The sequence below is a fragment of the Microcaecilia unicolor genome, unplaced genomic scaffold (genome assembly GCF_901765095.1).
Source record: "Microcaecilia unicolor unplaced genomic scaffold, aMicUni1.1, whole genome shotgun sequence".
Classification (NCBI taxonomy): Eukaryota; Metazoa; Chordata; class Amphibia; order Gymnophiona; family Siphonopidae; genus Microcaecilia; species Microcaecilia unicolor.
The window spans coordinates 72,023-216,201 of record NW_021963064.1 but is presented as its reverse complement, the minus strand read 5'-3'; the positions used below and the strand labels follow the sequence as shown (position 1 = coordinate 216,201).

Here is a 144,179-nt window from a genome sequence, read left to right as displayed (position 1 = left end):
CTGAATATTACTGTTAACCGGTTAAGTGATGGCTGTGCCTAGGCTCACCCCTGGACTGCCCTGGTACTAATTCAGTGGCACTACTCCCTGAAGTGCTGTTGAATATTGCCAGGTGGCCAGATGAGCAGGGTTTAACCAGACAGGAGCCTCTCCTGCACGGTTAAGTCCTTTTGAATATTGGCCCCTAACTGTTTCTGTCTGCTTCCAGTTCACTCCATGTTCAGTGTTCTCCAGAATCTGGTTTGCCCTTCAGTCACTATAGCAGCTGCCTCCCTTGTCCAAGGCATGTGGGTGGTCCTACGGAGATTTGTAACAGAGCCTGAGATTATGAAGAGCATCAGTCATTTTGTCTAAAACTTTGATTAATGACCATCGCCTGAGTCACAGACATGCTTACTCTGCAATATAGCTTATGCGTGCTGAGTCCTTAGTCATGGGAGACCTTGACTTTTGCCTTTCTGCTTTCATAGATGCCAACTTGCAGGTCAGTCAACTGCAGAAGAACGTCACCATCTCAGAGAGCAAGTGGGTCGCAATAGACTGCAGCATCACTAATTGGACCAGCACCAACTCCCAGATCTCAGTGGAGTGGTATGTGTGGAAATTGGGTCACCCAGAGAAACAGCGCATCCTGCATCTCACGCGGGATGGTGTCCTGCAGTACGGCGACGAAGAGGAGGGGAATACGGGAGAGCGAAAGCTCCCCCGCCACCTGCAGCTGGAGATCCCATCCCGCGGGCTGTACAGGCTTCTCATCCAGAGCGCAGAGGTGCAAGACAGTGGAGCCTATGACTGCAGAGTGCAGGAATGGCTGCTGAACTCCCAAGACAAGTGGTATAAACATGCTGAGGATGTGTCTGGACTGACCAGGGTCACAGTCCTGCAACCAGGTAAATGGAGAGGGTGGTCTGTGGTGCTGTTATGTATTTACCAAATCCAAATCTACTGTATATTTGTACATGAGAGCACCATGCACGGACTGTATAATAAAAAAAATAGGACACATTGTGGGAACTGTAGGGCAGGAATGAGGTGCATTGGTAGAGCTGTGTGTGTGGGGATTAGCAGAGCTCTCGGTATTGGAATAACAGGGGGCACCACAGGCCAGGATTGAGGGGCATTGGAAGAATTGAGCATAAGGATCTCAGTAGTGGAATGGAAGGGGGTGTTGCTCAAAAGGATTGAGGTGCACTGGCAGAGTACAGCATGTTCGTCTTAATGCTGGAATTGCAGGACGAACTTCAAGGAAGGATTGAAGTGAATTGGTATAGTTGTGGAGAGTAGGGATTCTGAGTATTGGATTAGCAAGGCAGGATTGAAGTGCTCTAGCAAAGTTTTGTTAGATCGGGCTGGAATGTGAGTGTGATGTCTATAATAAATGTGTATTTCATTAAATTTTTACTCTCTGAAATGATTTACAGAAGCAGCCTTGCGGCTTGACCTTACAGTCCTGAATGTCACGGTTCCAGAGAAAGGTCACTTCCAGCTGGATTGCAGCTTGCTCTCACGCTCCAGCCCCGTGTCACGGTTGTCCCTCACCTGGTTCATGTTAAGGACTAAAAGTGGTGTGGCTGGAGATGGCAGCAGCGAGGTGGAGAAGGAGCCTGTGTTTAGCATTGGCCATGATTCTGTATTTGAGCCAGAGCCGGTGAGGTGGGATGGCAGACTGCGCTTCAAGAGGGTGTCCACTGTGCTTTTCAGGCTGAGCGTACAAGAAGCCAGTGCAGCTGATGCCGGGAACTACTCCTGCCGTGTGGAGGAGTGGCTGCCAAACCCCAGGGGCCTTTGGTACAAATTGACGGAGGAAGAGTCGGGGTTGACTGTAGTCAACGTGCAACACACAGGTGAGGACCAGTATGTGCCCAAACATGACACAGATGGCTATTTCCCTAATGTCATAGCAATTATCCCTTTAAAGCAGGATTATTTGTAGAATAATTTTGCTCTTGTAAGAACTTCTTTACATATCACAGAGTTAACTCAGGGACTGCGCTGACCCAGGATGACATGGAGGCAGGTCATACAAGTAGGAGCAAAGCGAAGATGCATACCTATAGCAGGTATTCTCTGAGGACAGCAGGCTGATTGTTCTCACGACTGGGTCAGCGTACACGGCGGCCCAGGACCGCCGTGGACGCCGACCCAGTCATGAGAACAAGCAGCCTGCTTGTCCTCGGAGAAAGCGAAGATACATACCTGTAGCAGGTATTCTCCAAGGACAGCAGGCTGATTGTTCTCACAACTAGGTCGGTGTCCACGGTGGTCCTGGGCCGCTGTGGATGCCGACCCAGTCATGAGAACAAGCAGCCTGTTTGTCCTTGGAGAAAAAGAGATTAGAAGATGTGCAGGGGGAATTTGTTCCAGGTCATTAAACATGGCAATCCAGGCCATCAGACTGGTTTCAGTGTTTCCCTATACCAGGGCCGTTAGGAATTGGGAAGATAGATGAGATTGACAACTCTACATAGGTCCTGCTTCTGAGATGTTTCCCTGGAATGGCTGCTGTTTGCCAGTGATGGAGATGGGATGATGGAACAGAGAGAACCTACAGCTGAATGTAGAACTGCCAGAATAGAGAGGGAGAGCAGTGAGATTGAGATGTGGAGGGAGATAATCGAACATGGACGACCATCTCTAAGGGCGCCCATCTCTGAGGATGTCCCAGCGAAGGGACGGGGCATCCCGTATTATTGAAACAAGATGGGCGTCCATCTTTCATTTTGATAATACGGTCAGGGACGCCCAAATCTCAACAATTAGGTCGACCTTAGAGATGGGCGACCTCGGTTTTCGCCGATAATGGAAACCAAGGACGCCCATCTCAAAAACGACCAAATCCAAGGCATTTGGTCGTGGGAGGAGCCAGCCTTCGTAGTGCACTGGTGCCCCTGACATGCCAGGACACCAACCGAGCACCCTAGGGGGCATTGCAGTGGACTTCACAAATTGCTCCCAGGTGCATAGCTCCCTTACCTTGGGTGCTGAGCCCCCCCAACACCCCCCCCAAAACCCACTCCCCACAACTGTACAACACTACCATAGCCCTTATGGGTGAAGGGGGGCTGGAAAAAAATGTTTTTTAATTTTTTTTTTTGGGTGGGAGGGGGTTGGTGACCACTGAGTGAGTAAGGGGAGGTCATCCCCAATTCCCTTCGGTGGTCATCTGGTCAGTTCGGGCACCTTTTCGAGGCTTGGTCGTGAAAGAAAGGGACCAAGTAAAGTCGGCCAAATGCTCTTCAGGGACGCCCTTCTTTTTTCCATTATCGGCCGAGGACGCCCATCTCTTAAGCACACCCCAGTCCCGCCTTCGCTACGCCTGCGACACGCCCCCGTGAACTTTGGTCGTCCCCGCGACAGACTGCAGTTGAGGGCGCCCAAAATCGGCTTTCGATTATGCTGATTTGGGCGACCCTGAGAGAAGGACGCCCATCTCCCGATTTGTGTCGAAAGATGGGCGCCCTTCTCTTTCGAAAATGCCCCTGAATGAGCCCAATATTCAAAGCCATTTAAATGGCCAGGAGAATGGCTTGTCTGGGGCTATACAGGGACATTTAGTGGCACATAACTGGATAATGCTGCTGAAGATCCCTGCTAAACGGCCATCCCCTAACCAGCTAGGTTAAAGGCAGGGGCGGGACGTGGATGGAGCATGAACTTAGCTGGTTGGCGGTCATTTTCAGTCTGATAACCAGTTAAGTAACCACGTAAAGTTAGGACAGCAGAAAGGCTGCTCTAACTTATGCAGTGAAGTTAACTGGGTGCCAGTCTGCATGTTGGCTAACTTCAGGTGACCACTGAGACCCAGATATTCAATGCTGGGAGTCACACATGTCCCGGCATTGAATATTTGAGATCACTTCAGCCCACAAGTGTGAGCATCTCAGACGCTGCTTACCGCTGTGGGCTGAATATCAGGCGGCAAGTACTTACGATCCCAATTTTGTTACCGTCCTTTTACCACTCATCTATGTTTAAATCATTTTTATTAAAGCATAAAGATTCCATGAGGAGAGACAGTCAATAATAACAATCTAGACAATTAGCTAGTCGATGGTATCTGTACAGGACATATTTTATCCCACATATGAGATATCTTCATTCCCCCCCCCCCCCCCCCCCCCCCCCCCCCCCAAATGAACCAATGAAATTAAAAGTTTAAAAAAAAAAAAATGCCTATCAAACATCATGTAACCTAACTAGAAACCAAAATTTGGACAAAACAATCCCGTTCCAACCTTTAATGGTGCCAGCACACAGATTCACATCTTTCACGTCCATAGTACTATGCACCATACATAACAAAGGTTCCAAGGAAAGCTTGAAAAGAAGGGGGGAAGGGGAAAGGGGACAGGGACACCCTTGACACATACTACAATAGATTGAAAAGGGTTGCATGCGAACACCATTGACAAAAGGGCTGCCTGTGGAGCAGAGTAAAGGGGGGGACCACCTTGCTAAACCACCCTTGAATCCCCACATGATGTAAAGTCCTAAACAAAAAGGGTCCATGTAACTGGTCAAAAGCATGACCCGCATCCAAGCTGGTAATAACAACGGAGTTTCCATCCTTTGGCCATACAACATTGCTAATAAGAGCTTCCGCACATTAGCTACTGGCTGGCGACCACAAACAAACCCTACTCGATCAGACGAGATCAAGGTCGGCTAATCTATCTGCCAACACATGAATAGCACCATGTATTTCTTTAGCAGTTAATGGACAATTTAAAGTATCTACCAATTCAGGCGTAAGAGAAAGCATGTTAGAACGGGCCAGGTAATCATCAATGAGGAACGTCTCATCTCTACTACCATCTCCAGAAGCGTACAGGGTCTGAAAGTGTTGTTGAAAGATCTAGGCTATTTCCTCCATTTTTTATGTAAGTTCCCCGCTGCGGGTCTGGATAACTGGGACAAAATGCGGGTGCCCATGAGATTTAATAACATGCGCTAGGAGTCGTCCAGATTTATTTTCCATATTTGAAAAAATTAAATTTACGATGTAAAAGCGTTCTAGATACCTGTTCCTGTAATAAACTATTAAGCGCCACTTTAGTAACTGTGAGGGGTTTCAAACGAGGGGTGAGCCACATATTGCCGTTTAAGAGCCCTCAGCTGACATTCCAGTACAATAACATTTTGTGACAGACACGTATTCCTAACACTTACATAGGCGATTATGTCCCTGCATAGGACCGCTTTAGCGATAGGTCAAAAAATTGAGGGAGTATCCATGTGTTGCTGATTACGAGACAATAATTCCTACCAATGTTCTGTCAAGTATTTAGAAAAATCTGTAGAGCAGAATAAGTAGGAGGAAAACCTCCATCCTCTTTGACTGTGGAAGTAAGGATCAGTATCTAAATCTAGCCAAATGAGGGCATGATCCGAAACTTCCTCCAGTCCTATAGTGGCCACAAGGACATGTGAGAAAAAAGATTGTTCCACAAAAATGTAGTCCAGCTTCGAATGAGTATGATGAGCTCAGGAAGTGTGGGTGTACTCAACGCTTGTCTGGATGAAGCGGTCTCCTTGAATCAACCAAATTGCTCTAATCGACTGTCATGAGTGGCTGAATGCCCTGACAAAGAAGCAGAATGATCAAGGCCCATATCAAAGACTAAGTTCATATCACTAGCTACAACCAAAGGGGTAGATCTGTACGGCAGGCAGGCAGGCTGCTAACAACTTAGAGAAAAACATCGAAGTAAGTGGTGCAGGGCCATACGCTGATATTGAAATAAAATCTTTACCCTGCAGGTTGAGCGAAACCCCAACAAACCTACCCTCATCCTTGTGACTCTCGGCAAGTCACTTAACCCTCCATTGCCCCAGGTACAAATAAGTACCTGTATATAATATGTAAGCCGCATTGAACCTGCTATGAGTGGGAAAGCGCGGGGTACAAATGTAAGAAAAATAAAAAAAATCATCTTTAAATAAGTTTTGATTGACAAGCCAATGACTTGTGCGCAAGATTTGCTACACTGCCTCTCCGACCTGTAGCAGAAGAACAAAAAACCTCCCCCACCCACCGATTATGTAATTTAAGGTGTTCATCTGCAGACAATCTAGTCTCCTGAAGGCAAATTACATCGGCCTTGTGACGTTGGAGGGCTTGCAATATTTTAGCACATTTTATACAGTAGGTGAGGTTATGCCTCCTACATTCCAGGAACAAAGGCGCACAGATGATCCTTTAGAGATGTTCAGAGGCTAGACAGAAAAGGTTATGAGACAGATGGACAAGACCACTAGTTACCCCAGGGTGCCCAGCCTCACCCCAGGGCACACCTATGCATAACAATGAAACCCTATCATGCAGCCCCAACCACAACCAGCAACACGCACACCAGATAGACAACCACATGATCCATACTTCCCCCAAAGTACAAATCTCCCATCTGCAGAGAAATCCCACTCTACCTATGCTCAAACCCTGACCCCCCCCCCTTCCACCACTACAACCTCCAATTTAGCAGACCCCCTGCCTCCCATCCCATCCCCAGTACAACCCAATCTAATCCCGCTGTACAAGCAGTGAACATGAAGGGATGATCACACCTGAATGCGAGGGCTCCTGACCCCCAGCCCAAAATGGAACCTGAGGAAGCCCCAGTACACAGAAAACCCAATGGAAAAAGGCAATCAGCAAACATCTTAACCATTAAACTAATAAAGGCACCTTATAGAGGCCTTACTTATTATGGTTAAATTGTAAAAAGCACAACACGCTGAGAAATTTAAACCTGAGATTCAAGTGCCAGCTGTGATGTTTTTAGACAACTGAGTCAGACATTCCTACACTGCTTCTGGCGTATTATATGCACCCTTTTATCTATTGCAGAAAACTTTAAGCAGGCCAGGATATACTAACATGAAGCGCTAGTGCTTCTCAGCCAAAGCTGCACAAATAGGGTTGAACCGCCGCTTCTGTTCCTGTAGAGAGGCAGAGTAATCTTGAAAAATTTGTATTCATTCCCCCTCATAAAGCAGCCTATTACACTCTGACAGTATCCCCAGAGGATCTCCATTTTGTGTAGATAATTATGGGCTTTTACCAGCACAACACGGGGCCTCCAGTGGACGACCCACGCAATGAGCGCGTTCCAGACAAAAGGGCTCCGCTCTGTCAGACAGTGCAAATTCCTTGCTCAGCTAACCTTTTACAGCACTGAAGAAAGGGTCCTGTTAGTGACATTCTCCGGAAAGCCTGCTGTTCAAAGGTTCCCCCTTTGTGGTCGATTCTCAAGGTCATCAGTCAGTACTTGCTGCTGTAAGGTCTCTAAAGTGTCGGCCACATAGATATCCGCATCTTCAGTGGATGACACGCAGTGGTCCAGCTCGCTCGTCCACCGGTTCGTGTCAGCAAGGAGAGATTGTAAATTTGTTAGCTGTCCAGATAGCTGACCCAACCGTGGTTCCAGGGCACACATGACTGCCGCTGTAAGTTGTCCAAACTGCTTTTCAGAGAACACGGGAGGGGATAGCGAAGAACTTTCTGCCATCTTTTCTTCAGCACATCATGTCTTAGCAGAGTCTTTTTTGAAGCCCTTTTCCTGCCATAGCGCCTCCCAATTTTTGCAGGAAATCTGTCCATAAAAGATTTAGAAATGATTCACCACAGGGTTCACAGTCGTTGACAATCAAAATTAGGGCAAAGGGGGCGTAGGAGCCCCAGAGAGGTCCTAGAGATGTCTTAATCCCTGAGTCCATCACATGATCCTCTGCCTACCACTCGTCTATAAAATTCTTTATTTTGAAAACATTTCTCCAAACTCCACCCACCCAGGCGGAGGGCTCTAACATGGCCACACTCTAAACAAGAATCACATCACAAAATGGAATCTATTCAGGACTGTACTTCTTGCCCTGGGGGAAACAGTCAGGAGATACCCAGTCATGTTCAGCATTTAAAAAAAATCATTGAGTGCCATGGGCTAAATATTGCTCTGTGCTCACTATCATCAGGAGACTAAGCTCACCTCTACACTCAGGTTTTAGCACATCTTTTAGTGATTTAAACTTTGCTATTTCGTAAGGATTTTAACTCACAGGACAAATATGTTAAAACATGAGTATAAAGATGAACTAAAACCAGCATGCCTCTATATAAATCGCATCCAAAAGGAGGAATTAGCTCTTACTCTCCCCAAAGCAGGGAGCAGAAAACTGAATTCATTTTTTAAAGCTGGAAATGTAACTCCTGAGTCAGAGGTGAAGTTAGTTCCTGGATGCAGGGGTTTCTCTGGACTTGGGTCACTCTCCACCCACCTGTCTACTTACCAGTGACCCAGCTGGATCTTTGCTATTTTAAAACAAGAGGAGCCAGAAAAGACAAGTGGAGGGGCATTGTAGGATAGCAGGTGGAGTGATGAATGGTTGGCAATAGGGAATGAATTAGTGAATGAGGAAGAGGATGGGAGATTGGGGGAAGGGATCCCAGGGCAGATTCCCTCCTGGCTGCACCAGGGAGCCTCAGGTTTAATTCAGTGGTTAGAGGTATGAGTTAGCCCTAACTGTCACCTATTACCATCAGAGAATCCACAAACGTGGAGAACTCAACCTATTACCATCAACATTAAAAACCACTACTAAAGTTAGCGCTGTTTTCTGATGTGAAAAGATACATTAAGCTCAGTGCACCTTTTTACTCAGGTTTTTGCACCCATTTTTTAAATTAATGGTCTTTTTTTTTTAAACACACAATGCGTTTGCATACTATTTGCTTACTGCATCAGGCGTTAATGTTTTTTAATATATGAGATCAAAAATAATATGTTAAATTTTAGTGTACATTTTTACTTGGGTTTTATTATCTCAGCCTCAGGAATACCAGTAACATGATAAAACTAAGGGGCCCTTTTATTAAAGCTTAACGTGTGCTAACGGACATTAGCACACGCTAAATGCTGCTCATCCTATTTTATTCCTATGGGTCTTGTGGCACTAAGTGCATGCTAATGTCCGTTGTTGCATGCTGAACTTTAGTAACGTGCTTTGATTTGTTTAAAAGTAATTATTTGCAAAGAACCTTCAGCATACAAGGCAGGGCAGTAGGGAGGTAGCACTCATCTTTGAGAGTTTACAGGGAATGGCTCTACTGCTGTTTAGTGTACCCACCCTTCTTAATGTATGTGGTTATGGCTTATGTAGCTTTTACTCTAGGGAAGCAGCAACCACATTAGTGGTGGGGGGTTGCATTGTTCTGTGTGGGTGATTTTGCCTGCATTGTCCATAAGTGTTGAGAGTGAGCCATGCAACAACGCATAATCAAGCCTGTGCATCTTGCTTCCAATTGCATATCTCAGTGGGTTATTTTACCGGGAGGGGGTAGTCATCAAAGCAAGCTTTGCTTTGCTAAATGGTGCCAGTCCTGCCAGTAGAAAAATTGTATTGTATGGGTTGACACCAGCATAGACAGTTTGATCACTGCTCCTTTAATGAATAGCTCATCATGTGAGACCCCTAAGGTCTTGGTTTCACTGCCACTTTCTTTTTCCTCAGGTTCCACCTTGCAGTCTGTCATCTGCTCCAACGATGCCCTTTTCTACTTTGTCTTCTTCTACCCTTTCCCCATCTTTGGCATCCTCATCATCTGCATCCTGCTGGTGCGCTTCAAGACCCGCCAGTCCAACAAGAACTCGGAGGGGAAGAACGGAGTCCCCTTACTCTGGATTAAAGAACCTCACCTCAACTACTCGCCCACCTGTCTAGAGCCCCCTGTCCTCAGTATCCACCCTGCGACTATAGACTAAACTAGACAGCGTTCTGCCCCTCCCCCCATGACAGAAGAAGTTGTTTTCTTTAAGTTTATTTTATTGCACTTCTGGTGTTGGTGCTGTGCCTGGCAGACACCAGGAACATCAGCAGGGAGCGAAATTGACTCTTCCTTTGGTTTTCAGTGGAACAAAATACCAGACATTGTTTTCCTAGAGGAGGAGGAAATAGGAGATGTATATAGCCACCTTGCCAGCAGTTTATTTTCTGATCAATAGTTTCTTGATTTTGTTAACGACTCTGGACTGAGTTTTTTCTGCCCTTATCCCCCATTCTTGATTTTACCGTTTCATTAAAGAATAGACAGAGCGGGAGAATTGTGGGATCCATTATGTAACTTTCTGTTGTTTTATTGGGGCAATGGTTTTTACTTTTATTTTTATTTTTTCCCAGTTGTATACCGTTAACTGTTCACTGTCCAACCATAAATTTCTGTGAGAACCTCTAACTATGACCATGGATGGTTGGGTGGAAATGTGGAAGGATAGCAAAGACTAAGAAACAAACTCTGAGGCCTTGACAGATGATGGGTCCTCGGTTCTGCATTGAATGAGCTAAAAAAACATCCACATAATACCCATATTTGCTTTTTATATGCTCCCAGTTATTAAGCTTTCTTGTAAACGGACTTTAAGAAAGTTGCTTATTTTTCCATTGTTCTGGTTTTGTTCTGCAACTTGTGGGACTTCTCAGGAGCCCTTTGGCCACCACTTCAGTTCTCGTTCCTGTCCACGTCACGTCTCTGGTCTAGTTGATTGACAATGAATGGATAATTCATTCTTCACAGGTTTGTTTTTTAAATCATGTTTGAATTTTTCTTTTGAAAACAACAGCAACCCCAGTTTGCCAAAAGAAACCTGCATGCACCTTGAGAGCTGACACGGGGTATTCTGTTGCATTTCTCAGACAGAAGTCTTTTCAAGGGCTGTGTTGAGAAGCTAGGGACATCTCACATGACCAAGGCAACAACTAGCATGAGAGCAGTGACATTCTGTAGGAACACCGGATTGTGATGGGAGGAACTGGGCAGAATCCTTCCTCTGGGACACTAGAAGGCCATTGGCTATACACTAGCTCTCTGTTCTCTGTTGGTCCAGACATCATAATAGTCATGTCCTTGTGCCATTATCACACACCTGCTTCCTACTGTGCTGTGTTAAGGCAGTGTACCAGGGCACTTGTACCAGAGCACTGGTATATGATTTCCTGATGCATATGCTGGTGGTTACGCTGGTACCACTGTCTCTTGAAAATCAGGGGTTTGTCATTTTTTTGTACAAAGCCACAGCTGGTTAAGTCTTGAGTGTGGGATCTTTCCTGCCTTATTTAAGCTTCTCCCCTTAACCCCCAGCTTCACTACCACCGAAGGAATGGCATTCCTCCTGAGTTCGAGATAACCTTTCCTGGGAGAGGGAGGGTGAGCTGGAATAAGATTTCATGTCTTCCTTAATGTCTTCCTTTCAGAACAAGCCCTATGCTAGGGTGGGCAAGTCTGAGGAGTGAGGTTGATTATCCTCCCTCCCCTCATCTTCTTTTTAGTTCCCTAGCCCTACTGTTTAATGTCTAAAGAGGACCAATATTATTGAGGCCAAAATAGTTAAAAGTTGTCATGTTGACGCAATCCATGAGTTTTGAACATTTTCAGATTATCAGCAGTGTTAAACCAGCATAGCCCATATATGCCGATTTCAGTGTTGCCAAGTGAGGCCTATTGCATGAAAAATATAAAAAATTAATAAAAATTAAAACAAAAAAACCCTTCTATTCCTGGATGTGATATGGTAAGATGTTAAACCATACCATGAACAGGGGGTGAAGTGCACAAAATCTATACCCAAGTGGATGGCTCTGAATAGCAAAACTGTATAAATTTCTCTGCTTCAAAAAGGTGACAACCCCATATGGCATTGGTCACCTTGGTCTTCTGTGACTTGTTTAGTACGATGTGTTGAGCCACAGGGTGTACTCATCTGTAAACCCAGCTTTAGAATCAGTAATGCTGCCACTGACAGGATTTAAATTAAACCTCATTTTTGGAGTTTTTTGTTTGTTTGTTACATTCGAAACGTGTATAAAAATATTAAAGAGAAGGAAATATTTGGTTTGTAAAAACGGTTTGGTTTTCTTTTACATGTGGGACTTTGTTCAATATTTTTATTAAAAATAATGTGAACATTTCAATTGATGTCAAATGCAATATTTTTAATCACACATTCTCAAGGCAACTGTGATCAAGGAAATCAAAAGTTGGTCAAAGATTGCCACCTCCTGGTTGGAAGGCTTCATCACACCTGGCTTTTCCATTGGTAATAATTTGAATATGCATTCTGTTTTTTTTATGCTTTCCAATGTATGGAAAGTTGGGTAGAATTATGTAAAAGGGATTGACATTCATTTGCCAGTCTATCCATTGGTCTGTCCATAGCTAAAATAACACTCCAAAGAAAGGATGGACATTCTTTGGCATCCAGGAAAACAAAATAAATATCTCAGACAAGTTTGGAAAACCAGAAATATTGGGTCAGTGTTTTCAGAGAACAAGGCCTCCAAAAACCCTGTGGCCTTCTATAGGAAACTGTTAGAGCTATAGAATGTGTCCCAATATTCTGTTCTAAAAAAAAAATCCCCCACCCCTACTTATCCAGCACTTCTGCCCAGAGCAACACAGAGACAGCCAAAAAAAATAAAGCATCTAGCAAAGGATGACATTCCTGGCCATCTCCCACACACATCTAAATAGACACACCTTCCATCCACCACCCAGACACAGCCTCATCTAACCCACGCACCCGCGCTTACCAAGCTGTCTTAAACACATCCATCCTACAGAATTCTACACACCTACACCACACTAAACACAATCCTCCACACACACACCTTCCCTTTATACAAATTTACACATTCTCACCAAACATATCAGCCCTGCAAACACACCCACGTCACACATACTCCCTTTCTATAAATCTATGGTAGAAAGCATTTATGAAGCTACACCACCTCCTGCTTTCCCTACTAGATATCCAGGCAGGATGTTAGCACACTTTATGATTTAATTCTTTTAGAAATCTGCACACAGCCACCTCAGGATTGATAGATTGGCAGCAAGTTTCTGACAAAAGAGTGTAAGAAGGAAGAGGGGAAAATGAACAGTGTTACAGTACAATTAGATAAACTTCAGCCTACAGAGGACATGACATGCAGCGGAGTTGCACAGTGGCGAGTCTGAATTTCTCCCATTTCCAGTTTAGTGCCCTGGGCATTACACAGCTCCATGGAGCCCTCCGACCCAGCCCCATCATTATTTTGTAATGGCTGACCAGTCCTTCAAGTGGTGGATCCTACCACTTGTTTGGGGAGTTGAGGACAGCTGGTTGTCCCTAATGCCTAGGGCTAGGGAGTGTGAAATCCCACACTGCCATGACCTGGTTTAGACCAGCCCTGAGCACTAAGGAAGCTTTTGTCATTTATTCCCTAATTTCTTTGTGATTTGTTAAACACTGCCTGTGAATACCTAAAGTATGTGAAGGGTCTGTGAGCCAATAAGCCCCACCAAGAATTATATGCCCACTACACCAATAAGCCAATAAACCCACCTAGGGGGCAGTATCTTGATTTGGAGTATGGCCAAGGCCTGTGATAGTGATGCAGCAAACTCCACCCACGGCTGGATTAGAGGCAGAGCCTACAACTGTGATTCCTTTTTTTTTGGGGGGGGGGGGGTGTCTAGTCCTGAAGAAGAGCAAAACAGCAGTAGCTCTGCTTATTCAGATTGTGAAAAAGAGCAGGTTACTGAGAAAGGGAAGCTTTTAAAATTGTAATATCTCCCCAGAAACAAAAAAAAAAAAATTCAGATAACAGGGATTTTAATGACTGTTTTGTTCTTGATCTGCTGAGAAATTCCAGCCTGCATGTATATGTTTTCTTAAATTCCTCCCCCCCTGTCAGCCTCCCTGTGATATGTCTGATCTTTCCAGTCTGAGGATTCTCCATTGTGGAGGATTATCTGGAGCTTTCTTAGGAGAGAAAAAGTTTGAGAGAAAATAGTGATGCCAGTAAGCACTTTAGAATAAATAGCATGAGGAGGCAAACAGCATTTGCACTGTGGCAAAGAGGGCAAGATGACATTTAGAAGAAAAGCCAGGGTTCAACTCCTACTGATGCTCCTTGTGACTGTGGGCAAGTCACTTCACCTTTACAGTCTAGTTGTACACAGCTCCCTCTGTAAACAAACATAATAAAGGATGGCAAATAAAGACCTATACAGTCCATCTGGTCTGCCCAACAAGGCAGCCAGTATTGTATCTATCACTCTGTGTGGGCTACATTCTTCTATGCCCTGTTAAGTGTGAAGGTCATTTTTTTGCTTTGATTCCATCCTCCTCCGATATAGGGATCCTTTATGTTTATCTCACGTTTATCAATTCCGTCACTATTTTTGTCCCCACCACTTCTACCAGAAGAGTATTCCAGGCATTCACCACCCTCTCTGTGAAAAAGTGTTTCCTGATGTTGTTCCAAAGTCGACAACCCTGCAACCTCAATTCATATCCTCTAGTTCTACCGCTTCTCTGTTTCTGAAAAAGATTTGTTTGTTTATTAATACCTTTCAAGTATTTAAACATGTGTATCATATCTCTATGTATGGTATATAGGAAATGGTTATTCATGCCTACAAACTATACCAGAACCAGGGGACACTCAACAAAACGAACAGGTAGAACATGTAAAACAACTTGGAAGACAAGCTGTGGAATTTGTTGCCAGAGGATGTGGTCAAGGCATCTAACATAAATATGGGTTCAAAACTGGTTTGGACAAATTCCTAGAGGGAGAAGTCCATAAGCATGGTAGCAAGTAGGTCTTAGAATGCTTCTACTCATCCCTGGGAGGGAACTGCAAGAAATATCTTATCTTTGAGATCTATAGGATACTTCCCAATGAGCAGGACTGGGTGCTGTCAGACAGGAGGCTGGGCTTTCTGGACTTTGGTCTGGCTCATCATGACATTTTCTATATTCTTAGTGTTTCTAGTGGGTTTGCTGAAGGATCTGTTGCATAGATCTTCAAAACTAGACGTGAAGAAGGGCACATGAGAACATAAGATGTGCCACATGGGTCACAAGGAGGTACCCAGAATCCAGGACACAAGAAGGTACCTGGATCAAGTCTAAACATCAATGTAGAGAAGAAGAAAAAAAAAAACAGTTTATGCCCCTCATATACTTTTCAGTCCAGTTTAAGAGGTTCAAAAAAACCCCTGAAAGGTAAAAAAAAAAAAACCAAAGCTACTTTATACACCATAAGATGGAAATGTGATGTTAAATTATGACCTATCTCAAAAAAGTGCATCTTTTTATTAACACTTTTCAGAGGCAAATGCCAACAAAGGCCCCTGTTTCGTCACTTCAGGCTGCAGCCAGGTGTGTATTATTTATTTGCTGTTATGCAGGGAATCTTGAGTCCAATACTGAACAGACTTCTATGATCTCTGTCCTACAAACTGAAAAAGACTGAAAGAAGATTCGGCAACTCCAGAATTGGGGGAATCAAGGCTAATGCCAGACAAACTTCTACGGTCTGTGTCCTGCAAATGGCAAAAGACTGAAAGAAGATTTGGCAACTCCAGCACTGGGGAAAATTGAGGTCAATGCCAGACAAATTTCTACAGTCTGTGTCCTGGAAATGGCAAAAGACTGAAAAGATTCGGCAAGTCCAGCATTGAGGGAATCGAGGCCAGTGCCAGACAAACTTCTACTGTCTGTGTCTTGCAAATGGCAAAAGACTGAAAGAAGATTTGGTAACTCCAGCATAGGGGGAATCGAGGTCAATGCCAGACAAACTTCTACAGTTTGTGTCCTGCAAAAGACTGAAAGAAGATTCGGCAACTCCAGCATTGGAGGAAATGTAGGCCAATGCCAGGCAAACTTCTACAGTCTGTGTCCTGAATATGGCAAAAGACTGAAAGAAGATTCGGTAACTCCAGCATTGGGGGAACCTTGACCAATGCCGGACAGACTTCTGTGGCCTGTGTTCCACAAATAGCAAAAGGCGGTGAAACTTTGGCAACTCCAGTGTTGTAGATCACTTTGAGGGGCATAATCGAACGAAAACGTCTATCTCCATGGGCGTTTATCTCCGAGAACGGGTCCGTGAAGGGGCGGACCGAACCGTATTTTGGGAAAAAATAGACGTCCATGTTTTATTCGACAATTTGTGAGCTGGGCGTTTTTGTTTTTCAGCGATAATGGTAAATGAAAGCGCCCAGCTCAAAAACGAATAAATCCAAGGCATTTGTTCGTGGGAGGGGCCAGGAGTCGTAGCGCACTGGTCCCCCTCACATGCCAGGACACCAACCGGGCACCCTAGGGGGCACTTTTACAAAAACAAAAAAAAAGGTAAAAGAGCTCCCAGGTGCATAGCACCCTTCCCTTGGGTGTTGAGCCCCCCAAATCCCCCTCAAAACCCACCACCCACAAGTCTACACCATTACTATAGCCCTAAGGGGTGAAGGGGGCACCTACATGTGGGTACAGTGGGTTTGGGGGGGCGGTGTGGAGGGCTCCCATTTACCAGCACAAGTGTAACAGGTGGGGGGGGGATGGGCCTGGGTCTACCTGCCTGACGTCCACTGCACCCCCTAATAACTGCTCCAGTGACCTGCATACTGCTGCCAGGGAGGTGGGTATGACATTTGAGGGTGAACATAAAAAGTTGTGAAACGGCATATTTTTGTGGTGGGAGGGGGTTAGTGACCACTGGGGGAGTCAGGGGAGGTCATCCCCGACTCCCTCCAGTGGTCATCTGGTCATTTAGGGCACTTTTTGGGGCCCTATTCGTGGAAAAACAGGGTCCAGGAAAAGTGCCCTAAATTCTCGCTAAAAACGCATATTTTTTTTCCATTATCGGCGAAAGGCGCCTATCTCTGATCGGCCGATAACCACGCCCCAGTTCCGCCTTCACCACGCCTTTGACACGCCCCCATCACCTTTGTCCGCGTCCGCGACGGAGTGCAGTTGCAAACGTCCAAATTCGGCTTTCGATTATACCGCTTTATTTGTTTTTGTGAGATAAACGTCTATCTCCCGATTTGGGTCGCAATATAGGCGTTTTTCTTTTTCAATTATAAGCTGGTTTGTCACATGCTTGAGGACGCTGTGCTGCTCATGGGGGGAGATGAAGACATCTTGACTAGTAAGTTGAATACTATCAGCAATACTTGGGGATGATATGTGGTTATAAGCAAGACACCGATATGACTGCCTATATGGTTGGCATGGTGGAGACGTGACAACCAGCGTTTAAGCATGGGTGACTGGGGCCTGCACAGAGTGGTGGGCATGGCTCTGGCCACCTTGTTGGGCAGACTGGATGGACAGTGCAGGTCTTTATTTGCCATCATTTACTGTGTTTGCCTTGTGTAGGTGTACATTGCAAAGTACGCTGGTTACTGTTTTTTTATTTACCCCTCTCTAGACCCCCGCAGGACCCTTCCCCACGGAGGTGTACAGAGGGTTTGTTCTTCTAAGATCTTGTTAATCACCCCCTCCCTGAATTCCAGTGACACCCCATTCCATGGTGTTATGTCACGGGGTTCTAAGGAGCGCCTCCGGTCATGGAGGCGCAGGGGGGGTGACAGAAGGCGCAGTTCAAATCTAATTCCCATGACCACGGCTTTCTGTCTATCTGGATCTAAGTGAATCTTTGGCCATTTATGTTCCCACATGAAATCTATGTGAGTGAGAAAGAAAGAATCTTACTTGTGTGTGTGTAGTATTCTGTGAAACAGGTGGAGGAGAGAGAATAGATTGAAACAAAGACTGAAACAGTTTAGTGAAAGAAATAGTCTTTTATTCTCACCCAAATCAGGACTTCAATTTGGTACATTCATCAGACAGATTCTAGGTTCAACCGGCCAGAGCTTCGCCTTTCGGAGATTCGTTGGGGAAAATGTTCCAACGATAGCTCTGGTGCCCACTTCTTATATAGCATTTTCAGTACATACAAGTCAATTGGAGAGGGACTTTTTTCTCTAATCTTGCTTCATCTCTGAATCACACTTAACCGCAGATCAGGTGCCCACCTGCCCCTCCTCTCAAAGATGTCTTCATAGTGCCAATTTCAACACTTTTAAAACCTCTTTCCTAATACTGAGAAAGATCTGTGTCTTTATATCTTGTGATACTGGAAGCCATGTTGTAAAGACAGACACCATTTTATGAACCAAGCTTTTTACCATTTTTGTCATTATTTTCTATATCTTAAGTGTTACACTCAATTTGAAAGTTGTACCAGGTTTCAATAAGACTCACCAAGCAGTCCTGCTCTTGCAGGCTCTCTGCTATAAGGCCATCAGCTGATTATCAGGCCTAGTCAGTGCTTTTCAGCTGGTTTAAGCTGTGTAGCTTGGCCCACCACCATTCCAGTGGATAGGTCTCAAGCTAGCACACATATTAACATTACCAACATGAGTAACCCAGTCTAGTTCTGTGCATAAAGTACCACCACAAGCACATGGGTTAGTTTTGTGCATACCATGCCAGTAATGAACTTCACCCCTAAGCCAAGGTAAGTTGTGGCTGTGTGCTGTCTCAAACAATGCCACATCTAGAGCGCTTCTTCCTCTTTATACACTTTTCCTCCCTCCCTTAGCTCTGACCCTAGCAGCTTTTGCTTCCCTCAGTTTTGCAGGCTCTTTATTCTTGTGCAATAGCAAATTCATAATTCTTACGTACACTGCGATTCCCTTGACTGTTTTAAGTATAGTTACTGCAGCAGCCACAGTACAAGCCAATGCAGCCAGAGACCAAGAAAATGTCGTAGAAATATTTTCCATCGTATTGGGTAACATGGACTTGATTAAAAGCTATTTTCAAATACACCTTGCTAAGTTACTTATACTTGTTACATCTTATGAATTCCAGAAGAAAGCTCTCTTTGGCACCAAGCAAGTACTACGGCCAGCATTAGCAGTAACTTTAAAAGATATATATTCCACACACCCTGGCTTAGGAGTGAGGATCATTACTCTCATGGTATGTGCAAAATGAACCCATATGGAGATATCGCCCTCAAAATTTCCTTCCTGTCACCTTTACTTGGAGTCCTTTATCCACTACCCTTAGGCTGAAGTCATTTTTCCTTAGATTATTTCTACTGTAAGTATCTACAGGCTCCTCATGCCTTTTCCTCTGAAAATCTAACGAGGTCTTGCTTTTACCACACCTCATGCATAAAAATGTAAATGGAATAATGTTAGAAACTTATAATGCTCCTGACTGTATAACTACTACTACTACTACTTAACATTTCTAGAGCGCTACTAGGGTTACGCAGCGCTATACAAATTAACAATTAAGGACGGTCCCTGCTCGGAAGAGCTTACAATCTAAAGGACGAAATGTCAAGTTGGGGTAGATAAGTTTTCCTTAGAAGAGGTGTAGTGGTTAGGTGCCGAAGGCGACATTGAAGAGGTGGGCTTTGAGCATTGATTTGATTTAACACCCCAGTGAAGTAGGGGCAGACTTATAAAGCACTGCAGATGCCACTGTGGAGCTGGTTAAGGAGAATTGTATCTCCCACTGCATAAAAGTACATTTTAGGAGGCACTGGCAGACAGTGAACTCAATACAGAGAGGACATTTTCCAGCTTATAATCGAACGAGAAAAACACCCAAGTTCCGACCTAAATCGGGAGATGGACGTTTATCTCACAAAACCGAATAAAGCGGTATAATCGAAAGCCGATTTTTGGGCGTTTTCAACTGCACTCCGTCGCGGATGCGGACAAAGTTTATGGGGGCGTGTCAGAGGTGTGGCGAAGGCGGAACTGGGGCGTGGTTATCTGCCGAACAGAGATGGGCGCATTTCACAGATAATGGGACAAAAGTATGCGTTTTTAGCTAGAATTTAGGGCACTTTTCCTGGACCCTGTTTTTTTCACGAATAAGGCCCCAAAAAGTGCCCTAAATGACCAGATAACCACTGGAGGGAATCGGGGATGACCTCCCCTGACTCCCCCAGTGGTCATAAACCCCCTCCCACCTCAAAAAATGATGTTTCACAACTTTTTATTTTGACCCTCAAATGTCATACCCACCTCCCTGGCAGCAGTATGCAGGTCCCTGGAGCAGTTGTTAGGGGGTGCAGTGGACTTCAGGCAGGTGGACCCAGGCCCATCCCCCCCCTACCTGTTACAATTGTGCTGCTTAATGCTTAGTCGTCCAACCCCCCCCCCGAACCCACTGTACCCACATGTAGGTGCCCCCCTTCACTCCTTAGGGCTATAGTAATGGTGTAGACTTGTGGGCAGTGGGTTTTGAGGGGGATTTGGGGGGCTCTACACACAAGGGAAGGGTGCTATGCACCTGGGAGCTCTTTTACCTTTTGTTCTGTTTTTGTAAAAGTGCCCCCTAGGGTGCCCGGTTGGTGTCCTGGCATGTTAGGGGGATCAGTGCACTACGACTCCTGGCCCCTCCCACGAACAAATGCCTTGGATTTATTCGTTTTTGAGCTGGGCGATTTCATTGTCCATTATCGCTGAAAAGCAAAAACGCCCAGCTCATAACTTGGCGAATAAAACATGGACGTCTAATTTTTTCGAAAATACGTTTGGGTCCGCCCCTTCACGGACCCGTTCTCGGAGATAAACGCCCATGGAGATAGGCGTTTCTGTTCGATTATGCCCCTCTTTATCACCTAGAGCAGGTCAGCTGGTTGCCTAAGATGTCACATGAAAACCTCTTGATAGGATTTGTCAGTCTTAGGCTAATACCTCTTTACACTCTGACACTAATGCAGGCTGCCCTTAGCCCTTGAATGTCTTGCAAAACCATCTGGAAACATCCAGAAGTCATGTAAAAAAAATATTTAAAAAAAAAACCGAGAAATGTATCAAAATCAGAACTCTGTAACGAGTCCCCTGCTGACTGCAATGAGCATTACTACAAGGGGATTAATCTCTCTCCTTAATGCAAGACGACTGGAAGCCGGCAGCAAATGATAGCGGGCACACATTCCAATTACAAGAGCCCATTACGACGGGCTGTGGTACCGAGAGAAGGATCTTACCGGCTCCCCATCATGCAGCTTTGAAAGATAAATGCACAGCTGTCAATTGCTGAAAAATTAAATAAATTTCCCAGTTCGATGATAATATCCCAGAGTGAATACTGCATAGTGTTCTTATAATGTAATAGGAGCCTGCATTCAGGAGTGGCAAAACTACAAGTTATTACAGTATCCCAGTGCTCATCATAAGACTCCTTTGCCTTTGAAAGAATAGAGAGAGAAAACCCCAGGGAGCATGAAATCAGCTTTTCTATTTCTTTCAAAGCATTTTTAGGCACATTCTGCTAAATGGAAATAGTTGTTTTCAGCAATGTGTCCATTTTCTCTCTGTCCGTCCATCCATATGCATTAGTGCGTGTGTGAATTTGTGTGCCACTGAGGGTCACTGTAGGAGTTGATTTTATAAAAGGCTTGTAGGTATCTATTGCACCCATAAAATATTGCCCTGTTAGAAAGGGCTTGTGAAACAGTCAGTCAACACACTCAGTCACTAGCCCTGTACCATACAGATAGTAAACAAATAAATAAGATTATCAGAAAAACTAAGGGTTCCTTTTACTAAGCTGTGGTAAAAGAAAATGGCCTGCGGTAGTGTTGGCACATGTCTTGGGCGTACTGGGCCATTTTTTACTGCGGCTAAGAAAAAGGGCTTTTGTAATGGGCCGTGAAATGGGCATGCGCTGAAATTAAAACTAGCGTGTGCCTATTTGTGGCCTAAGCCCTTACTGCCACCCATCGACTTAGCGGTAAGGGATCACGCGCTACATGCACGGTAACCATCCAGTGTGCACCAACTGCTGATTACCGCCGGGAGTTTCCCTACGATAGAAAATAGAAAATGATTTTCTGCTGCAGGATTTGTCGTGCACCAAATTCAGAATTATCACCGGGATAGCACGTGCTACCCACGTGTTAGCCCTCCCACGCCTTAGTAAAAGGGCTCCCAAGAGCCTTAAATACAGCACCTGTGTTACTGTATCTAAATAGCTCTGTCCTTTCATTCATCTTGCCCAAGTAGGGCAGACTTATCCATTAAGCACAATAGCACAGTGCACAGGGCTTATGAAAATGTTTAACTTTTTTTTTTTACGTAAAAAGAATAAAAATGAAATAGAAGTTATTTATTTTCAAGCCTTGCCTTTCAGCCTGAAAACATACATAATAAATAGAATACAAATCCATAACATACAAATCAAATGCAAATAAAATATATATACAATTCAAATTAAAAGCTCAGTCATATATTAAATGCCAGTGAGGGAGGGGCCTACGAAGGCAAAAGTAATGAGTCCATACAAAGAGACTAAATATTGAGTGACGAGAGTGAAAAGTTATTTCATTCTGGATCTACTGAAAACAACTGCACTTAAAAGAAAAACATTCCTGAATATGAGACTAGATCTTAAAGAGCTAGGATTTAAATTTGGCCGCCAGTATCCCACATGGATGATTGTGACATATGCTAATAAAACAACTACCTATATTGATCCTGCTCTTCTACAAGATTTTATTGATAGACATAAAATGCAGTGAATATAATGTTATATTTTTAAACTGAATTAATCTTTCTTGGAATATTGGTCATGAACCTTTGATTTGCAGTATTAATAGTAACAGTATTTGCAGTAACAAATTTCAGGCAGATAAAGGTGAATTGCAGTTCACCTTTATCTGCCTGAAATATATATAAGAATATTCCTTGTCAAGATGACATAAAGGCATATTTTCAAAGCACTTAGCCTTCCAAAGTTCCATAGAAACCTATGGAACTTTGGGAGGCTAAGTGCTTTGAAAATGAGCCCGATATTGTTTTATACTTGATTAATTCTGTACCAGAAATGCTGACGTATTTTTCGTGAAGACATCAGGAAATACTATCTCAGGCTTGATCCTCTGATCCATGAGCTACCTCATATTTGTCCTGTTCTCATTGAACTAATACATACTGTATAGATTAGAAATGTTATGGGGGTGAATATTCTACATATGGCGCTGAAATAAAATCCATGCCAAAAAAAGTGCTATGGTATAAGCCACACAAAATCTAATGAAACACCATCAAATCTGTGCTACGCAACACTGTTGTGTGCCTTTACATACTATATAGTGGCCTATGATTTACGCTGGGGCGATGGTGATGAAGATTCATAATGGACCAGTTTGATGGAAAATTTAATGGAATGCTTGAGAGAGGGGGAGGATGGGAAGTGTGTATATGATGAGTTTGTGGAAGGGGGTAAAAAGGGGAAAATAGAGGCGGTGGAGGCAGGCTGGCAGGTTCGTTCTTGGAAAAGACACAACTAAAGAAGGGGTATAGATTGTTGTATTTTGAGCTCTGACTATGTATTATGTTATTGGAGCAGATTATAATATGGGGAAATTATTATTATTTTGCTATTTTCTGTCTTGTCATAAATAAAAATTATTCAGTCGTTAAAATCACATGTGGACTATGAGAAATTGCAGGAGAGCCTTACATGAGCGAAAGACTGGTATCCGGACAACAGATGAAATTTGATGTGAACAAGCGCAAACTGATGTACATAGGGAAGAATAATCCTAATTATAACTACTTGATATTAGGTTCCACATTCGAAGTCACCATCCAAGAAAATGATTTAGGGGTCAGTGTAGACGTGTACAAGTCTGCTGCCTAGTGGGCAGCACTGGCGCAAAACATAAACAGAATATTAGGAATTATGAGAAAAGGAACAGAGAATAAAACCAAGAATATCATAGTGCTTCTCTGTCTCCATGGTGCAACCGTGCCTGGACTACTGTGTGCAATTCTGGTTGCTGCAGGGCAAAAAAGATATACTGGAATGAGAAAAAGGTATGGAGGAAGGTGCAGGTGCCCAAAATAATTAAGGGCATGAACTCCTCATATGAGGAAAGGCTAAAGAGGATAGGGCTGTTCAGCTTGGAGGACAGCGGAGAGAAGATAGAAGTGCTGCCCACTCACATAACCCCTCTCTTCAAGGCACTTAAGTGGTTCCCTATCTGTTTCTGTATACAGTTCAAACTCTTCTTACTGACTTAAAATGCATTCATTCTACAGCTCCTCAGTATTTCTCCTCTCTAATCTCTTCCTACACCCCTCCCTGAGAACTCTGTTCATCTAGTAAGTACTACTACTACTACTATTTAGCATTTCTATAGCGCTACAATGCGTACGCAGCGCTGCACAAACATAGAAGAAAGACAGTCCCTGCTCAAAGAGCTTACAATCTAATAGACAAGCAAGACATAGGGGCTCAGGAAGTTTATTCCAGGCGTAGGGTGCAGCGAGACAGAAGGCGCGAAGTCTGGAGTTGGCAGTAGTGGAGAAGGGAACAGATAAGAAGGATTTATCCATGGAGCGGAATGCACGGGAAGGGGCGTAGGGAAGAACGAGTGTGGAGAGATACTGGGGAGCAGCAGAGTGAGTACATTTATAGGTTAGTAGAAGAAGTTTGAACAGGATGCCAACTCCAAACTTCTGGAATAGATTTCCTGAATCTGTAGGTCATGCATCCTGTTCAAGTCTAGGCTAAAAGCCCACATTTTGGATGCTGCTTTTTATCTCTTAACCCTGTATTCACTTGCTCAGTTTCCATATTTGTTTTAATCATTCCCATAGTAAAAAAGAAAACTCCCTAATCCTTTACTTGTCCTGTTTGTCTGTCTTGAATAAATTGTAAGCTCTATGAGCAGGGACTGTCTTATGTGTTTTGTGTACAGCGCTGCATACATCTAGTAGTGCTATGGAAATGATAAAGTAGCAGTAGTAGTAAACACAAATCCACTGTTTAACAGTTCAGATACTAGGGCAGTGTTTCCCAAGTGCGATCCTGGAGTAAACCCTTGCCAGTCAGGTTTTCAGGATACCCACAATGAATATGCATGAAAGAGATTTGCATATAATGGAGGCAGCATATGCAAATCAAGTTCATGCATATTCAATGTGGATATCCTGAAAACCTGACTGGCAAGGGGTACTCCAGGACTGGACTTAGGGAAACACTGGTCTAGGGCACACCATGAAGTTACAGAGTAATAGGGTGAAATTTAGTCCTACCTGTTAATTTCAGTTCCTTGAGTTGCGTTAAACCAGTCCAAACTTGAGGTGTACTTGGGAATGGGAACAGGAAGCCATGGGAATCCATGGTGTTAGTGTCAAAATAGTAATACTGCAGGGATGAGGGGGTGGATCAGAAGTGAATGGGAACAGGAGGGGATGGGGACCAGATTTTGTCCCCATGTGCACCTCAACTTGAAACTCCTGCCACCAGCACTGCACTCCATGTTAATAAGAATGTTCTTCTTGCATATTTAACAAAGTAATGCCTATTGTTTTGTCTTGAGTTTTAACAAGTTATAGGACTCATTTTATGTTTTGTTTGAATATACAAGATCTTTTAAATGTGAGTTGGGTTTGGCGATGGGAAAGAAAACTATGGGGATGGTGAGAGGACGAAAAAGAATTGACTAGGGACAGGTGGGGATAGAGACCAAATTATGTCCGCGTGCACCCCTCTAGTCCAAACCCCCATGTTATGTCCCCTGACCAGTAGATGGAGGTAGAAAAACAATTATATCACTGGTATAAGAAAGAGGTGCACCCTGGAGCTAATCAGTATTTCTCTACCTCCAGCCAGTGCAGGTTGGACTGCTGCAGCTGTTTCTGGTGTAGCCTGACTCCCTCAGCCACAGGTCAGGATCTCTGTTCTGTTAATTGAGGTCACAGGCTCAAACTTCTTTCCATTGCAACTTAAGGTCAATTACATTCAGGTACAATAGGTATTTTATAGTCTCTGGAGGGCTCACAATCTAGGGGCCCTGTTTACTAAAAAGGGCAAACTTTTTAGCACGCACTAAAAATTAGTGTGCACTAACGCTAGAGACACCCATAGGAATATATGGTTGTCTCTAGCATTAGCGCGCGCTAAAAAGTTAGAGTGCCTACAGCGTGGCTTAGTAAACAGAGCCCTAAGTTTGTACCTGAGGCAATGGGAGGGTTAAGAGACTTGTCCAAGATCAAAAGGGACTGCAGTGGGATTTGATCCCTGGCTTCCCTGCTACTTAGCCTGGGTTTTTTTTTTGTCTTTTTTTGCAATATTAATTTTTATTTGTGAACAATGAAATACATAGCATTAACAGATACATGGGGGAAAAAAAAGCTCTTGGTAATGAGCCAGTACCACCAAAGCAGAAAAGTGGTACACACAGAACATGTGAATTTCGCTGCGTAACAAGTAACCGAGGTCAAGCAGAGAAAACTAAACATCAAGCTCACTGTGTATACATCCTTGTCACATTTTCATTAGAATGCCCCCACTCAATCATCTCTTCCCACTCACACCTGACATCCACATGACCCACATATCCCCTCAACAAGCATCCCTCCCATAAACTCTCTAGACATATACCCTATGCAAACACTGGTTAGGTGCCAAGTTTTCATCTATATTTCTGCTATCCAGACTAGAGATTTGCACGGGAACGCAGTTCGTGGGAATCCAGCGGAATCCGTGGGGATGGAAGCAACTCCTGTGGGGATCCCATGGGGATGGACACAGCTTCTGCGGGGTTTCCCATGGGAATGGAAGCAGTTCCTGCGGGGTTCCCGTGGAAGTGTACGCTGCACTTCTGCCAGACTCTCACCTACCGAGTACCAAGTTCTTTGAGTGCTGTCTCCTCCTCCTTTCTTTAACAGCAGTTGTGGAAAGTCTGCATTAAAGAGATGGTAGAGACACAAATGGTGACAGAATTCAAAAAGGCATGGGAAGAATACAGAGGATCCCTAATTAGAAATGGAAGTTATTAAAAACCTAAACTTAAACGGCTGCATGTGTGTGGATGTGTCGAGTGATGCTTAGATGGTGACTCCGGCTGTGATGAACTAGGGCTGAGACCGAGCAGACTTGTAATGTCTGTGTCTCATGTACGGCAATCTGGTTTAGGATGGGCTGGAAAGGGCTTAGACAGCAACTTTAGTGGCTGCAACATAAGGACAGTGCTGGATAGACGTTTACGGTCTGTGTCCCGCAAATGAGAAGATGAATAGGCTGGCGTGGGCTTCGACGGCTACTCCAGCAGTTGGAAAAATGACAGGGCCGGGTGGACTTCTAAGGTCTATGTCCCAGAAACGCCAAAGAAAGACCATAATCAAGTATATATTTTTTATTTATTTTTCTTACATTTGTACCCCGCACTTCCCCACTCATAGCAGGTTCAATGCGGCTTACATATTATATACAGGTACTTATTTGTACCTGGGGCAATGGAGGGTTAAGTGACTTGCCCATTCCTTGTTGATTTAATCATGAATCGATAATGAGTGTGACTATTGGGCAGACTGGATGAACTGTTCAGGTTTTTATCTGCTGTCACTTACTATGTTACTATTAATTCTCTCTGCTCCCAGGCTGATGCACAGACCTCAGCTCTGACACAGGCATGAGCATCAGCTGTCACCTGATCTACTTTCGCGTGCATGTGGCGACCTCTTAGCACACAGTGCCAGTGAATCAGAGACAAGCCTTACATGTGCACACCAGAGTGTTCCAAGTTCCAACTTCTGTTCCTTCTTTGCCTGCAGTGCTGCAGTTCAAACCCAGAGAGAGACAGAGAACTGACCAGAAGGTTTTTTTTATGCACCATTAAATTCTTGTGGGACTGAGTGGGGGCAGGTTAAAGTCTTGTGGGGATGGGTTAAATTCTTGCGGGGACAGGTAGGGATGGGTAAGATTCCAGTGGGGACGGGTAACAGTTCTGTCCCCTTGCAACTAATCCAGACAAGGCTTAGGAGAACTCACACTATGCCGAGGACCCCTCCAGATAATGCTCCCATAGACTAATGCTATCTAAGGCGATCTGGAGTATTCCGTTTCCTTTTCCCTCTCCGAACTTCATGAGCTGCAACATCCCACATGATTCCAAAGATCTACTGGAGGGCTGTCTTCCGAGTCTAATGCTCTAACCATCACTCATTGCATCATTAAGCTCCAGAACTCATTGACAGAAGATGTGGTAAAAAAAACCGTTAGTGTAGCTGTGTTTTTAAAAGAGGGTTGAACTTAAATTTAAAAATTAATGAAAAAAAATATAACAATTCTCCTTACAAACGTATCACAAAATAATAGATAATTTAATATCTACTAAATCAAATTTTATTGTACCAAAATCACAATATCACACATAAACAATCTTAATAAAATACACCTTCCCCTTCTCCCCTAAGCATAAAATTTTTGTTCCTTGGACTCAGAAAACATCTAAATAAAGATTAGAGAGCTCATACTCGAACTCAATCTAAGAATGAAAGATTGTCATGAAATGTATACACTGATCTTGTTGCTGCAGCACAACTTGTAGATGTCATTCCAATATTGACAAATGAATCCAACATTTTTTTTATCCCAAACTCAGTCACTTTATCCAAAGACACTCTGTTGTCCTAGGAAACTATTGTAATGTTCCACCTTATGCTATCATGAAATAAAACTGAATATCAGTAAAACAGCTTAAAAAATTATTGTAGCTGATAGAAACAGCAATAATAAACTCTGTATGTTGTGCTAATGTTTCTACATTGTGCTACAGAAGACAGTAATACATTGCCAAATCTCAGTGAAGATATCCTGTTTCCTGATGGGTTCATGTTAACTGTTGTTGTAACCTACCTTGGGAAGACTGGTGTTATAAAGATGGAATATATTGAAATTAAATGGAAGTAAAATTAAACTCTCCTTTCATTGGGGCACATGGAATCACATCTTCACTTCATCTGTTTTGCAGAAGTTTTCATGTTAGATATACAAATGGATTATTGTGTTTTGAGCATGTTTCAGGGACAAGTGGTTTTATAAATCAAAATAATAAAAATAAATAAATATTTGGTTTCATGCAGATCTCTCATTTGTTGAAATATAATTAAGAGCCCCTTTTACAAAGGCACACCAAAAAGTGGCCTGCGGTAGTGTGGATGTGTGTATTGGATGCTCGCTAGACCATTTCTCCACCGTATCTGGAAAAAATGGGGGGGGGGGGTTGGAGGAGGGGGCCTGGAAATGGACATATGACAAAATGAAAACCAGCACACGTCTATTTACAGCCTGAGACCTTAACTCTAACCAATGACTTAGAGGTAAGGGCTCATGCGTTACCCGTGTGATAACCGACCAGCGCACGCCAACTGCCAGGAATGCCCCCACAGTAGATAATAGAAAATTATTTTCTACTGCGGGTTTTCAGCACATGCCAAACTTGGAATTATCACCAAGTGCACGTGCTAGCCGGGCAGTAATGCTGATTTGACATATGCTGCATGCATGCAGGCCCTTATGTGCCTTCGACAAAGGGCCCCTAAATTGGCTTATATTTTGTTCTTGTGATGACTTATTCTGTGCCAAAACTGAAAACTCTTCCCTCTTCTATCTGGTCGATAATAAAAGGAGCTCACATCATAAACACTATCTACCCTAAAAGGTTGTTTTGTGGCTGTACATGAGGAATTGTGATATCATATTTGTGTGTGTTGTGTGTTTTTATTCCTAGTCATGCATCCAAAAGTTATATAATCCTTTCAAGAAAGTCAATTAATCGTTTAACTTATTAGTAGAACATAACCACAAAGGCATGATATAGTTGTATTTTCAATATAATAATACTAGAGCCCAGCTAAGGAACAGGTTACTTTGAGTTAGTCTTCACTGAACCAAACTTGCTTTTCTTGTGCCATCACCATCCAATTAGATAGGCAGTGCCTTAAAAGGTGGAGGATAAATGATTTTTTCAAACTGACATTTATATCCCACATTATCCCAAGCAACTTCGAGCTCAATGTAGCTTACATTTGAAAATACAGTGAGACAGAATAATAGAATTCCGTAACATTATGGGAGTAAGTCGATGGATATGTCTGAAACAGTTAACAAAGATGAGATTACCATATATACTCAACTGGGCATCTTAAAAGTCTGTCCTTTAATGATGCCGCATGTTCAGAAATCATAGCCATAAGTATGAACAGTTATTCAAACATTATCACATGCACACATCAGAACAAGCATCCATACACACAATGCAAAAGTAAACAACACAGTTTATTCCACATTGTTTCACAACCCTTACGTTGCGCCTTGCTTTGGTTTTAACAAGCGATACCATACCCAGTCTAAACTGAATTGCAATGATTTTGCTGCATACTTTGCCAATAAAATTAAAAGTCTCCGCCAGGATTCACTGGCAATCTCACCCAGTCTCCAACCACTCAACCAGGGGTGCACAAACTCGCCCCCTCCTGACAGAGACGGATGGGACACTTTTAACCCAATGACAGAGGAGAGCCTTGACAAATTCTTAAGAGACCTTCGACAAACTATCTGCTCCCTCGATCCCTGCCCATCAAAAATAATGCAGCAGGCAAGTATGGGCCTCTTAGAGGGCACCACAAAAATTGTGAACACCTCTCTAACGGGCAGCTACCAACAGCATTAAAAAGGGCAATGGTCCACCCTCTGCTGAAGAAAAACAACCTTGATCAGGACAAACTTGAAAATTACAGGCCAGTATCCAACATCCCGTTTCTTGGGAAACTCATAGAACAAACAGTCTGTGTTCAACTTAATGACTGGTTAGAAAAGAGAAACTGGCTAGATCCATGTCAATCTGGATTCAGACCTGGTTATGGTACAGAAACGGTCCTTGTATCCCTACTAGATGATCTTCACAGAAACCAAGACAAGGGATTCACCTTGATGTTAGTATTGCTTGATTTTTCTGCAGCTTTTGACACCATGGATCATGATATCATGCTTGCACGACTGACAGAACCAGGTATCAATGGAACAGTACTTACTTGGATTCAGATCCTACCTATCAGACAGGCAACAATCCATAATATTTAGCAGCAACTCATCACCACCATGGACACTGACCTGCGGGGTACCACATGGATCGATACTGTCACCTATTCTGTTCAACATCTACCTCAAACCACTAGCTGAGCTGATTCGGTCAATGGACACTCAGTTCTACATCTATGAAGATGATGTGCAGCTACTCATACCAATTGAACCTGACTTACCTACAGCCTTGAATAAACTGATCACTTGTCTAACATCAATTCAAGAATGGGCTAAACACAACAAACTTTGCCTGAACCCAAATAAAAACGAGCTTCCTGGGTCCCTATCACAAGTGGATTCATAGCAGACATCAAAATCCCTTTTGGGAAGTATGAACTACCCCTCAAATCACAAGTCAGAAACCTTGGAATACAGTTAGATTCAACACTTACTCTGATTCCCCAAATCCAAGCAACCTTCAAGAGCTGCTTCTACTATTTGCGACAGTTACGCTACCTCTCTCCTTACATCCAGAAGGTAAATCTTATCCCAATTGTACATGCCATGATAACTTCACTGGATTACTGTAATGCACTATACAATGGTCTGACTACAAAGGGCCTGAACCAGCTCCAGTTGATTCAGAATGCAGCAGCAAGACTCATAGAAGGTTGCAAGCGACGTGACGATATCACACCATGGCTACCAGTACAATACAGGGCTAAATTTAAAACTCTATGTCTGATCTTCAAGGCCCTGAAAAATAGGATGATCCTCCACATACCGCCAAGGACACTAAGGTCCTCCCAAGGACTTTCACAAACCACACCCTCTCCAAAAGACATTACACGATGTGATACCCGCAAGTGAGCCTTCTCTGGAGTAGCCTCCACACTCTGAAATGCACTGCCTGAAAGGCTCTGCTTAACACAAGACTAACTCTACTTCAGGAAGCATGTGAAAGCTTGGCTCTTCAACCAGGCCTTTACTGGAAGAAGTAACTAACTCACTAGTCTCACTCACACACACAAGGAGTACTCAGGCTGCATATACTGCAGCAGGACATGTTTATCTACTCCTACTCTAGCTGAGATAACATTTAACCATTTCTCTGACCTCATGTGCAACTTTCTTTAAATCAATCACCTTACTTTCTAACTCTTCCTACTTTCTTACCCTTCTATATGTTACATCTTTGCTTTACCCTTCGCTGTCACGTATAATGTTCTATTACGTATTGTGTTAACATTGTAAATAGTATACCATTTTGTTTTTGAATATTTTTACTGCTGTGTCTATTGCTCATGCTTGATCTATTCTTACTGTACATGGCCTCGAGTGAATTCCTTCAAAAACTTGGTAAATAAATCCTAATAAATAAATAAATAATGCACACGTAAGGTCTGGATAAATGAATTAAAACAAAGTTTAAAGCAAATGCCTGTTATATGTAATTCTTGGTAGCAATAATGAAACAGTGATGGAATATTTACATAGCAGGAAGCCAACAGATTTATTTTCCACTGAACATAATTAATTTTGTATGAACTTGGCAGTTTATAGTGTGCTGCTGGCTACTGTATTTTTGGGGTGCATTGTTTGCCTTCAAAATAAAATCACACTCATCTATATACAAACACATAGCCAGGCGACAACCTTTTACAACCACACAGACTTGAAGAAGAAATAAATATATACAACAGAACTGGGCAATGCTGGCAGATTTAGACTGACTCTGGACAGAACTGCATGAAGGAAGCCCTTCCCTCATTATTCATATATTTATAATATACCACTGCATTCTACAAAACAAGAATGAACGAGTTCCCACATACCATCTTTTTCTTTTGATGTACATGCAGGAAAAAAACCAGATGTTAAATGCTACAATTAAGGTTTAAAACAACCCATGTACTTATAACTAGAAAATCTGAATGATGAGCACCATGATGTTTTGGTGGCCCTTTACTAGGTGAAAACATATATGAACGAATACAACACCTGCAAGGGTGCTAGGGCGTCCCTATAACCAGCCCCTCCAAATGACACACTGTCCAAATCCGTATGGTTGCACATGCTGGCATGTTTGAAAATAAAGAACAACATGGATGCAGCAGCGGATAGGTTTGCTTGCTTTGATTTGGGTGTATGGGGATGACGGCTACGCCAGTTCAACTTTTTGACGTTATGCCATCTCCCGTTCTCAATCTAACCTCTTTCATCAACGCACTACTGTAGCCACGCCCCTACTCCTTCCCTCGCTTCCTACCCACAGCAAAAAATAGTTACCTGTAACGGTGGTTCTCTATGGACAGTAGATCATCTAGCCACACAGTTGAAGCGTCGCCCCAGTGACGTCACCGACCCGGTCCTTCTCAAAGCACAGAAAACTCAAACGGAGTTCTCTACGCAGGTCCCTGCCTTCCCACCACTAATAGCCACTATATATATTGAATGCTCAATCATCCCGCCTTAGTTCATGAAAAAGCTGGTGGCAACTCTGGATGGGAGGGTGGGTCTGTGTGGCTAGATGATCTACTGTCCACGGAGAACCACCGTTACAGGTAACTATCTTTTCTCCATGGACATCGATCATCTTGCCACACAGTTGAAGACTCCCAAGCTATAAAAGGGAACAGTCCAAACAAGAGTACCAAACATGTTTCCTTGAAGTGGAGGAGGTGGTGAGTTGACGCCTCCAATTAATGATGTTGCAGTCTACTGAATAGGAATCCAGAATATAATAGTGTTTTGTAAAAAAAAAAACCCCAAAACTAGATCTATTTTCTTTTAGTATTATCTAGTAAAAATGTGTCGAAAGAACTCCTGATCGCCATATAGTTCTTCTTCTATGTGCTGAGATAAGGAATGTTTGAACAGAATGGTAACGATCAGTACAGCCCTAGTAGGAAAATGGTAGACTTAGTCCACTGAGAAAAAAGATGTCCTATGAGACAGGAGGTCAAAGGATGTAGTGCAAAGCAAAATATAGATAACTAGTAAAAAAAGGCCCATTTCTGAAACGAATGAAACGGGCGCTAGCAAGGTTTTCCTGGGAGTGTGTATGTTTGAGAGAGAGAGCCAGAATCAATGTGCGGGTGTGTGACAGAGTGAGACTGTCTGTGTGGCAGTGTGTGTGAGAGAATGAGAGTATGTGACAGGGCCCCCTCCCCTGTTCCTAATGCCCCTCACCCTGTTCCCTCCCCTCCTTTTCCTCCTCCTTCCCACACTTTGGGTTCCTTAAGGCTTTCAAAAGTCTATGTACCCCCGTGGCCCTAACGCCCAGTATCCGGATACCCCACCGCTTTCCTCCTCACCCCTCCCCCAAGATGTATTACTTTCACGTCCTTCATTTTTTTTTTTTTAAGTGTCCTATTTACCCTGTGTACAAATGCCTGGCATTCAGATTGTGTTCCTCTCGTAAATTTTCATTTCTTTCATTCATTCAGAACTTGCCCCCCTCCATGAACACTTTTGGTTCCTTCAGTCTTTTAAAACTCTCCTGTGTGCTAATGGCCAGCATTGAGATTGTTTTCCTGTCCCAAATTTGCATGTCTTTCAGTCATTCACAACTCCCCCCACCCCTTCTCCAGTTTAACACTTTCATTTCCTTCAGTCTTTTAAAACTCTCCTATCTACCCTGTGTCCTAATGGCCAGCATTCAGATTGTTTTCCTTTCCCAAATGTTCATGTCTTTCAGTCGTTCAGAACTCCCCCCTCCCCCCATTTAACACTTTCGGTTCCTTCAGTCTTTTAAAACTCTCCTGTGTCCTAATGGCCAGCACTCAGATTGTTTTGCTTTGCCAAATTGTCACTGATGTCACTGAGGTCAGTGCGTGCCTGCCTAGCAGACCACTTCCAGCAGGCATGGGCCCAGGCACATCCTGTTGGAGGTGAGAATTATTATATAGGAAAAGGATAAATATATAGAGAGATATGAGTTCCTGTGCTAACCAACCCAACATTAGGGAAATGGGCAGCATATTGGTAACAGACAATGCTGGAGTAAGAAGGAATGTAGCAACAGCTGGAGTTAAGAAAACCATAGGTGAGTGCAAAGAAGCATCATGATGCCGAAGTTGTATTTATTTATTTATTTGTTACATTTGTATCCCACATTTTCCCACCAACTTGTAGACTCAATGTGGTTTACATAGTACCGGAGAGGCGTTTGCTGACACCGGTGTGAACAAATACAAAGTGATGTTGTGGTAGGTAAAGTTTGTGTGGCACAGCCACATTAGGGAATCGTACAGCGGGAGAGTTGTGTTATGTCCATTACGTACTTTAGTTTTGTTGTGTTGCAGAGATCAGGCATTTAAGTTGGATCGTTAGGGTATGCCTTTTTAAACAGGTTAGTTTTTAGTTAGATGGTTGTAAGTAGTTTTCAAGGCTCTCGGTAATGCGTTCCACAGTTGTGTGCTTATGTAGGAAAAACTGGATGTGCAAGTTGATTTGTATTTTAGTCCTCTGCAGCTTGGGTAGTGCAGATTTAGATATGTTCGTGTTGATTCAGATGTGTTTCTAGCTGGTAAGTCGATCAAGTCTGTCATGTATCCTGGGGCTTCACCGTAGATAATTTTGTGAACCAGGGTACAGATTTTGAAAGCAATGCGTTCTTTGACTGGGAGCCAGTATAGTTTTTCACGGAGGGGTTTTGCGCTTTCGAATCATGTCTTTCCAAATATAAGTCTGGCTGCCATGTTTTGAGCGGTCTCAAGTTTCTTTAAGGTTTGTTTTTTTCATCCTGCATAAATGCCATTGCAGTAGTCGACAGTAGTCGACGTGGCTTAGTACCATTGACTGTATCAGGTTGCGAAATGTATCCCTCAGGAAGAATTGTTTCACGCGTTTCAGTTTCCACATTGAGTGGAACATTTTCTTTGTTGTGGATTTCACTTGGCTCTCTAGTGTTAAGTTGCGGTCCATTGTAACGCCAAGGATTTTCAGGCTTTCTGAGATAGGGAGGGTGTTGATACTTGTGGGGTTGTCTGTGCTGTGTTGGGATGTGAGGATGAGGCAATGTGCTTTTTCTTGAGTTTCAGTTGAAATGCATTTGCCCATGAGTCCATGATGTTATATACTGTATATATAAGTACATAAGTAATGCCATACTGGGAAAAGACCAAGGGTCCATCGAGCCCAGCATCCCATCCACGACAGCGACCAATCCAGGCCAAGGGCACCTGGCAAGCTTCCCAAACGTACAAACATTCTATACATGTTATTCCTGAAATTTTGGATTTTTCCAAGTCCGTTTAGTAGCGGTTTATGGACTTGTCCTTTAGGAATCCGTCCAACCCCTTTTTAAACTCTGCTAAGCTAACCGCCTTCACCACTTTCTCCGGCAACGAATTCCAGAGTTTAATTACACGTTGGGTGAAGAAAAATTTTCTCCGATTTGTTTTAAATTTACTATACTGTAGTTTCATCGCATGCCCCCTAGTCCTAGTATTTTTGGAAAGCGTGAACAGACGCTTCACATCCACCTGTTCCACTCCACTCATTATTTTATATACCTCTATCATGTCTCCCCTCAGCCGTCTCTTCTCCAAGCTATATAGCCCTAGCCTCCTTAGTCTTTCTTCATAGGGAAGTCGTCCCATCCCCGCTATCATTTTAGTCGCCCTTCGCTGCACCTTTTCCAATTCTACTATATCTTTCTTGAGATGCGGCGACCAGAATTGAACACAATACTCAAGGTGCGGTCGCACCATGGAGCGATACAATGGCATTATAACATCCTCACACCTGTTTTCCATACCTTTCCTAATAATACCCAACATTCTATTCGCTTTCTTAGCCGCAGCAGCACACTGAGCAGAAGGTTTCAGTGTGTTATCGACGACGACACCCAGATCCCTTTCTTGGTCCGTAACTCCTAACGTGGAACCTTGCATGACGTAGCTATAATTCGGGTTCTTTTTTCCCACATGCATCACCTTGCACTTGCTCACATTAAACATCATCTGCCATTTAGCCGCCCAGTCTCCCAGTCTCGTAAGGTCCTCTTGTAATTTTTCACAATCCTGTCGCGATTTAACGACTTTGAATAACTTTGTGTCATCAGCAAATTTAATTACCTCGCTAGTTACTCCCATCTCTAAATCATTTATAAATATATTAAAAAGCAGCGGTCCTAGCACGGACCCCTGAGGAACCCCACTAACTACCCTTCTCCATTGTGAATACTGCCCATTTAACCCCACTCTCTGTTTCCTATCCTTCAACCAGTTTTTAATCCACAATAGGACATTTCCTCCTATCCCATGACCCTCCAATTTCCTCTGTAGCCTTTCATGAGGTACCTTGTCAAACGCCTTTTGAAAATCCAGATACACAATATCAACCGACTCCCCTTTGTCCACATGTTTGTTCACTCCTTCAAAGAATTGAAGTAAATTGGTCAGGCAAGATTTCCCCACACAAAAGCCATGCTGACTCGGTCTCAGTAATCCATGTCCTCGGATGTGCTCTGTAATTTTGTTTTTAATAATAGCCTCTATCATTTTCCCCAGCACCGACGTCAGACTCACCGGTCTATAATTTCCCGGATCTCCCCTGGAGCCTTTTTTAAAAATGGGCGTTACATTGGCCACCTTCCAATCTTCCGGTACCACGCTCGATTTTAAGGATAAGTTGCATATCACTAGCAGTAGCTCCACTAGCTCGTTTTTCAGTTCTATCAGTACTCTAGGATGAATACCATCCGGTCCAGGAGATTTGCTACTCTTCAGTTTGCTGAACTGCCCCATTACGTCCTCCAGGTTTACCGTGAAGTCAGTAAGTTTCTCCGACTCGTCCGCTTGAAATACCATTTCCGACACCGGTATCCCACCCAAATCTTCCTCGGTGAAGACCGAAGCAAAGAATTCATTCAGTCTCTCCCCTACGTCTTTGTCTTCCTTGATCGCCCCTTTTACCCCTCGGTCATCCAGCGGCCCAACCGATTCTTTTGCCGGCTTCCTGCTTTTAATATACCGAAAAAAATTTTTACTATGTTTTTTTGCCTCTAATGCTATCTTTTTTTCATACTCCCTCTTGGCCTTCTTAATCTGCGCCTTGCATTTGCTTTGACACTCCTTATGCTGTTTCTTGTTATTTTCAGACGGTTCCTTCTTCCATTTTCTGAAGGCGTTTCTTTTAGCCCTAATAGCTTCCTTCACCTCACTTTTCAACCAGGCCGGGTGTCTTTTGGACTTCCGTCTTTCTTTTCTAATTCGCGGAATATGTATGGCCTGGGCCTCCAGCATGGTATTTTTGAACAGCGTCCACGCCTGTTGTACAGTTTTTACTCTCTCAGTTGCCCCCCTAAGTTTTTTTTTTACCGTTCTTCTCATTTTATCATAGTCTCCTTTTTTAAAGTTAAACGCTAACGTATTTGACTTTCTGTGTACAGTTACTTCAAGGTCGATGTCAAAACTGATCATATTATGGTCACTGTTATCAAGCGGCCCCAGTACCATAACGTCCCTCACCAGATCATGCGCTCCACTAAGGACCAAGTCTAGAATTTTTCCTTCTCTCGTCGGCTCCTGCACCAGTTGCTCCATAAAGCTGTCCTTGATTTCATCAAGGAATTGTATCTCTGTAGCGTGTCCCGATGTTACATTTACCCAGTCTATATTTGGATAATTGAAGTCACCCATTATTATCACATTGCCCATTTTGTTCACGTCTCTGATTTCTTTTATCATTTCTGTGTCTACCTGCTCATCCTGGCGAGGCGGACGGTAGTACACTCCTATCACCATTTTTTTCCCTTTTATACATGGAATTTCAACCCACAGTGATTCAAAGGTGTGATTTGTGTCCTGCTGAATTTGTAATCTATCTGAGTCAAGGCTCTCGTTAATATACAATGCTACCCCTCCACCAGTCCGGTCAACCCTATCATTACGATATACTTTGTACCCCGGTATGACAGTGTCCCACTGGTTATCCTCCTTCCATCAGGTCTCAGTAATGCCTATTATATCCAATTTTTCATTTAGTGCAATATATTCCAACTCTCCCATCTTATTTCTTAGACTCCTAGCATTTGCATATAGACATTTCAGAGTATGTTTGTTGTTATCTGCATGATGCTTAGTACCTGACACTATTGATTTGACATCTTTTGTCTGATCTTTAGTTGGATTTAAGGGCACCTGGCCTACCACGGTCTGTTGTGCAACCTCACTATCCAGAAACCCTATCTTCCCTGTTTGTGAGGTATCTTTGCAAGATACCTTTTCCCGAACCATGCGCTTTTGAGCGACTGTCGGCCTTCCCCCCATTTCTAGTTTAAAAGCTGCTCTATCTCTTTTTTAAATGCCAACGCCAGCAGCCTGGTCCCACCCTGGTTAAGGTGGAGCCCATCCTTTCGGAATAGGCTCCCCCTTCCCCAGAATGTTGCCCAGTTCCTAACAAATCTAAAACCCTCCTCCCTGCACCATCGTCTCATCCACGCATTGAGACTCTGGAGCTCTGTCTGTCTCTTGGGCCCTGCACGTGGAACAGGTAGCATTTCAGAAAATGCTACCCTAGAGGATCTGGATTTGAGCTTTCTACCTAGGAGTCTAAATTTGGCTTCCAGAACCTCTCTCCCACATTTTCCTATGTCATTGGTACCCACATGTACCAAGACAGCGGACTCCTCCCCAGCACTATCTAAAATCCTATCTAGGTGACGCGTGAGGTCCGCCACCTTCGCACCAGGCAGGCAAGTCACCAGGCGATCCTCACGTCCACCAGCCACCCAGCTATCTATATGCCTAATGATAGAATCACCAACTACAACAGCTGTCCTAACCTTTCCCTCCCGGGCAGCACTTGGAGACATATCCTCAGTGCGAGAGGATAGTACATCCCCTGGTGGGCAGGTCCTGGCTACAGGAGTACTTCCTACTTCACCAGGGTGATGCTCTCCTTCTAGGAGACCTCCCTCCTCCAAGGTAGCACAAGGGCTACTAGACTGGAGGTGGGACCTCTCTACAACATCCCTGTAGGTCTCCTCTATGTACCTCTCTGTCTCCCTCAGCTCCACCAAGTCTGCTACTCTAGCCTCAAGAGAACAGACACGTTCTCTAAGAGCTAGGAGCTCTTTGCATCGGGCGCAAACATATGACATCTCACCAACTGGGAGATAATCATACATGTGACACTCAATGCAAAAGACTCAATGCAAGCTGAACTTGATTTCGTTGGTGATTTCTGTCAATTTAGTATTGTAAGGAATGTATATTGTGACATCGTCTGCATAGATGAAAGGGTTGAGGCCTTGGTTGGATAATGACTTGGCTAATGGGGTCATCATTAGGTTGAATAGGATCGGAGATAGCGGTGATCCTTGTGGTACTCCACAGTCTGCTTTCCACGGTGATGATATGTTTGAGTTTGATTTTACTTGATATGCTCTTGTGGTTAGGAAATCCTTGATCCAACTAAGTATATTTCCACGAATCCCGAAGTTATCTAGTAATCTTATTAATGTATTATGGTTTACCAAGTCAAATGCACTGGACATGTCAAATTGGAGGAGAAGGATGTTTTTGGCCTATTGCTATTTCCTGCTTGAATTTGGCAAGGAGAGTGAGTAGTACTGTTTCAGTGCTGTGGAGGGGGCGAAATCCTGACTGTGATTCGTGTAGTATTGAGAATTTGTTTATATAATCTGCAAGTTGTTTGGTTACCATGCTTTCCATCAATTTGACTACTAACGGGATAGATGCTACTGGTTGGTAGTGATTTCGTTTGTATTTTTCTTGGTATCGGGGTGAGTAGGATATTGCCATTTTCCTTGTGGAAGAGACCTTGCTGAAGCATGTCATTTAGGTGAGATGTGAGGTCTGCTATGAAGCGGTCAGGGGCAGATTTCATTAGGTAGCTGGGACAGGTATCAAGTTTGCAGTGAGTGTTGGAGAACCTGCTAAGCGCTTGGGTAACTGTTTCGACGGTGAGGAGGGCAAAGTTTGACCAGGTACGATCAGATGGGTATTCTCCAATGGTTGGGTCCAGCTCATTAAGGAAGTTTTCGATGTCAGTGTTGTCCTGAGGTAGCGTGTTGCATAGGTTTACAATTTTTTCATTGAAATACTTAGCAAGTTTATCTGCAGATGGGACGTCTGAATTCGTTGTAGTGACCAAGTTGGTGTCTAGAAGTCTGTTCACGAGTTGGTATAATTTCTTCATGTCTTTGTAATCTGTCCCTATTTTAGCTTTATAGTATGATCTTTTGGTCTGTCTTAGTGTGTATTTGTATTTTCTTTGTATTTGTTTCCATGCGTTGAGTGTATGTTCATCTTTTGTTTTTTTTCCATACTTGTTCTAGTTTTCTGGATTGAGGTTTTAGCTTTTTCAGTTCGTCGTTGAACCATGGTATCGAGTTGTGCTTACGTGAGGTTCTTGTTCGTAAGGGTGCTATTTCATCTAGTATGCTTTTGCATCTTTTATCCCATTCTAAGAGGTAGTATGCGGAGTCTGTTTGTGCTGTCCATTCGTTGCTGTATATCAGTTGCCAGAATGTTTTTGTGTCTACTTGACCTCTTGTGTTGTAGGATGTGTGTTCTTGTATTCGGTGTAAGCCTTTCTTCCACCAGTGTAGGGATAAGTTTAGTTTGTAGTGATCGGTCCAGGGTATTTCTGTCCGTTTAATATCTGTTATTATTAAGTTTTGGTCTGTTGAAAGTTTGTGTGAGATGAGATCGAGTGTGTGCCCTTTGACATTGGTTGCTTGCATTTGTGGCCATTTGAGATCCCATAGATGGAGGAATTCCTTACAATCTCGTGCGTTGATGGAGTTTGAGTCTTCTAAGTGAAGGTTGATGTCTCCTAGTACTAGTATATTGGAGTTGGTTACACATGTGTTGAGAAATGAAGTCCATGAAGTTGGTCTGGCCTTCGTTCCAATTGCCTGGAGGTCTATAAAACAAGACACAATTCAGATGATTGCTTAGGGTTTTGTTGTGCATTTTGATTGAGGCAATTTCAAATTGAGGCGTTATGGACTCGGCGGTGGTACAGTGGGATTGATAGATTAGTGCTATGCCTCCGCTTCTCTTTTCCTTTCTGGTCCAGTATATGATTTTGTATCCTGGAGGGCACAGGTCTAGGATTATAGGGTCCTTTTGGTCATGGATCCAGGTTTCATTGATGAAAAGTAGATCAAGGTTTTCCGACATAATCCAGTCTGTTAGTATTGCTGTTTTGTTTGCAGCGGATCTGGCGTTGATGTAGCCCACTTGGATTGTTTGGTATGGTCTTCTGTGTTTTGTGTGGACTTTTATTAGTTGTCGTTCCTTTGTTAAGATGAGTTTGTTAGGACCCTACTTTCCCTTCTGTTGTGGTTGTCCGATGTTGGTGTTCTTCCTTTGTTTAAGATGTCAGTTTGATGAGGTGTGGTGTATCTGATCAGTCTGTGATGATTGTGTAGTTTGGGTATAATGTTACTTTCTGTAAGTGGGGTGGTTAGTGTTAGGTGGATCAGTGTTAACGAGTAGATTATTAGGAGTAGTTTGAAGGTATTCATTTTGGTTTTGGTTCACTGTGGGCTACTAATGAGAATGTGTTCTGATGATTGGGTGCATGATAGGACTTTGTTCTTTGGTAAGGAGTCTGCTGTTTTGGTCTTGTGTGAATTTCAGCTTGCCTTTCAGTTGTGAGGTCAGTATTGGATCCGGTTTCAATGATACACAACTCTGAGAGCCCTGTCAGTGTAATTATGTACTTATCTTTAGTAAACAGGCTTCTAGGTGTACACTAACTATCCTGTGGCATTCTGAATTAGCTAATATTTTCTTCTGAAAAGGTTAAAGTGCACTGGCACTGCTCTTCAAAAGCTTAAGGAAAGACAGGGTGGCTTCTTCCACATAGAGGCGCAGAGGCCGGCAGAAGGTGCGCAGGTCCAGCAGCGGGTAGCAGATGAGTTGGCCAGGCCCGTGGAAGGTGACCAGCTCGCTGCGGTGGAAGTCGGCGCCCAGCCACCACAGCCGGGCCTCCTCGATCTGCAGGTAGGGCCCGCGCCACAGCCCCACCGTTATTTAATTTGAATAGCATTTATATGTATAATCTCACAATTGTCAATATAAATTTTGCTATTCTGACTAGAATGTAGAACTTGGTGTATATATGAAAATGGTGCTAAGTAAGGATTGGACACTAGCCAATGTGTGATTTTTCACAGATGTAATTGTTATGTATCTGTTTTATAGGTGATCACAAGAACATGTGATACCATCTTGTTAGATATTATAAGAAAGTTGATGCACGGTTCCTGATGAAGCATGTAAAGTGAAACGGGTTTGGCCACCATCGAGCCATAGCTAAGTGCTCAACAATTGTTTGTTACATAAAAAGAAGATGTTGATTATCTGATTAAGTATCTTCTGAATGGAGACATGCATTTTTAGATTGAGTACTTCGGTACAGACATGAATTAAAAGGTGCTCGGCATCGAGGAGGAATCCTAAAATTATAATAGCAGATAGACGTCATAGCATATCCTGAATGGAGTCATGCTATTTGATATGGAGAACTTCGTTGCCGACAGATGAGTCATATTATTTGACAAAGAGAACTTCAGTGCCGACAGATTTTAAGAGGTGCACGGTATCGAGGAGCAATCCTGAAGTTATAAAGGTATGCACACATCCTTAATGGAGCCGTGCTACTCGACATCAAGACCTTGAGTTGAGAGTATGGTTACGGTGGGAATCGAGCCCACACCCCCAGGATCAAGGTCTACCGCACCAACCAGCAGGCTACTCCCCCACTCCACGCGACATAAAGGATAAACTTTGAAATTCTTCATGGTGAAGAAAAAGATGTAATATGGTGGATAGGAACGCTGACTGTTGAGTTGAAGTGAATGGCTCCATCTCCAGTAAAGTCTGTGCTGCTTCAAAAACAGACACCTGGTCCCCGGGCACTGAGGCAAAAGGGAGAGCAGGTACTGCAGAAACCTAATCCCCGGGCACTGAGGCAAGGGAGAGAGCAGGTACTGAAGAAACCTGATCCCCGAGCACTGAGGCAAGGGGGAGAGCAGGCAGTGGTGTGCTGGAGCCAGCTCGCACCGGCTCGCAAGAGCCGGTTGTTAACTTTTCTTCCGACTTGCGAGCCGGTTGTTAAAACGCGCGAGCCGGCTCTCCTCTCTCCCTCCGGATCCGGTCCCTCACGTCACCGACCTGACTCTTCGAATTCTTCGGGGCAGGCAATCTTGCCTGCCTGCTGCCAACACTGACTCTCCCCCGCTGGCACTGCCGGTTCGCGCTTTAAAAATGGCCGCCAAGACTTCCAGAGGCGGCCTCGCGAGACTTCTGCTGAAGTCTTGGAGGCCGCCCTTGTAAGTCTCGGCGGCCATTTTGAAGCGTGAACTGGCAGCACCAGCGGGGGAGAGTCAGCGCTGGCAGCGGGCAGACAAGACTGCCTGCCCCGAAGAATTCAAAGAGTCAGGTCGGTGACGTGAGGGACCGGATCTGGAGGGAGGGAGGTGAATTCGCCGAACAACTCGGGAGGGGGTGGCAGGGGAGAGAAGGAAGTCGCTGGGCATTTGTGGATGGAGGGGAGAAAAGGGTCGCTGGGTATGGGTGCATGCAGGGCAGGGGAGAGGAGGGTCACTGCTGGACATGGGTGGATGGAGGGCAGAGGAAAGGAGGGTCACTGGGTATGGGTGCATGCAGGGCAGGGGAGAGAAGGGTCGCTGGATATGGGTGCATGCAGGGCAGGGGAGAGGAGGGTCACTGCTGGACATGGGTGGATGGAGGGTTGCTGGGTATGGGTGCATGCAGGGCAGGGGAGAGGAGGGTCACTGCTGGACATGGGTAGATGGAGGGCAGGGGAGGGGAGAGAGAAGATATGCTGGACATGGATGGAGGGGAGGGAAGAGTGAGGAAGGAGATGAGATGAGGGAAAAGGAAGAGAGGAGAAAAACTGCACATGGATGAAGAAAATAGGCAGAAGCTGAGGACCAGAAATGAAGAAGAAAGGAGGAAAGGAAAGAAATAAATGGAAAGGAAGCCCTGGAAACGGAGTTAAGAGGACAGATAGCAGCAGAATCGGATACTGGGCCAGCATGATCAGAAAAACAGTCACCAGACAACAAAGGTAGAAAAAAATCATTTTATTTTCATTACAGTGTTTGGAATATGTTCACTTTGAGAATCAGGTGCTCAACATTAAAAGTTTATATTTATTATTTATGGCATTTTATCGCACATTAAACATGAATTAGATTGGAACCTAACATTGCTTTTGACTCATAACCAGTTGTAATCTCCTCTCCTCCTTCCTGTACACATTAATTGATTTGATTACTTTATTTTTGTCTATTAGTTTGTAAGCTCTTTGAGCAGGGACTGTCTTCCCTGCTCAAATTTTGTGCAGCGCTGCCTGCGCCTTGTAGCGCTATAGAAATGCTAAATAGTAGTAATTACATTTTTTTTTCTGGAGTAATGCATTACCCTCCCCCCCCCCCCCCCAGGCTCTCCCCAGCTATATAATTTGGGGAGGGGGTGCAGAGGGGGATCAGGGAGAGAGCCTGTTGTTAAACATTTACCAGCACACCACTGAGAGCAGGTATCGTTTGGTCCCTCCTAGAATATAAAGTTGATGCTGTAATAGAACATTTTTAAGTATCCGAACAGAAAATCTCTTTTGAGACTAAAAACAACTAAAATAGATATAGAAAAATAATTTGAAATAAAATTCGTCAGAATAGTAAATAAAAATCGATAAAATAATTATGTAAAAATAAGTGAAAAACAAAAACAGCTCAGCTCGATCCGCATTCCGCACTGCGGAAAAAAACAAACTAAGGCGGGATGATTGAGCATTCAATATATATAGTGGCTATTAGTGGCGAGAAGGCAGGGGACCTGCGCAGAGAACTCCGTTTGAGTTTTCTGTGCTTTGAGAAGAAGGACCGGGTCGATGATCGATATTATCCATGGAGAACTTGCAATTTTTAAAGAACGCGGTTGCTTAAAAGCGGCAAGTCAGCTGACCCATCCCCCGTCTCCCGCTGCGTCACATTCGGCATCCAATGCCAATTGGTCACCATCGGTAACCAATCAATTGTGATAAACCCGCTACATCCTATCCAATACTAGACCCACCCTCAGGCGCGCGTTCTCCTCTTTTCTTCTGATTGGCTGTTGTAGGTGTTCGAAGTACCGGTGCTTCTTTGAAGCTTTGGACGGGAGTGGAGTTACGCATCGAGCGCCTGATTGGCTGGCTGCCACTCAACTCACTGATGAAGGTGGATAGGTTACATCTTGTCTTGTAATTTTGTGCTGCAGAAGTTGCGGAAGTTCGGGTCTGTGGCTATGCAGCTAGTTTTCTGCCAGGGACACGGTGAGTGATGTTCCTTGGTTCTGAGCTGACGTTGCTTCTGCCTCTTAGACCGGAATTGGAGCGGTATACATGATCAGAGTAAATGAAAGGCCAGATGTTGTAGCTGTAGGTGGGAGGGTGTAGATGGGACGGTGTAAAAGCCAGATCTGCGGGATTCCCGAGATCTTCCGGATCTGTGAAGTACTACCTTCAGACTGGAACAGTTCTTTGTTTTGACGGCCGCCGCTGCTGGAATAGTTCTTTGTTTTGACTGCCGCCACTGCTTTATGCAGCGATCAGTAGTCATAACCAGCACTTTGGTTCTCTAGTCCTCTATTTCCAGGTTCTCCTGGGCCCTTTGTCATGCGCTGTCAAGGAGGTTTAATAGACTGGAGTGGAAGTGAGCCTATCTAGTCCACTGTAAGCCTTTTGGTTAATCGCCGTTTCCACTCCTCCGCGCAGCCGTCATTGCCCTACAATCAAAATAAATCAAAGCAAGCAAACCTATGAGTTGTTTGATCCACGTTGTCGTTCTTTATTGTTGGTCCATTTGTAAAAAGTCTAAAGCTGTTTTAGTTGGATAGGCATGCCTTACAAGGTGGCATGGCAACCTTCGAAAGCTAATCAAGAAATGTATTAAGTTATGTCCAATAAAAAAGGTATCATCTTATTTTCTTTTCCATGTTTTATTTGTTTGATTTCTATTGATAACCTTAAGAGAGGACTAACACGGCTACCACACCTCTTTACTTAAGGTGGAAGATAAAAGACATAACTGAATATCATTTAAAAAAGCTTCAAAACGTATTGTTCAAAATGTATTGCAACTGGTAGAAACAGCAATTATAAACTCTGTAGTTTGTAGTCATTTTTCTTCACTGTTATTCTGTGCAATATAGATGGACAAATTTCAGTGAGGATATCTTGTTTCCTAATGGGTTCATCTTAACTGTTGTTGCAATCTGTCTTGGGAAGTCTGGTGTTATAAAGATGATGGAATATATTGAAATTAAATGGAAGTAGAATTAAAGTCTCCTTTCATTGGGGCACATGGAATCACATGTTCATCTGTTTTGTAGAAGATTACCTTTTAGATACACAAATGGATTGTTTTGAACATGTGTCAGGGGCAAGTGGTTTTATAAGTTCAAATAAAAATAAGTATTTTCTTTCATGCAGATCTTTTGTTTAAACATACCTACATGGGCTATAAGCCCCTAATACAGTCCAGTGGTTTTCTTATATTTTGTTCTTGTGATGTCTTATACTGTGCCAAAACTGAAAACTCTTATCTTCTTGAGGATAAATGAGGGGACATGGGATGAGCTTATCTGGTCCACAGGAGATAGTATGACTATAAAGTTGAAGCCGGTCCCCCTACAGCAGCCATCTCTGTTTGTCAAAAACAATAGCAAAGTAGATTTGCATTCTCTCTTGAAAAGTGATGGTGGGGGGAGGAGGGGGGAAGAAGCTCTAAGAGGAGTTTTAGGGGGCTGGTGGAATTTTCAAGGGTCTGTGAAGGGGGGGGGGGGAGGGTTATTTTCAAAGTATATTTGTCCGTACTGCAGAAGCTGCTTCGTTATTTCCAGTGCTGCATTGTGGTTTTCATTGAGCGCTAGATGCCTGCTTTTTTTCTTCATGATTACAATAGTTGCAAAAGTTTTAATGCCTATGCGTGTCATTTTTTAAAATTTGACAAAAATGTCATTTATTTTAAAGCTTCCCCTGTGAACATATAACATAAAATTTTAAATCAGCAAAACAGCATTAAAAATTATTGTACCTGCTAGACACAGCAGAAACTCTCTTTGCATATGTCCAAAACTTTCTGGAAGGGCTGCTCACACCTAAATCCATCTGTATTCATTGTCTGAGGGGCAGCAAACACCTAGATTTAGCTCTGTTTCTCATCAGAAGTGCCACATACACCAGGATCCTGATGTATTTGGGATCAGAAGAGCCGCATACACCAGGATCCTGGTCTATTTTCAATCAGAAGGAAAGAATACACCAGGATCCTGGTGTAGTTTCGATCAGAAGGGCCAAATATATACACCAGGATCCTGGTGTATTCTTCCCTTCTGATTGAAACTACACCTGGATCCTGGTGTTTTTGGCCCTTCTGATGGAAACTACACCTGGATCCTGGTGTTTTTGGCCCTTCTGATGGAAACTACACCTGGATCCTGGTGTTTTTGGCCCTTCTGATGGAAACTACACCTGGATCCTGGTGTTTTTGGCCCTTCTGATGGAAACTACACCAGGATCCTGGTGTGTTGGGCCCTTCTGATTGACACCAGGATCCCGGATCCAGAAGTTCCAAATACACCAGGATCCTGGTGTATTTTCGATCAGAAGGGATGATTGCAGCCCTTCTGATCCCAGTTGCACCAGAATCCTGGTGTATGCAGCCCTTCTGAACCCAAATACACCAGCATCCTGGTGTATGCGGCCCTTCTGATGAGAAACAGAGCTGAATCTAGTGAAAATTCCACCAGCCCAGCCCCCTACAACTCCTCTTAGATCTTCTCCCTCCCCCCATCCCCTAACAAGAGAGAATGCAAATCTACTTTGCTATTGTTTTTGACAAACGGAGATGGCTGCTGTAGGGGGATCGGCTTCAACTTTATAGTCATACTGTCTCCTGTGAACCAGATAAGCTCATCTCCTTGAGGTTAAATGAGGGGACATGGGATAAGTTTTCAGTTTTGGCATAGTATAAGACATCACAAGAACAAAATATAAGAAAACCACTGGACTGCATTAGGGGCTATTAGCCCATTTAGTTATGTTTAAACAAAAGAAATCTGCATAAAACAAAATATTTATTTTTATTTGGAATTATAAAACCACTTGCCCCTGAAACATGTTCCAAAACAGAATAATCCATTTGTGTATCTAAAAGTCAGACTTCTACAAAACAGATGAAAATGTGATTCCATGTGCCCCAATGAATGGAGACTTTAATTATACTTCCATTTAATTTCAATATATCCCATCATCTTTAGAAACACCAGGCTTCCTAGGCAGATTACAACTGTTAAGATGAACCCATTAGAAAACAAGATATCCTCACTGAAATCTGGTCATCTATATTGCACAGAACAGTGAAGAAAAATGACTACAAACTACTATTTACAATAAATTTTGAAGCTTTTTAAAAATGATATTGATAATAACATATAGTAAATGACGGCAGATAAAGACCTGAACGGTCCATCCAGTCTGCCCAACAAGATAACTCATTTTACATGATATCTAATATTTTATATGTATATCCGAGTTTGATTTGTCCCTGCCTTTCTCAGGGCACAGACCATAGAAGTCCGCCCTGCACTGGTTTTATTCTCCAAATGCCGGTGTTGCCACCCATGTTCGCTAAGATTCCGTAGATCCATTCCTTCTAAACAGGATTCCTTTCTGTTTATCCCACATTATGTTTGAATTCCATTACCGTTTTCATCTCCACCTTCTCCCGCGGAAGGGCATTCCACGTATCCACCACCCTCTCTGTGAAAAAATACTTCCTGACATTACTCCTGAGTCTGCCCCCCTGCAACCTCAATTCATGTCCTCTAGTTCTACCACCTTCCCATCTCAGGAAAAGGTTCGAATGCAGATTAATACCTTTCAAATATTTGAACGTCTGTATCATGTCATCCCAGTTATATCTTTTATCCTCCACCTTGTAAGACCTGCTAATCCAACTGAAACAGCTTTAGGCTTGTTACAGATGGATCAACAATAAAGAACTACAACGCAGATGCAGCAGTTAATAGGTTTGCTTGCTTTGTTTTGAGTGAATGGCAATGACGACTGCGCGGGGGGCAAGGAGTAGAAATAGAGATTAACCAAATTGGCTTCCTTGCTTACAGTGGACTAGATAGGCTCACATCCACTCCAGTCTATTGCACCTCTTTGTTTAACTTTCTAAAAGATTTGTGCAGCGCTGGGTTATGGCTGGTGATCACTGCATACTGTAAGCAGTAGCGGCCGTTAAAACAAAGAAGCGCTCCTTCTGTCATTAAACTTTATTTTAAGCTTGAGAACGCCCGATCCGCTAAGCTATGCCCCCTGTGACGTAATGTTACCGTCGCATGGAGGATCGCAACTTTTAAGGAGGACAAGATTGGTAAGGAAATAGGAGGATCCTGGGAGAATAATCCTCTGCGTTAAATGCATCAGCTGTCTTCGTCTAAAAACATTTATTTTGGAGGATATATGTAAAATGTCCATATGTAAATGTCTGTGCAAAATATTGCACTTAAACACTCCCCCTCCCCAAATTCAAGCTATTTAACCGACCAGAAACAGCCGCTAACCAGTTAAATAGTGTTTTGGTGCCTAACCGCGAATATTCAGTGCAAGGTAACCAGTTATCTCCGCTGAATATTCATGGTCAGTGTTGAAAAGTTAACTGGCTATATCATGTGTTAACTGGTAATATTGCTGACTGGCTAAGTTTAGTGGGCAAATCAGACTTCATAAGTAGCAGCCCTAGCTTTGCCTGCTATTAACTGGCCAGTGCTGAATATTCGCTTAGCTGGTTAAGTTAGCGCCAGCCAAAAAATCCACAAATATTCAGTGGCAGTCACAGGAAACGGCCTGGTATTAAATATCTGGGTCATTGCCTACTGCAGCAGTTATGCAGGCTATGTCCCACCGTTTGAATATCGGCCTCATAAGATGTAGCCGACTGTATAAACCTAAATATTCGGTGCCTGTGCCAGACATGACCCAGCATTGAATATCGGGGAATGATGCTGCTGGCTGCAAAAAAAAAATGCTGACCATTATCTGCTGAATATTTATGCCCCAGTGTACAAACCACACAATGGGGCATACATCTAATTCAGTAGAGATGATTCAATGGTACAAGAAAGACATTTCTTTCTCCATCAGCTAGTTTCCGTAGTAGGCAAGTTATGAGCTGGTTTGGTTAATAGAGGTGTTTCTAAAACCTTTCTTGTTTCTTTCTAGGAAGTCTGTGCGTTCTTAAAACAGGCACTCGAGATGGACCCAGTAAAGAGAAGAGTTTTTACATTTGTGGAGCCCATGATAAACCATCCTGTGGATATGTACAGACTGCTGAGTATGTCCTTGCCATTGCATTATTATTCTGTTTGGATTCAGCCTTTCTGGTTCCAGCCATTAAGCCTTTGTCAATTTTTATGTGTTTGAGAAATACAACAAGTTGTATAGTATCGTCTTTTTGCATTGGTTATGTTGCTAGAATCAATTAAATCGCATACAGAAATGTATAAAGTTGAACTCTTGAAATGTTTTATAGCTGATGCCTTTCTTGTGCTGCAGTTCTGTGTTGTTTTGTTAACTGAAATTCACTAATATTGCTAGTTGTTGACATTGGCAGTCTGTGAGAGGTGTTCCTGTGAGCGGTCTTGCTGCATCTGAGTAAGTGGAACTAATGTTTCAGCCATCATGCTGTGGCTTTCTTCAGGGTATGTTGTGACATCTGCAGTTTGTATGTGTATATATATATATTAGTGAAAAAGGCCCGTTTCTGACAGAAATGAAACTGGCGCTAGCAAGGTTTTCCTCGGAGCGTGTATGGTTGAGAGAGTGTGTGTGAGATTGACTGTGTGAGAGAGAGTGAATGTGCGAGTGTGTGTGTGTGACAGAGAGAGAGTGAGACTGGGTGCGAGTGTGTCCGTAAGAGAGAGAGTATGTGTGTGTGAGAATCAGAGTGTGTGCCAGGGGCCCCTCCCTGCTCCGTCCCAGTTCCAGGGTCTCCCCTTCATCCCTCCCTCCGAGTTCCAGGGTCATCCCCCCCCCCCCTCCTTCCGAGTTCCAGGGTCATCTTCCCCTCCGAGTTCCAGGGTCCCTTCCAGTTTCAGGGTCCCCACCCTCCCAGTTTCATAGTCCCCTCCCAGTTCACGGGTCGCTCCCCCTCCCTACCAGTTCCACGGTCCTGTCCCCTACCTTCCTCCCTCCCTCCGAGGTGCTTGGTGGGGGGGGGGGGGGTTGCTATTTGCTGTCAACCTAAGGAGACACTTGCTTCTGGCGTCCAGCAGCTGGAGGTCCCTCATACTGTTTCAGTGACACACATTGACAGGCAACGGCGGGGCTGACGCAGCCACGGGCACCCTGGATAAACTTTGTATTGTTGACAAATGATGTGAAAATACAGAGTTTAAAATTGGTGTTTCTACCAGGTAGAATAATTTTTAAAGCTGTTTTAGTGATATTTAATTTAGATTTCATGATATTCATATGTACAGATGGGTAGCTTTCAAATAAATTAAAAAGGTGTGCAGTAAGAAACCAAAAACAAAAACCTTTTGTCCTTTACGTGTTAAGGCGCAGTTTATCCAGTAGAAACAGCTTTAGACGTGTTTCAGATGGAAGAAGGAAAAAAAACGACAATGTGGATCAGCAGCTCCTAGGTGTGCTTGGTTTTGAGTGTATGGGAATGACGGCTGTGTTGGAGAGTGGAAACAGAGATTAACCAATGGGCTTCCTTGCTTACAGTGTAGTTGATTGGGTCACTTCCACTCGTGTGTAGTAATCGTCCTGCTGCATGGCCAGAGTCAGAGAAGAGAGGGGTTGTGGCGGAACGGTGAGCGAGCGGCTGCGGGAGGGTGGGTGAGGAGGACTGTGGGCGGGGAGACGGAGTGCAGTGGCAATTTTGTTTGGTTTTGAGTGTATGGGAATGACGGCTGCGTTGGGGAGTGGAAACAGAGATTAACTAATGGGCTTCCTTGATTCATTGAGTGTCTGTGCTCCGCCCTAATGTCATCACGTTTGACGTGAGGGCGGGGCAGACACTCATGGGATCTACACAACTACAAATTTAGAATGTTGAAATGTTGGAGGCTTCATTAGAATATTGGGGTTGTGAATTATGTCTGAATGGGGCGTGGCTGAGGGCGGGTCTATGAGTGAGAGTGAGTGGTGCTGACAGCCTAGCCTATCAACAGTACAGGACTTCAGTGTTTCCCTGCCACAGAGTGAGCTTCAGAATGTTGGAGGTGAGAATTATTTATATAGATAGTGGGTTCTCAAACCTGATTTGTTAGGGTTTGAGGTGGGTAGTTTACTCAGAAAGGAAGGATATTGAGATGGGAAAGTCTGTTGGTCACCAATTTGAATTTTTAATTTGTAATTCGTAGTGAACCCTTGAGGGGATATGGCAGTATATAAACAAGACATTGACATAGATATTTTGGAGGAAAAGTTTATTGGTCACAATTTTTAATTGTGGCAGGATTGAGGCTGGAAATTAATTGGAACAGTCTGCTTCTGGGGGGGAGGGGATTTCTGTAGTCTATATTTTAAAACTTTGGGAGAGGTGAAAAGACATTAGTGAGCAGTTTATCTGATGAAGCACTCTGTCCTTTTACCCATTTTCCCTGGAGAAATGCAGTGGCCAGTTCTTGTTATGGAGAAAAGTGTTACATCAGCCATTCTGTCTCATTTGGTACTGTAGCTTGGACCTCTGCACCTGTTTAGACTTGGAACAATGCCTAGGTAAGAGGAAGAAGCACATAAATGTTTCAAAAAAATAAGATTCAGTTTATAGCTAGCCCCAAAGCTTTAAAAGCAAATGCAGTGTATATACCCGAATATATAAAAGCTGCTAATAATAATAACAATGCATCACTGCAATATAGCACAACATCCTGACGCAGTTACTATATTCAATTCAAGATGGAAATGTCCCACCATCCAGCAGTTGAAAGTCAGGAGTGATCTTGAGGGAGGGCCCGACGACTCATCAGCTCTGGGGCATGAGACTTCAGCTTCTGGAACTTTGCATCCCACTTAAGTAATAGTGTCTGTTCCTTATTTACATCCTGCCTCTCTGGGTCAACCGGCAGAGATCCAGACAGGCATTCCTGCGTCATTCTTTTTATGGGTCTTCCTCTTGCTGAGCATACAGCGATCACACGTATACTGCATGGTATACTGCATGAGAACAAAGCAACTTAAATAACGTAAGCTACAGAGCATGTGCAAGATACTAAGGTTAATTACAGGACAACAGATGTTCTAAGAGTCAGCTGATCTGCTTACATAGTGTAGGCCAGAGGGCAACGGACAATAGTCTAGACTATTACTACCACAGTACCCCACTAAACAGAAAATTTTAGTAGGATGTAGGAGTGACCATATGCCTGCAACAGACTTCTTGAGCCGTTACGTCAAGCTCCATCTCTGGCCGTCTTCAAATCTAAGCTAATAGCCCACCTTGTTGATGCTGCTTTTAACTCCTAACCCTTATTCACTTGTTCAGAACCCTTATTTTATCATCCTCACTTTAATATTCCCTTATCTCTTGTTTGTCCTGTTTGTCCTAATTAGATTGTAAGCTCTGTCGAGCAGGGACTGTCTCTTCATGTTCAAGTGTACAGCGCTGCGTATGTCTAGTAGCGCTATAGAAATGATTAGTAGTAGTAGTGACTAGTAATTTACCACATAGTGGTAGGACTGAGACATGTGAGTAGAACTTATACACTCTGGATGTTATTACTTAAACCACATCTCCCAATTAGTGGTAATCTCCCAATTAGTGGTACTGAGTTCAGACTCCTAAGATATGTTTATAGTACTAGACTAAAACCATGAGATGATAGAAATAACACTTACATGACAAATAGAACTATTTGCAAGAATGAAGTCAGAAATTACTAGACTATAAAAGTAATGTATGAACTTTTTATTGGTTCTTTAAATGCTAGAATGCACACTAAGCGGATCTTAGTTGGAACAAACACACTTCTCCCTAAGACACAGAAATAAGTGTCACCTGTTACCTGCAAGTGATTACAGAGCTTGGCCTACAACTAGGATCAAGGAACTACCACTTTCCTTGGGAAGAGCAGGGATTTGCAGGCAGTGCTAGACAGCGTTCCAGCGCTGATCAGTCAGTGAGATGATATAGAGAGCACAGCTGACGAGATGAGTTGATAAGTTGTCATCCCCGTTATTTGAAGAAAGCTGTAGCTTCACATGGTGAGAAGTCCAGATGAGCTGAATTGATGTCTTTTATATCATTTTGTTATCAGCACTGTCTCAGATGGTTTGATAAGGTCATGACAGATTCTTTTCATGTCATTCTAGATGCTTTCTGGGCTTCAAGTATTCTGGGGTTGACATGACCGTATTGCCTACGTTCCGTTGTCTTGCGTCAGCTAGATAACAGGGTCATAGGTTCCTTTCAGACAGGCATGCCTGGACAAGATTTCAATCGCAGCACAAGTCTGAGCAGTGTGTTTTGAGCACTGCAGTAATTTATATCAGGTGTCCCACAGGTGTAACATGGTCAATCTCTGTAATACAATGGTTATTTTGTGACAGGGTACTTTACCTCTACAAGGTAATATTATACATTATTTCCTGTCCTCATGCAGGCGATCACAGGTCCTGTGCTTCAGTAAAACTTAATTCCTACTGCCTCTGCATGCTCCCTGTCTATTGTCCCCTGTGACATACCTCATAATATCACATCCGTGATATGTGTCGTGATTTGCTTTATCCATGTGTATATGGAGCAAGGTTGGTCTTGTAATGTTTTGTGCTTTCATATTGATGTTTCTCTGTATGTGTTTTTTGTTTTAAGATAAAGTTTATTTCCATTATGTAGCTTCCCACTATTCCAGAACCTGTGGGATAGTTGTGTCTATCAACCAGCAGGTGGAGATAGAGAAATGAAAACTGAGCTGAGACATATCTCTCTTGGCATCTAGTCCAGCTCCTCAGTATTTTCTATCTCCAGCAGGTGGATGGACACACTATTCAGCCTCTGGTTCTGAGTGATTTGCTCCTGGTCCCCAGTTGGGCTTTGTGGGTGACTTGAGTCTGCAGAGCCATATTTGGAGGTCTTCAGATCCCTGTTTCTGGTGCCCCACGAATTTACTTCTTTCCTCCATTCACCTGTCCTCTGTTTCCCGTGCAGCTCTCCTTTTCCAGCACAACAACCTGAAATAAAAAAAAAATAGAAAGAAAGGAGAAGGAAAGAGGTTTACTGGAGAGCGTGGGGCAGTGTGTCAGTCTTGATCCTTTCTCATCTGGGATAAGACTTATGGCGACTGTGAGCTTAGGGGAGGCAGCCATCAGTGGTAAGTCAAACTAAAGTTTGGCTCAGAACCACTTAGTGCAGGGGAGGGGATCCTGACTCACAGCTTGGGACCATGTTGTGCTGCATTTGTGACAGGGTGAATGGCAACGCCTACAAAGGCAGTTAAACAGTGTTCCCGCTGTGGGACCTGCTGGCTGACATTGGTGTTGCAGTGTGTGCAAGCCAGGAATCCTGTGGAACATGGAGGAAATGTCTGCAGTAGCACATCTTCAGATTTGGCACAACATCCGAATATGCCATGGATTTTGGGTTCTCTAGCAGGGCCAGTGTGCAGTTTGATGCAGAAGAGCAAGGGAATGGGCACCATTTTGTCGGAGTTGACTGGTAGTGAGGAACAGCCTCTGATCACGCGCAGAGCACAGTCACCATTTTACAGCTTCAGGGCCCAACAGAGTATTCAGCTGCATCAGGATCTTTGTTTTCTCTAGAGTTTATTTACTGAAGCAGGGACAGAGTTGCTGCAAGGTGCTTCAGTTTCTCGCCTCGCTGCCCCTCTGACTCCTAAGAGATCTTGTGTAGACCTCCAGGAGTGGACAGATTAGGCTCATCTGGTTAGTGTTAGGTTAGTGAGTTGTTTTAAAGTTGTTGGGTTTATCTGAGTTTATCCTTACTGCTTGTCTATGTAAATTCTGAGGAGCTGGACTTGATGCTAAGAGAGAGAACTGAAAACTGAGCTGAGGCATCACTCTTGGCATCCAGTCCAGTAACTCAGAATTTACGTAGACAAGCAATAAGAATACACTCAGAATAAACCCAACAATCTTAAAACAACTCACTAACCTAACTTTTCTATTATATTTCCACTACCCATGATGTATTGTAAGCCACATTGAGCCTGCAAATAGGTGGGAAAATGTGGGATACAAATGCTATAAATAAATAAACTTAGCCCCTGAAAATTAATGGAAATCTATGTATATAGAGAAATTAGGTCTTACCTAATATTAGTCCTTCCTACAAATCCAGAACCTGTAGGATAGTTGTATCCATCAACCAGCAGTGGAGATAGATGTTTCAGCTCCATTTTCAGTTCTCTATCTCCACCTGCTGCTTGATGGACACAACTTTCCCACAGGTTCTGGATTAGTAGGAAGGACTAATATCAGGTAAGACCTAATTTCTCCATATAGATAGATAGAATTCCATTAATTTTCTGGGGCAAAGTAAGTTAGTTTAGTGAGTTGTTGTTTTAAGATTGTTGGGTTTATTCTGAGTTTAATCTTACTGCTTGTCTAAGTAAATTCTGAGGAACTGGACTGGATACCAAGAGAGAGATGTCTCAGCTCAGTTTTCAGTTTGTCTTCACCTGCTGGTTGATGGACACAGCTATCCCAGAGGTTCTGGATTAGTGGGAAGGACTAATGGAAAGAAAATAAGCAGGTAAGACCTACTTTCTCCATATAGATAGATTCCATTAATTTTCTGGGGCGGCTAAGTAAGTTTTTGAAGGTATCTCCTAGCTTGGCAGTTAACCTAAGTAAATCTTAAGGCCGTTAGGGTCCTTTGCTGATGAGCCTAGTTTGATAGAAACTAGTTTGATAGAAAGATTAAACTGATGGCCTTGTTCATAGGCCTGCTTCTCCATCCTGAAGGAACTGGGTTAGGTCATGACTGAGCTACTCGCCCATGCTAGTGTTAGGGCTGAGAGTATTAGCCCTGAGGTAGTCGCTGGAGTGGAGCAGTGTCTTAGGCTTCTAGTGCCTTATGTTATACAAGCTATTTTTATTCTTCATGCTGGTTTTACCTTTTAAAACACGTTTCATAAATAGATGAGCAGTTCATTTGCAGTTGGCTTGGCCTTTTGAGTCTGGGTTTTGTTTTGCACAGTTGGCTTAAGTCTCCAGTATCCCAGCACTTCTCTGTTATATTTTGTTTATAGCATTCCTGCCTCCCATTGCTTGCTGCATGAAGAATTTCTGGTGGAGCTACAGGCATTGGTGAAGCAACAGGATGGAACACAATACAGGTAAGTGTTATCAAAGCAGAAATAAAGTTTATTTGCATTTCTGTCTAGTTGAACTGTTTTGTAACTGACTGTGAAAGTCAAATGCCTTATTTTTTTATCTGGGTCCTAGAGGCTGAGATGAATGGAGTGCTGCCTGGGTCACAGAGTGAGTGAGTGGCAAAGGAGGTGTGTCATGGCCCAAGACATCTAAATTAGAGTACTAACCCCTAGATTGCTGATTCTCTCCTTCCCCAGGATGCTCAGTGGGAAAATTCTCTAAGCCATGCCCTTTTGAAGGGGAATGTTGTCATGCCTATCCTAGCCCAGTTTTTTCTAGACCATAATCCTGAATGTTATATCTTGATAACTTATTTATTTATTTATTTATTGTGAACATTTATATCCCACATGTTCCCACCAAGGCAGGCTCTGTGGCGTACAATGTCAGGAGAAAGTACAACATAATAGCAATAGTGCAAAGCAGAGGGGAAAAAAAAGTAGATAAGGGGAGGGAGGGAAAAACTGAAGGGGAAAGGAAGGTGGAGATGTAAAGGATCAAGCAGCTGAGGAGAATGAGAGATCACATAGGTAGGTGTTCAGGGATTTCTTGAATAGGCTGTGATCAGTGGTCTCTTTTAACGCTGATGGCAGAGCATTCCAATAACGGGGACACTGGAAGCAAAATGAAGAGGCAAAGAGCAGCTTGTATTGTAAGTTCCTGCAGTTAGGAAAGTGGAGGTTAATGACACATTTCTAACTATTAGCCTTTAGAGTGAGGTTTTATTTTTGTCATGGTGGTGGCATAAATAGCATTTGTTTTTGTTACATTTGTACCCCGCGCTTTCCCACTCATGGCAGGCTCAATGCGGCTTACATGGGGCAATGGAGGGTTAAGTGACTTGCCCAGAGTCACAAGGAGCTGCCTGTGCCTGAAGTGGGAATTGAACTCAGTTCCTCAGTTCCCCAGGACCAAAGTCCACCACCCTAACCACTAGGCCACTCATTTATTGAGATGTTTACATGGTTATAATGCTCCGGTTCTAAAGACTTTATAATCTGCATACAAGGAGATTAAATGACCTGCCTTTATTGAGCAGTGGAGATTTAAATTAGGGCTTCCGAGTTCAACGTGCTGCTCTCTGAGGTCTTGTATCACCAATCTGACATTTTCAAGCTTTTTCTGAAGATATCTTTCCTTTTAGACAAAATTTTAGACCCAGGAAAACTAACACCGTGCCATTCCTGCCTTGTTGTGCATGCATCTTGTGTGTTAATTCTTCAATATATGCCCTAGTAAAACTCGGTGACTGAGTGTGCTTCTATAGGTTAATAAGGGATGGGGAGCTTTTCTGACTATATCACTCATAACATGAGAATATTACATGGTACAGGTTTGTGGTAGAATCCCTAGCCTTTTCTGTTTTCTTTCTCCATGGCAGGCTCCATTACAGATGTGTTAAGAGTAAGGCTGCTGGGAAGAAGTGGTGTGGAAGCGTTCCGTGGCAGGTATAGTGCAGAAGGTTGTTGGAATTCATTTACAGTGGCTCTTGCAGAGTGTTTCCTGGTACATTTGGCCCAAAATGTTGTAATGGGGCATCCTTAAAAACTAGGATGGAAAATTATCATAATAAGATGTACTGAAAAACTCCCTAACCCTATTATTTATTGCATTTGTATCCCACATTTTCCCACCTCTTTGCATGCCAGTGTAGATTGTGAGCTTCATACTGCTGGGATATTACAACCAAGTAAGTTGAATTATTTCATATAATACCCTTGATGTACACAACTGTATTTGCATGATGTAGATTTACTTATACAGTCTTTTTTAAGATTTATAAAAGAAATTTGTCACTACTGTTTTTGAGGTTTTAGAGAATGTATTTAGCAGTTTAATTTAAAAAGCCTAATACTAGGTATCAGATAGTGAAGAAGCAGGTAAATATTTTTTTTCCTGGATCCAAAGGCAAAGGCTTGCAGTTTCATTCTTTGTGTATTGCAGGATTCTACAGAGCTGCCTGCAAATGGGAAATCCTTTCATAGCCTGGGGAAGCCTCGCCTTGATCCAGAGCGGAACCCATTTAAAGTGAAAAAAGAGGATCAGAAACCCTCCCTCTGGAAGATGGATAACGAAAAGAGAAAAGAAGCATCACAGAGTGAAAGAGATCCATCTCCAGACATAGAGACAGATATGGACAAATCATGGAAGAAGGGGCTTCCAGTGGAATTGAAGATAAAGAAAAAAGCATTGGAAAATGAGACGACATGGACCAGTGCAATGGAAGATAAAGCCAAGTCAATAGATAAACTACAGAAGTATCGGAGCCAGAATGATGGAATTGTTCCCCAAATTAACATAAAAGGGTGGTGTGAGAGAGAGGCTGGGAAGCAGGAAGAATGTGCCAGGGAAAAGAGAGACTCTGAAGGAGATCTGACTGCCCAGCACAGGAAGCAGGGGACACCGATAGAAGAGGCTTTAAAAAGAGAAGGAAAATCAGAACACACATTGAATAAGTTGGTGAAAGAGGGACTGCCCAGCGATGAGCACGACAAAACCCCCAAGAACAAGGGGATAAAAATGAAAGAGGACCGTGCAGACAGGAGTGGAAAGGAGATCCCAAACCTGAACAGGAACGGAGCTGGCCAGGAGCAGACAGACTATTCCATGCAAGTAGCTAAACATGCCACTGAAGATAGTGCAGTACCTCCGCTTACCTCGCTGGAGAAATGCTGCCTCATGAGAGAGAAGGTTGAAAGAGCAGATAAATGCAATGGAACAAATCAGGCTGAGCTGAGAAAAGACAAACCCTTACAGGAAATGAAGCCACAGGAGGTGACACATCCAGTGCCAAAATCTGTGGGATACAATGGAACAGATCAGGCTGAGCTGAGAAAAGACAAACCCTCACAGGAAATGAAGCCACAGAAAATGAAGCATCCAGTGCCAAAATCCATGGGATGCAATGGAACAGATCAGGCAGAGCTGAGAAAAGACAAACCTTCCCAGGAAATGAAGCCACAGAAAATGAAGCATCCAGTGCCAAAATCCATGGGATGCAATGGAACAGATCAGGCAGAGCTGAGAAAAGACAAACCTTCCCAGGAAATGAAGCCACAGGAGGTGAAGCATCCAGTGCCAAAATCCGTGGGATGCAATGGAACAGATCAGGCTGAGCTGAGAAAAGACAAACCTTCACAGGAAATGAAGCATCCAGTGCCAAAATCCATGGGTCTGGGGCAGAAGACAATCACCTCGTTCCCAGGATTTGTACTTGCATCGCAGGAAAACAGACCTGGGCTTCAGGATCTTGGAGCCCTTCACAACCATCTCGCAGCTCAGCTGAAGCAGAGAAAGGTTGGCTCTCATTTCTAACACTAAAGTTCTTACTATGCACTTCAATTTAACTTTGCTTTCTGGTATGGTCAGAAATATTTTTTTCTTTCTTTTTCTCACTTTTAAAATATCTAAAATATATATCTCTTCCTTTAATCCAAATCTGATGCATTATCTGTGTGTGTAGAAAGGAGGTTAATATCTACTGTTGTTTAATAGACTGAGACTGGAAAGATACGGGGGGGGGGGGGGGTCTTTTACTAAGCCATGGTAGCATTTTTAGCTTGCCGTAGAAATCAGCTGGTGGTAAACGCCGAGACGCCCATTATAGTCCTATGGGCATCTCGGCGTTTACCGCCAGCTGATTTCTACAATAAGCTAAAAATGCTACCGCAGCTTAGTAAAAGGCCACCTTGGTGACCTATCCAGTGTTAGAAACCGGGGTGAACAGGAGTTACCATGACTTGTATTCTTCAGGGTACAGGTTTGAAAGACAGTTTTGTTTTGAATCATGCCAGAATTGTTTGGACCCTGTTCCTTTTGTAGGAGTGAATGCAGCTGGCAGAGCAGCACTCTCTTCCAAAGGTGGATGTCCTGTTCAGTGACGGAGAGGAACTTCTCAGCCAAGGTTCTTTGTAAAGACTTGTTTCTTTTTCATGTCAGAGCCACCAGCTATGGCCCCAAAGGGGACTAGAGCATGGGAGGAGGGATTTCTTAAAAGATAGCTGTCCAAAATGGCAGAATTCTGTGCACAGTTTACCTTTCTCTGAAAACAGCTGGCTCCCATCAGCTAGTAGGGGAAGGTGGAGCTAGGGAAGCTGTGTTTATGAAGAGGAGCGCTGTAAGCCTGTGGAAAGAAGAGGAGCTGGTGCTATCTACGTGAGACACCATGAGGGGCATAATCGAACGGGGCACCCAAGTTGTCATGAGGCTGTCCTCGCAGGGTGGCCCTGTAAAGGGGCGGGGCAACCCTTATCGAAACAAGATGGGCGTCCATCTTGCGTTTCGATAATACGGTCGGGGACGCCCAAATCATGAAATTTAGGTCGACCTTAGAGATGGTCGTCCTTAGGTCGTTTTTGAGATGGTCGTCCCCGGTTTTCGGCGATAATGGAAACCGAGGACGCCCATCTCAAAAACGACCAAATCCAAGCTATTTGGTCATGGGAGGAGCCAGCATTCGTAGTGCACTGTCCCCCTGACATGCAAGGACACCAACCTGGCACCCAAGGGGGCACTGCAGTGGACTTCACAAATTGCTCCCAGGTGCATAGCTCCCTTACCTTCGGTGCTGAGCCCCCCAACCCCCCCCCAAACCCACTCCCCACAACTGTAGACTACTACCATAGCCCTAAGGGGGGCACCTATATATGGGTACAGTGGGTTTTGGGGGGGTTTGGAGGGCTCACATTTACCACCACAGGTGTAACAGGTGGGGGGGGTGGGCCTGGGTCCACCTGCCTGAAGTGCACTGCACCCACTAAAAAGTGTTCCAGGGACCTGCATACTGCTGTGATGGAGCTGGGTATGACATTTGAGGCTGGCATAGAGGCTGGAAAAAATGTGTTTTTTTTGGGTGGGAGGGAGTTGGTGATCACTGGGTGAGTAAGAGGAGGTCATTCCCAATTCCCTCCGGTGGTCATCTGGTCAGTTCGGGCACCTTTTCGAGGCTTGGTCGTGAAAAAAAATGGACCAAGTAAAGTTGGCCAGATGCTCGTCAGGGACGCCCTTCTTTTTTCCATTATCGGCCGAGGACGCCCATGTCTAAATCACGCCCCAGTCCTGCCTTTGGTTAGGGTGCTGACACACCCCCGTGAATTTTGGTCGTCCCCGTGACAGAAAGCAGTTGAGGATGCCCAAAATCGGCTTTCCATTATGCCGATTTGGGCGACCCTGAGAGAAGGACGCCCATCTCCCGATTTGTGTCGGAAGATGGGCGTCCTCTTTCGAAAATTCACCTGCTTGTGGATCATGTTCATAAACCTGCTTGGTGTTGGAAGTCCTGTGCCATTCTTTGAGACTGGTGCAAGATTTAGGTTGCAGTGTGACTCATACTCAACGCTATGTGGTGCAGAAAGAAAATAAATGTGCTGCATGGGAGGATAAGAGATACCTACAGCACTGTCCAGAAGTGACGAGGAGAGGGAAGATGGGCTGAAGGCTGAGAGCTTGTGAAGCGGAGGTGAGGGGTTGGAGCATCTGGGGGAATGAGTTACAGAAAGAAAGAGACAAGTTAGAGAAGAGGCTTGTTGGATGGGGAGACTGAAGTTGTGGTAATGTGCGTGGCCAGGGGTGTGGGATGCAGATCTGCAGATGAGAAAGATGGAGGGGGAGGGTAAGGGTGTTTTACTGTCTTATGGCTAGAGTTTCTGGATTTCAGGGATTTTCATTTGACAGTCTGCAGAAGTGTTATCCTTCAGCCACTGTGTTGCTTCAAGAAGTTAGCTCTGCCCACAGCTCCAAGCTCCCCGTTTTACTCCATAGACTGCAAAAGTACATAAGATTAGCCATATTGGGTCAGACCAGTGGCCCATCTAGCCCAGTATCCTGCTTTCAACAGTGGGCCAATTCAGGTCACATATACTTGACAGAATCCCAAATAGTAGCAAGATTCATGCTGCTGATCCCAGGGACAAGTGGCTTTCCCCATGTCTATCTCAATAGGGGACTATGGACTTTTCCTCCAGGAACTTGTCCAAACCTTTTTGAAACCCAGATACAGTAACTGCTGATACCACATCCTCTGGCAACGAGTTTAAGAGCTTGACTATTCATTGAGTGAAAAAATATTTTCTCTTTTTTGTTTTAAAATTAGTTGTGTAGAAGGGGTAAACATAAATAGATTGTTTACTCTTTCAAAAAGTACAAAGTCTAGGGGACACTCAAGGAAATTACACAGTACTCAGTATTTTGTAGACCTTTATCGTATCGCCCCCTCAGCCGTCTCTTTTCCAAGCTGAAAAGCCCTAACCTCTTAAGCCTTGTATGAGAGGAATTGCATCCTCTAAATCATTTTGGTTGCCATTCTTCAAACCTTTTCTAATTTTGATGTATCTTTTTTAAGATATGGCAATCAGAATTGCAAACAATACTTAAGGTGTGGTTGCACCATGGAGTGATGCAAAGGCATTATAGTATTCTTTCTTATTTTCTATCCCTTTCCTAATAATACCTAGCATTCTGTTTGCTTATTTGGCCGCTGCCACACACTGGGCAGAAAGTTTCAGCATATTGTTCACTGCGACACCTAGATCTCTTTCTTGGGTGCTGACTCCCAGGGTGGAACCTAGCATCAAATAGCAATGATTTGGATTATTCTTCCCAATGTGCATCACTTTGCACTTAACCACATTAAATCTCATCTGCTATTTGGATGTCCAGTCTTCCAACGTTCTAAGGTCTTTCACAGTCCATATGCATTCTAACAGCTTTGAATAGCTTTGTGTCGTCTGCAGATTTAATCACCTCAATCATTGTTCCCATTTCCAGATCATTAATAAATACGTTAAATAGCACTAGTCCCTGTACAGATCCCTGGGACACTCCACTATTCACCCTCCTCCACTGAGAAAACTGGCCATTTAACCTAATCCATCTACCAATTCCTAATCCACAACAGAACATTGCCTCCCATCCCATGGATTTTTAATTTTCTCAGGAGTCTCTCATAAGGGACTTTGTCAAACGCTTTTTGAAAATCTATATACACTACATCAACCGACTCACCTTTATCCACATTTATTCACGCATTCAATGAAATAAAGCAAATTGGTGAGGCAAGACTTCCTTCGTAGGTTTTCTGCTTCTGATGTACCTGAAAAAGTTATTACTGAGTTTTTTGCCTCTGTGGCAAGTTTCTCTTTATATTCTCTTTTCTTTTATAGTTTAAATTGTTATTGAAAAATTGAAAATTACAACAGCCCTCATCCAGAAGTACATTGCTCAATTACAACAAATAAGATACAGAGACCACCCTCTGAACCTAATACAAAATCTCACTAACTGGTTCCCACCCTCCATCCCATATTTCACATCCCTACCAGATTTGCACCCCCCCCCCCCCCTCCTTAAACCCTTCTAGTTATAACGCTCAAATTGCTTCCAATAATCGGTCCAGATGCGTCTATTCTGCCGCTTCAGGATCGTATCGCCCTATTCGGCGATCCGTCAGTTTCTCCAGTTCTGCCACCAATTTTACTTTTGTTAACCAACTATGTATGGTGGGTCCAGTACTCTGCTTCCAGTGAGAAGTGATGATTGTCTTTGCTGCAGCTAAACAAAGACGCTTTATGCGTCGCTGCCACTTTGATACTCTCCTGTTCCCTCCAATCCAAAAGACACTACTTGGGTTCACAGGGATGTATTCTCTTTTCACCTTCTTTATCAGTGCTTTGCAACTTACTTTCCAGTGCTTATGTTGCTTCTTGTTTTCATTCGGATCTTTTTTTTCTATATTCTGAAAGATGTTTTTTTTGTTCTAATAGCCTCTTTCACTTCTCCCTTTAACATGCTGGCTGTTTGCTCTTCTTTCCACCTTTATTAATATGTGGAATACATCTGGTGTGGGCATCCAAAATGGTATTTTAAAACAACATCCATGCCCAATTTAAAGTCCTAACCTTTGCAGCTGAACCTTTCAATTTTTTAAAAACATTTTCTTCATTTTATCGTAGTTATCCTTTCGAAAATTAAATGCTGCTACAGTAGATTTCCTTAATGACTGTACTCCAGTTAAGTCAAATTTGATCAGGTTGTGGTCACTATTTGTTTTTTGTTTTTTTTCCAGTGGACCCAACACCATTACCTCTTGTACTAAGTCCTGCATTCCACTAAGGACTAGAGCTAAAATAGCGACCTTGCTTTTCAGTTCCTGGTCCAGCTGCTCCAAAAAGAAGTCATTTATTACATTGGAATTTTACCTCCATAGCACTCTCTGATGTGGCATTTAACCAATCAGTATTGGGGTAATTGAAGTCAAAAACCTGAAAAATCCACTCTCTTCTTCTGTAATGTTGAAATAAGCAAAAGAAACAAAAATTGTGGAGAAAAAATACCTCGGACAAGAAGTCATACCTCAGCAACTAATGATAGTCCAAATAAGCACACTCCTTCATAATCACAGGTCAGAAAAAAGCTCCACTTAATAGAAAAAAACAGCTTTTCAGCATTACAATAGGTTAATGTTCATGTTACTGCCAAAGGCGTATAATAATGTCCCCAGCAGCAGTTTAATAACAGCAGTAGCAACTTCAGAAATGGCGCTAGCAGTCAAATACAAAAACCACAATACTCATCTGGCAGTTGCTGGAAACACACATCCCAAAAGGAGTTCCCTGTTTCTCCCACCAGGGCGTCATCAGGGGAAGCAAACTGTGTTTCCAGTGGCTTCCTGATAAGTATTGTGGTTTTTGTTGACTGCTATCACCATTTCTGAAGTTGGTACTGCTCTTATTAAACTGTTGCTGGGGACATTATTATACGCCTTTGGCAGTAACATGAACATTAACCTATTGTAATGCTGAAAAGCTGTTTTTTTCTATTAAGTGGAGCTTTTTTCTGTCCTGTGATTATGAAGGAGTGTGCCTATTTGGACTATCATTAGTTGCTGTGGCATGACTTTTTGTCTGAAGTATTTTTTCTACACAATTTTTGTTTCTTTTGCTATTTCAACATTACAGTAGAAGAGTGTATTTTTCAGGTTTTTGGTTCTATTACCACTCTGACCTTTTGTGAATATATCTTGACTTCAAGGTTTTGAAAGTAATTGAAATCACCCATTATTATACTGTTGCCAAATTTGCTAGCTTTTCTAATTTCTGTTAACATTTATCTGTCTGATCATTCAGGCCTGGTGGACGGTAGTATAGCTCTAAGTGTATAATTTTTCCCTTCACACATGGGATTTCTATCCACAAGGATTCCACATTGCTGTCTGTTTCATGCAGAATTTTTATTTTGTTTGACTTGATTTCCTCTTGAACATACAGCGCAACCCCCTCCCCCCTCAGATTTGATCCATCCTATCATTGTGATATAATTTATTCCCTGGTAAGTGTCCCATTGATTGTCCTTCCACTAGGTCTCTGAGATACCTATTATATCTACCTCTTCATTTGGTGCTATGTACTCTGACTCTATCTTATTTTTTTAGGCTTCTAGTATTTGAATACAGACACTTCAAAGTGTGTTTTTTTCCTTGCATCTACAAGCTGCTTAGAAGTTGACAGGGATAATTTGCAACCTTTGCTCTCTTCTACCTTTAAACCTCCTGGCTTTCTTTCACCTTTGTTGAAACCTCTCAATTGGGATTCCCTAAATGTGCCGTTATAATAGTATCCTTCAAGGATACCTCACTCTGAATCATACACTCCTCATTGACTATTGGCTTCCCCCTCCCCCCCTTTAAAAAGGAGACAGCACAGCTTTTAAATTAGGTAAATGTTAGTTCCAGCAGCCTGGTTCCATCCCGGTTAAAGTGGAATCCATTCTTTTGGAATAGGCTCCATTTTCCCCAGAACGTTGCCCAGTTCCTAACAAATCTAAATCCCTCCTTCCTGCACCATCATCTCATCCACACTTTGAGACTTCAGAGCTCTGCCTGCTTCTTGATTCCTGTACATGGAACAGGGAGCATTTCTGAAAATGCTATCCTGGAAGTTCTGGATTTTAGCTTTCTACCTCAGAGCCTAAATTTGGCTTCCAGACTCTTCCTCCTGCATTTTCCTATATTGTTGATACCCACATGTACCAAGACAACCAGCTCCTTCCCAGCACGGTCTAAAATCTTATCTAGGTGATACATAAAACCAGGAGCACAAGTTATGGGTCATTGTAGTCCTGTGAAAAATGACAATGCATAATTTGAAAGATTTTGGTGCACAAGTAAGATCTGTTTTCAGATTTAACTTACTACTCAGCAAGTGGTTGTAGTCTATTATTTTGATAAATATGGTATGGCAAAGTTTGAAATGTTGTGTACAGAATTTCCCCCAGCAGTATACCATACACTAGCTCTGAGCAGAAGGAGGTTTCAAGAAGGCCTAGTACCTGTTTTTTTAGATGGCCACAGGAAAAAAGGCAACGACCAACTGCAAAATGAATGCAGAGAACAAAAGAGCAGTGTGGCAGCTTAAAAGGCTCAATTGAAGTTCTATTGAGAGTCAAGCCAAAATAAAAAGGTGGTTCCAGGTGCATATATCTGGACTTCAAAACCATTGTAAAAACAGCCAACCATCTTTTGGCGTCCACAGTGCCTGCATCAGGGGCGAATGTGAGTCAGATAATATCCACCGTTTTGGAAGGTATCACTTGACATAGAAAAGAACCCTTAAATGATATAGCAATAAAACCACAAAGCTTTCCTGGCTTGTAGCAGTGTGCGCTGTGGATCCTGAAATGTGTTGGGCTGTTTTTACAATTGATTTTGAAGTCTAGATATAGATATAGCTGCCACTGTCTCGCTTTTTAACATGGCTACAGCATGAACAATTCAGTAGCAAGCAAATGTTGCTAGAATGTTGTGTACTCTTGTTTTTCCAGGCCACGTTGGCTTCTGTGAATGTCCAGGCACTGCCTGATAAAGGACAGAGGTTACAGAGACAAGTGCAGGAGTTAGAAGATGCGCTGAGCTCAATCAGCCTCTCCACACCAGGTATGCAATCCATTTATTGAGGAGAGATTGATCTACACCAAATCCGTATGACCAGACAGGAGCTGTGACTCGGCCCCACAGTCGCTGAGATTGTTTCCCCTGATATTGAGCCTGCACACAACGGTCATCAATTAATTTTTTTATGCCAACTGCCATGGGTAAAAGTAATCATAATCCAGATATTCAGCAGCAGTATTAGGTAGTGGCTAGCATATTCAGACAGCTAAATGTCATAACTTTATCCTGTTAGCAGTTTGAATATTGCCACTAGCAGGATAACCTCCAGCTCCATTCATAGCATGCCCCAACAATATTTGGAGAATGCTGAGGTGGTCAGAGGAAATACTCAGTGGCGCTTTTCCAGTTAGTGTCACTGAATATCCCTCTAAGTGGCACTTATCTGGGTAGCAGCCGCTTTGGCCTGGATAAGTGCTGTCGAATATTGGCCTAGTTATTCTCAGTCATCGAGACGTTCTGACCTTTTAAGAACGTAAGACTATTCATACTGGGTCAGAGAGCAATGGTCCATCTAGCCCAGTATCCTGCTTCCAACAGTGGCCAATCCAGACAAGTACCTGGCAGAAATCCAGTTAGTAACCATTCCATTCTACCAATCCCAGGGCAAGCAGTGGCTTCCCCCATGTTCATTTCAATCACAGAATATGGACTTTTTCTCCAGGAACTTTACTAACAGCTGTTACCACATCCTCTGGCTACGAGTTTGAGCTTAACTATCTGCAGGCATAATTTGCTAGTACTCTGCTGCTTCTCAGCACAGACATTTGGAGACTTCTTATTAAACTAATTTGAAGCCTAAGTCAAGGAGCTATGAGCCTGACAGTCAAGAAAATCTAGATGTCTAGTGTTAACAATTGGGTACCTAGGCCTACGTTAATATAAATTCCTGCCTCCAAAACACTTAAATTTAGGTGCCTTGAAAGTATATGGGACCAGGAATTAGTGTTGATTTTCCAGCACCGAACATGTAACTTCAGGTGCCTTAGTTTAAGGTGCCTAAAGTCAGGAGCTTCTAGTCAGCCCAGAACCGAGGCGTTTTAAATTGTCTGACCATAGGCACCTAATCTTAGAGTTTAAACTAGGCAGGACTTAGTTCAGGTTCATTAACTTCTTTGGTTGTTTCTTTTCACCCTCTAACAATACCTCTAGTCTAAATTTTGAATATACATGGTAGTCAGTGGTGAACCTGGATATTCAGTGCAGGGCCATTTCCAGTGACTGGTATTGAATATCAGGGGGTTATTTTTGGCTGGTTGCCAGCCAAACCAATATTCAACACTAGCTAGTTAAGTTTTTATAGCGGCCAAAGTTAAATAGTGCTGAATATCAGCCAGGATGTCTTTTTTAAGCACACTGATATTTTAACTAATGGTGGACTTGTTTTATTATGTTTTTTTGATGCTAGGTGGGGTAAAGTGGGGTTGAGTAGGCTGGATGATTTGAATTTGTAATCTGCTCTGTACAGTTACAATTAGCTGACAGTAGCAGACTATAAATTGATTTATTAAATTATCCTGTAATGAGAACAATAGCTGTTCTCACTGATTCCTTCAGCATGTGCAGTGGTGGCTAGCACCAAAGATACCAATAGGAGGAGAGTCTAATGTGCATGGACCAGGAGAAGGTCATAGTGTCTGAAGATATCAAGGTGGTGAAACAATGTGACAGGGTAGAATAACCAGCAGGAGGAGAAGGTGTTAATGCCCCTGTACAAGTCATTCATGAGGCCCCACATGGAGTACTGTGTTTTTGTTTTGAAGGCTATATCTTTCTAAGGACATAAAGACTTTAAGCAGTTCAGAGGAAGCTAACAAAAGAGATGTGGAGTTTTTGTCAGAAGATTTATGAGAAGAGATTTGAAGGCCTGAATATGTTCCTTCTAGAGGAAAGGAGGGACAGGTGGCACTGCAGGGAGGTAAACTTAAAGGCAAGATCAGGACATGTTATTTATTTTTAATGGAAAGTGTGGTGGTAAGAAAAAGAGTGACTGAATTCAAAAAGGCATGAGATAGAGAGGATTCCTATATAGCAAGAGAATGGAATCAAAGTAAAACAAGTGGCACTCACACTTCAAAAAAAGACACAGAAGAGTATAACTTACAGAGAGCGGCAGATATAACTCTAGATAAATTACTGGGCAGAGTAGGTGAACCATGCTGGCTTTAGCAGCTGTCATTAACATAATTTATATATATATTTTTTTCTACCCTTAACAGTTGAAAATGATAGGAAGGAGTCAGAGATGAAAGAGAAGCAGCCAGCTGATGTCAGGAATCCATTCAGCGGCACTGGTCCCAGGCCACAGAGCAGTGTGTCCCTGATTAAACCACAGACCTTTCAGGATCTTAAATCCCAGTCCCTGGGTTCTGCTTCCTCCATAGGATCCAGTCAGGTCTGTGGAGGTAAGATTTAGAGCTGAACATCATATTGCAGCATTCGTATCTTAACCTTCTTCTCTGCTCTCAGTCTTCAATGTTTCCTTCCTTTCATTCAACCATCTCCATTCTGTCTTGAGTACATCTCGTCTTTGTCGCTGTCGTCATGCCTCTCCTACTCTTCTCCGTACTCTCTTGCTCCTTCTTCTGCTCTCCGCTGGAGATATCGATCCCAATCCTGGTACTCCACATCAGCTCTCATACTATTCCTGCAGGTCACACAGTGATGTCTCCAATCTAATTTCTGTTTCTCATGTGCTCTATGGCATGCCCGCTGTGTCTTTAACAAACTTTCCTACATCCATGACGTCTTTATCTTTCCTAATCCCCATCTTTGGCAAGAAAGACTTTTACCTATTAACCCTTACAGTCCTACTTGTTTTTGGTTGACCTGTGTCCCTTCCCTACTTTGTTGGACAGTATATTCTCATTAGGGTTCCTTCCTTGTTCATCAGGTATAGGGGCATACTGTAAACATTTCCTTTTCTGAGACTGTTCTACTTACATTTCAAGTCAAACACAGCGAGGTAGACAAAATGATTGAATCCTTATGTTGTAAATAAAGTTACAATACATTGGACATTGCTGTTCAAACATTTTGTCGCCTTCGCTGTGTTTGACTTGTTTGTGTGACTGCGAGGGTCTATGTTTTTTTTTTGTTTTTTTTTTATTGCCGTGTCCTATTAACATATCATTCTGAAGCCAAAGCAATAACAATACTGTAGAATTATCTGCTGACGCCAATGACATTTACTCCTTTCTTCCAGGAAAACCACAGCAGGAAAGTCTGTATGGGAGAAGAATGAAGGAGGACTCTCTCTTTGCAGTGCGCAATGCCACTAGCGAAGCCATTGACCACCTGCACAAATCCCTGGAGTCATGCCCTTCTTCAGAGAGCACTGTGGAGGATCCTGCGGGTCTGAAGGTAGAGCCCTGGAATGGGAGTTTGCTTAGTGATCTCTAGCTGCAATCTTTTGAGAAACATTAGCATCCCCCCCTACCCCCCAGACAGAGGGGTCCGAAAGGAGCAGGAGTGCTCTGTCCTACTTCAGCAGCTGGGTAAGCTCTGCTGAGAATATGGTTCTCCCTATTTTGTAACTGGAGTTCATGACAATTATCTCTGATGAAACTGAAAAAAAACACCCAGTAGTTGTTGGCTGATCGATATGGGCAAACTAGGTGAACGTAACTACTGGCTTGCCGCATATCCTACTTGATCTGCAGTCATTTCCCTCCTCTGCATTTCCCAGCATCCTCTGCACCTGTCCTAGCATGGTATCACTGTTCTGATTGCTTCACGTCTGCAAAAAGGCAAGTCCAAGCATAAGTGCTATCCTCTTCTCTATACCTTCATTGCTGTTATATTAATGTTAGATGATGTACAAGGACTGATCTTATGCTGTGCTCTCAGGTCCCTCTTCTGCTGCACCAGAAGCAGGCCTTGGCATGGCTTTTGTGGAGAGAGACTCAGAAACCACAAGGAGGAATTTTAGGTAAGAGACCCCAAGAGCATTAAATGTATGACAGTTTGTAGGATAATGGAGCATCACACTAGTTCTCCACACTTGTTCTTGCATGCTGAAAATGCACATCATTCTACCCCCACAATGGTGTCCACTTTTTGCCAACTCACCGATCCCTTTGCTTCTCTCCAGTTCTGTGACTTTCTTGGTTTCCTGCAGAGCTTTCACCAGAATATTGGTGCCTAAGTGTGCCAGAGGCCAACGTTGCCCAGAGCGACACGCAGAGATATGCCAAATATATGCACTTTATAGCTTTCGGAGCTGCTGGTTATCTACAGGGTGAACACTGCAGTCAAGTCTATAATAGATATGTGTAAAATGTGTGTACATATACTGCCTCATTTTAGGAAGAACATAAAAGTCAAAATTAAGATGTCCAGGTCAGGACATCTTCAGTTTCAGTAGTATTTTAGAACAAAATCTGCTGATTTAGAAACTTCTAAAATACAGAGATATGGACATTTGTGTGCCCAGTGTGAGTAGCATAACTCTCCATGTTAGAAAAGTAAACGAATAGAAAATCGGTGTTCAAACCCGGTGCATAATCAGTTATGTGCGACAACATAACTATGGAATGCACTACCGAATGCCATAAAAACAACGCATGATCTGGCAGTCTTCGGGAAATTACTAAAGACTAACCTGTTCAAAGAGACTTATCAAAAGGATCCTTCATAATGACCTGACATCAAACCTTTACCAGAACAAGTTAGCATTGAACTCTTTTATTTGGTTACTTTAATCACATTATCATTACTAAACATTTCACATTACCTTTGATCTCAAATACTTGAATTGTATATGTATTGACTCCTAATTTAATTTATTTTCTGTACTTTAATTGCAACTTCTCATTCCGGAAATGGTGATCGCCGTTACGGCATAATGTAAGCCACATTGAGCCTGCAAAGAGGTGGGAAAATGTGGGCTACAAATGCAGCAAATAAATAGCCTGGGGGATTAAGGGGGCAATCCCTTCTAATCCCTCCAGTGGAGTGCTTTTCAATAGCAACTGTTTTCCAAATCCTAAATATGGCTGGTAGCAATTATAACCCCTGATTTTGATCTTTTAGGACCTAGATGTTTGTTCCCATTCTCAACTGGACAGACAACCTCTTGTCATTTACATGCACTTGGGTTTGATAACGTGTATATCCCAGGCTGTGTGTCAAATGGAGACTAAGGTGTTTATGTATGATAAATGTTTACGTGTTTTTGCACATTTCAAATACAAATAGGATATGTAAAATGAGGGCCATAGTTTAAAAACTAAGTTCACCTATGTGAATTGGTTGTTCTGTATACCATGTATTTGTTGTGTATCGGAGGAGAAAAAATAAGCAGTTTGGCAGAGGAGGAATTCTTCAGAACATCTGCTCTTTTTTCCTCTGCTCCAGCATTTGGAAAGCTTGATCACTGGCGCTCCTGTTTGCCTTCTCTTGGCAGTATGTGCCTTTCTTCTGTGATGCTGTAACTGTATCTTCCTCATACTGGCTCTAGTAGAGGTATCAGAGTAGCCACACCAAGCTCATAAGCCACAAAATGAACTCCTTTCTATTGTTCTGTGTTCCACACATGCAAACCTCTTCCAGCTGTAGTCACGATAAATGCCCATTTAGATTTTAGAAATTGAAAATGTCCTATGGTATCTCTCTGAGAATTATTGGCTGTTAACAGTGAGAAACTTGGAAAGAGGCAGATTATAGTAATAGCAATAATTATACATATAAAGACAACACAGTAGAACACTTGTATAATATAAGTATGATACGTGCATGTCAGCACAGTACAAATCAAACTCCTTTAAAAGAGACTTAGGACGTTCATTTAATAGATTGTATGCTTACAAACATCCTAATAGGCAACAGAGAGGACGTGGAGTTGGAACTTGGGTACAGATAGGTTGGGTAAGAAGGTTTATACAGAGATTCACTCTTGAATTAGTGGGTTTGTGCAATGCGTTTTCTGCACCAATTCACTTTTCTCAGCTTCTGATGAGCTTTGTGCTCCTTCTGATGCCGTGAATTCAGCTTTAATTTGCTTGTGTTTCCCCAGCGGATGACATGGGACTTGGGAAGACTCTGACGATGATTGCACTTACCCTGACCCAGAAGCACAGAGAGAAAAGGGGAAAAAAAGCCCAGAAAGAGGAGGTCTGGATCTCCAAACAGGGTACTTGGCGCTCTAAAAAGTGTGTATGTGCAGCAAAAAGTAGGTAAATGGAGGGAGAAAGGTACCTGTTTAGAGCCTGTTCTGTAAAGGAAAGTAGGCACCTACTTTTCTTTATAGAATACTAGCTCAGCAGGGCAAATATTCTTGTATATTTTAAGCATGACTGCTTAAAACTAGTGTAAATGCTTGATCTTTGATGGATCAAACACATGCATAAATTATAGTTTTCCATACTATATTCCCCAGATTCTATATATGGTGTCCTGAGTTGCTCACACAAGATGTGTGCACCACTTTATTGATTAAAAAGCCCTTAACTGGCAATAATTAGGTGCTAACAACCAATTGCAGTTAGTTGGAATTAATTACGACTTTGCGCACATCTGGCTGTGTGCTATTCTATAAGACTTGGAGCCTAACTTTCATAGTGTGTATATGAAAAGGGGATGTGGCCAGGGGCATTACTAAAAATTATGTGCACAGTTACTGAATCCTCAGCAGGCCTAGCTTGGGGTGCCAGCATTTACACCAGGTTTCAGCAGGTGTAAGTCTGGCACCCAGAGAGCGGAGCAGAATCTACATTTAGGCATGATTCTTTAAAGGGCAACCACCCTTTTATAGAATCACGCTTGGTGTCCATTTTTGAGCAGCATTTATTGAATCTAGCCCTATATGTATAATTGTGCACCCTGCCCACCCTCAAATTAGGCATCAGCATTGCATTTAGGTGCCATTTTATAGAATAGAGCATAGCCAGAATATTGGCATTCAGGTGCATGTGTGCGTGTATTCTGATCATGTATATGCATTTTTGGCACATAAGAATAAGTGCCTTTTTTAGAATTACCCTCATGATATGCAGCTAGGTCTCCAGCCAGTTCAAGTTACCCTGATCTCTGGCTGATGTTTAGCCTTCCAAAGCAGAAATTAGAAAGCCCTGAATTGGACATATGTGGATAAACTTTGCATAGAAGACTACTTAAAACAGGGCGTTGTCATCTTTATTGGTGCAAACCTCCAATTACAGAACTATGAAATGATATAATAAAGAGATCTGTAGAAAAAGATCAAAGTATGTATGCCCTATTCAAATTTAAAAAAAATTTGTTTTGGGGTACTGGGATCAGAATATTGCTACTCAAACTAAGGGCCCTGTTTACTAAGCCGCGCTAGAGGCATGCTAGCATTTTTAGCATGCGCTAAATGCTAGAGACACCCATAGGAATGTACAGGGCCTTAAATTTTTTAGAATAAAAATCCAAATATGTGAAATTCTTTCCAACTGGGCACTGAGGGCTAGTGAAAATGTAAGTTTCACACAAACCTCATAGAAAGAAAATTCATCACCGGCTTAATGAATTGAGTAGTGATCTGTGCTAAATTTCATTCCTTCATAGACTCTACTCTCATCGTCTCTAATGCCACTTTGGTCATCTGCCCGGCTTCCCTGATCCATCACTGGAAGAAGGAAGTTGATAAACGAGTTGATCATGGCAAGCTGAGAGTTTATCTGTACCATGGGCCCAACAGAGAGAAGGATTCCCAGCTGTAAGTGCCCTATTTAAGCTTTTATGCTCATGCTGAGAGGGCAGGTAACGGAGTAGTGCAGACCACTGCAGCATGTGTATGAGCAGCTCTTAAAACTTAAGGAATCAAAAGCAGTAAATGGTACTCCAATGCCACATACAAAGATACCATCCAGCACAGAAGCAGAGTACTGTGTCCCTTTCCCATGGCACAAAAGTTACCCCAAGCATTTTACCCTCGGGTATTTCTATTCACTTGCCATTTACCTGTCTTGAACAGAGGGTTCTGTGGGTTTCGGGGCAGTCCCAGAGCTGTAGAGATGTTTTAAGAGGTGAGAAGAGCAAGCTTCCCCAAGGTTAGAGTAGGGGGGCCCTGTCTGCTGTACTCTATAACAGGATGAACGGACTGACTTCTGAGTGGAATGTTTTGGATTTTGTAGTCTTTCAGGATACGACATCGTTGTGACAACTTACAGCCTTGCTGCCAAGGAGATTCCAGTGCAGAAAGGAGAGAGTGAAGGCCCTGTTAGAGATCAGGGAGAGGTCAGTCACTTTCATTAGCTCTTTGGCATCCAAGTATTTTGGTACATTTTAATTGCATTTTTGATAAAATAACCTAAACTGGATAGAATGACTTAGTTAACCAAGCTGTCAGGTTAACCATGGTACATGGCATTAATCCCCTAGAAGTGTGAAGTGGAAGAGTAGTCTATGGTTAGAGCAGCAGTTTGAGAATCAGGGAAGCCAAGGTTCAAATCCCACTGCTCTCCTTGTGATCTTGGGCAAGTCACTTAATCCTCCACTACCCCAGGAACAAACTGAGATTGTAAACCCTTTGAGGATAGGAAAATACCGACTGTACTTGGATTAAACTTGCCTTGAACTACTGAGGAAGGCATAAGCTAAATCCAAATATCTTTCACCCCCCTCCCCCCTCTTTAGAAATAGCTTAGTTCATAATACCCATGACGGCTACTACTTTATAAATAGACAAAACACGTGCAAGTAATTTTAGCTTGTTCGATCAGTTTTCCTTTTTGTCTGAACACTTACTGTCAGTTATAACCTTGACTGGATTAACACCTTTAAACTTTGTTGGGTCTTCCTGCTAATGAATGTTCAGATCAGAGGGAATTAATTATCACTGAGTTTATAGTAAGAGGTTCCCTTGTTCTTATAATCTGTGGAACAGAACTGGATCTCTGTGTGAAAAGATTTGCTATTAAGCTAACAATTGGGGAAGGAATAGAAGGGAGCAGGGTGGCTTGTTTTTGTTTTTGCCTTCACTAGTAATTATCCCATCAGCTTTCAGGGGGCAGAAGTGCCACTCCACATGTTTAGAAAAGCCAGGATCAACAGAAAGATGGCCAGTATCATTCCTGGGGCTTAGTTAGGAGTAAGAGCAAAAATCACAAAGTAATCCTACCCAAACCTGCTGCAGAGGCAACAGGGTGGTACAGATGATTCAGCACCTTATAGAGTCCTTATATTTCATATCATGTGTATTACTTGGGTAAGTGGCATGAAAGTTTTCAAAATCAGTTTACATGGTGAAAGGGTTGTATGAAAATTGGTTGCCCTTCCTGCAGCCTTGCTGGGCAAAATGTAGAGACTATTATAAAGAACAAAATTACAGAGCATATTCAAAAGCATAGATTAATGAGACAAAGCCAACATGGATTTAGTGAAGGGAAATCTTGCCTCACCAATCTATTACATTTCTTTGACGAGGTGAACAAACGTGGATAAAGGAGAGCCGTTATTGTGTATCTGGATTTTCAAAAGGTGTTTGGCAAAGTACCTTATGAAAGACTCCAGAGGAAATTGGAGAGTCATGGGATAGGAAGTAGTGTCCTATTGTGGATTAAAAACTGGTTAAAAGATAGAAAACAGAGAGTAGTGTTAAATAGTCAGTATTCTCAATGGGGAAAGGTAGATAGTGGGGTTCCCCGGGGGTATGTGCTGGGACTGCTGCTTTTTAACATATTTATAAATGATCTAGAGATGGGAGTAACTAGTGAGATTATTAAATTTGCTGATGACACAAAGTTATTCAAAGTTGTTAAATCGCAAGAGGATTGTGAAAAATTACAAGAGAACCTTACGAGATTGGGAAACTAGGTGTCTAAATGGTAGATGGTGTTTAATTTGAGCAAGTGCAAAGTGATACATGTGAGAAAGAGGAGCCCAAATTATAGCTATGTAATGCAAGGTTCCACGTTGGGAGTCACCGACCAAGAAAGAGATCTAGATGTTGTCGTTGATGATATGTTGAAACCCTCTGCTCAGTGTGCTGCGGCGGCTAAGAAAGCAAATAGAATGATAGGTATTATAAGGAAAGGAATGGAAAACAAAAATGAGGACGTTATAAAATGCTTGTATCGCTCCATGGTGGGACCGCACCTCGAATGTTGTGTTCAGTTCTGGTCACCGCATCTCAAAAAAGATATAGTGGAATTAGAAAAGGTACAGAGAAGGGTGATGAAAATGATAACGGGGATGGGACGACTTCCCTATGAGGAAAGGCTAAAGTGGCTAGGGCTCTTCAGCTTGGAGAAAAGACGGCTGAGGGGAGATATAATAGAGGTCTATAAAATAATGAGTGGAGTGGAATGGGTAGACGTGAATCGTTGTTTACGCTTTCCAAAAATACTAGGACTAGGGGGCATGGAATGAAGCTACAAAGTAGTACATTTTAAAACTAATCGGAGAAAATTTTCTTCACTCAATGTGTAATTTAAACTCTGGAATTTGTTGCCAGAGTATGTGGTAAAAGCAGTTATCTTAGCGAGGTTTAAAAAAGGTTTAGATGTCTTCCTAAAGGAAAAGTCCATAGACCATTATTAAAATGGACTTGGGGGAAATCCACTGCTTATTTCTGAGATAAGTAGCATAAAATGTATTGAACTTTTTTGGGGATCTTCCCAGGTATTTGTGACCTGGCTTGGCCACTGTTAGAAAGAGGATGCTGGGCTTGATGGACCTTTGGTCTGTCCCAGTATGGCAATACTTAGTATTTATGTAGCTTCAAAAGCATGTGAGGTTGTACAGCCATTATTTTTAGCTGCATTGTGAGGCCTTGAGAGCATGTTAGGTTGAGTAGGAGAATAATGTGGGGAAAAAGCAAATGAAAATTGTTAAGCAGCTTTAAAAAGCTGTGCTTTAGTCTGGATTTGAATAGGGCCAGAGAGAGTATGATATACCAACTCAGGAAGTCTGTTTCAGGTGTACAGTGTTGGAAGATGGGAGTTAAAACAGAGTCTGGAGGTAGAGGAGAAGGACACAGATGAGTGGCTTACCTGATGAGTATAGTTCTTAAGGAAGTGTAGGGAGTTGAGAGAAGAGATACTGAAGAGCTGCAGAATGAATGCACTTGTAAGTCAGTAAGGGAAGTTTGAACTGGCTTCCTATTTGTTTTGGCGTACAATGAAGGGACTTGAAGAGGGATTATGTCCCTATACGGCGATATATCCAGCGCTGGGAGGGGGATCTGAAGACTAGTTATGAATTCAAGCGCTGGGATACATGTTAAAGGTTTCTGTCTCAAGTTCCTTAATTGAAAATGGTTATAAAGTGCTATATCGCTGGTATTTTACACCTAATAGACTAGCAAAAATGTATGATCAAGGAACCGGCCAGAGTTGGAGGTGTTGTGCAGAGGTGGGTGACTTGCTTTGTATTTGGTGGACATGTCCCAAGATACAGGTATATTGGACAGAGTTACTAAATATATTTACTCAAATCACGGGTGTACACTAGCCCTCCACAGCAGAGACTTGCCTTTTGCATTTTTGCCCCATTGGGGTTCCTCCAGCTATGCATCGCCTGGCCTCAGTGTGGCTGGTGGCGGGGAAAATCATGGCGTCGGCCTGGAGGAATCCCCTTCCGCCTCCGGTGGTGAAGGTTATCCATAAAATGGACCATTTATACCAGATGTCAAAAATGACTGCTGTAAGAGCTGGACACATTATGCAGTTTTATAGACAATGGGACAAATATGTTACATGGAGATCCCAAGCTGGAATTGATCTTGATGCCCCTAGGTTGATAGTACCACCGGTTTGATTGACTGGCGTGATGATATGCCTGTGGACACTGGGACACTGGCCATCAGTCGGACTACAAGTTTCATTAGCAGGGAGGGAGGGGGAAATTGGGATTTAAAGGCATTGTTAATATTCAGTTATTGCCATAATTGCTTGATGTGTGATGGTTACTTGAATTTAAAACTTTAATAAAAATAATAAAAAAAAAAAAAGAAGAGAGACTGTCAGAGTAGTGACATTGGTGGAAGTTAAGTCATGCAGCAGAATTTTGACGATCGAAGGGGAGAGAGATGGTTCAGTGGAAGGTGTGCAAGGAGTAGGTTGTAGTAGTAGTAGTAGTAGTGTAAGCAGGAAGTGATGAAAGTGGGTAGGGGCTTTGGTAATGTGTACAGAAAGGAAGGGACAAATACTGGTGGCAATATAGAAAAAGAAGCTAAACTTTTCAAAGTGAGAGTTGGCTTATCTATAAAGTACCTATGGTCTTTGAATCAGTGTAGGCAGTTTGAAAATTGCCCCTTAATTATGTAAAAACTGTTGGGGGGAGGGGTGCGCCACAGAACATTATAATATTTATAGAGCATTCAGTCTTGTCTTCTACTCTTTGCAGGATGGATCACATTCGCTGTATTCTCCTCTACTATGTGTAACCTGGCGCCGAATTATACTGGATGAAGCTCATACCATTAAGAATCCAAAAGCACAGACCTCACTAGCAATGTGTAAGCTGAGAGCCAGTGCTCGCTGGGCTATGACTGGGACCCCCATCCAGAACAACCTGCTGGACATGTATTCACTGTTGAAGTAAGAGCAGATCATTGATGGTGCTTGCCACTACCAGAGTCAGGGATCTGAACTTTCCAGGTCACTTTTTTAATTCCTTAGGTTGGTCGAAAGTCCCAGTCATTGCACAAGGGTGGAATTGTGTAAAGAAATTATCCACTTGTAAAGAAAGATTTTTATGCACAGAAAACGGCTGTTATAAAAATATGTAGGTGTATATATATGCTGACAAGAGCATGCATACTTTACATGCTCTGTGTGGAGGTACATCTGGGAGTATTTTCTGGGCAGAGCTGAAGTGCGTTGCCTTTCCCATGTGTACATAAATAGTTTGCATTTCTGTAAACTAGGCGCTAACGTGTGCATTTTCCCCCAGATTCTATAAATGGTGTTCTTTAAATTGCACGCATAATTTAATTGAATCAAACTAATTAGCACCAATAATTGGGTAATTATCTATGCTAATTGACAATTAGAATTTACATATGCATTCTGCTAGGCATATTCTATAAGGATGCTCTTGGAAATTATAGTGCACAGATCTGAAAAGGGGGCATGGGCATGGGTGGGTTATGGGTGTTCTCAGAATTTGCGCAGACTGTTACAGAATACGCCTGATCTGTGCCTAATTTAGGCATGGGGATTTACAACTGATCTCAGTTAGTGTAAATCCTCGCACCTAAAAGTTAGGTTTGGCTTCTGGTGCTAGGTGCTATTCTTTAAACGGCGCCCGACTTAACACTTATTTTTTTCAGCGCCACTTATGGAATCTAGTCCTATGCATATAAATTTTTAGAATGCTAGCGTATACACCCATATATGCCAATATTCCACCTATTTTGCAGAGCGTGTATTGGCAAGGAGAGGGTGTACGCATGGGTGAGGGACATAGGCTTCCACATACACAAGTAGTTTACAGAATGCTGTACGTTATGCGCATCACTGTCACATTTAGATGCTCACACTTAAACTAGTTTTATGGCTGGCGCCTAGATGTTAGGTGCAGATAACAATATAGTTTCCGTTACCAGTGCTGTGTGCAGACCCTGCCTGAACCCTGGAAACAGTCTCCGTGATTAGCTAGGTCAGAGTTCACTGATGTTTTTAGAACCTATCAGGCACTTATCACTTGAAAGTCAAAGTACAGGTCTTCAGTGTGGAGAGATGGAATGCAGCTGAGGTTTGCAGCAGTCCCAATGCTAATTGAAAATAATATAAACAGTGTAGCTGCGTCAAGGTTTTCTAAGACAAATACAGATTAGAAACCTTAGGCAGCATGCAGAAGGGAAATAAACATGCTGTCAAAGTTCAACTTTATTTATATATTGCAAATCAATAATAAGCGGTTCATGAAATTAAAAAATAAGGGAGGGTAAGAAAAGAGGGGGAAGAGCAAATGGGACTTGATATACTGCCTTTCTGAGGTTTTTGCAACTACATTCAAAGCAGTTTACATATATACAGGTACTTATTTTGTTCCAGGGGCAATGGAGGATTAAGTGACTTGCCCAGAGTCACAAGGAGCTGCAGTGGGAATCGAACTCAGTTCCCCAGGATCAAAGTCCACTGCACTAACCACTAGGCTAATCCTCCACTCAACCGCATCCAGGACCTAAGTTACAAACATTTACATTATGTTTGTTTATTTCTTTACTTGATATACCACCTTTTACTTAGGTGAGGACAGGGAAGGGGACAAGAAATCAAACCTAAGAGACAAAAGGGAGGACGTGAAAACAGATGACTTTACTTTAGTGAAGCGCTGCCCAGGACCACAAACAAGGGCATTGAGATTAAGAGGTCTGTAACATCAGCAGTTAGCAGATGCAAATGCTTTAGTAAAGAAGTACATTTTCAAGGCCATCTTAAAGTTCTTAAATACTGTCTACCTGAAGCTCAAGAGGCACCAAGTTCCAATGAGTAGAAGCAATGACAGAGAAGCAGGTAGTTGTTGCACGATGGGAGTGTATTTGTAAGTATGTCAGGCTAATGAGTAAGTGCTGTTGGGAAGAGCACAAGGTACGTGCAGGGGTATAGGGAAGAAATGATGTAAATGGGAATTAAGGGCATCCAGAATGGATGATCTGATGTGTTAAAGTCGAAACTTTAAAAGGGAATATGGCAACGAATGGGGAGCCAGTGTTCAGATTTCAGAAGGGAGATAACGCTATCGTTTATCGGTTTGTTTGTTTTTTTTTCTCCACGGATAACTTTAACCGCCATATTCTGGATTAGCTGTAGGTGACAGGTTTGATAGAGGTAAAGACCATGAAAAAGAATCGGGAGATGACTGAGTGCACCAACAGACGAAGAGATTGCATGTCAAAAACAACAAGCGGGCAGCCTTGATCTGTTTCAGGGTGAAGATTGACTTTAGTACAATGGTGGATGTGTTGAGAGAAAGTAAGATGATTATCAATCACTACACCAAGAATTTTAGTATCCTTCAAGGGAATGGGTAAGTCACAGAGGAAGGGGGAACACTGGAGAACAAATGGCCTTCTAATGGAAAGAGTAGTGAGACAGTCTTGGAAACATTTACTTTCAGCTTATTCAAGAAAGCCACTTAGCAATATTATCCAGTTTCATAGATATTACCTTGGTAATCCTTGATGAACAGGACTCAAGCAGAAAGAGCAGTTAGTCATTGTCTGCATAAAGGGTAAATGGTTATGGATTTCATATACTCCCTTTCTGTGACATCCAAAGCGATTTATGTATATAAAATGTGATCCCCAAAGACTGCAGTTGGAGTTCCAGTAGTGAGAGAGAGACATTAAACAGAACAGGTCTCAGAGCAGATCCCTGCAGAACACCACGTGATAGAGTAACAGTGTTAGAAAAGGAGTTCCACCACTGGACCCGGAAAACCTATCATGTAAATAAGATCTGAACCAGGACAGTGTAGATTTTGGTGATACCTACGGACTGCAAGCGACTAAAAATATCTCGTATTCGGGGGAGAATGGCAAAAACTGCAGTGTCTCAAGTCCATAGTGTTTTACAGAAGAATCCATGTTAGTTTGGCTCTGGCATCATAGGCACACAAAAAGGTGGGTCAGGCTGTTGCACTATAAGCTTGTACTGTGGTCAGACCATTACAAAGCACATATCACCCTCCTATGGAGAATGAGAGACACTACTAATAAACAAACACGAAAAACTTACACCATGAGAGGAAAAATAGATCCGGTAAAATTCTGGCAGCAAATCTACCACGACGGATGGACAATAGAGGCAGACACAATCCAATTCCTCTCAGAATGGGATAATAGATGCAAATCAATACTAGACAACATCGCCCCAATCCAAACCAGAACCTTGCACAGAAAGAACTCAGTACCATGGTTCAATGAAGAACTGAAAAAACTCAAAACACAAGTTAGGAGATTGGAACGAGCATGGAACAAAAAGAAAGACGACCCCACACTCACCGCTTGGAAACAACTCTGAAGGAAATATAAATATACCATAAGACAATCCAAAAGATCACACTACAAAAATGAAATTGGACCAAATTACAAAGACACACACAAACTCTTCCAACTCGTGAATAAGTTGTTAGACACCACACCAGTCACGAACAACAGCAAAGACACACCAGGAGCTGATAACCTTGCGAAATACTTTAAAGAGAAAATCATACAACTGCAACTCAAAATACCTATCAGCCCCATCGAATACACTACACTTCTAGACTGCCTAGACCCAGGAGTATACCCTGCAGACAGGATTTGGACTGAATTCGAACTACTATCAGAAGATCTCATCTCACAAACCCTTAAAAGATTCGCCAAATCACATTGCAAATTAGATGTATGCCCAAATAACCTTATGAAATCAGCCCCTCAACAATTCATAACAGACCTAACAAACCATGTGAACTTCATGTTACAAAATGGACTCTTCCCAAGGGAGAAAGGAAACATTTTACTCACCCCCAAACCTAAAGATGCAAAGAAAAGTGCGAATGAATTAACTAACTATAGACCAGTAGCATCTATTCCCTTAATTACTAAAATAACAGAAGGAATGGTGACCAAACAACTCACAGAGTATCTATACAAGTTCTCTATACTACACGACTCCCAGTCAGGATTTCGCTCCAACCACAGCACTAAAACCGTACTAGTCACGCTTATGACCAAATTCAAACAAATGATAGCAACTGGCAAGAATATATTACTCCTACAATTTGACATGTCAAGCGCCTTCGACATGGTTGATCACGGAATTTTATTACACATCCTCGAATACTTCGGTATCGGAGGTAAAGTTCTCAATTGGTTTAAGGGGTTCCTAACTACACGCTCATATCAAGTCACAGCAAATTCGATTACATCAGCCACTTGGACACCTGAATGCAGAGTTCCACAGGGATTCCTCCCTCTCACCGACCATATTCAACCTAATGATGACACCCCTAGCCAAATTACTATCGATGCAAAACCTCAACCCATACATATATGCCGATGATGTAACGATCTTCATTCCATTCAAGCAAGACCTAAGCGAAATTTCCAACGAAATCAACCAAAGTTTACATATTATGCATTCTTGGGCAGATGCATTTAAGCTGAAACTAAATGCGGAAAAAACCCAATGCCTAGTACTCACCTCGCAACACAACAAAGACAAATTTACCACCATCAACACACCAAAACTAAATCTACCAATCTCTGATACCCTAAAGATTCTGGGAGTCACCATTGATCGGCATCTAAATCTTGAGAATCATGCGAAAAACATAACCAAAAAAATGTTTCACTCAATGTGGAAACTAAAGAGAGGAAGACCATTTTTTCCAAGGACCGTCTTCCGTAACTTGGTACAATCTCTGGTACTCAAGTCATCTGGACTACTGCAACTCACTCTACGCCGGCTGTAAAGAACAAATAATAAAAAAAAAAAAACTCCAAACAGCCCAGAACACAGCGGCCAGACTAATATTCGGAAAACCAAAATATGAAAGTGCAAAGCCCCTACGAGAGAAACTGCACTGGCTCCCACTCAAAGAACGAATCACGTTCAAAGTATGCACCCTCGTTCATAAAATCATCCATGGAGATGCCCCAACCTACATGTCAGACCTACTACTACTACTACTACTACTATTTAGCATTTCTATAGCGCTACAAGGCATACGCAGCGCTGCACAAACATAGAAGAAAGACAGTCCCTGCTCAAAGAGCTTACAATCTAATAGACAAGAAATAAAGTAAGCAAATCAAATCAATTATTGTGTACAGGAAGGAGGAGGGTAGGTGGAGGCATGTGGTTACAAGTGGTTACGAGTCAAAAGCAATGTTAAAGAGGTTGGCTTTCAGTCTAGATTTAAAGGTGGCCAAGGAAGGGGCAAGATGTAGGGGCTAGACCTAATAGACCTGCCACCCAGGAGTGCAAAAAATTTTCTCGAACATTCCTTAATCTTCATTTCCCCAACTGCAAAGGTCTGACATACAAATTAACACACGCCTCCACCTTCTCTTACATGAGCACGCAACTCTGGAACGCGCTACCACGCTATCTGAAAACGACCTATGAACTGACCAACTTCCGTAAACTACTGAAGACTCATCTCTTTGAAAAATACCACAAAGAATAATTACGTAAAATCCCCAAATACACCTAGTAACGTCGTCGTACGTCTATTGTTTTTAATGTTCCTACCACACCTGTATCTTGTATTTTAATTTCTGATAATATCTTCTGTAATACCACCATCTAGTATTCCTAATGTCTGTCAATGTCTTCTGTAATGCCACTATCTTGTACTTCATGACCATGTAACCCAAATTCCTTCTGTAAAACCAAATGTATATCTTTTTCCTTTTCCAGTATCCATGATATATTGTAAGCCACATTGAGCCTGCAAAAAGGTGGGATACAAATACAATAAATAAATAAGACTGGTCAGTGCAATGATTGGGCTAAATAGATAACTGGAGGGAAAACTCAAGGTAGCTGTGAATGAAAGTTCTTGGCACCAGATCCCAGCCCTGGTTCTGATTAACTTGGAGACCCAAAAAGTAAGAGGAAACTGCTGGACCAAAAGATAAATGGGACCCCTTGTTCTCTTTATTTATTTTTCCTTTGAAATCAAGATCAGCTGCATTATTTTATACAGGAAAACGTGGATGCGGTTGAGTATATCTGAGCGAGAACACAAAAATCTTGTTTCAAGAAGTTTATACGTTGGTACTTTTGTACAGATGTTCAAAATATTGAAGTGGGAAACATATGGAAATTTGTGCGTAAAACTCAGTGTGGAAAAATACAAATGAGGGAACCACTTGAAATAACATTTGCTTGGGGTTGGAGATGATATTATGCATAAAGTGCTGTTAAAGTACTTTGAGAGGGATACAGATTGGGCGTATGGGTGCAGTAGGTAGACAGGTTAGGATGAGTGCAATTTTTGTTGAATATACAGGAATCCACTGTCTTTAAAACTGGACATTGGTAGTTGGAATACCTTTTTTTTTTTTTTTAACTCTTTTGCAGTGGTGAGTTGTTTTTTTTGGCTTTGTAACCTAACTCGCTTTCTGTAGGTTTCTGCGCTGCTCTCCCTTCGATGACTTCAAGGTGTGGAAGAGCCAAGTCGATAACTGTACCAAAAAAGGCGGGGAGAGGCTGATTATCCTGACAATAAGCCTTCTACTGAGACGCACGAAGGATCAGATGGATGCAGCTGGGAAACCCCTGGTAAGAGCTTGTATGCACTTGTTCTTGTCCCTGCCAAGACCTGGAGTAGGAGTGTAAGGAAGATGAGGACAGAATCATACTCCAAAACCTATATATGAGAGGGAAAACATATTGCCCAAGTGTTTCAGCAATATATGCTTTTTTTTTTCCATCTAAGAAGCTATAAACAAACCTAAAGACAGATGGCATGATAACTCTAGAATGATGATTCCTGCATCTGTTTTTGTAAATGTAAAATGGTAATGCAGATTAGCTGGTACGACCCACATGCTGTCCTTTTGACCTGAGGTGTATAAACATGAACCTGTGTTCTGTCTGGCAAAATCCAATGCTGTTTGTATCTTGCTTGCGAGTCTTCTGCAACACACTGCAGGACTCTAATTTATACCTAGGACACATCATAGTGCATGTGTACCCACAGCCTGATTGGATTACTTCCTTCCCTGAAGGTACCCTTACCCCAGCGCAGATATCGGTTACATCAGCTAAAACTTTCAAAGGATGAGCAATCTGTTTACAACATTCTGTATGCAAGATCCAGGTAAGAACTGCATCTCCTAATCCAGTGGTTGTCAAACCTGGTCCTGGAGACACCCCCAGCCAGTCAGGTTTTCAGGATATCCACAATGAATATTCATGAGAAAGATTTGCATGCAGTGGAGGCAGTGCATGCAGATCTCTCTCATGAATATTCATTGTGGATATCCTGAAAACCTGACTGGCTGGGGTGCCTCCAGGACTAGGTTTGGGGACCACTATCCTAATCTGTGGCTCATTTTACCTGTTCAGAAGGAATGGATCCTAAGGAGCTTAGCCGATATTGGGTGGCGGGGATTGGGAGGCGGGGATGGTGCTGGGCAGACTTATACGGTCTGTGCCAGAGCCAGTGGTGGGAGGCGGGACTGGTGGTTGGGAGGCGGGGATAGTGCTGGGCAGACTTATACAGTCTGTGCCCTGAAAAGGACAGGTACAAGTCAAGGTAAGGTATACACAAAAAGTAGCACATATGAGTTTATCTTGTTGGGCAGACTGGATGGACCATGCAGGTCTTTTTCTGCCGTCATCTACTATTTTACTATACCCAAGTGCTTATGAAAGGTATCAGATTAACAGCATCCTATATATAGATACTTCTTAAGTGGCAGCAGTCTAGCCCAGGGGCGTATGTGGAATTCGCCGGTAGGGGGGTCCAAAGCCGAGGTGAGGGGGCACATCCTCTCGACTCCCCCCCCCCCCCCCCGCCCGCTGTTGCTTACCTGTGCTGGCGGGGGACCCCAACCCCCGCCAGCTGAAGCCGTCGTCCTTCGTTCGTTTGTTCTTTCTGAGTCTGACTCGTCTCTGACGTCCTGCACACGTCCTCGATGTTATGTATGTGCAGGACGTCAGAGACGAGTCAGACTCAGAACGAACGAAGGACGACTGCTTCGACTGGCGGGGGTTGGGGTCCCCCGCCAGCACAGGTTGGCGGCGGGAGGGGGGGTTGCGAGGGCCATTGGTAGGGGGGTCCAGGGCCAAATCTACGGGGGCCCTGGCCCCATTACAGATACACCCCTGGTCTAGCCTGCTTCCACGCCAGTTGCTTTTGGATAGACAACAGACTTTGGTAACAGAGGGTAGTTGAGACTGAAAATTAGGGAACCCTTTAGGATGAAGATCTCCATTAAAACTGGTGAAAATCACCATTTCATTGCACTGTCATCAGAAGTTAATAACTTCCAGTCACTACTGACTTTGGTGGGATGAAGCTGTATGAATGTGTATCCCTGTCTCCATCTTATAAGCCCTGTACAACTTTCCATCTAATTTTGTTTCCAGTTCATACGATGAAAAACTATTGAAACCCAAGCAATAAGCTAGGCAATGGATCATTTTCTAATTGCTTTATTACCTGCTTTACCTCCAGATCAACTCTGCAGTCCTACTTAAAAAGACATGAAGGAGAGGATGAGAAAGCGGGAAGGCGAGCTGATAACCCATTTGACAGAGGTTGGATTTCACACACAGGGATTCATTTTATGAAAACAATTAAAACGTGGTTGTATGCAATCTGTGCACAGGTATTAACAAGGGGTGGAATTTGGGCAGAACTGGGATGGAGTTGCAGTGTACAGGCATACTAATGTACATGCATTGAATGCATGCACATATCAATACTTTTGGAGGAAGGTGCTGGGGATAAATGAAGGATAAAAATAGATCTAACATATCTAGCAGTTAACTCTGATGAGCTTATCAGTATTGTAGTATTTAGAGAAAAAGTTCTTCTTGCTACAAGTAATGTATACTTCCCTCTTTCTGTTTTCAGAAATAGCTCTGCAAGTACAGAGCTAGCCTGCCAGGGTCCATCTGTTCTTCAGAAAATGACCATGGGTGGGACTGTGCTGGGTTCCTGGCCACTGCACAAGATGCTTTCAGTGTATTAGCTGAAAAAGCCTGTATAAAACACACAGAGGGCAAATGGATAGGCAGTTTTTAAAGTAGCTTATTCCATTTTACAGGTGAAGGTATGTGTGGAAATCCACAGTGTACGTACTTGCCTTTACTGAAGGCATTCCCTGGAGCAGGGTTAGGGTAGAAATTGAATCGATGCACAGGCTTCTGTATTTTTGGTCAGAAAAGTGCCAGCAGAAACGGTAGTGAAAGTGTCTTGGGATACTTTGTTCCTTCATCAGTTTTCAAAGTGAAGTATCCCCGTATTTTAGCTTTGAAAATGTTGGTGTCCTTAGAATCTGTGGACTTTGCAGCACTGCAGACATTATGACAATTTTTATAAAACTTTACACATATAAAACTGGTTTTATGCGTGGAAAAGCCTCATTAAATTGTGTGGTCGTTTTCCATACAGGAATATGTGTGCCTACAGGAGTTCACTTGGGCATTCCTGGGGGTAATGTTTGGGCAGAGCGGAGGCCAAATTGTGATCTATTTGTGTAGAATATACACCCCCCACACACACCTGGTATAAATTTATGAATTTCAGTTTGCATGCTATTGGAGCTAGTTCTGGGTGTCTGTTGCCTTTCATAAAATGAGAGCTTACTTGAGCTTTATAAAACTAACTGTCCTTCGGTTATTGCATGCCTTCTTTAAATGCTGAAAGCTTGAGGTGTGCTGCTCTCATTTTTGTGTGGTTACACCACCAAAGGCATTCACGCCCTGGAGTTTAACAGTTGTAACTTCGGAGATTGCTGTTTCTTCCCCTCCCCCCTCCACACCAAGTTATATTTGTTCAAATGATAGTTGAAGGAGACGGTCATGCTGTTGCCAAATTAACATGCTGTCATCTGGTTTTTTTTTTCCCCCCCTTTTTATCTGTAGTGGCCCAGGAATTTGGTGTAGGTCAGGATGATTGTCCTTCAAGCTCTCAGCCCAAGGTCTCGAGCACAATGCATATTCTTACCTTACTGCTGCGGCTGCGCCAGTGCTGCTCCCATCTCTCTCTTCTCAAAATGGTAAGAGAAATCCTAATGCTTATTTTCCAGTGTAAATGTTAGGACGATTTTATAATCTTTTATATAGCATTGTGTTAAATTGCAAACTGTATAATACTCCTTACTGTATGATAAAATAAAATCCCCCCTCCCCCCCCCGCCTCCCAATCTTCAGTGCTATTTAATCGGCCAGGAACAGCTCCTATCCGGTTAAATAGCACTTAGCCGGCTAAGCACTAATATTCAGGGCGATAGATCCTGTTATCTCCACTGAATATTAACGCTAAGTGCATAGCAGCTAAATGACTGTATAGCAAATATTCAAGCACTGGCCTGCTAAGTTTAGCAGGCAAATCGGACCACATAAATAAGTCATACCTTTGCCTGCTATGAACTTAACCTGTGAGTGCTGAATATTCACTTAGCTGATTGTTTGAGCTGGCCAAACCACCCCCCTCCAGATATTCAATGTCTGTTACCAGAAAACGGCTCTAATTGAATATCTGGGGTCAGCACCAATTGCGGCACTTATGCGGGTTGCTTCCTGTCCTATCAGTCCTATCCTAATAGTCCTATTGGTGCTGGAGAAAACTTGAGCCTTAAGCTGCAATACCTTTCATTGGACCAACAGAAAAGACAATGTGGTCGATATTCAGTCAATGGCACTTAGTGTTTTGCTGACTGCCACTGGCATTTATGCCTGGAAATTCAATGCTGGGCCATGTCCGGGCTCTGGTATTGAATTTCCAGGTTTCTGGAGCCAGTTACGCCATAGCTGGTTAAGTGTGACATTCAGCACCTAACTGGCTGAGTCCTGTCCTGCTAAGGACAGGACTCAGTTTTATATGGAACTATTTTTGCAGTGACCTTGGCCAGTTAATTGCTGAATATTGGCACTTAACTGGCCAAGTTCTGACTCCGCCTCCCAGAATGCTCCCAAAATAGCCAGCTTTGAGATGGATGCTAACCAGACCTTTTCAGCAGCACTAACTGGTTGTGCAGCTGAAAATGACCGGTTGACCTAGAACAAATGATTTAACCAGAGAGGAGCTGTTTCTGTCTGGTTAAATCATATTGAATATCGACATGAATAGGACATGAATTGAGGTTGAAGGGGGGCAGACTCAGGACTAATGTCAGGAAGTATTTTTTCACGGAGAGGGTGGTGAATATGTGGAATGCCCTCCCGCGGGAGGTGGTGGAGATCAAAATGGTAATAGATTTCAAACATGCGTGGGATAAACACAAAGGAATCCTGTTTAGAAAAAATGGTTCCGCGGTATCTTAGCAGCGATTGGGTGACGCCGCCGGTAATTGGGAAACAAAATGGGAGCTGGGCAGACTTCTACGGTCTATGCCCTGATTGTGACTGAATAGATAGGGATGGGCTGGAGTGTAAATTTTAAGGGGCTTCGACGTTAGCTTCAGAACTTAGTACAAGAACAGTGCTGGGTAGACTTCTACGGTCTGTGCCCTGAGAAAGGTGAGGACAAATCAAACTCGGGTATGCATATAAAGTATCACAAACTATGTAAATGACTTTATCTTGTTGGGCAGACTGGATGGACTATACAGGTCTTTATCTGCCGACATTTACTATGTTACTATGACCTGATTACTTGAGCTTTCAAGACTCTAGGTCTGTCTTCACATCCGATGTCTAAAGAGACCTGTGCAGTATTGGAAGGTCATATATAACATCTTTTAAAAGATGTTCAGTTTTTATTCCTCTTCAATATACAGGGTGAGGCGCAAAAAAAAAAAAACCCAACCCCTAGAGGGTTTTTTTTTTTTGTTTTGGGGTTTTTTTGCGATTTTCTCAGCAACTGCTTTGAATTTCAGTGAGGCTTTTTACTTATTTATTTAGTCATCATATTTACGTATTACTATTAAATAACATTTAATTATCTTTCTCCGAGGACAAGCAGGCTGCTTGTTCTCACTGATGGGTTGACGTCCTCGGCAGCCCCCTCCACCGGAAAGTTTACTAGCAAAGGCCTTTGCTAGTCCTCGCGCGCCCATGCGCACCGCGCATGCGCGGCCGTCCTCCCGCCCGAAACCGGCTCGAGCCGGCCAGTCTTCTTTCGTCCGCGCTCGGTACGGTCGTGTTACGCCGTTCGTGCCCCAGAGAGTCGACCTCGCGCGTCCGTTTCGACGTGTTTTTCACTCTTTTTCATTAAAAAAAGTTCGGGAAGCGCTCCGGAAGTGCTCCGGAAGACCCTTTCGGGTTTTCTGCCCTTCCCGTATTTTTCTCAGTTATTGCCCCGTAAGTTTTCTTTCGTTGTCGGGGTAGGCCTAGTTTGGCCTCGGTCGAGATTTTCTCCCTTTAAATTTTGGTGCTTCAATTTTCGCCATTTCGGCTTTTGACTTCGCCGGCGTGATTTTTCCGCCCATGACATCGAAGCCTTCCAGCGGCTTCAAGAAGTGCACCCAGTGCGCCCGGGTAATCTCGCTCACTGATCGACACTCGTCGTGTCTTCAGTGTCTGGGGGCCGAGCACCGCCCTCAGAACTGCAGTCTGTGTTCCCTGCTTCAAAGGCGGACTCAGGTAGCGAGATTAGCCCAGTGGAACGTTTTGTTCTCGGGCTCTTCGTCGGCATCGGCACCGGAGGCATCGAGTGCATCGACGTCGTCAGCGTCCGGACCATCTTCCTTGGCTGCCGCTCCAGCAGGTGAGGGCTGTCCATTCCCCTGCTGGTGGCGGTGAGCCTTCGGGTGGGTCTCCTCCCACCCTGAGGGCTCCTGCGGTACAGCCCCCCCGGGATCGACCCTCTTCGGTCTCGGCCCCGAGGAAGCGACGGATGGATTCTACGTCCTCCTCGTCGGTGCCGGGGAGCTCCAGTGACATGCTTCGGAAGAAGTCGAAGAAGCATCGACACCGGTCTCCTCCCCGTCTCGGCACCGAGAGCTCTGGGTCGCCGAGGGATTCGGCACCCAGCAGGCATCGGCACCGAGAGGACCGCTCACCCTCTGTTCAGGAGGTGTCGATGCGCTCCACTCTGGACAGCCCGGAACAGCCTCCTCGCCCGGAACAGGTTCTGACGTCGACGCCTGCATCGACCTCTCAGCCTTTTTCTGCAGCCACTCTGAACGAGAGCCTCCGGGCCGTTCTCCCAGAGATTCTGGGAGAGCTGTTGCGCCCTACCCCTCCGGTACCGGCGGTGCTTGCGCCTCCGGTACCGTCGAGCATGGCGCCGGCTGGCCCATCGCCCAGGTTGAGGTCCCCGACGTCGGTACCGCGTGCGGTGCCGACCGCGGCCACCTCCCAGGAAGGCTCCCCGACTACATCGGCGGAGGGAGCTTCGCCGACGCGGGCCAGGGAGTCTACCTCTCGACGCCCCCATCGTGGACGTGGTTCCACAGAGTCGAGCAGGGCGAGGTTGCAGACACAGGTTCGTGAACTTGTGTCTGACACCGAGGGTGAGGCCTCGTGGGAAGAGGAAGAAGACCCCAGATATTTCTCTGACGAGGAGTCTGAGGGTCTTCCTTCCGATCCCACTCCCTCTCCTGAAAGACAGCTTTCCCCTCCTGAGAGTCTGTCTTTCGCTTCCTTTGTCCGGGAGATGTCTACGGCCATCCCCTTCCCGGTGGTTGTGGAGGACGAGCCCAGGGCTGAAATGTTTGAGCTCCTGGACTATCCTTCTCCACCTAAGGAAGCGTCCACTGTTCCCTTGCACCATGTCCTGAAAAAGACATTGCTTGCGAACTGGACCAAGCCACTAAGTAATCCCCACATTCCCAAGAAGATTGAGTCCCAGTACCGGATCCATGGGGACCCAGAGCTGATGCGCACTCAGTTGCCTCATGACTCTGGAGTTGTGGATTTGGCCCTAAAGAAGGCTAAGAGTTCTAGGGAACATGCTTCGGCGCCCCCGGGCAAGGACGCTAGAACCTTAGACTCCTTTGGGAGGAAGGCCTACCATTCCTCTATGCTCGTGTCCAAAATCCAGTCTTACCAGCTCTACATGAGCATACACATGCGGAACAATGTGCGGCAGTTGGCGGGCTTGGTTGATGCTCTTCCCCCTGAGCAAGCCAAGCCTTTTCAGGAGGTGGTCAGGCAGCTGAAGGCGTGCAGAAAATTCCTGGCCAGAGGAGTTTATGACACTTTTGATGTTGCGTCCAGGGCCGCTGCTCAAGGTGTGGTGATGCGCAGGCTCTCATGGCTGCGTGCCGCCGACCTGGAAAATAGAATCCAGCAGCGGATTGCGGAGTCGCCTTGCCGTGCGGACAATATTTTTGGTGAAAAAGTCGAACAGGTGGTAGAGTCTCTCCACCAGCGGGACACCGCATTCGACAAATTCGCCCGCCGGCAGCCTTCAGCTTCTACCTCTACAGGTAGACGATTTTTCGGGGGAAGGAAGACTGTTCCCTACTCTTCTGGCAAGCGTAGGTACAATCCTCCTTCCCGACAGCCTGCGGCCCAGGCTAAGCCCCAGCGCGCTCGCTCTCGTCAGCAGCGTGCGACTCAGCAAGGCCCCGCGGCTCCCCAGCAAAAGCAAGGGGCGAGCTTTTGACTGGCTCCAGCAGAGCATAGCCGACATCCAAGTGTCCGTGCCGGGCGACCTGCCAGTCGGAGGGAGGTTGAAAGCTTTTCACCAAAGGTGGCCTCTCATAACCTCCGATCAGTGGGTTCTGCAAATAGTCCGGCAGGGGTACACCCTCAATTTGACCTCAACACCTCCAAATTGTCCACCAGGAGCTCAGTCTTACAGCTTCCAGCACAAGAAGGTACTTGCAGAGGAACTCTCCGCCCTTCTCAGCGCCAAGGCGGTCGAGCCCGTGCCATCCGGGCAAGAAGGGCTGGGATTCTATTCCAGGTACTTCCTTGTGGAAAAGAAAACAGGGGGGATGCGTCCCATCCTAGACCTAAGGGCCCTGAACAAGTATCTCGAAAAAGAAAAGTTCAGGATGCTTTCCCTGGGCACCCTTCTCCCCATGATTCAGCAAAACGATTGGCTATGCTCTCTGGACTTGAAGGATGCCTACACTCACATCCCGATACTGCCAGCTCACAGACAGTATCTGCGATTTCAGCTGGGCACACGTCACTTCCAGTACTGTGTGCTACCCTTTGGGCTCGCCTCTGCGCCCAGGGTGTTCACAAAGTGCCTAGCTGTGGTAGCAGCGGCACTTCGCAGGCTGGGGGTGCACGTGTTCTCATATCTCGACGATTGGCTGGTGAAGAACACATCCGAGGCAGGAGCCCTGCAGTCCATGCAGATGACTATTCGCCTCCTGGAGCTACTGGGGTTTGTGATAAATTATCCAAAGTCCCACCTTCTCCCAATGCAGAGACTCGAATTCATAGGAGCTCTGCTGGATTCTCGGACGGCTCGCGCCTATCTCCCAGAGACGAGAGCCAACAACTTGTTGTCCCTCGTCTCACGGGTGCGAGCGTCCCAGCAGATCACAGCTCGGCAGATGTTGAGATTGCTGGGCCACATGGCCTCCACAGTTCATGTGACTCCCATGGCCCGCCTTCACATGAGATCTGCTCAATGGACCCTAGCCTCCCAGTGGTATCAGGCCGCTGGGGGTCTAGAGGACGTGATCCACCTGTCCATGAGTTTTCTCAAATCCCTGTATTGGTGGACGATTTGGTCCAATTTGACTCTGGGACGTCCCTTCCAAATTCCTCAGCCACAAAAAGTGCTGACCACGGATGCGTCCCTCCTGGGATGGGGAGCCCATGTCGATGGGCTTCACACCCAAGGAAGCTGGTCCCTCCAGGAACGCGATCTGCAGATCAATCTTCTGGAGTTACGAGCGGTCTGGAACGCTCTGAAGGCTTTCAGAGATCGGCTGTCCCATCAAATTATCCAAATTCAGACAGACAACCAGGTTGCCATGTACTATGTCAACAAGCAGGGGGGCACCGGATCTCGCCCCCTGTGTCAGGAAGCCGTCAGCATGTGGCTCTGGGCTCGCCGGCATGGCATGGTGCTCCAAGCCACATATCTGGCAGGCGTAAACAACAGTCTGGCCGACAGGTTGAGCAGGATTATGCAACCTCACGAGTGGTCGCTCAATTCCCGTGTGGTACGACAGATCTTCCAGGCGTGGGGCACCCCCCTGGTGGATCTCTTCGCATCTCGAGTGAACCACAAAGTCCCTCAGTTCTGTTCCAGGCTTCAGGCCCACGGCAGACTGGCATCGGATGCCTTCCTCCTGGATTGGGGGGAGGGCCTGCTGTATGCTTATCCTCCCATTCCTCTGGTGGGGAAGACTTTGTTGAAACTCAAGCAAGACCGAGGCACCATGATTCTGATTGCTCCCTTTTGGCCGCGTCAGATCTGGTTCCCTCTTCTTCTGGAATTATCCTCCGAAGAACCGTGGAGATTGGAGTGTTTTCCGACCCTCATCACGCAGGACGAAGGGGCTCTTCTGCATCCCAACCTCCAGTCTCTGGCTCTCACGGCCTGGATGTTGAGGGCGTAGACTTTGCCTCTTTGGGTCTGTCAGAGGGTGTCTCCCGCATCTTGCTTGCTTCCAGGAAAGACTCCACTAAGAGAAGTTACTTCTTTCATTGGAGGAGGTTTGCCGTCTGGTGTGACAGCAAGGCCCTAGATCCTCGCTCTTGTCCTACACAGACCCTGCTTGAATACCTTCTGCACTTGTCTGAGTCTGGTCTCAAGACCAACTCTGTAAGGGTTCACCTTAGTGCAATCAGTGCATACCATTACCGTGTGGAAGGTAAGCCGATCTCAGGACAGCCTTTAGTTGTTCGCTTCATGAGAGGTTTGCTTTTGTCAAAGCCCCCTGTCAAGCCTCCTACAGTGTCATGGGATCTCAATGTCGTTCTCACCCAGCTGATGAAACCTCCTTTTGAGCCACTGAATTCCTGCCATCTGAAGTACTTGACCTGGAAGGTCATTTTCTTGGTGGCAGTTACTTCAGCTCGTAGAGTCAGTGAGCTTCAGGCCCTGGTAGCCCAGGCCCCTTACACCAAATTTCATCACAACAGAGTAGTCCTCCGCACTCACCCTAAGTTCCTGCCAAAGGTTGTGTCGGAGTTCCATCTGAATCAGTCAATTGTCTTGCCAACATTCTTTCCCCGTCCTCATTCCTGCCCTGCTGAACGTCAGCTGCACACATTGGACTGCAAGAGAGCATTGGCCTTCTACCTGGAGCGGACACAGCCCCACAGACAGTCCGCCCAATTGTTTGTTTCTTTTGATCCCAATAGGAGGGGAGTGGCTGTAGGGAAACGCACCATATCCAATTGGCTAGCAGATTGCATTTCCTTCACTTACGCCCAGGCGGGGCTGGCTCTTGAGGGTCATGTCACGGCTCATAATGTTAGAGCCATGGCTGCGTCGGTAGCCCACTTGAAGTCAGCCTCCATTGAAGAAATTTGCAAAGCTGCGACGTGGTCATCTGTCCACACATTCACATCGCATTACTGCCTGCAGCAGGATACCCGACGCGACAGTCGGTTCGGGCAGTCAGTTCTTCAGAACCTGTTTGGGCTTTAGGATCCAACTCCACCCCCCGAGGGCCCTGTTTGTTCTGTTCCAGGCTGCACTCTCAGTTAGTTGGTAAATTTTTTAGGTCAATCTCAGTTATGTCCTCGCCGTTGCGAGGCCCAATTGACCATGGTTGTTGTTTTGAGTGAGCCTGGGGGCTAGGGATACCCCATCAGTGAGAACAAGCAGCCTGCTTGTCCTCGGAGAAAGCGAATGCTACATACCTGTAGAAGGTATTCTCCGAGGACAGCAGGCTGATTGTTCTCACAAACCCGCCCGCCTCCCCTTTGGAGTTGTGTCTTCCCTTGAAGTGTATTGTCTTGCTACATACTGGACTGGCCGGCTCGAGCCGGTTTCGGGCGGGAGGACGGCCGCGCATGCGCGGTGCGCATGGGCGCGCGAGGACTAGCAAAGGCCTTTGCTAGTAAACTTTCCGGTGGAGGGGGCTGCCGAGGACGTCAACCCATCAGTGAGAACAATCAGCCTGCTGTCCTCGGAGAATACCTTCTACAGGTATGTAGCATTCGCTTAAGCTATGTTGATGTTATTGACGTTTTAGCGATACCTAGCAATTTTTGCCTGTGTCTCTGTATTTCTAATCAGTGATGTAGCTACGGGGGGGGGGGGGGGGGGGCGGGGGGGTCATGAGAGAAGGAGAGAGGGATCACAAACAGTTTAGCCTCTCAAAATGACTGTTGGGAATATAGACACTTTAACAGGTTTAATCAAGCACCAGCCTGGCTGACTTTAATGATTGTACTTTGTCTGTGTGATCAGGACCCAAGTAGGAGAGGACATTCTGATAGTCAAATGATGCTCTAGTGGGCACAGAGAGAAGAAACTTCATCCCTTTTCCCAGTTGGGTCCTTTCAAAAGGAGAAAGAAGGGAACAGAATGCAAAAAAAAAAAAAAGTATCTGTCTTTTGTGAATTTATTTTATGCACTTGTTAAAACGTTCCAGAGCCTGGACCAAGTAGAACTGAAGAGCGAAGGTATTGAGCTTTCACTGGAAGAGCAGCTCAGTGCTCTGACGTTGTCTGAGCTTCATGTCCCTGATCCCAAGTCCACAGTCTGTCTCAATGGCACCAGCTTCCCAGCTGATTTTTTTGAAAACTACAGAGAGAGCACAAAGGTACTAGAAATGTTTCTTGGCTTCCTTCCTTCTCTTGGTAACAGTTGTGTAAAGCTTGTCATTATGTAATGTTTCTTATATATGTAGTGGTATCGGGTACTGTATTTTAATGCTTAAAGAAAGTGCACTCTTCTATAGCGTCTCTCTCCTGGCCCAGATGGGTTATGTACTCATACCAGCAGAATGGAGACTGAGTTTCAAGTAAGCCTGTAAGTGAGCTGCACAGTCCCTTGAGAATCAGTCTCAGCAGATGGTAGGAGTGGTAAGCCTGTGCAGTTCCTCTAGTTTTGTCCTTTTTCCTTGAGGTGTTCTTTGAAATTTTTCTTGCCTGTTTGAGAGACAGAGAGGAGTGTTCTTACATTAAAAAAAGAAAAAAAAAAACCCAAAACAAGGTCCAGAGAGAGAGAAATCTCCTTTCAGGATGTATTTTTGTTGGACCGGAGTTGAGGCCTACTGGGATCTCTTAAGCCCTGGGGTGGTCACACCCAGGTGGCCTGGTCCCTCCCTCCCTTCTATCTATTTGTCCCTTTTGGGGTAGCTGGTGCAGTGTGCCTCCCCTGGCCACCTCTGCGAGGGGGCAGATGGGTCTGCCAGTAAATTAAAAGAAAAGGCAGTGGCTTAGTTGTACTTGAGAGCAGCCTGCCCCCTGCAGCACTTACCACTGGTTCCTTTTGCCTCTGTCTTCCCTTTGGGATTTCCTGGCTGGCCACGGGGGTCCCGTGAAGGTTCAGGCACCATGAATTGGAGCATCGGAAGCACTGTTCTCGTTGCCAGACGGGGGTTTGGCAGATGGCCAATGTAAGTATATTTCCAGCTGTCAGGATGCTAGTGCAATGGTTTCTATTTGATGGTTTCTGTGGCGGTCTCCTCTCCTGCGTTGGGCCCGTCCAGTGGGGACTTCTCTGGTCTTGGCAGGAACCGCTACCATAATAGTCTGCACCAGCGGCAGAGCAGCCACTGCGGCTTGAGCCGGGTTCTACCTCCTGTCCTCAGCAGGGTGCCCTGCTCGGGCCCAGCTCCCCTGGAGTGGATTTCCCCGCCTGATTTTTGTCCTGGCCATGTACAAGATCTTTTGCCTGCATAAGGCCAGTTATCAGTGGGAGCAGCAACTGGGGGGGGGGGGGGGGGCCTTGGTGGCCCTCTCCCTCCCTCCCTCCTTTCCCTCCTTCCCTCCCCTCCCAAGCATCAGCGGGTGGACTGGGAGGGGGAGGGCCCTCTGGAGAGCTCCCCTCTTTTGGAAGAGGAACCAGGCTGGATGGAGGAGGAGTGTATGGATCATGATCAGCAGTTGACTGAAGAAACCTGGATGGAGGAGTTGCTGCCGGGCGAGGACTTCTCCATTTGAACCTTTCATCAGGAGGAGTTGCAGGAGCTTATCTCCCAGGTGTTGGCACTGTTGAAATTTGAGGATGCTCCTGCTTTTGAAGAGCATAAGGAAGTCTGCCGGCAACTTTCCCATGCACCAGGGCATTAGAGATATCATTCTGCCTCAGTGGAACTCTCCTGATTTATGCTCCTTTTCGAGTGGCATGATCCATCTTTACCTGATTCCAGAGCAGGATTGGGAACTATTATGGCCATCTATGGTAGATGCGTTTGTCTCAGTAGTGACTAAGAAGAATATTGTCCTTGTGGATGGCGTGACCACTCTGAAGGACCCACAGGATCGTCAGATGGAAACTCTCCAGAAGCAGAGTTCTGATGTGGCAGTGCTGGTGGTCTAGATGGCCATCTGTGGGGGCTTGGTGGCCAGAGCCTGTTTTTGTTGGGTGGAGCATATCTTGGACAGGGAATTGGATGATTGGTCCTTGATGGATCAGGAGGCTGCTAAGCTGGATATGGGTTCTTCTTTCTTGTCTGATGCTCTTTATGACCACCTGTGAACATCTGCCATATCTATGGTCCTCAAGTGTGGCTGCTCATAGGCCTTTCTACGGATGTGGTTCTAAATTTTTTTCAAGGTTGTCTCTTGTTTGGAGAGGAGTTGGATAAATTAGTGAAGAGCTTGTGGATAAATTAGTGAAGAACTTGGGAGAGACTAAGAGGCTTATTTTCAAAGCACTTAGCCTCCCAAAGTTCCATAGAAACCTATGGAACTTAGCCTCCCAAAGTGCTTTGAAAATATGCCTCTATGGTTACTCATCTTCCAGAGGACAGGCCCAAAATTGCTGGTTGTGGTTTTTCTGGCAAAGGGCAGTTTAGAGAGGCTCGCCTTTATAGGCCTGGTAGAGGCGATGATTCTCAGTGTAGTCGTCTTTTCCAGAGGGTGTAGTGCTTTCGAGGGGGTCGCCGTGGTGGCCGAGACTCTGATCTCTCATCCTCAGGCTGTAGTTGAGCTTCCCAATGAGGGTATCGGGGTCCAGCCTCTGATCCCAGTAGGTACAAGGTTGCAAGAATTTTATCAAAGGTGAATCCAGATTACCTCTGATCAGTGGGTACTCGAGGTCGTCTGCGAGGGGTTCACCCTGGAGTTCACCCGCTCCTTGTTGGATGCCTTTCTGTAGTCTCCTTGTCGGGCCTGTTGGAAGGTTAAGGCCATTCGGGAGACTCTTCAGAGGCTTGCAAGTGGTAGTCCTGGTTCCCAGCTGTCACAAAATGCCTAGCCAGTTGCCTGGGGTTACCCCGTGACCACTTAGGTCTATCCCCAGAACAGCTCAGGTCCGCCTGCTCCTGCCATTTGTGCTCTACACTAGCACCCTCCTCCCACCAACTGGGTCACAACTGCCTCTAGGCGAGTCTCCTGCTCTCCAATTATCCCCAGTGATTTCTAGGTTACTGGAGCCACACTCCCAGTGGTCCCACAGTTCCCAGAAAGCACTCACAGACCTAACACACAAACCACTAGGATTCTTTATCAGTCCAGACAGGCAGAATGAACAAGATAAAATTAGTTCTTACCTGATAATTTTCTTTCCAGTAGTCCCAACAGATAATCCAGAGACGAGTGGGTTATGTCCCTCTACCAGCAGGTGGAGATAGAGAACTTCAGAGCTTTACTATATGTGGACATGTGCAGCCACCTTAATCTCGGTATTGTCGATACCAAAGCAGTGGAAGAAGAAGAAAGGAAACCAACATGTAAGACCTCTCCTGCCTCTACAAAACCCATGAAGGCTCCTCCTCCACCGCTACAGTGGGAGGGAAACCACCGTATTGGCGAATTGCTGCAAGTTGGTCTTTCACCTTTGTTATTCTTTGATTTACCGCTTGTTGGTCACGCAGAAAAACGGACCAGAAACAGGAAGAAAATAGCTCCTCATAAACAGCGAGAAACACTCAGCTAAGAACGGCAAAGGGCGGGCCTTTGGATTGATCTGTTGGGACTAATGGAAAGAAAATTATCAGGTAAGAACTAATTTTACCTTCCATAGCGTCCCACAGATCAATCCAGAGACGAGTGGGATGTACAAAAGCAGTCCCCAAGTACTGTGGGATCTTCAAGACGGGTCAAAGCCCGATTGCCAATGTTGGAACTGGACCCTGAGACTGGAATCGGAGTAATCACAAGACCCCAAGAGGATTTGCCACCTTCAAATGGAGCCAAACAACTTCCTCTAGAAGGGAAAGGGTTAACGCCTAACAAAAGGCGTGAGAAGGGCATCCCAAACTCCTGAGCTGGAACCATCGCAGATCTCCAAGTAGCGGAATATGGTCCAGGCTCCGATGGCCTCAAACGTTGTCTCAACCCGTAAAGGAAGAAGCTTTGACAGACAACGAAAGAGACAAGCCCATGAAGGCCCTAGAGCCCAAGACTGGTCCCATCTGAACAATAGGGGCTACTACCGCTGCGCCCACTTGCTATGATAAAAGGAACAGAAACCAGAACTGTGGATCGAACTGGCAGGAAAAACGTCACGCTTGAGAGCCTGAGAAGATGTTCAGGTCACTCCCCAGAGGCAGAACCAAGGTCATCAAGCAACCAAACGAAGGTAGAGAACTCACAGCCTGACTTTCTGCGCAGACCAAAGGCCCAAAAGCTAAAACCAGAACTATTGCTGTAGGTGGCTTCCAGCGCGACATCTGGCAAGAAGGTAAGACTCACCCGCCAGAGAAAGAGCTAGGCTCGACAGAGAAATCATGCTGAACAGCCAAAAATATAGAGTCAGGCGAGCAATAGAGCCAAGCCCAGCCAACCCAGCAGAGACTGAACAAGGTCTGAAACTGGGAAGGGCAGCGAACTAGAGACAGAGCAAAGCTGGATTCCCAAGAATCAGAGCAATTGCAACCTGCCGAAATGGGCCAGGTGCACCTGGAACAGGTGAGCAAGCTGAGTGAGCCTGGACACGGGTGAAGGCTTGGTCTTATAGCTAGAAGAATGGAAGCCTCCAGAGACTGAGCCAGAGCCTACTCCCAAAACTGAGCCAGACTGGACGCGCCAGATGTAGCGAGACCAAGAGGGGCATAATCCAAAGGGACGTCCAAGTTTTCATGAGGACGTCCTCGCAGAACGTCCCGATGGAGGGGCAGAGAAACTCGTATTATCAAAACAAGGTGGGCGTCTATCTTTCATTTCGATAATATGGTCGGGGACATCCAAATCTTGAAATTTAGCTAATCCTTTGAGATCGTCGTCCTAGACTTGATCGTTTCTGATTTTCGGTAATAATGGAAACCAAAGACGCCCATCTCAGAAACGACCAAATGCAAGCCCTTTGGTCATGGGAGGAGCCAGCATTTCTAGTGCACTGGTCCCCCTGACATGCCAGGACACCAACCAGGCACCCTAGGGGCCACTGCAGTGGACTTCATAAAATGCTCCCAGGAACATAGCTCCCTTACCTTGTGTGCTGAGCCCCCCAACCCCCCCCCCCCCCCCAAAACCCACTACCCACAACTGTACTGCACTACCATAGCCCTTATGGGTGAAGGGGGGCACCTAGTGTGGGTACAGCGGGTTTCTGGTGGGTTTTGGAGGGCTCACATGTACCACCACAAGTGTATGGGCCTGGGTCCGCCTGCCTGAAGTGCACTGCACCCACTAAAACTGTTCCAGGGACCTGCAAACTGCTGTCATGGACCTGAGTATGACATTTGAGGCTGGCACAAAATATTTTTAAAGATTTTTTTTTTTTTTTGAGGGTGGGAGGGGTTAGTGACCACTGGGGGAGTAAGTGGAGGTCATCCCCGATTCCCTCCGGTGGTCATCTGGTCAGTTCGGGCACCTTTTCATGGCTTGGTTGTAAGAAAAACAGGACCAGGTAAAGTCGTCCAAGTGCTCGTCAGGGACGCCCTTTTTTTTTTCTATTATGGGTCAAGGACGCCCAAGTCCCGTCTTCACTACGCCTCCGACACGCCCCCGGGAACTTTGGCTTTCCCTGCGACGGAAAGCAGTTGGGGATGTCCAAAATCGGCTTTCCATTATACCGAATTGGATGACCCTGTGAGAAGGACGCCCATCTTCTGATTTGTGTCGAAAGATGGGCGTCCTTCTCTTTCGAAAATGAGCCTGCAAGTGTCCAGCAGAGTGGAACGTAACCGCCAAGGACAGCATGAGAATCCCACTGGGACCTGGACCAGTCCGGTAGCCATAACTGGAGAAGCCTCGGCATCCATTGGCCGAGGGAGAGCCGGCCAGCCATACAGAGCGTCGCTTGACATCCAGAGACCTAGTCCAACTCTTGAACCATAGACGGGTAGTGTTGACCTCATATTGCTGCACTTGCCCTGGCACCCAGAGACGATGGCAGCATCACCGCAGTATCCAGGCCCGTCACTCAGCAATGGGGGAATGTTGCACATCCAGCGATGGAGTGGCAAATCGAGTGACTGATTGATTGAGAAGAAACAAGGCTCAACGTCCAAAGACTGAGCTAGTTGTGTCGTCCATAGACAGAAAATGGTCTTGACATCCAGGTACAGAGCATGGCTGTATATCCAGATATGAAGCAAGGCTCGACAGCATCAGCCAGAGCAAAGCTCTACGTCCAGAGACGAAGTGAGACCCGCCAGCCAGAGACTGAACCAAGGCCTGAAGTCCAGGGATGGAGCACGGCTCTATGTCCAGAGACGACTCAATGCTCGACAGCCGTAGCCAGAGCAAGGTTCGACAACCAGAGACAGGCCAAGGCCTCATGTGGAGCAAGGCTCGATGTTCAGAGATGGAGAAAGCTCGACGGCCACAACCTGAGCCAATCTTGATGTCCAGCAATAGATCAAGGCTCAATGGCTGCAGCCAGAGCAAGGTTCGATGCCCCAAACTGCATCAAGTCTCATCGCTCTAAGACACAGCAAGTTGCAAATGTTTGCGACAGAGCCAGAGTTGATACCCCGAGTCGCAACAATGCTCGACGTCCAGAGCAAGATGCACCATTTTGAGATGGCGTCAGTAACAAGGACTAGAGATCGAATGCAACCTGTTGTGCATCACCCAAAGCCGAACTAGACTGATGCCGAAAGGCAGTGAGAAGGTCATCAACTAAGGACGGACAAGGCCCGCCATCCACAGACGATGCAATGCCGGACGTCCGAAAAGATGTAAGCCCCAACATCTAAAAGCGGGGCGAGGTCAGACAACCAAAGTCAGTGGCCAGGCCTGACATCCAAAAACGGGGCCAGGCCCGACTATCAAAGACTGGGCGAGGGTCTTGGCAGAGCAACCCGGGACACAGGGCGATGAACAAGAAACAGCTAGGGCAACCACGCCCTGCAGAGGCGACCAAGGAAGCTGGAGGCTCCTGGAGGCAAAAACTCGTCCATGGCATACCAGGAACCTTGCACAAAACAACCTACCAGAAAGGTGGCAAACACTGCTACCGGGATGTGAAAGTCCACTCTTTTGTTGATTTTACGGAGTTGGATACCTGCTTTTATAGGGAGAGGGCACAAATTTTATCAGATCATTGGGCTCTGGACATCATATGGACTGTGTGTTCCTCAGAGTGGCCCTTTCTAACTTGGACATTTTTCTCTCCTTGTTATTCCAAGTAAAAAGCAGCAGTAAGATCCAATGTGGCTCATGTGCTACAAACAGGAATGGTTAGTTGGATTCTTGGGTCTCTTTGGGCTCGATAGCAGTGAGGACATGAGTTACAGTTCTCTAGACCTCTTAGTTTAAAAAGGGGGACATTATAGTTATGAGTTTGGATACTGGAGTGTAGAGGGCTGCACAGGACCCTAAAGTGATGTCTGAAATCTGCTGGTAGGAGGACAAAATCATGCATAAGGCTGGTCAGGTAGGACCCGTGGAAAGAAAACTCACAGATGTCCAGATATTTTCTTAAGGAACAGAATTTGCCCTAAACTATTAACCTACTATAAAATTAAATTTTTCTTTTAGATCACAGCACTCATGGCTGAATTAAAAATGAATAGAAGTAGCTCTGAAGCCCAGAAAAGGTAAACTTTATATCTTCTTTGATTATTATTTATTTATGTAGTTAGTTTGTGGTTCACGTTTCTGTGGTACTGAGCAGAATGATACATTTCTTTTGCCTCTGCATTGCTCTGTGGTGTGACCTCACCTTGAGTATTGCTTGCAGTTCTGGCCACTGTATCTCAAAAAAGATATAGCGGATTTAGAAAAGGTTCAAAGAAGGGTAATCACAATGATAAAGGAATGGAACTCCTCTCACAGGAGGAAAGGCTGAAGAGGTTAGGGGCTCTTCAGCTTGGAAAAGAGACAGCTGAGGGGGGATATGATATAGGTCTACAAAATCCTGATTGGTGTAGAATAGGTAGAGGTGAATTGACATTTTACTGTTTCAAAAAGTACAAAGACAAAGGGCCACAATGAAGTTATATAGAAATACTTTAAAAACAAATAGGAGGAAATATGGTTGTTTTTTTTCACTCAACGAATAGTTATCCTCTAGCAATGAGTTCCAGAGCTTTTGCTAATATGTGGGTTTAAAAAAAGGTTTGGACATGTTCCTGGAGGAAAATTCCATAGTTTGCTATTGAGATAAACATGGGGGAAGTCACTTCATGCCCTGGGATCGGTAGCATGGAATCTTGCTACTATTTGGAATTCTAGGTACTTGTGACCTGGATTGGCCACTGCTGGAAGCAGGATACTGGGCTAGGTGGACCATTGGTGTGACCCAGTATAGCTATTCTTATGTTCTTATGCCTTCACAAGTATATGAAATGGTTAAGTGACAGGAGCATATAGAAGAATATATTGGAAGTTGCTTTTAGAAATATCTTTACTTTTACAAGGGGAAAGCTTTTTAGCAGGAAGATCTTGCTGGGATCTGACCAGATCATGTTAAACTGGAGCACTTAAATCCTACTTGAAACCAATGCTGTGAGTATATATCTCTTATGTCAGGGCTGCCAAACCAATCAGGTTTTCAGAATAACCCTAATGAATATGCAGTACATGCATATTTATTAGTTATATCCTGAAAACATGACTGCCTTGTTCCCCCTCCCAGGATTGCAGTTTGACACTCCTGCTCTAAGTAGACCAGAAAAAAAAAAAGAATATACCTGGCTTGGTTGATCATTTCCTGCTCGGATCTTAAGTCCGTGTTGGAGATGTGCACCAACAGATATTTGAAATGATTCTTGGCAAGAATATGGTGCTTTTGGTATAGGTGTTACAGTAGATTTATACCTTGCTTGTGTTTTAAGGCATTTGTGTCATGCTGGAATTTACTTAGGGCTTCTTTTATGAAGAGGCACTACCGTTTAGTGTGTGCGCTGAAAGTAAAGAAGCCCATTCAATTCCCAGTGCCTTCATTGCATTCTGCGCATTCTAATCTGTAGTGCTGCTTTGTAAAAGGAGCCCTTACTCTTTTATTGAAAAGTAATTAGATTTTTTTTGTATTCATCCATAGACAGATTTTGGAGTTGCCTCCAGGGCCCCCACTCACTCCCTTCCTTCTTGTTTATGAATGGTATAATGTGTCTCCTTGCTTGAATTTTGTTCATTCATTAATGCTCCTTAAAAATGTTAGGGCTCTTTTTACCAAACTGCGGCAAAAGGGGGCCTGTGCTGACGGCGCGTGTTTTTGATGTGCACCTAGGCCCCCTTTTACCGCAGCAGGTAAAAGGTAGGTCTTGCTTTTCTACAGGAAGTGGCCGCACGGCAAGTGATGTACTTGCTGCACAGCCAATTTTTTTTTTTTGGTGGGGGGGGGGGAGACCCTTACCGCCACAGCCCAGCAGTACTTCCTTTTTAGCAAGCGGTAAGCCCGCATTGAGCTTACCGCCGCTTTGTAAAAGGGGCCCTTTAGTGCACAATAAATTGATTTTAATGTGCACTAAACAATATGTGCTCAAAATTGGTTAGTGCATGTTAAAAACTTATTTTCCGCAAAGATCGTTATACCCACACTAGCCCACTCCTCAAGTCACTTCACTGGCTCCCTGTCCGCTTCGGCATACAATTCAAACTTTTCTTACTGACCTTTAAATGTATCCACTCTGCAGCTCCCCATTACCTCTCCACTCTCATCTCTCCCTACATTTTTCCCCCTGAACTCCGCTCACTGGACAAGTCTCTCTTGTCATCCCCCTTCTCCTCCACCGCTTCGTCCCTTTTCCCTCGCGGCACCTTATGCCTGGGATAGACTTCCTGAGCCTGTACGTGTAGCTCCATCTCTACCTGTTTTCAAATCCATGCTAAAACCCACCTTTTCACCACTGCTTTTGGCTCCTAGCTACTACTCAATTACCTCCCTTTGTTCGTTTCACCCAGTACTTCCCTCGCCCTTAATTGTCTTGTCTGTCTGTGTTATTTTTAGATTGTAAGCTCTATTGAGCAGGGACTGTCTCTATGTCAGGTGTTCAGCGCTGCGTGCATCTTGTAGCGCTATACAAATGTTAATAAAAACACAATAACGCACATTAAATTGTTAAAATGCATATGTGAAACAAGCAAAATGCCTGACAATCTAGGAAACGTTTGGATAAAATGAGAACGAGTTAAAATTTTTGCCTGCAGAACTCAGTGTTGACTAATTTTGTTGAAAGAAAGTGGTCTGTAAAAGTTATATAACAATGAATGTGGCTGGTTGTTTGTTTGATGCTTACACTACTGTGAACTAGTCCTGGGTGCCACTAGAGTTTTAGCCTAGTTATTTTTTTTTCCTGTTCAGGTTATTTGTTTATTTATATTTATGGGTTGCTTTTACAAAAGTGTTTGAGATCACTTCACTTCAAAGAAAAAATAAACAAAAAAACAGTGCCTCTACAAGAACGGCTGAAGCGAGTTACAGCAAATTAATACAGAAATCTGTACAAATCACATTCCCCTCCCCCAACACAAACTATAGAATGCATAAAGCTAGTTTCAACAAATTAGTAAATCTTTTTATTTGCATCATTGAACAATCATAAAATCAAAGAAAAGCAGTATATCTTCCCTTTAAACAATAGTGTAGTTCACAGGGGGGGAATAAGTTGGGAAGGTTGGGTGCTAGAGGAGAATGTAATACTCATAATATATAGGAGACTGATCTACAAATGGATACTTATTACTTGGCTAGGAATATATGGATATAACTGAAAGCTGTGTTACTGTTTCCATGTAACAACACAGAGTGTATTTAAAAATGGTAGAAATATTGAACAACATATGTTCAGGTTGAATTAATGTATACCGGTTAATGTGTTCAATAAAAAATTATTTACTGTAAACAATAGTGTAGTTCCATCCCCTCAACAACCTACCCTCTCTCTCCCTCCATCAACCCAATCCCTTAAGCTTATCCTCTCTTCCAAAACTCCTTTCTCCTGGTTCATGAACATTTGTTTATGGTTGATCTTCACTAAGGTAAAGGCACCCCCCCCCCCCATTTAACTCTGAGTCACCCCATCATTAACTCTGGTTAGTTCCAGGAAAATCCTTCTCATATCCGTACAAAATAAATTAGAAGCTCTTAGCCCTCAACAAACTTGTCAAAATGCTCATGTTGAATTGTCATTAGTTTTTCCATCAGTCCTAACTGAGAGTTGTGGGACGCCCATACCTTCAACAAGAGTGCATTCACCTGGCACCAGAGGGCTGTTATTTCACATCAGGCAGCCAAAATACAAGTTAACACCTTCTTTTGATATTGACGAGTCATCCCTAATAAGCCCCAGTAGCCCCATCCTCGAATTCAATTATTCTTATACCCAATACGCATTCAGTCTGATCCATAACTCCATCCTAAAAAGTTTTAATTTTAAGGCATTTGTACCAAATATAAAGAAGGTTCCCTTCTTCCAAGCACCTCTCCAACAAATATCTACACTATTTGAGTACATTATCTTGAGCCTGCAAGGAGTCAAGTACCATTTATAGAGAAATTTATAACAATTTTCTTTACGCAGAGTGGAGACTGAGACATTAGCTGCCAAGTCAAATATCTCTGTCCACTGCTTCTCACTAAGTTCACCACCCAAACTCCTCTCCTAGTCTGTCATATATTTATTTATTTATTTATTTATTGCATTTGTATCCCACATTTTCCCACCTTTTTGCGGGCTCAGTGTGGCTTACAATATATTATGAATAATGGAAATACAATTTGTTACAACTTGGTTATGGATTACATTGTGAAGAGTTATGCGAGACAATCAAAGTATCGTTAAGGAATATAACAATGGAACAAAACCGTGAAACATTGGAAAGAGACAACGGGAAGCTAAAAGGGCAATATTAAGACACGAAGACATATGGTATACATATTTCTGTGAATAAAGGTATGGGTGAGGTGAGATTACTGGGGATGAGAGTTCAGAAGTGGATGTATTGATGCATTAATGAACAGTGAGTGTGTTTTGGTGGTGGTATGTGTTCTGGTTCTTTCCGTAAATTTGTTCAAAAAGATGGGTCTTCAGTAATTTGCGGAAGGTGGCTTGCTTGTCGATCGTTCTCAGGGAGTTCAGATATGAAATAGCCCCCCTAGATTTGCTCCACAGCTGCTCATAAGCTGAATATCTTTTCCTCATCTTGTTTCAAATACTCCTTCTTCATTATATAGTGTTGCACTTGTAAAACACAAAATAAATCCCCAGCTAACAACCCAAATTCATCCCTCAGTTTGCTAAAAGACAATATACAATTTATTTGAAGGCAAAATTTGGCATGGCATACCACTCTTCAAGTGCCCAAGATAATCCACATTGGGCTCGATATTCAAAATTATTTAAGTAGCCAAGACCGGTTAAATAACTGTGGATATTCAGTGGAAGATAACAAGTTGTCTCCTATTGAATATCCACGGTTAGCACCTAGCCTCTAACCGGCTATATCACGCGACATATCTAGTTAGGCGTGGATGTTCAGCACCAAACAGGCTGTGTTTTAGCGGTTAAAATAGTCTGCATAAATAGCAGGCCTATCTTTAACTACTAATCACTTAACCGGTTAGTGCTGAATATCTGCTTAACTTGTTAAGTTGCCGTGGTCAAAAATGAAACCAGATATTTAATGATTTTACCATAAAATAAATACATTAATAAAAATTTATTTTGCCAAAACCCTGATGCAGGCAGTTGCTGAAATGTTTGTTAACTGGGAGCGGGTACTACATGTTAATCTGAATGCTAACGCACAACTTGCAATAAAAGATAATGAGAACGTCCCTTCTTGTTGCAGCGTTAATTTTTAGGCTTGCCTCATTTTAAAATTCTGCATTTTAGCACGTTAAGCCCTAAACTTAATGCATTTTAATGGAAGGGCCCTTAAATTTTGATTCTGTGTTTTTTCCTGTTTATGGATCCTCCAAACCAACCATCATAAGTACATAAGTATTGCCATACTGGGACAGACCAAATCCCAGTATTCTATTTCCAACAGTGGCCAATCTAGGTCACAAGTACCTGTCAAGGTCCTTGAAGAGTAAAATAGATTTCGTACTGCTTATCCCAGGAATAAGCAGTTGATTTTCCCAAGTCCGTCTTAATAGTTTATGAACTTTTCGTATAGGAACTTGTCCAAAAATCTTTTTTTTAAACCCTGCGAAGATAACTGCTTTTACCACATTCTCTGACAGTCAATTCCAGAGTTTGTTTACACATTGATTGAAAAAATATTTTCTCTGATTTGTTCTAAATGTACTACTTAGTAGCTTCATTACATGCCTCCTAGTCTTTGTATTTTTGGAAAGCGTTAACAACGATACACATCTACCCATTCCACTCCACTTGGTATTTTATAGACTTCAGTCATATCTCCCCTGAGCCATCTCTTCTCCAAGCTGAAGAGCCCTATCCTCTTTAGCCTTACCTCATAGGGAGGTCATCCCATCCCCTTTATTGTTTTTGTTGCCCTTCTCTTCTTCATCATTGACCCAGAAAAATGGAGCCTTCAGGGTTTATCCTTAGTAAGAAAAGCATTTTCAGGTTGTGGATTCCTTAAGCAAATGTTTAAAAATTTAAAAGGAGGATGTAATATCACTGGCATACTAGAAGTTGATTAGCTACAAGACAGAGTGGCACCTGTGTTAGAGAAGGCTGTAGCCTATTGGTTCCATGGTGTAATGGTTAGCACTCTGGACTCTGAATCCAGCAATTTGAGTACAAATCTCAGTGGAGCTTAATGCTTTGGTATTAATAGATACATTAAGTGACACCATATTTGAGGCTGTGGTTTTTAGTTTTGCCTTTGGGATTAATGACTATAACATTATAAATTATCTACGGTGAAGCCCCGGGATATATGACAGACCTCATAGTCCTACCAACAAGAAACGCAACCAGATCAGCACAAACTTAATCTCCACTACCCAATCTGCAAAGGTCTCAAATACAAATCTATTTATGGATCCAATTTCTCCTACATAAGCACACAAGTGTGGAAAGCACTACCAAAAGCCGTGAAAACAACGTACGACCACCTAAACTTCCGGAAATCACTAAAAACCTACCTGTTCAAAAAGGCATACCCCACCGATCCAACTTAAGTGCCTATACTCCACAACTCAACGAAACCAAAGATTGTAACAGACTATATATAACTCTTCCTTTTGTAATTCCCCAATGTGTCTATAACACATGAACCTTATCCGACCACATTAACTCCTTGTATCTGTTTCTATGCCGGAGATGGTGAGCGCCTCTACGGTACACGTAAGCCACATTGAGCCTGCAAAAAGGTGGGAAACTGTGGGATACAAATGTATCAAATAAATAAGCATAACAGCTGTTCTTGTATACTGCTACTACCTCACAGTTCTAAACAGTTAACAAAAGAAACTAGAATATATCTCTAGGAAGAAAAAACCAGTAAAAATAATTTACAGTTCATTAACCATTGCTTATCTTCAAAAAAGTAAAGCTTTCACATTTTTTTTCTAAAATAATTATAAGAATACAAAAGAAAGATTAGAAGTCTCCTTCCCTATTTTAGCTGCTTGAAAAGCTAATGATGACTCATAAATTTTCATTCTTCTTCAAAGATGGGAAAAATGGATTATTATTTTGTATTCTCTGAGGCCTAGAAGAATTGGCAAAATAAAAATGTTCAGCCATATAAGCTGGTGCATCTCCATGTAAAACCTTGTATAAAAGGAGAATTTAAATAGAATCCCTGGAGCCATAGGGAGCCAACAGAGTTTTGTTTGTAATAAGGTAAAATACTATCATTAGCTATTGAAAAGATAGGTGAACCGCTGTATTTTGCCGTTTTTTCAATAGTTGTTTAGTACAGCCCTATATAACAGATTGCAGTAATCCAATTGAGAAAGTATTAAAGGTTGTATTAATAGTTTAAATTATTCAACTAATCTTTTACTAAAGATTAGCACATGCTATCTGCCACAGAAGCCATTTTATTCCTATGGGCCCTGCTGCAGATAACGTGCACTAATCTTTATTAAAAGACCACCTATGTTGTAAAAGGCTCCTTTGGCATTTCTTTTATCACTTTAATTTGGAAACTTCAGTGGAGCTTAGGACTGATTTTGTTTTCTCCTTGTTTTGTGTAGGTTAAAGGTGATGATATTGGATGATGGAGGGAGCGTCCCGGTGTGGATGAGACACCAAGGTTAGGGGGGGGAGGGGGTTCAGTTTTTCCTCTTGCATACAAATTTAAGAGGAAAACCTGATAAATGATTTCAAGTTCCATCCCATCCATATCCAAAAATACTCTATCCTCAAAAGTCAAACCATGTTTTTATCAAGCAAATACATCTCTAATTGTGAGGGTTCAAAAAGTACATATACGTATTCCTCTGGAAGTCATAGGGGAATTAAGAAGAAATTGCAGCTGCAAGAACAACTTCCCCATTGTCTGAGTGGCTCATACCACCTCTGAATAAACCCTCAGTTGAATGGCAAAATCTAGAGAAAGGTGCTGCAGTAGTAGAAGACGTGGTCATCTTTGGGCTGTGATGGCTCATGGAACCCTCCACTGGGTGCATTGGAATACATGTAAAGGCTCTTCTGCTTGGTCTGATTATAACCTCTAAACAGTAAGATGGACATAGTTCTCTTTTGATGTCTCTTGTAATGTTGCTGTCTCCTAGTGTGATAGTTTCCCAATGGACAAGCATGCTGAAAGTTGTAGCAGTGCATCTGAAGCGCATCGGCTTAACTTACGGTGTAGTGGATGGCTCTGTCAATCCCAAGCAAAGGATGGATTTGGTTGAAGAGTTCAACAACAACCCCAAGGGTCCTCAGGTAGGAAGTTGGTCAAAAGATGAGACACTTGAAAGCCTTAAATAGAAAGAAATTACATATTAACCTAAAAATACATATAGTATGAACTAATTTTCTTTTTATACCTTTTGTAATTTTTGACTTCAACTTTTAGGTCATAAATTAGATTAATCACCTTAAAAGCTACATTAACTGAAAATTATTGACCAACTGTGGCTGTGCAGGGAGTGACTGAGAGGTTTTTAATATGTAGTCATTGTTCTTTTATTTTCTTTTTGCTTTGTTGTGCATTTGTACTTCATATTTATTTTATTTGAGTAGGACCAGTATACAAAGACAATATTTAATTAGCTTATCTATTTTAAAAACTATATAAATAATATTGGGCTGTTTTTGTAAATTACTAAATGGCTAAATATTATCCTTGTGTTTGTGGGCCAGATTAGGAGAAGAATGAGGGCAAGCCAATAAATTATCCGTTCAGCCAGTAAATGAATAATTTGTATAAATAGATTGCACCAGTGCAGTCACTGCAGTATCCATGTGTTTTGTAACCGCCAAAGCACAGCTCTGGCGCACACTCACTTGTGAGGTTTCTCTTCATGCCACCTCTGCGATAGGGTGAAGCTTTCCCAATAATTCTCACACCATCAGTTGTCAATTCAGCAACTTCTCTAATTTTCTTTACTTCAAATGACAGTCAAGATCATAGCAGAAGCAGTGCACAAACAGCTTACTAAAACATAAGAAAGAGAAAAGATTAGAAGTGGGAAGAGCTAGCAATCACCTGGCTTCCCAAGTGCCCACCAAACTCTCCCCCAGAAGCTAAGGCGTTCTCTCATTTTATAGTTTTTTTTCACCATCTCTCTGTCCCTTCCCTCTCATCTGCCTATCTAATCTTTCCACCTAACATCTCTCACCCAGTCTTCATCCCTCTCATGTTCCAGAATAATCGTTCCCACTTTTTATCCTGTTTCTTTGTCCTGTCCAGCTACTGTTTTTTTTTTCTCTAAATTCCTAACATTCCAAAGTCAGTTAGCTTCTGATACCGTCCATTATCTCCTTAAAATATAAGCTGAGGATGCTGTAGCAATATGGAGCTAATGTTAAAGCACATATTTCCATGCAGGCTTCTTTTAAGGCAATTCATATGTGTAAGTCCCTTACCGGAAGAGCTTATAATGTCACTATTTTTGCCATGCTCAGTGCACTGAACTCCCATACATTCTCATCAGCACTGCCACACAGTTTACACACACTTATCCAAGATCCTTGTCCTGAATCATGCCTTTAATGTTTAAAACTATGTGAGAGGTCTGCACAGTCCCTCTCTTCGATTCTTCTTAATTGTCTGTCCAGGCCATTGGCCTGCTCTGACCTACCTTCCTGACAGTAACAATTTGGTGGCTCTGAATATATGGATTAAGTTACACACCAGCTGGCATGGTCACCAGCTTAAACGCTGAATATCAGACCCAATGTGCATATTGTTTTATGCTTAGGGGCCATTTTACCAAAGTGTGGTAAAATGCATGCTTACGACATGTTTAACACAAAAGTTTGTGTAGTAAGTGAGAAGCCTGTGTGTGCCCCACTAAAAAAATAATTAATTTGTGTGTGGTGCCCAAGCCCTCACATTTGTCCTGATAGCCAGTGGACCCTACCCCTCCAAAAATCACTCCTTCCTCCACTTCCTGATTCTCCCCCCCCCCCCCCCCCCATGGGACTTACTAGGTCAGCTTTGGTGGGCAGTGGTCCTAGGTGGCAGTGATCTCCTTTGCTGTTGCCTAGATTGGGGCTTGTTTTCAAAATGGTGCCAGTAAGCCCTAGTGATATTGCTATGAGACTACTACTAGGGGTCACTTTTGCCATTTTGGAATCAGGTGCTGGCATGGGTAGCAGCAAAGGGGCTTGCTGCTGCCCAGGACCCACTACCCACCAATGCTGACCCCTGGATGCTCTAGGGTGGATTGTGGGGAAGGGTTTCATGAAGGTGCAGGGTGCTTGATCAGGAGTTAGGTTGATGTTAGGGAGATGCAGATTGCCTGACTGGGGGGTCAAGTTGATGTGGAGGGGGTTTCAAGTGCGTGATTGGGGGTGGGGGAATCTGGGAATGCACTGCTACACCACCACCAGCACACTGTGCTACCAAATTGCCAGTTGCACAGCTGCGCTCACCACCATCTCTTGAGGCAGTGGCAAGTTCAGCTTTACTATTGGAAGTCATGACATTGCATGGTACTGACCCATATGCTAACTGTCACGGTCGGTCACACCTCCACCAATCCTTATCACGCCCAGATCTTGCCCACTCCCACATTAACCAGCTAATGTGGGAGTTTTCTCCGAGGACAAGCAGGCTGCTTGTTCTCACTGATGGGTGACGTCCACGGCAGCCCCTCCAATCGGAAACTTCTCTAGCAAAGTCCTTTGCTAGTCCTCGCGCGCACCGCGCATGCGCGGCCGTCTTCCCGCCCGAAACCGTCTCGAGCCGGCCAGTCTTCTTTTGTCCGCACTCGGTACGGTCGTGTTTCGCCGTGTCGAGCCCCGGAAAGTCGACCTCGCGCGTCCAAATTTATTTTTGACGTGTTTTTTCTTCGGAAAAAGTCTTTAAAGTGTCGGGAAGTGCTTCGGAAACCCCCCCCCGGGTTTCAGACCACCCCTTCCCGTACTTCCAGCTTTTTGCCCCCGATAAGTTTTCTTTCGTTGTCGGGGTAGGCCTCTTTTCGGCCTCGGTCGAGATTTTCTCCCTTCTAAATTTTTTGGTGCTCTTTTTCCGTCATTTCGGATTTTGATTTCGCCGGCGTGATTTTTCCGCCCATGACATTGAAGCCTTCCAGCGGCTTCAAGAAGTGCACCCAGTGCGCCCGTGTAATCTCGCTCACTGATAGACACTCGTCGTGTCTTCAGTGTCTGGGGGCCGAGCACCGCCCTCAGAACTGTAGTCTGTGTTCCCTGCTTCAAAGGCGGACTCAGGTAGCGAGATTAGCCCAGTGGAACGTGTTGTTCTCGGGCTCTTCGTCGGCATCGGCACCGGGATCTTCGAGTGCATCGACGTCGTCAGCGTCCAGACCATCTTCCTCGGCCGCCACTGTATCGAGTGCATCGAGGCATCGGGCCTCTGCATCGGCGCCAAGGTATCGGGCGACTGCATCGACGTCGGTGGTACCGGGACCTCGTCTGCTGATGTCGTCGGACGGTGGTGCATCGTCAGGAGTGCAGGTGAGGGCTGTCCATTCCCCTGCTGGTGGCGGTGAGCCTTCGGGTGGGTCTCCTCCTACCCTGAGGGCTCCTGCGGTACAGCCCCCCCGAGACCGACCTCCTTCGGCCTCGGCCCCGAGGAAGCGACGGCTGGATTCTACGTCCTCCTCGTCGGTGCCGGGGAGCTCCGGTGACATGCTTCGGAAGAAGTCGAAGAAGCATCGACACCGGTCGCCTCTCCGCGTCAGCACCGAGAGCTCTGGGTCGCCGAGGGAGTCGGCACCCAGCAGGCATCGGCACCGAGAGGACCGCTCACCCTCTGTTCAGGAGGTGTCGATGCGCTCCACTCTGGACAGCCCGGAACAGCCTCCTCGCCCGGAACAGGTTCTGACGTCGACGCCTGCATCGACCTCTTTGCCTTTCTCTGCAGCCGCTCTGAACGAGAGCCTCCGGGCCGTTCTCCCAGAGATTCTGGGGAGCTGTTGCGCCCTTCCCCTCCGGTACCGGCGGTGCTTGCGCCTCCGGTACCGTCGAGCGTGGCGCCGGCTGGCCCATCGCCCGGGGTGAGGTCCCCGACGTCGGTACCGCGTGCGGTGCCGACTGCGGCCACCTCCCAGGAGGGCTCCCCGACTACGTCGGCGGAGGGAGCTTCGCCGATGCGGGCGAGGGAGTCTACCTCTCGACGCCCCCATCGTGGACGTGGCTCCACGGAGTCGAGCCGGGCGAGGTTGCAGACACAGGTTCGTGAACTTGTGTCTGACACCGAGGGTGAGGCCTCGTGGGAGGAAGAGGAAGACCCCAGATATTTCTCGGACGAGGAGTCTGAGGGTCTTCCTTCTGATCCTACTCCCTCTCCTGAAAGGCAGCTTTCTCCTCCTGAGAGTCTGTCTTTCGCTTCCTTTGTCCGGGAGATGTCTACGGCCATCCCCTTCCCGGTGGTTGTGGAGGACGAGCCCAGGGCTGAAATGTTTGAGCTCCTGGACTATCCTTCTCCACCTAAGGAAGCGTCCACTGTTCCCTTGCACCATGTCCTAAAAAAGACATTGCTTGTGAACTGGACCAAGCCACTAAGTAATCCCCACATTCCCAAGAAGATCAAGTCCCAGTACCGGATCCATGTAGACCCAGAGCTGATGCGCACCCAGTTGCCTCATGACTCTGGAGTTGTGGATTTGGCCCTAAAGAAGGCAAAGAGTTCTAGGGAGCATGCTTCGGCGCCCCCGGGCAAAGACCCTAGAACCTTAGACTCCTTTGGGAGGAAGGCCTACCATTCTTCTATGCTCGTGGCCAAAATTCAGTCGTACCAGCTCTACACGAGCATACATATGCGGAACAATGTGCGGCAGTTGGCGGGCTTGGTTGATGCTCTTCCCCCTGAGCAGGCCAAGCCTTTTCAGGAGGTGGTCAGGCAGCTGAAGGCGTGCAGAAAATTCCTGGCCAGAGGGGTGTATGACACCTTTGATGTTGCGTCCAGGGCCGCTGCTCAAGGTGTGGTGATGCGCAGGCTCTCATGGCTGCGTGCCGCCGACCTGGCGAATAGACTCCAGCAGCGGATTGCGGACTCGCCTTGCCGTGCGGATAACATTTTTGGAGAGAAGGTCGAACAGGTGGTAGAGCATCTCCACCAGCGGGACACCGCATTCGACAAGTTCTCCCGCCGGCAGCCTTCAGCATCTACCTCTACAGGTAGAAGATTTTTTTGGGGAAGGAAGACTGTTCCCTACGCTTCTGGTAAGCGTAGGTACAATCCTCCTTCTCGACAGCCTGCGGCCCAGACTAAGCCCCAGCGCGCTCGCTCTCGTCAGCAGCGTGCGCCTCAGCAAGGCCCCGCGGCTCCCCAGCAAAAGCAAGGGGCGAGCTTTTGACTGGCTCCAGCAGAGCATAGCCGACATCCAAGTGTCAGTGCCGGGCGACCTGCCAGTCGGGGGGAGGTTGAAAGCTTTTCACCAAAGGTGGCCTCTCATAACCTCCGACCAGTGGGTTCTTCAAATAGTCCGGCAAGGATACACCCTCAATTTGGCCTCAAAACCTCCAAATTGTCCACCGGGAGCTCAGTCTTACAGCTTCCAGCACAGGCAGGTACTTGCAGAGGAACTCTCCGCCCTTCTCAGCGCCAATGCGGTCGAGCCCGTGCCATCCGGGCAAGAAGGGCTGGGATTCTATTCCAGGTACTTCCTTGTGGAAAAGAAAACAGGGGGGATGCGTCCCATCCTAGACCTAAGGGCCCTGAACAAATATCTCGTAAAAGAAAAGTTCAGGATGCTTTCCCTGGGCACCCTTCTCCCCATGATTCAGCAAAACGATTGGCTATGCTCTCTGGACTTGAAGGATGCCTACACACACATCCCGATACTGCCAGCTCACAGACAGTATCTGCGATTTCAGTTGGGCACACGCCACTTCCAGTACTGTGTGCTACCCTTTGGGCTCGCCTCTGCGCCCAGGGTGTTCACAAAGTGCCTAGCTGTGGTAGCAGCGGCACTTCGCAGGCTGGGGGTGCACGTGTTCCCATATCTCGACGATTGGCTGGTGAAGAACACATCCGAGGCAGGAGCCCTGCAGTCCATGCAGATGACTATTCGCCTCCTGGAGCTACTGGGGTTTGTGATAAATTATCCAAAGTCCCATCTTCTCCCAGTGCAGAAACTCGAATTCATAGGAGCTCTGCTGGATTCTCGGACGGCTCGCGCCTATCTCCCGGAGACGAGGGCCAACAACTTGTTGTCCCTCGTCTCGCGGGTGCGAGCGTCCCAGCAGATCACAGCTCGGCAGATGTTGAGATTGCTGGGCCACATGGCCTCCACAGTTCATGTGACTCCCATGGCCCGTCTTCACATGAGATCTGCTCAATGGACCCTAGCCTCCCAGTGGTATCAGGCTGCTGGGGATCTAGAAGACGTGATCCACCTGTCCACGAGTTTTCTCGAATCCCTGTGTTGGTGGACAATCTGGTCCAATTTGACTCTGGGACGTCCTTTCCAAATTCCTCAGCCACAAAAAGTGCTGACAACGGATGCGTCTCTCCTGGGATGGGGAGCTCATGTCGATGGGCTTCACACCCAAGGAAGCTGGTCCCTCCAGGAACGCGGTCTACAGATCAATCTCCTGGAGTTGCGAGTGATCTGGAACGCTCTGAAGGCTTTCAGAGATCGGCTGTCCCATCAAATTATCCAAATTCAGACAGACAACCAGGTTGCCATGTACTATGTCAACAAGCAGGGGGGCACCGGATCTCGCCCCCTGTGTCAGGAAGCCGTCAGCATGTGGCTCTGGGCTCGCCGTCTTGGCATGGTGCTCCAAGCCACATATCTGGCAGGCGTAAACAACAGTCTGGCCGACAGACTGAGCCGGATTATGCAACCTCACGAGTGGTCGCTCAACTCCAGAGTGGTGCGCCAGATCTTCCAAGCGTGGGGCACCCCCTTGGTGGATCTCTTCGCATCTCGAGTGAACCACAAAGTCCCTCAGTTCTGTTCCAGGCTTCAGGCCCCCGGCAGACTGGCATCGGATGCCTTCCTCCTGGATTGGGGGGAGGGCCTGCTGTATGCTTATCCTCCCATTCCTCTGGTGGGGAAGACTTTGTTGAAACTCAAACAAGACCGAGGCACCATGATTCTGATTGCTCCTTTTTGGCCGCGTCAGATCTGGTTCCCTCTTCTTCTGGAGTTATCCTCCGAAGAACCGTGGAGATTGGAGTGTTTTCCGACCCTCATCACGCAGGACGAAGGGGCTCTTCTGCATCCCAGCCTCCGGTCCCTGGCTCTCACGGCCTGGATGTTGAGAGCGTAGACTTTGCCTCTTTGGGTCTGTCAGAGGGTGTCTCCCGCGTCTTGCTTGCTTCCAGGAAAGATTCCACTAAGAGGAGTTACTTCTTTCTGTGGAGGAGGTTTGCCGTCTGGTGTGACAGCAAGGCCCTAGCTCCTCGCTCTTGTCCTACACAGACCCTGCTTGAATACCTTCTGCACTTGTCTGAGTCTGGTCTCAAGACCAACTCTGTAAGAGTTCACCTTAGCGCAATCAGTGCATACCATTACCATGTGGAAGGTAAGCCGATCTCAGGACAGCCTTTAGTTGTTCGCTTCATGAGAGGTTTGCTTTTGTCAAAGCCCCCTGTCAAGCCTCCTACAGTATCATGGGATCTCAATGTCGTTCTCACCCAGCTGATGAAACCTCCTTTTGAGCCACTGAATTCCTGCCATCTGAAGTACTTGACCTGGAAGGTCATTTTCTTGGTGGCAGTTACTTCAGCTCGTAGAGTCAGTGAGCTTCAGGCCCTGGTAGCCCAGGCCCCTTACACCAAATTTCATCATAACAGAGTAGTCCTCCGCACTCACCCTAAGTTCTTGCCAAAGGTCGTGTCGGAGTTCCATCTGAACCAGTCAATTGTCTTGCCAACATTCTTTCCCCGTCCTCATTCCTGCCCTGCTGAACGTCAGCTGCACACATTGGACTGCAAGAGAGCATTGGCCTTCTACCTGGAGCGGACACAGCCCCACAGACAGTCCGCCCAATTGTTTGTTTCTTTTGATCCCAATAGGAGGGGAGTGGCTGTAGGGAAACGCACCATATCCAATTGGCTAGCAGATTGCATTTCCTTCACTTACGCCCAGGCGGGGCTGGCTCTTGAGGGTCATGTCACGGCTCATAATGTTAGAGCCATGGCTGCGTCGGTAGCCCACTTGAAGTCAGCCTCCATTGAAGAAATTTGCAAAGCTGCGACGTGGTCATCTGTCCACACATTCACATCTCATTACTGCCTGCAGCAGGATACCCGACACGACAGTCGGTTCGGGCAGTCAGTTCTTCAGAACCTGTTTGGGCTTTAGGATCCAACTCCACCCCCGAGGGCCCTGTTTGTTCTGTTCCAGGCTGCACTCTCAGTTAGTTGGTAAATTTTTTAGGTCAATCTCAGTTATGTCCTCGCTGTTGCGAGGCCCAATTGACCATGGTTGTTGTTTTGAGTGAGCCTGGGGGCTAGGGATACCCCATCAGTGAGAACAAGCAGCCTGCTTGTCCTCGGAGAAAGCGAATGCTACATACCTGTAGAAGGTATTCTCCGAGGACAGCAGGCTGATTGTTCTCACAAACCCGCCCGCCTCCCCGTTGGAGTTGTGTCTTCCCTTGAAGTGTATTGTCTTGCTACATACTGGACTGGCCGGCTCGAGCCGGTTTCGGGCGGGAAGACGGCCGCGCATGCGCGCGGGCGCGCAAGGACTAGCAAAGGACTTTGCTAGAGAAGTTTCCGATTGGAGGGGCTGCCGTGGACGTCACCCATCAGTGAGAACAATCAGCCTGCTGTCCTCGGAGAATACCTTCTACAGGTATGTAGCATTCGCTTTATTGCACTGGCTTTTTTTTTAACGCAGTGGACAGTGCGGGTCTGTGCTACTGTCTACTGTACAGTAAACCCCTCATTAGCTCCTTAACACAACTTACTAAAAGAGCCCTTTAGTGTTGAATTTATCAGTATTTTAATTGCTCTTCATTTTGGAGCTTCATTGAACAAGTCATAAGTCTAGCTAAATAAATGTGCAACTGAGGTTTCATTGTTACCTGTTCTTACACAGAGGTGCTTGCTGTAATGAGCTCAGATCAGTCATGCTGTGCTGTATATTTTTGAGTGCAGTAACAATTCATTTGATTTGGAATGTCAGTTTTTCTCTAGGACAAGCGCCTATTCATTTTTCTTTTTTTTTTACTCAGCCTGGTGTAAGATTTTTAGATCCTGTTAATTGGATTGTTGGCTTTTATTTTTAATTTCAATAATATAGATTTCCCCCCTTTGGTTGTTCCAGGTGATGTTGGTATCTCTTTGTGCAGGCGGTGTTGGCTTAAACTTGATTGGCGGAAACCACCTCTTTTTATTGGATATGCACTGGTAATGACGCACACATCCTACCTTTCCTTGTGCTCTGTTCCTCCTGATCCTGATAACATTGGTTACTCCAGTTAATATCAGCATGGCATTAAAGATAGTACTAATCAACTCTGGTTCTCCAGGTCACAGTCCCCTTAAAATGTTCTTTCTTAAAGGTGGTGTATACATACACACTAAGCTCTACGTACGAGTTTGGATAGCTGTTTTCATCAAGTAATCATTTGGATGACTTTCCATTGTTTGAAACTTAGGGCCCTGTTTACTAAGGTGAGCTAACGTTTTTAGCGCATGCTAACACTGGAGACACCGATAGGTGTTAGTGCGGCTTAGTAAAGAGGGCCCTTAACCCATTAGTGCCCAACGTTCCCATTTGGGAACAAATCAACTTGTTCCCATATGGCTTATTATGGGAACATTGGGCACTAATGGGTTAATCCTGAAAAAAAAAATTATGATGGGTAAAAAACAATGCTACGTTATTCCCACATATCCTTCTGGTTTTAGTAAGTAAGAGAACACCTTAGTTGAAAACACTAAACTATGTGTGTGAATTTTCCTTGTAAGAAAGCGTACCAACCTACTTTTAAAACTGTGATGTATTAGACAAATATAGTGGTATTTATTATTAGGCATCTCAAGTTATTAGTCCAGGAAATCCTCTATCAAGGGATGTCTAGCAGACTTGTATCTTGATTGCAAGCTTTGCAGAACATAGCTGCCAAATTGAAGAACACTTTTCTAAAATTTATGTAGTGAGTTGTGGCACAGGAATAAGCTACAGTAAATGAATCATGCCTTGATCGGATTGATTTATTGACTTGATAAACCGCTCAACACACAAGTTTTAGATCGTTAAATTTAAATATATAAAATAGAACAATAAAGCTAAAATATTACACACTTAAATAAAATTAGTATCAAACAGCCAGGTTTTCAGTACTTTACGAAAACCTAGATAAGTAGGCATACTGCTAACATTAGCAGGAAGTGAGTTCCATAACAGAGGTCCCAAATAACTGAAGGCTTTTTTTCTGGTAGAAGTTAGTTTGATCACTTGAAAATGAAGGAAGTTGCAATAAACTTTGCTGTGAAAGCGAAGAAAAAAATTGCTGATGATCCCGTTGAACCAAAATTTCTGAAAGATATTTTGGAGATTGCAAAAAAAGAGCCTTAAAAACCAGGCACAAAGTCTTAAAAACAAGTCTAGCAGAAACAGGTAGCCAATGCAAATCCTTTAAGATCGGCGTTATATGATTAGTTCTCTTCTCGCCGACTACTGGCTATGCAGCAGAGTTTGGTACAAGCTGAAGCCTCTTCTGGCTAGTTAAAGTCAAACCCTGATTCAAAGAATTACAATAATCAGTTGTACTTGTGATGAATGCTTGAATTAGCTTGATCAAATTAAACCGAGAGGGGCATAATCCAAAGGGACACACAAGTTTTGTTGAGGACGTCCTCACAAAACGTCCCGGTGGAGGGGCAGGGAAACCAGTATTATCAAAACAAAATGGACGTCCACCTTTCGTTTCAATAATACGGTCGGGGACGCCCAAATCGTGAAATTTAGGTCGTCCTTAGAGATGGTTGTCCATAGACTTGGTCGTTTCTGATTTTCGGCGATAATGGAAACCAAGAACGCCCATCTCAGAAATGACCAAATGCTGCAAGCCCTTTGGTCGTGGGAGGAGCCAGCATTTCTAGTGCGCACTGGTCCCTCTGACATGACAGGACACCGACCGGGCACCCTAGGAGGCACTGCAGTGGACTTCATAAAATGCTCCCAGGAACATAGCTCCCTTACCTTGTCTACTGAGCCCCCCAAACCCCCCTAAAACCCACTACCCATAACTGTACACCACTACCATAGACCTTATGGGGTGAAGGGGGGCACCTAGATGTGGGTTTCTGGTGGGATTTGGAGGGCTTGTTGTTTCCTCCACAAATGTAACAGGTAGGGAGGGGGATGGGCATGAGTCCACCTGCCTGAAGTGCACTGCATCCACTAAAACTGCTCCAGGGACCTGCATACTGCTGTGATGGACTGAGGCTGGCATAGAGGCTGGCACGACATTTTTTTAAAGATGTTTTTTAGGGTGGGAGGGGGTTAGTGATCACTGGGGGAGTAAGGGGAGGTCATCCCCGATTCTCTCCGGTGGTCATCTGGTCATTTCAGCCACCTTTTTGTGCCTTGGCCGTAAGAAAAACAGGACCAGGTAAAGTCGTCCAAGTGCTCGTCAGGGATGCCCTTTTTTTTCCATTATGGTTCAAGGACGTCCATGTGGTAGGCACGCACAAGTCCCGCCTTCCCTACGCCTCCGATACACCCTCTTGAACTTTGGCCATCCCTGCGACGGAAAGCAGTTGGGGACGTCCAAAATCGGCTTTCGATTATACTGATTTGGACGACTCTGTGAGAAGGACGCCTATCTTCCGATTTGTATCGAAAGATGAGCGCCCTTCTCTTTCGAAAATGAGCCTGCAAGTCACCTTTATGACTTTTAGGTAAACATAGGGTTCACATTTAATCTAAGATTTGCTCTTTTCTGCATAAGGGCTCTGCAGCGTGTTGTGTCAAATGGCTAGTTTGAAGAAGACCCCCACCCCATACCAGTGGCAGTGCACTTGAAGAATTTGTTATTAGTTAAGGCCTTATTGAGGATATTTTATAGACATTTGAGATGAATCGTTAAAAATGTAATATACAGGGCTTTTCTTCCTGACAGGAATCCTGCATTAGAGGATCAAGCCTGCGATCGTATCTATCGAGTAGGACAACTCAAGGATGTTGTGATTCACAGGTCAGTGCTCTTGGTACTCTAGGTATCAAAATACATTCATTTTTATTCCATATTAATGGAATGGAGGCCCAATTTAAAATATTAGTTTTGATAAACCTTGTTTGAAGTCCCCCTGTATTTTAACAGTATTTTAAAGACCTATAGGCCGATGGCACTTAATTATCAATATCAATACTATTTGTATATCCCACGGGTTACAAAAGAAAAATAAAGGTAAGCATACCTAGGATGTACAAAAAAAAGCCAAACCTACTTTTTAATAGATTTATAAGATTGAAATATAAAGGTTTTCAAATATTTCTGAAACATCATGTAATTAGGGGCCCTATTACCATACAGCGGTAAAAGATGGCCTTATGTGGGTTAGTCCCGCACACTAAGGCCACTTTTATCTCTGGGGTAAAATGTCCGATTTTTCTATTTTCCTTATTAATGGCCATGCCCTGAGTTCAGGGAAGGCGGCCTATCTGTTTCTTCTCTTTATAAGGAGCTTCATCGGCTTTCAGTTGCCAGACCTTGGGTGGCTGTTTTGGATAAATGGAGTTAGGATCTAGGTGTGCCTATTTCTCTTTTGGATTTTATGACATTGATTAAACGTATTCCTGACATCTCTATAAGTGCTGAATTGAGAGAATGTCAATATTGAATATTACATAGGGCTTATTTTACACAGGAGCAGGTATTCAAGATGGGTGAGGTGGGGACACCGGTTTGCCCGAAATGTAGTCAAGGCCCTAATTCTTTTTTCCATGCTTTTTGGGAATGTTCGAAAGTGCAATTATTTTGGAGGGCTATTTTGCGATATCTGGGGAAGCTCTTGGGCTGCTGTCTGCCGGTTACGCCTGCAGGTTTGCTTTTAGATAAGTATGGAAATTTTGTGTTTCTAATCATTGTGGCGTACTTTTTTAACGGAAAGTGGCAGTTCCGGATAAACAAATTATATTGGGGGTATGGATAGGTGAGGCAGTACCCTCTTTTTGGGCATGGAGGAACCGTTTACACGCGTTGTTGATGGAACAGAGGGCAGCTCGTTGCTCTCTAAAGCAGAAGAAGTTATTTTTGGCAACATGGGACGCATATATCCAATCTCTTCCACATAGAGCGAGAAGTTTGATTTTTGAATAGCCTCTAAAGTAAATATTTCCTTAGTGCTGGCAGTCTGCTTTTCTGCTTTCTTTTGGGCAGGATGTTCTCCCACTACACACGCTGGAACTCATGAGGGTTTTTTTTGTTTGTTTGTTTGTTTGTTTTTTTTTGGGGGGGGGTTGTTTTGGAGGAAAGGGTGGGAAGGTGGGGGAGTTGGGGAGAAGGGTTCGATTGTTTGGGGGGAAGAAATTGAGTTTTAGTTCCATTTTGGATTGACCATGGTAGTTTACTAGAATGTGTGTTTATGTATTTGTTGGTCGTATACTTTTTGTATTCTTGACAAATCATCAATAAAAATCGTTGAAACATAATGCCAATGCTCTAATTTTGACATTAACATGTGGCTATTAACGTGTGAACCCCTACTGCCACCCATTATGTAGGCCTTAAGGGCTCATGCGCTAATCGGTTACCATGCAGCAATGTAGCTGTGCTAACTGATTAGTTCAAGACATGTCCACTCTGTGCTCCCACTCACCCCCAGTGTTAAAAAAATAAATTTTATATTTTAGTGTGAGGGTATTGCACTCACATCCCAGAATTACTGTGGGATGCCTCAGCAGACCCTGTGGTAAGCCATTTTTTTTTTTTTTGCTGCGTTAAGCACATGTTAGTGCTTACCGCAGCTTTGTGAAAAGGCCCCTAAGTTATGTTTAAGATCCATAGGTAGGCTATTCTACATGTTAGCTGATTGGTACGTAAAATTTAACATATAATTTTGTTTATATCTTATACCCTTTTGAAGTCTGGAATTGTAGTTTCAATTGTTACCTAAGATGAATAATAGCATTACCAACTGGAACTGATAATTAATCAACCAAATATTGAGGTGCCTGACCATGTATAATTTTAAAAACCATAGTACCAGTCTTAAAAATGATCCAAGCCTGATTCAGAAGCCAGTGTGATATAAAAATGAAGACATCAGCTTATCAAATTTTCTTGCTGAGTACAGCAAGCTCCATGCTATATTCTTTAATGCCTGGATCAGTTTCTCTGAACTGCCTACATATAACATGTTACAATAATCTAATTGAGATAAAATCAAAACTTGAACAACTAACTTAAATTGGTAATTCTCTAAAAAGGATTTAATCTCATTGGGGGAGGGGGGTGGCTATAAGAATCCAAGCCTCCCGCCTTCGTGGTGGAAGACGACATTATACATTTTGGGATTAGAGCTGGCATTGGTAGGAGTGATTGCCTATCCATGCTGGCTCTACTAGTGCTTGTAAGGTGGGCCAGGGTAGGGGGTATGGTGGGGGTCCAGAAGGGGGAGCCTGCTTTTGTTCCGGGGAGGGGGGGATGCAACTTGGTTTCGGTGTCAGCTGAAACTGAGTGACCAGGTTCGGTTTAGATTGTCCTCTGTTCCCAGAATTTTATAGAAGTTTCCAGTGGGAAAAGTTACTCCCTTAATAATCAGAATTTGATACATAGGGACTTGAGCAGGGGTGTACTAGTAAACACTTTGTTTTATCCATATTCAGCTTTAATTGATGTATTAATACCTAATTCTCTACTATCTCCAAATAATTTTGTAAACTTACGTATACAAGTCAGCGAGCCAGACCCATTTTGTAAAAACAAGAGAGCAGGCACTTTCTATTGCAAGTCCGAGTGTCTGTAATAAACTGTCTACTGACCTTTGGTTGTATGGCATGGAAAATAGGTTTAGGACAAAGCTTAAGACATTCCTTTTCTCCCGAGCATTTAGAGTGGCAGCCCCAGGTGGAAGAGAGAGAGAGTAGTCTGTTCTCCCTAATAAGTCTTTGTCTTGTCTTGTTTATGGTGATTTTATGATGATTGTAGTTTTTTGTATATTATTGTTGTGGCAAAACAGGGAATATTCCTGCTTATAAATTTTAAATATTTTTTATGATGTGCATGTCCCTTGTTTAGCCAGCAGATGGTGCCTGACCTTTGTTTGTAAAGTTGTTACAGAAGTGACAGGGGTTTTTTTCCCCGCCTAAGCTGAGAAGTAATCTGCACTGCTGTTGGTCAGAAACCCCTCAGTGTTTGTGTTCTGGGCTCTGATTGAATCTGCTGGAAATCTTTAGTCTCAGAGTGGGAGTGTGGAAGGTAAAGACCTCTATACCGAGATCCTGTTCAAAACCTGTGAACAGTTAATTTTCCTGAACTCCCCAGGTACTACTCAGGTAGCGAATAAGTGTTTTAGTTAGTTTAATATTGATTCCTACTACTACTACTACTTAACATTTCTAGAGCGCTACTAGGGTTACGCAGCGCTGTACAATTTAACAAAGAGAGACAGTCCCTGCTCAAAGAGCTTACAATCTAATAGACAAGTGAACGGTCGGTCCGATAAGGGCAGTCAAATTGGGGCAGTCTGGATTCACTGAACGGTAAGGGTTAGGTGCCGAACGCAGCATTGAAGAGGTGGGCTTTAAGCAAAGACTTGAAGACGGGCAGGGAGGGGGCTTGGCGTAAGGGCTCAGGAAGGTTGTTCCAAGCATAGGGTGAGGCGAGGCAGAATGAGCGGAGCCTGGAGTTGGCGGTGGTGGAGAAGGGTACTGAGAGGAGGGATTTATCCTGTGAACGGAGGTTACGGGCGGGAACGTAAGGGGAGATGACGGTAGAAAGATAGTGAGGGGCAGCAGACTGAGTGCATTTGTAGGTAAGAAGGAGAAGCTTGAATTGAATGCGGTATCTGATCGGAAGCCAGTGAAGTGACCTGAGGAGAGGGGTGATATGAGTATATCGGTTCTGGCGGAATATGAGACGTGCAGCAGAGTTCTGAACAGATTGAAGGGGGGATAGATGGCTAAGTGGGAGGCCGGTGAGGAGTAAGTTGCAGTAGTCCAGGCAAGAGGTAATGAGAGCGTGGACGAGAGTTCGGGTGGTGTGTTCAGAGAGGAAAGGGCGAATTTTGCTGATGTTAAAGAGGAAGAAGCGACAGGTCTTGGCCATCTGCTGGATATGCGCAGAGAAGGAGAGAGAGGAGTCAAAGATGACTCCGAGGTTGCGGGCAGATGAGACGGGGAGGATGAGGGTGTTATCAACTGAGATAGAAAGTGGAGGAAGAGGAGAAGTGGGTTTTGGTGGAAAGATGATAAGCTCGGTCTTGGACATGTTCAGTTTCAGGTGGCGGTTGGACATCCAGGCAGCAATGTCGGATAAGCAGGCCGATACCTTTGCCTGGGTCTCTGCGGTGATGTCTGGTGTGGAGATACAGTTGGGTGTCATCAGCATAGAGATGATACTGGAAACCATGAGATGAGATCAGGGAGCCCAGGGAAGAGGTGTAGATTGAGAAGAGAAGGGGTCCAAGGACAGATCCCTGGGGAACACCGACAGATAAGGGGATGGGGGTGGAGGAAGATCCATGAGAGTGAACTTTGAAGGTGCGGTGGGAGAGATACAGTAGGAGGAGAACCAGGAGAGGACAGAGCCCTGGAACCCAAATGAGGTGGTATTGTTGCTGGTTACACCTTTTTTTGTTCACCATCCACTGTTCTATTTTTCCATGATAATAAATCAATTCATTTATTATCTCTGTTCTGGACTGACTAAGAATCCGGGTGTTTGTGTGCTTGGTCTGTGGGTGCTTTCCTGGGAACTATGAAATCCCTGCGAATGTGGCCCCAGTGTCCTTATAAACCACCAGGAAAATAACTTACGGGTAGGAGACTAGCCCAGAGGCAAGTGGGACTCAGCAAGCGGGTGGAAGGGTATGCCAGTGTAGAGCATGTTTGCAGATGGTAGCGGGCCTTTAGATGGTCACAGGGTTAACACCCTCTGGCGGGTTCTAGGTATTTGGTGACGTAATTTGTCTTCTTTTTTTGGTGGCAGCATGGAGGGATTGTCAGGCTCAGTGTGTGGAGTGAGGGTCACCATCCATTGAGTGGTTCAGAGTTTTTATCTGCAACCTCCAGACACAACACAGTGATTGAGTTCAGCAGTAGCAGGGTCCCTTCAACATTCATTTTTTGGTAGTGTTAGGAGATTAGCAGCAGGCGACTGACAGCAGCCGTCGGACACTAGATATGCCTGTCCTAACAGAAGAGCAACTGGATGACCTCAGTGAGGAGGAGCTGCAGGACCTGCCTGTGCAGAGTTCTCCTGGGGGAGATTAGACTGCTTATGGACAGGCCCATGAGTTGAGGGAGGCGGATGCCACGCCAGCTGAAATCCAGCAGATCTATATGGTAGAGCGACAGCGGCTAGACCAACAGCGACAAGAGGAACGGGAAGAGCAACAGCGGCAAGAGGAGCAGGAATTCTAGCTGCAAAAAATGAAGTTAGAGGTGGAAATCGCTCGCATCCAAAGCTCCAGCCCAACCCCTGCACCAAGGCCAAAAGTAGGATCCAAAGCCCGATACCCGAGGGGACATCTAACTATCTAACTGCCTTTGAAAACATTTGCTGCCTCAGTGAGATTCCTGAGAACTGGGTGCACTATTTGGGAGGCAAGCTCACTGGTAGGGAATTTGAAACATTCCAAAGACTAGTCTATAGGTCTCGGAGGTAATGGCATAACAGTTCAACAAAGCTCTGTGCACCTCCTCAAACTGGGAGCTGGACATTGCAAAAGGGGGCGGATGATACTCACAGCGGTGGCTCAGTAGAGCTGAGGTTAAAATCCTGAATGACTGTCAAAACCTGATGGTCCTGGAGCAGTTTTTATAGCGTCGTCATCCAGAGGTGAGGGAACATGTTCAAAATCACCAACCCCATACTCCAGAGTTGGCTGACATCTTTGTGGCTACCCGTCTCTGGTTGACAAAGAAAAAGCCGTCCGTATCCACAACAGCCGGAATCTAAGGGTAACCAGGGCCCTAAGCCAAGTATCCTTGCAACCTCAGACACAGTCAGCAAACCCTCCAGTGCTCCCCCAAATCCTAAAGACTTTAGGCACGAGCGTCTTTGTTACCAGTGTGGGTGTACAGGACATTTCAAAGCGGATTGCCCAGATAATCCCAAGCCTGCACTGAACAGCATTCCAGCTCTTGCACCGAAATTAGCTACTTTCATGGGTAGTTCCAGTCCTATGGAGACCTATGCAGCAGCCACAGCCCAAAACATTACTGGCCATTCATCAAGCAAGGAAGCAGATGGGCTTTCCTCGACACTACAGCTCCCCAGTAACTGTCAATCAGACCCAGCTGGCTGGGCTCGTGGACACTGGCTCTAGCATGACTTTACGACCATAATAGCTAGTGTCGGAAGATGCTGTTCTTCCAGGGCGCACTGCAGATGTAGTGTTAGCTACAGAGAGACTGTTCCCATTGCTTGAGTATACCTGGATTGGGGTACCAAATTTGGATACAGAGAAGTAAGAATAATGAAAAACATGCCAGTACCATTGATGTGTGGGACCGACATGGGTCCAGTGAACATTACCCTTGATAGCAGAGTCAGCATTTCTGCTATGGTGACCCGTAGTCAGGTATAGGTGGCCCAACAAACGGAGGCAGCAGAGATCACCTCTCCAGTTCCAGATCCTGAGCCATCCAAGGTGGAACCAGCTGACCAGGCGTCAAGAGGAGGCGCTTCAGTACTTTCAGCAGAACCAGTTCCTGAGGTGACCGAGACAGTGAGTATGGAATAGCCTGACATGCCTGACACACCTATTGATCAGACTGTTAACTCTGGTTTGACAGAGTCACCAGCAGAGACCGTTCCAGCTATGGATACTGATATAAAACAGAGACATTCTTTTCAGGAAGCACAACACTCTGACCCTCACCTGGAAGCCCTTTGGCAGAGGGGGCTGGTCAGCCAGCTAATGAGACTCGTGAAGACCGTATCCTATGGAAAGGGGGCTTGCTGTATAGAGTGACTGATCCCATTGATCCTAACGGGCCCTGGACAGCAGGCAAACAACTTATAATGCCCAAAGCATACACGGAACAGCTCCTACAGATTGCACATGACATTCCATTAGCAGGACATCAGGGGGTGACGTGCACTAGATTAACAGAACTTCTATTGGCTGGGAGTATCTCAAGCTGTAGCTAACTATTGTTGAACTTGTGATGCACGCCAGAGAGTGGGTAAGACCCAAGATCACCCCTGAGACCCCCTGAAGTCTTTTCCCATTATCAGTAAGCTATTTGAGAGGATAGCTGTGAATATAGTGGGGCCTCTAGCTGTGCCTAACCGGACTGGGAAAAAGTATATATTGACAGTGGTAGACTTTGCTACCAGATATCCTGAAGCAGTAGCCTTATCCTCAATAGAAGCAGAGAAAATTGCCACTGCCCTACTAGAAATATGTTCCCGGGTAGGATATTCATGAGAGATACTCTCAGATCAAGGAACACAGTTTATGTCTGAGCTGATCCAGAATCTGTGGACACATTGTGGAGTGAAATCTGTCCGTACCACCCCATATCACCCTGAAACTAATAGGTTGGTGGAGAGATTTAATGGGACATTAAAGCATATGTTAGACTTTTGAGGAGTCTGGAGAACAGGACTGGGAAAAGTACTTGCCCTTCCTACTGTTTGCATACAGAGAAGTACCCCAGGATTTTACCGGGTTCTCCCCATTCATGCTGTTTTATGGCTGTAGGGTGAAAGGGCCCTTTGACCTAATAAGAGAACATTGGGAGGGGAAAGGTGACACCTTTGACACCCCTGTAATTGAATATGTAGTCAATATGCGGCAGAAGTTAGAAGACCTTGTGGGCTTTGTCAGATATCACTTGCAGGCAGCCCAGACTAAGCAAAAGACCCTGGTATGATTGTAAGGCCTGAAATAGAGAGTTTTGTGAGGGCCAGCAGGTACATATTTTAGTCCCAGTACATCAGAATAAACTTCAGGCTAACTGGCAGGACCTTACAAGGTCATATGGTGCCTACATGATACAAACTATCGCAATGAACCCTGAACTGGGGATATTAGCAGTATACAAGATCTGAATTGAATTGAATATCTATGGACTCTCAAGACAGAAAGCAGCATACCTTTTATGTACATATGTTAAAGACCTATGTAGATTGTATAGCTATGATGTTAGCTTTGTGTAGCCCACCCAGCAGAAGAGTGAGCAACCAACAAGAGAGGCGATGATCTGCACACCAGTGTAACAGCAAGCAAAAAGCAGGAGGGTAGAAGATTCACCCACAGGCAAGGGGGACCCAGCAGGCAGGTGGGAAGGGTATGTCAGTATAGTGCATATGCGCAGATGGTAGCAGACCTGAGCAGTGTTGGCACAGACTCTTTAGGTGGCCACAGGGTTAACCCTCCCTCCCCCCCCCCCCCCCCAATGGATTGTAGGGGTTTCATGACAATTGTGTATGTTAACTTGTTTGCCACCATGAACTTTATGATACGGTGGGTTATAAGTGATTTTTAAATAAAATATGTATCCTTTCTCGCAGTTGTGTTTTATGTAAAGCACTTGATATTACTATCATAGGCGCCAACTCGGTGGGTGCTCGAGCACCCCCAATATTTTGACCCATCGGAAGTTCCCTTCCCAGCCAGCCCGACCTGCCTGGTGCCCACCCTCTTCTCCCTGAACAGTCCTCCGCCCTCGCCTTCCTGCGTGCCGCCTAGAATTTAAAACTCATTTTACCTCGGGGTCCCGACGGCAGCAGTGAAAGGCAAGCAGGCTTTGCACTTTAGCCTTCCCTTCTCTCTCAGCTCTGGTCCCGCCCTTGCGGAAACAGGAAATGAGGACGGGGCGAGAGATGAGAGAGAAGGGAAGGCTGAAGTGCTGAGTCTGCTCGCCTTTCACTGCTGCCGCCTGGATCCTGAGATAAGATGAGTTTTAAATTCTGGGCGGAGGACTGTTGTGGGAGAAGAGGTCAGGCTGGGGTCGGACTGGCACTCTGAGGAGAGGGAGGGGGGGCCTGGAACTCGGAGGAGGAGGGGGGAGAGGGGAATGCACCACCTGTAAAAAAAATTAAATAAATAAATTTCAGCTCCCCCAATCATTTTGAAAAGTTGGCTCCTATGATTACTATAGTTATTAGCCTTCTAGAACATAAAATTTAACTAGTAATGGGTCTGAATTTGTACCTAAGAACCAAAGGTTTATACAGACTTGCAGGTGGTATACTTTCCATGCCTAGTGGCATTACTAAATGTTTACTTCACATAATTTAGAGGCCCTTTTGCTAAGCTGCTGTAAAAATTGGCCTTAACGTACCCTTATGCAGGTCTTTGCTGCTCGCTAAAGCCAATTTTACTGCAGCAGTAAAAAATGGCCATGTTCTAATATTGCCATTAGTGTGCAGCCATTTTCAAAATTACTGCAGGAGTGTTTACCGCCACGTATTTTGTAGGTGGTAAGGGCTCCTGCTATATTTGTGTGCAAACCAGTTAGCACATCTACATTACTGTATTCTGTTCTCCACCCCTGACATGTCCCCTCAAAAGAATTTAAAAATTTTAGCATGTGCAGATTTTTGAGTGCATCCCACGGTACTCCTCTCTTTTTTTTTGTGTGTGTGTGTGTGTTAGGCATATATTAGCACCTTAAGAAGTTACAGTACTGTCTATATATCTTCAGCTCTTGGGATAAAATGCAATTGAATAGTTCAGATGTGCTGTGCAATTAAGATACAGTGACCTATAGGATTCTTACCTTAACTTATTCCTCTTGATTTCCTATGTGGCTGTCCTATGAACATAGCAAGCATTCTTCTTATTCACTTCATTTCTTAAGCAAATACTTAATACTTCTTTTCTGGGAAGATTAGGCCTATACTTATCCTTCAAAAATCCAATAAGAAACAAAAGGTTTTCTATATCTTTTCCATATGATACGTTTGTATTCTCTGACTTCCTTATATTAGTGCAAGGGAATAAAAATTACCAGCAACGATTCCTTGGGGAAAGGGGGAGAGGGTTTTGGTCCTTGCACTGCTGAACTTTCACTTTTACTTACTTTATTTTATTTATTACACTAATACAGATCTTTTGGGGAATTTTTTTTTTTTTTTAGGTTTGTGTGTGAAGGGACAGTTGAAGAAAAGATTTCAGCACTGCAGATGAAGAAGAAAGAATTGGCCACACAAGTACTGTCAGGCAAAGGAAATGCCATCACCAAACTCACATTGGCTGACCTCAAAGTCCTCTTTGGAGTTTAATAGAACTTCTGCTTTTACTTGCAAGAAAACTCCCACTAAATGTGCTTGTTCAAAATGGTACCTTGATAAAACACAAGAAATATTTGTACATACTTCATCCTTCTGAACATTTCTAATTTAAAAAAAAAAGTCTGACAGAAATTTAGTCCTGACATGGGTTGATTTTACAATTTTAAAATTTTTCTAGTTTTCTTTTTCTTTTTTTCACACTCATCATTTGCCCTGTTTAATTTTTTGGTTATATAAAGTTAAGTTGGCATATAAGTTCAGTTTTGAATTTACTATACTGTTACATTCATTTTGTTTACTTATGGCATTTAGGTGGTCATTAGCATTGTTAGGTGCCCTTTTACAAAGCAGTGGTAAGGCCAAAGTGGGTTTACTGTGCACTGATTTGGAGCTACTGCTGGCCCAACGCAGGTGCCAGTGGCAGTTCCAGCCCCAGTGCACGCCATTTCCTGCGCTGGGGAAAATAGTGCTCTATTCTTTTGCAGCCTTTTTACCCACTGTGGTAAAAAGGGCCTTAGCTCACAGCAAAAACGGCTGCTACCACAGGGCCCTTTTTACCACAGCTTGGTAAAAAGGTCCCTTAGTACATTAACCTTGAAATTATCCGTCATGTTAGTAATAAGGCTATTTCTCTTGCTCAGAGAGCAGTTCTGACTGTTTCACTTTTTTTGCACACATTTGCAAGTTATTTTAAGCTCTATCAGACATTTGGACTATACCACAAATAAGGTAGCAAGAAGATCATATTCAGTATAAGCAACTATTCTAAGCTCATATTCAGTTTAAGCAATCATTCTAAAGAGAGGTAATCTTATCCTGTGCCATTTACATTACTATAAGAGAATCCTGGAGGCATTTCTATTGACACACTCAATTCATGCTGAAAAGAAGCTTGGTGAGTCTGTAACCATCCAGAAAACATATGACAAAGATTTTCCATGCAAGTAAGCCAAATGCCTAATTTGGGATGTATCATTACTTGATCACAGGAGAAACTTGGTGGTAAGGTGTGGAGTTCCTGGATATTGGATTGTATGTAAATCTGTATGCGCAAGGATGGTAAAGTTTCAAGTTTATTAGAGATTTTCTATCCTGCCAATCTACAGTGTGTGCAGGTGGCATATAAAGTGAGAGAGGGCGGAAAAGGAAATAACATGTAGCCACAGCAGAAAGACAAACAACACTGGCAAAGAGGGACTGGGGAGAACTACAGTATTAGATAGGAAAGGAGAGAGAGGGAAGGTAAACGCGTCTTAAGGTCCGTTTTAAACTGATTGAGTGTAGGGAGTGTTTTTAAGCGTAATGGCAGGTGCTTCCAAAGCTGGAGGGTTTGAACAGAAAAAAAAGCGACCGACATATAGCAAGAGTGGGGATCGTAGAAAATGGTGGGATAGTTAGTAGATCCTGATGTGAGGAGCACAGGGGATGGGATGGGCAATAGGGGATCAGATATGCCGAAAGAAAGGATGGCTCTTGATGTTCCCAAAGTTTGTAGGTCAAAAGAAAGAATTTGAAAGTGATATGTGAAGCAATTGGTAACCAGTGGGCCTCTTTTAAGAGTGGGGTGACATGGTACTGTCCTGTAATGAGTTTAATTGCAGTGTTTTGAATAAGCTGTAATTGTTTGAGCTCTCTTTGAGTGAGGTCCATGTATAAAGCATTACAGTAGTCAAGTTGAGATATAATAAAGGAGTGAATAAGAATATTTCTCCGAGGACAAGCAGGCTGAATATTCTCACAGATGGGTTGTCGTCCGCAACAGCCCAAGAGACCGGAACAACTTGGAAAAATCTAGAAGTCTCAAGAACGCTCCGTCACGCGGCCCGAGCGTACTGCACATGCGCAAACAGCTGCCTACGACGTGAGCGTGTTCCCTTTAGTTCTTTTTCATCCGCGACCCAAGAATCACGTCTTTCTCGGTCGGTGTTTTTTCTTAGCTCAGGAGACTCGGGTAAGCATTTTACGCTTCCCCCTTTTTGCTTTCTTTTTCTCAGTTTTATTCTTTCTTCATTATTAAAAAAAAAAAAAGCCCCCCCCCCCTTTTTTTTTTTTTTCAGGTTTTTTCTTCACCTTTTATAAGTTTTCTTATTTTTTCCGCCACAGCCATCCTTAGGCTGCTCGGTCGAGTTATTTTCCCTTTTTTTTGTGCCTTTTTTATTGGCACAATCAAGCCATTTAATTTCGCAGCCGCTGTTTTCCCACCCATGTCATCGAAGACTCCCAGCAACTTCAAGCGTTGTACTCGCTGCAATCGGACTATCTTGGATACCGACACCCACGCGTGGTGTCTTCATGCCTTGGGCCCGACCAGCTGCCTATAAGCTGTGTAAATTGATGAAGAAACGGACCCAAGTGGCTCGGGAGGCTCAACGTAAATAACTTTTTTTTTCTGATCGGTCCAGTCCTTCGACATCGGTACCAAGGTCGGTGACGTAGAGGGAAACAGCGACATTGAGAGTCCACACCGCGCTGGGAGCAGTGAGGCATCGAGTGGGTCTCCACCTATCTCAAGGCCTACTGCTATGCAGGCCCCCCGCGACCGACCTTTGTCGGACCCGGCCCCGAGGAGGCGTGAGGATTCCACATCATCGGTACCGAGGAGTCTCGATGACGGGCGTCGGGCGAAGGCTAAGAAGCACCGTCATCGATCTTCCATGCACGGTACCGAGAGCTCCAGGGAGCCAAGGCAGTCGGCACCCGAGAAGCGTTGGCGCCAGGAGGACCGCTCACCCTCCATACAGGAAGTGCTGATGCATCGGTCATCTGGCAGCCTGGTACCAGCTCTCTAACCCCCTCAAATTCTGGCATCGACTCCTGCACCGGCCCCCCAGCCTTTTCCGATGGAAGCTCTCGCCGAGCGCATCAGGGCCCTTCTTCCACAGCTTCTGGAAGGGTTGCTTCGCCAGTCTGCCTCGGTGTTGGGGGTGCTTGTGCCTTCTGTACCGACTGGAGGCAGCATCTGGGCCATTGCCTGTGGTGAGGTCCCCGTCCAGGCGGTACCGGCGTCAGCTGCCACCCGGGTCGATTTCCCCCTCGACATTGGTGGAGGAAGCTTCGCCGAAGTCCAGGCAGGGGTCGACTTCTCGATTTCCCCCCACGAGGACGTCGAGACAGGCTCAGGTTCGGGCTGCTCTTAGGGAGCTTTTGTCCAATACCGATGAGTGCTCGTGGGAAGAGGAGGAAGACCCCAGATACTTTTCGGAGGAAGACTCGTGTGGGGTTCCTTCTGATCCTACTCCGCCAATTGAAAGTAGAATGTCTCCACCTGAGAGTCTTTCTCATCTTTTGTTAGGGAAATGTCTAAGGACATTCCATTCCCTATAGAGGTTGTGGATGAGCCCAGGGCTGAGATACTCGAGGTGTTGGATTATCCTTCTCCGCCTGCTGAGGTTGCAACAGTCCCCTTGCATAATACACTGAGGGAAGTGCTTATGCAAAATTGGTCATGCCCTCTTTCTAATCCTGTGGTCCCCAAGTCCCAGTACAGAGTCCATGGAGAGCCTGTAATGGTGAAGGCCCAACTTCCTCACGATTCCATGGTGGTGGACTCTGCTCTCAGAAGAGCCAAGAGTACTTGAAACTATGCCTCGGCACCCCCAGGCAGAGAGTCTAGGACCTTGGATTCTTTTGGGAGGCGAACATATCAGGCCGCTATGCTCGTGCCAAGATCCAGACTTACCAGCTCTACACAAGCATCCACTTACGGAACTCGGTGAGGCAACTGTCTAGTTTGGTAGAAGCACTTCCTCCAGAGCTCGCCGAACCTTTTCACCAGGTGGTCAGGCAGCAGAAGGCGTGTCGCAAATTCCTGGCCAGGGGGACTTACGACAATTTTGATGTAGCATCCAGAGTAGCTGCTCAGGGTATAGTGATGCACAGACTCTCATGGCTGCGTGTCTCTGACCTGGATCATAAGACCCAGCAGCGAATGGAGGATGTTCCTTGCCGGGGAGATAATCTTTTTGGAGAGAAGGTAGAGGACATGGTCGATCAGATCAAAAAGCACCATGATGCTATGGATTCTTTCTCCCGTTGGGCGTCTTCTGCTACCACATCCTCAACCAGGAGGTTTTTTGGAGGGAAGAGGAGTGCTCCCTATTCCTATAATAGGCATAGGTGCACTCCGGTTCAGGCTCAGTCCCAGCATGCACGTTCCCGTCAACGCCGTGCGCCTAAGGCCCCTAGGGCTCCCCAGCAAAAGCAAGGGATGGGCCTTTGGCTGCCTCCAGTGCAGCATAGCCTCACAAAATGTGTCCGTGCCGGACGGCTTGCCCGTCGGAGGGAGGTTGATATCTTTTCATCAAAGGTGGTCTCTTATAACCTCCGACAGGTGGGTTCTTCATATAGTCCGGTTAGGATACACTCTCAATCTGGTATCCAAGCCTCCAGATTGCCCACCGGGAGCTCAAACCTTCAGCTCCCAGCACAAGCAGGTGCTTGCAGAGGAATTCTCCGCCCTTCTAAAGGCCAATGCAGTCGAACCTGTTCCACCAGGGGAAGAAGGGCTTGGATTCTATTCCAGGTACTTCCTTGTGCGAAAGAAGACAGGGGGGATGCGTCCCATCCTAGACTTAAGGGCCCTGAACAAATTCCTAGCCCGAGAAAGGTTCAGGATGGTTTCCCTGGGCACCCTGCTCCCCATGATTCAGGAAAAATATTGGCTATGCTCTCTGGACTTAAAGGATGCCTATACTCACATTTCGATACTCCCAGCTCACAGGAAGTATCTTCGATTTCGGTTGGGAACTCAGCACTTTACTGTGTACTGCCCTTTGGCCTCACATCTGTGCCCAGGGTCTTCACAAAGTGCCTGGCAGTTGTCGCAGCATCGCTACGCAGACATGGAGTACATGTGTTCCAAGAGCACCTCGCAGGCAGCGGCTCTACAGTCCATGCGGATGACTATTCGACTGCTGGAGCTACTGGGGTTTGTAATCAATTATCCCAAGTCCCAACTTATCCCGGTACAGCAATTAGAGTTCATTGGAGCTCTGTTGGACACACGGACATCTCGAGCTTATCTTCCCCAGGCAAGGGCAGACAATCTCCTGGCTATAGTGTCCTTGGCTCGAGCGTCTCAACAGATCACAGCTTAGCAGATGTTGAGTCTCTTAGGACACATGGGTTCCACAGTTCATATGACTCCCATGGCAGACTACATATGAAATCAGCTCAATTGATCCTAGCTTCCCAGTGGTGGACCATTCGATCCAGTCTGACCTTGGGATGTTCATTCCAAATTCCTCAGCCACAAAAAGTGCTGATGACGGATGCATCCCTCCTAGGGTGGGGAGCCCATGTAGATGGACTTCAAACTCAAGGAGCTTGGTCCTTTCAGGAAAAAGATCTTCAGATCAACTTCCTGGAATTACGAGCGATCTGGAACGCTGTCAAGGCTTTCAGAGATCGGCTGTCCAACCAAATTATTCCAATTCAGACAATCAGGTTGCTATGTATTATACCAACAAGCAGGGGGGCACCGGATCTTGCCCTCTGTGTCAGGAGGCGGTCAAGATGTGGCTTTGGGCTCACCATTCTGGCATGCTCCTCCAGGCCACGTATCTGGCGGGTGTAAAAAACAGTCTGGCCGACAGGTTGAGCAGAATTATGCAACCTCACGAGTGGTTTCTGAACATGGATGTTGTCCACAAGATCTTTTGAGAGTGGGGCACCCCCTCGGTGGATCTTTTTGCCATTCAGATCAATCACAAAGTCCCTCAATTCTGTTCCAGACTTCAGGCCCACGACAGACTAGTGTCGGATGCCTTTCTCCTTCATTAGGGGACAGGTCTTCTGTATGCGTATCCTCCCATACCTCCAGTAGGGAAAACTTTGCTAAAACTCAAGCAAGACCGTGGAACCATGATACTGATTGCACCCTTTTGGCCTCATCAGATATGGTTCCCGCTTCTTCTGGAGTTGTCCTCCGAAGAACCGTGGAGATTGGTGTTTTCCGACCCTCATCATCCAGAACGAAGGGTCACTTCTGCATCCCAATCTCCAGTCTCTGGCTCTCACAGCCTGGATGTTGAGAGCTTAGAAGTTGCCTCCTTGTGTCTTTCAGAGGGTGTCTCCCGAGTCCTGCTTGCTTCCAGAAAAGATTCCACAAAAAAATGTTACTCCTTTCAAATGGAGGTTTGCCATCTGGTGTGACAGCAGGGCTCTAGATCTCTTTTCTTGTCCTACACGGACCCTGCTTGAATACCTTCTACACTTATCAGAGTCTGGTCTCAAAACCAACTCCGTAAGGGTTCATCTCAGTGCAATTAGTGCTTATCATCAACGTGTAGAAGGTCAG

General features: G+C 44.5%; 2 protein-coding genes across 3 annotated transcripts in view; both read left to right on the top strand.

The window, feature by feature from the left end:
• LOC115458870 (immunoglobulin superfamily member 3-like) overlaps window positions 1–10,089 on the top strand; it is a 19,063-nt gene extending 8,974 nt beyond the window's left edge. The window contains exons 3-5 of the mRNA XM_030188707.1: window positions 471–890; window positions 1,422–1,844; window positions 9,508–10,089. Of these exons, the coding sequence (XP_030044567.1) occupies window positions 471–890; window positions 1,422–1,844; window positions 9,508–9,758 (1,094 nt within the window). The 3' untranslated portion in view covers window positions 9,759–10,089. The remainder of the gene's footprint in view (window positions 1–470; window positions 891–1,421; window positions 1,845–9,507) is intronic.
• A 35,826-nt stretch (window positions 10,090–45,915) lies between these two features.
• Window positions 45,916–139,874, top strand: LOC115458873 (transcription termination factor 2-like). Of its 2 annotated transcripts, XM_030188710.1 has the most exons (23): window positions 45,916–46,007; window positions 50,967–51,078; window positions 57,965–58,051; window positions 59,470–59,536; window positions 60,033–61,385; window positions 68,904–69,015; window positions 71,250–71,435; window positions 72,236–72,393; window positions 72,880–72,961; window positions 75,047–75,163; window positions 76,561–76,711; window positions 77,130–77,232; window positions 81,343–81,536; window positions 88,067–88,220; window positions 88,670–88,761; window positions 90,124–90,206; window positions 91,539–91,672; window positions 100,082–100,252; window positions 107,529–107,587; window positions 115,654–115,807; window positions 124,783–124,865; window positions 127,589–127,663; window positions 137,728–139,874. In XM_030188710.1, the coding sequence occupies exons 1-23, from the start codon at window positions 45,980–45,982 to the stop codon at window positions 137,870–137,872; spliced, it is 3,900 nt and encodes a 1,299-aa protein (XP_030044570.1). In that variant the 5' UTR covers window positions 45,916–45,979; the 3' UTR covers window positions 137,873–139,874. The 2 variants fall into 2 exon arrangements, with proteins under 2 accessions (XP_030044570.1, XP_030044571.1); XM_030188711.1 differs by lacking the exon at window positions 124,783–124,865 and having other exon boundaries at window positions 137,728–137,820.
• The last annotated feature ends 4,305 nt before the right edge of the window (window positions 139,875–144,179 follow it).

What these genes read in the sequence shown, in the direction of transcription:
- LOC115458873 (XM_030188710.1), top strand. Translation starts at nt 45,980, where the DNA reads ATGCAGCTAGTTTTCTGCCAGGGACACG. An exon ending in CTCAGCTGAAGCAGAGAAAG is followed by an intron (nt 61,386 to 68,903) that starts GTTGGCTCTCAT and finishes TTGTTTTTCCAG; the next exon opens with GCCACGTTGGCTTCTGTGAA. An exon ending in ATTCTGTATGCAAGATCCAG is followed by an intron (nt 88,762 to 90,123) that starts GTAAGAACTGCA and finishes CTTTACCTCCAG; the next exon opens with ATCAACTCTGCAGTCCTACT.